The following is a 127,889-nucleotide window of genomic DNA, read 5'->3' as shown; positions in this document are numbered from 1 at the left end:
TGGACTGCCAATTGCGCTGAGTTCCTGTTGTGTTGAGCCTATCCATGTCTTCATTTAGTCCAAGGTTGAGGTCACCGCCAAGAATGAGTGTGCAATCAAGGTGTTCAGAGAGTGCACTAAAAAAACCGTGGAAGAATGAGGGTTCATCAACATTTGGACCGTATATACTTACAATACATAGTTTTTTGTTCAATATTGATAGTTCAATAATTAGAAATCTACCCTCTGGATCTATAACTGTATCGAGTACTGTAAAATTAACATTTTTATGTATTAAAATTGCTACTCCCCGTTGTCTAGAATTATAACAGGCTGCAAACACGTTAGGAAACTCAGGTGTTTTAAGTTCGTTTAAACCTGTGACAGGTTTGTGAGTTTCTTGTAATAAAACAACATCTGCCTGTAGTTTTTTAAGCTGGTTAAATATCTTTAACCTCTTTCCTCTGGTGCCAGCTCCATTTACATTCCATGTGACAAACCTCAGCATGCCCATAATTGTGTGTGTATGTCTAATGATGTACGCTGGGTGTTTCGTTTAGACAGGTGGAGAGAATGTGGAAACATCCCTTGTTTGTAAATAGAAAGAGAAAAAGAAGTGTGGTGAGAGGCTCCATAAGTCTGACTATGTGTGTGAATATTCACTAATATGAACAAGCGTGGCTTGTGTTATGTGTCCTGCAAGTCTGTGCGTGCTGTGAGGCTGTTGTGAATGTGCTGCCGTTGAGCTGATGTGTTTGCGTGATCGTGGTGTGAAAATATGGAGAAATAGAGGGTGTTGTTTGTAGGTGAGTGGGGAAGTAGGTGACCACAGCAGTGAAAGACAAGAGAAAGAAAGAAACCACATGAACTGTGAGCAACAACAACAAAAAAGAAACGAAACGGAAACATTCCAATTAAAGCAATGACGGAGGGTGACGGTGTTATATCTGCTATGACATCATATTGATATTACTAGGTTAAACCCATGTTAAAGGAGAAAGTGTGAATGAATAAGAAAAGAGTGTAGCGGGTTCTTATCTGGAGTGCAGTCAATATAACCACGGTGTGGTGCCGGGGTCGCGGTAGAGCTGTCCGTCCACGTAGAGCCGGTCCACGGCGATGACAGCACGGGAGCCTTTCTGGATGAAGCTACGTTGAGCTGGGAACAGGACCTTGCGTCGTTCCAGGATCTCTTTGGGGAACTGGTCGTTCACGCTGAAGTCCGTTCCTTTCAGCTCTCTGCCACGACTCTTCACCTGTTCCTTCTGTTTGAATTGACCGAATTTGGCCACAATAGGCCGTGGTCTCCCGGTCCGCGACCGCACGCCCCCCAAGCGATGTACTCTATCGAAGTCGATGTTCTTTACGGTGTCCTCCGGCAGCTTCAGGTGGATTTTAATGAAGTTTTTCACCGTTGCCTCTGCGTCCTCTCCGGCAGTTTCTGGAATACCAGAAAACACAAGATGCTCATGCTACGGGCTTGTAGATCGATAACGGACTCTTTTATCTTTTTATTTTCAATGTTTAGCTGGGTCACGTTATTGGTGAGAGATTTGACCGACTCCCGTAGCGTGGCATTTTCAGCGGCAAGCGTTTCCACCTGCTGCTGGCTGAATTCCAGGGATTCTCTCAGAGATTTAAATTCCCGGTGTAAAATCTCCACCAGGGACAGCCTCGCATCGAAACTGGACAATCGCTTGTCGATTGACTCCAGGATGTCTGCGATGTCTTTGCCGGCAGGCGATGTTGTACCGGGGGAGTCTGCCGGGCGACATCTCTTCGATGACGGCGTCTCAATTTTGGCCGGGGAAGATGCACTCTGGGCCTTATTCATTACTAAATCTTGAAAACAGCGGTCGATGTAATCTTGGAGACCGTCTAAACTCTCCCCGTTGTCCTCCAGGGTGTTAGAGATGATAAAACAGATGTTGTTAGTTATATGACAATTGATTAGTATATTTGGTAATACTGAAGCTTGAAAAACCTTTGTTAAACTCTATGCTACCATTTGCTTTTTCTCCGCCAAAATCTCCGGCGTCTGACGTCACCTACAACATGGGTCGCTTACCTTGTCCGTCACTTCCGTCACTTACTCAGCGTTTTCACGTCGCAGTGTGGACTGCGAAAACTGTGATATATCCAATGGTTTCAATAGGAAAAACAAACCTGGTTGTAGAATAAAATATCTTTAGACTGTGACACTTGACTTGGTTAGAATTTGCAACTGAGCTTAAATGTGTTTTTCAGTACTGGTAAGTTCACACGGACAGCTCCTGCACTTAAGTGATGGAGGATCAAAAACTCTAGAAAAAATGTAAAAACTTCATCTGGTATTTTTACAGCATTATCAATAAAAACTTAGCTGATTCTGAAGGAAAGTTATGTTTCACACGATATAAACTACACAGGTAGATATACAATTTGCACTTCAGATGAAGTTTTTTTCCCACGTCTTCACTCACAGTTTGTTTTCCTTTTCATTCATGCTGTTGTTTGAGGTGTTTATTGAGATCATAATAATGTAGCTGATGGTGTGCTCATCACATCAGAGTTCAGCCTCACAGAGCTGTCAGCATTACTGTAGATGATGTTTTAAAAGCAGCTCTTTCTAAACACCACGTGATAGTAACTCCCAGCATGTGTAAGTTTGTATGAAACACATATAAAGAAATCAACAGCGTTAGTTCAAAGATGCTTTTATTTTGAAACTAAAGAATTTAAAGAAATGAACCCGAGTAAGTTTACAGTCAGTTATCTGTGTCTGCGTTTGGATGAAAAATAAGGAAACATTCCTCCACAGCACTGACACACATTTTTATATCAAACTAAATCAGCTGTTTACATTTTTATCATGATAGTCAGATTAGGTTTAACATCTGTTAAGAGTTTAAGAAAAACACCTGCATGATTATCAAAGAAGAGAAAAAGAGGAACTGTTGGATTTTGCTCAACTTAACAGGAAAGACTCCAGTTAAAAGCAAACATGTGGGCCAGCAGTCACCAAAATAACAGACTGACCAACACAGGACAGTGGAGCCTATAAAAAACGATGCCGTTTACCAACTTATAGAAAATAGTCAGGACCTAATGGAGGAGCAGCACTTTGTGAAGAGCCGACTCAAAGAAAGGACAAAGAGAAGAGAATCACTGAGCATTTAACTGGATGTATTTGAATCAAAGATAACAAGAAGAAGTAAATTATCTGAGTCAGTAGAAACAAATAAACACAAAACTAGAACCCAACCAGAAAGAGAGAGAGAGCAAGAAACTGATTATGGCAAATGATTTACTTCCTGTTTATCTAATGGCTAAGCTCCGCCCACACAGGACAGGCCAAACAGGAAGTGTTGGAGCTGTCACACCTCTCACATGGTGAAGATCAGATGACCACTGAAGGTGTTATGATGGTTTTCATTGTCATATATCTTTGCATTAGGCCAAAGACGTACAAACACCTGATCTCCAACCTCTAGAAGCAGTGAGGCTCCATGAGAGCCACTGACACTACCAGATCCTTGATTTCCGTATGCAAGAAAAATGTGTTCTCCATTCCTGACCAACACAGCACCTGCAACGCCATCAACATTCGCAAGTATGGTCCAGACAAAGTGGTAGACTCCTCTCACTGGTGCAGTGAAAATACCTGTGGGACATTTGTTTTTGTTCTGTTAAATCAGCTGTTAGAACATCTGGAACATCAGCCTGACGTCAACATAGCTGAGAAGTGACATTCAGTGTTATGACCTGTGTGTTTGTTGTAAGCATTTCCAGTGTTTGTGACAACATGTTTGAAGACCAGAGTGGTCTCTGTGTTATAGGGTCCAGTATATCCACTTCCTGTCTCCAGCTGAGAGGCTGAGAAAGCCACCCGTGTGACTGAGAGAGAGAGAAATGTCATTATTTTGAACTTTCTGTTTTAGAGTTACTCTTACTGAAAAAATGACCATGACCACAACTTTCATCTCAACAAAAGAAACAGCCAAAAGCATTTCATTGTCACAGAAGAAATCAGACTCTGTGATTGGAAACTGAAATTTGATTGGATCTATTTTTTAAGGATGCCAGACAGGAAGTTATTTTGTAGCTTCTGCGAAAACAACAAACTGTGTTACTCAGTGTTTTAGTTGCATCTTGGTTTGTGCTTCAGACAAATATGAACTCAGTTTAATGTCATTCAGTAAATTTGATCCAGTAATGAACTTAATGTGTGCTCTGAAACTTGAATTTTAAAATGTGATGTTGAGCTGACCAGAGCAGTTTTTAGTTTCAGTGTCTAACATTAATCCATTCAGACATAGATTTTTGAATTCAGGTCAATCATCCGTCCATTTCCTTCCACTTATCCTTGACAGGATTGCAGGGGGCTGGAGCCGATCCCAGAGTTAGGGGTACACCCTGGACAAGTCACCAGTCGGTCGCAGGGCTAAGACATAGAGACTGACAGACAGACATTTGCATTCACACTCCTACCCACATTCACACCTATGGGCAATTTATGATTACCAGTTAACCTAACCCCATTTCCGCGTGTCTTTGGACCAGAGTACCCGGAGAGAACCAAACGAACACGAGGAGAACATACAAACTCAGCACAGAAAGACAGTGCTAATCACTGCGCCATGTTGCAACCCTAATTACATAAATGTGTGTTTTTCTATTTATATTTTCAGATTCCCACACAGTACCTTCTAGCTGCTGCTTCAGCTGATCAGTCTCAGCCTTCTGACTCTCCAGCTTCACTGCTTGTTCTGAGAAAATGCAAAATGAAAGAAATCTCACTGACAGCACACAGTGATTCACATGGTTTTCTCTGTAAGTAAGAAAGTAACTGTGACTCTTATTCTGTTCATGCTACACTCAGCAGTAGTCTCTATGGGCAGAACTTTGTGCCATCACAAACTGGATTTGAATAAGTTAAATTCGAATTTGAATTGCTCAGATTGAATCTGAATTGTAACTTGAATAAATCAGACTCAGAGAGACTTTATTTATCCCAAAAGGGGCAAGAAAGATACAACAGAGCAGCATGATGTTGAAGATAAGGACAGGGCATAAACAGGCAATAAGAATGAGATACTAAATACACAGAATATACATTATATACACAGTTTTAAAATTTCACTGTTTTGAATGCTTTTTAATTTATAAAAATTAAAAACATATATATGTATATATACATATATATAACATATATACAACATATAAACACCCAGCACGCCCCTGCGGGCGGTTTATCCTTCAAGCTCGGGTCCTCTACCAGAGGCCTGGGAGCTTGAGGGTCCTGCGCAGTATCTTAGCTGTTCCCAGGACTGCGCTCTTCTGGACAGAGATCTCCGATGTTGTTCCCGGGATCTGCTGGAGCCACTCGCCTAGCTTGGGAGTCACCGCACCTAGTGCTCCGATTACCACGGGGACCACCGTTACCTTCACCCTCCACATCCTCTCGAGCTCTTCTCTGAGCCCTTGGTATTTCTCCAGCTTCTCGTGTTTCTTCTTCCTGATATTGCTGTCATTCGGAACCGCTACATCGATCACTACGGCCGTCTTCTTCTGTTTGTCTACCACCACTATGTCCGGTTGGTTAGCCACCACCATTTTGTCCGTCTGTATCTGGAAGTCCCACAGGATCTTAGCTCGGTCATTCTCCACCACCCTTGGGGGTATCTCCCATTTTGACCTCGGGACTTCCAGGTTATACTCGACACAGATGTTCCTGTACACTATGCCGGCCACTTGGTTATGGCGTTCCATGTATGCCTTGCCTGCTAGCATCTTGCACCCTGCTGTTATGTGCTGGATTGTCTCTGGGGCATCTTTACACAGCCTGCACCTGGGGTCTTGCCTGGTGTGATAGACCCCAGCCTCTATGGATCTTGTACTCAGAGCTTGTTCTTGTGCTGCCATGATTAGTGCCTCTGTTTCAGTCCAGCTTTGTCCAGCCACTGGTAGGATTTCTGGATATCAGCCACCTCCTCTATCTGCCGGTGGTACATACCGTGCAGGGGCCTGTCCTTCCATGATGGTTCCTCGTCTCCCTCCTCTTTCTTGGGTTTCTGTATATATATATATATATATATATATATATATATATATATATATATATATATATATATATATATATATATATATATATATATAGCCATCTTCATTCTGTCAACAGAAACCTGCTGTATAACTGTCATCTGTTAATCTGAGAGTTTTATAACGAGGGGAAAAGAGGCGTGAATGAGGAGGTTTCTGCCCCACATGTCCCCTCATCCTCCACCTCACACACTGCAGGACCACGCCTCCTACAGGTGCTGTTGGTGAATGATTGAAGAAGCAGACTGCATGAATAAACAAACAGGGTCATGTAAACAGAGCAGGAATGAAGAGACTCTTTGCAGTAGACTATGTACACAGAGTTCATGCATATATATGTATATATAATTCCTAAGGTCCTAAGTTAATTTGTAAATTTTGTAGTAAACTGTAAATTGTAAATATTGTAAAACTTTTCTTCTGTCATTTAATGGTCGGGCATTGTACAGCTACAAGCATTTCACCCCCATGTCATACTGTGTATGGTTGTGTGTGTGTGACAAATAAAATTTGAATTTGAATTTGAATTTGATATGCATATATTTATATATGTATACTCTGAATATAAATAATGGATATAACCACCATACCATAGCTGTTGTATTCACCTTTGGTTTGACATTCTCAAGATTTGCTGTCATGTTTTTTTTTTCAAGTCTCAATTTGATTTCATTTTATTTATACGGTGCAAAATCCCAACAACTGCTGCCTGAAAGCACTTTATATTGTAAGGTAGACCCTCCAATAACAATCTGGACATCACAGCAGTGCTTGGACTTAACAGCTAACACTAGCACTGCATAGCTAGATTTGTTAGCATCCATAATCCACTATGTTTGTATGTTTAACAGCATACTGAAATGCATGTAATAAAATGTGCTACATACAAAGAACTGCCAATTACAACCACAACGTGAACAGATATTCATTTCAAAACAGCCATAATAAAGATTAAATTGAACGTTTTTTAATAGTTTTAGCTTTGGCTTCACAGAGCAAGAGAGAGCAAACATTTGTTTGTCAAGTGTGTTAAAAGAACCAAAGTACAATTCAACAAAACGAAGAACTGTAACTCATTGACCTCAGCTTCTCCATGATTACTTGAAATCAGCTGATGTTTAATTTGGCTGCATGTCTTCCTGAGACAAAAACAGACACAGGATTTGTGCCTCACTGTATCCAGGTATTTCAGACCAACATACAGACCTCAAAAATGCATTTATTGCATTAATTAGGTTTTCTTTAACTGTAGTAACCACAGAGTCATGTCACAGCTATCCAGCACTGGAAAGATCACTGCCTGCGTTCTTTTCAAGTGATTCCTCCGTCTGTCCGGAGAAATCTTCCATGAATCGTCGTGGTTTCAACTCCACCCGTGACACAAACCGCAGCCAGACTGCTGCAATATGAAAACAAAAAGAATCAGATCCTTGGGGTGGACCAGTTTTTGGCGCAGCATGTTTTAGGGCAGCGGTCCCCAACCCCCGGGCCTCAATCGTTTGGTACCGGGCCGCGAGAGTTGAGGCTCAGGTGTGAAATGTCTGGTTTTCAGGGTTTTTATCGGTTTTCAGCGTTATTTTGTAAGTTAGACCCTATAATAATACATACAGAGGAAAAAAACAACAACAATCATATGACCCCCTATGAGCAAGCCCTTTGGTGACAGTGGGAAGGAAAAACTTCCTTTTAACAGGAAGAAACCTCCGACATAACCAGGCTCAGGGAGGGGCGGGGCTATCTGCTGTGATTGGTTGGGGTGAGAGAAGGAAGACAGGATAAAGACATGCTGTGGAAGAGAGACAGAGGTTAATAACAGATATGATTCAGTGCAGAGAGGTCTGTTAACACATAGTGAGTGAGAAAGGTGACTGGAAAGGAAAAACTCAATGCATCATGGGAATCCCCGGCAGCCTACGTCTATTGCAGCATAACTAAGGGAGGATTCAGGGTCACCTGGTCCAGCCCTAACTATATGCTTTAGCAAAAAGGAAAGTTTGAAGCCTAATCTTGAAAGTAGAGATAGTGTCTGTCTCCTGAATCCAAACTGGAAGCTGGTTCCACAGAAGAGGGGCCTGAAAACTGAAGGCTCTGCCTCCCATTCTACTTTTAAATACTCTAGGAACAACAAGTAGGCCTGCAGTGTGAGAGCGAAGTGCTCTAATAGGGTGATATGGTACTACAAGGTCATTAAGATAAGATGGGGCCTGATTATTTAAGACCTTGTATGTGAGGAGCAGGATTTTGAATTCTGGATTTAACAGGAAGCCAAAACAGGAGAAATCTGCTCTCTCTTTCTAGTCCCTGTCAGGACTCTTGCTGCAGCATTTTGGATCAGCTGAAGGCTTTTCAGGGAGTTTTTAGGACTTCCTGATAATAATGAATCACAGTCGTCCAGCCTGGAAGTAATAAATGCATGAACTAGTTTTTCAGCATCACTCTGAGACAGGATATTTCTAACTTTAGAGATGTTGGGCAAACACAGATGAACAACACAAACACCACTGTGCACTGTAACAGGAACATGAAGTAATACTGTTAGGATGCCTGTGTTGTTGACCCAGAGGTTTGAGTTTATTATATTATTTATCATTTCTAGTCTTTGGTTTCTTTGTCTGTGTTCTGTCTTATGGTTCACGTCTCGGTTCCCTCTGTTGCAGTGCCTGCGTGTGAGTCTGTGTCTTTAGTTCAGTCTGTGTTGTTTCCTGTTTTATTTTGAAGGTCCATGTCTCATGTTAATGTATCTGGTTTTGCTTCCCCTGTTTCGTTAGGCCTGATTTGCCCCAGCTATGTTTCCTTCCTGTTACTCATTCCCTGATTGCTCCCTCTGTGTATTTAAGCCCTGTGTTTCTCTATGTTTGTGTAGTGATCTACCCTTGTGCCATGCTGTGTGTTCTGTAAGTCTTCCTGTGTAGGTTTATTTTGATATGTCCAGTTATGTTACATCTGAGTTTAGCATTAAAGTTGTTTTGAGTTCAAGTTTTGCCTCTGAGTGTCTGCACCTTGGGTCCTTCTCCTGCCTGCACACAGCTGTTTCATAACCAATACAATACCACAGAGGATGAGAACTAAGGAGTCCAGCCTAAGTGAAAACCCGAATTTCCTTTTAATGTGTATTGATGGCTGTTCTGAGTTGTCGGTTTGTGTTTGTTTTCATAAATATAATTTAAAAAAAATAATTCACCCACTTGAACACTGTAGTGCAGGGCCTGGCTGCTTGTAACGCTACTCGTTCATCCAAATCTAGTCAATTTTTAAAATAAAAAAAACCCCAAACAACAACAACAACAACTCGGTAGTGAGTAAACTAACCCTGATCTTTCAAAAAGCAAAATCTAAAACCAGAGAGTGACATTACGGTGACCAGTTTATCTTTTTATACAACTGTTTTAATGGTTTATGTTCCTCCATCTTTGTTAAATATCCACCTTTTTGGTCAGCTCATCAGCAGAGTTTTCAAAGTGTGGCTCACATGCTAAAGCTGACCTTTGGTAATCTTAGGACAGCAGGAAGTAACTGTAGATCATTCATCCATTCATTGTCTGTGAAGGATCTCAGTCATCCAGGTCATCGTAGTCTAAGGAGCTTGGAAAGAAAAGCGTTCTTTCCAAGCTCACTCCTCAGTCTCAACCTACACAACTCAGAGAAGAACACACACCTGAGGACAGTCAAGAAAAATGGGTGAAGAACTTTTCGGACCGGAATCTCACTAACCTGAAAAGAGGGTTTTAGCCAAAGGACTCAATTTTGCCATTTCTCTGCAACAGTTGCCCATGGTGGACCTCATCACAGCCACAGAATCTGCCATACGGATTAATAAATTACCACAGACAGAAGCAGAGCAAATCAGCATAAAAGTCTCAGCCACGCTCTCCAGTGCCAAAGTCCCTCCGTCCAACCTCCCAATACAAGAAAAGAAGGCCGTCTCTTCCCTGAGCAAAGACCACAACATCACTGTTTTACCAGCTGATAAGGGAAGGTGCACCGTGGTCCTAAACACTACAGATTACCATACAAAGATCACTACTCTCCTCAGTGACAACAATACCTACGAAGCCTTAAAGCGAGACCCCACAAGCAGCTACAAAAAGAAAGTTATAGCTTGCCTTCAAGACTTTGAAAAGGACAAAATTATTGACCGCCTTACATATCACCACCTTTACCCAGGGGATGCCATACCCTGCATTTACGGACTTCCTAAGATCCACAAAGAAGCTGTCCCACTCAGACCCATAGTCAGTAGCATAAACTCAGCCACTTATAACATTGCTAAACACCTTGCTACCGTCCTGGCACCTCTTGTGGGGAACACCCCACACCACATGAAGAACGCCACCGACTTCACCGACAAGGTCCAGAAACTTCCCCTGGATCCAGATGAAACCATGGTGTCCTTTGATGTAAATGGCCTGTATTTATATAGCGCTTTACTAGTCCCTAAGGACCCCAAAGCGCATTACACAACCAGTCATCCACCCATTCACACACACATTCACACACTGGTGATGGCAGCTACAGTGTAGCCACAGCCACCCTGGGGCGCACTGACAGAGGCGAGGCTGCCGGACACTGGCGCCACCGGGCCCTCTGACCACCACCAGTAGGCAACGGGTGAAGTGTTTTGCCCAAGGACACAACAACCGAGACTGTCGGAGCCGGGGCTCGAACCGGCAACCTTCCGATTACAAGGCGAACTCCCAACTCTTGAGCCACGATCGCCCGAGAGACTTCTTGTAGTCTCTCTCTTCACTTGCATACCCACCACAGAGGCCGTGGAGACTGTCAGAAAACGACTACAAGAAGACAGCTCCTTGGAGGACAGGACCAACTTCACACCCGATCAGATCTGCACACTGTTAGACCTCTGCCTCACCACTACATAATTCAAATACAACGACGGTTTCTACAGACAAAAACATGGCGGTGCCATGGGCTCCCCCGTGTCACCTATTGTAGCCAACCTTTACATGGAGGAAGTGGAAAGGAAGGCTCTTGGCTCTTTTAAAGGGAGAGTACCCAGGCATTGACAATCCATTCATTGGATTCGCTGTTTGTTTAATTTTGTGCATCGTTGTAAGTTGACATATTTGCAGAACAATTTGTGTCGTGCACTTTAATAATAAAGCAATGTGCTGGTTTTGCACCGTCTTCTCTCACTGTTTCCATTTTAAAGGGAAAGCAGAAGAAAGCTGACATGTATTTTTATAACTACAGGATCAAACATTTCCCAGAGGTTTGTTCAGTCTGATGATGCTGCATCAAAACCTGCAGCATCTATCATACAATGTTTAGATCTTAGGAATCAGTTAAATGAGTCAGACTTCAGACCTTTAGGACAGTGTGGGATGTTTTTATACATGAAAATTATCCACAAGTTCTAAAGAAACATATATTTAAAATCACCTGCTGTCCTTGGGTTTAGCTTGTGCAGTTTTGTGCTTTATTTGCTCCTCCCATCTCAAGACTGACATGACCTTTCTGAGTGCGGGTTATCTATGTAGAGCAATCGTCCAAAGATGCAGCTGCACTGCCCTCTTCTGCAGAGAAGCCAAACTGCAACATCAAGAAATAAAAGTAAACCTGACACGTCCTTCTACTCACCTCTTCTCAAACCAATCTCATGTTTCTTCTGGTTAAAACAATAATAAGTGTTTGTTAGACTCCTTAAAATATACTCTAAAGTAAAAGCTCTTTTGCCTTTTCCATTTCAGGGTCCAGAGGGGGCCGTAGTCTATCCCCCTCCCAGCAACCATACAGCAAGAGGTGGGTTACACCCTGGAAACCTCGCCAACCAGGGCCAAAGAGAGACAGACAACCATTCACTCACCTTCACACCTAAGTGTGATCTAGAATCAGAAAGTACCCCCCCACACACACACGGAGAGCAAACCCCACAGACCCACAATACCACACACACATCATGTCAGAAAAGTCCCAACAAACCTCTGTGAACAAAACAGTTTTAATAAGAACTTTCACGGCATTAACAGAGTGTCCCGTGTGAACAGCTCACAAACCAAAAACACGGGCAGATAAATTTAACAGTTGTTGTGCTGACACTGGATGTTTCAAACACAGCAAAGAAATAAGCAGAGTAACATTTTTCTTGGTTTCATGCATATAAAATTACAGTGATTTTTTATCTTTAGTCTTAAATATTTAGTCTCATAAATTTGCCTTTTTATTCCTTTCATAATAAAGCAAAAGCCTGTCTCTGGCCTTCAGAGGACAAACTAGTTCACAGAGACGTTAATGCTCTATGAGTCTGTAAAACAGCTTCTTTTTTAAAAACAAACAAAAGTTGATGCATTTTTACTCCATCCTGGTAACATAAACAAACCCTGAAGCTGCATTTATAGAGACCAAACCAAAAAAACAGAAAATTCTGTTTTCTTCAAGTGAACCTTCGATAAACTCTGTGCCTCTGTGAGGTTAGGATCATCACACACTCAGGATTATAACACTCAGTGTTTCATTGTGCAGACGTGCTGAATCACATGCATTGGATTACAAAAAGACACCAAACCAGAACAAAAAAACAACCTGGCGAACATTGTAAGGGAAACACACATGAGACAGTTTACTGCAGACTGTATGTGAGCCAAGGTTACACCTGCAAAACAGAAAGATGAAGCCAGAGCTGCAGTTCCTCTGATATCCACTCTATCCCTGCAGCTGTTTTGCATCCTCATGATAACTGTGCTGGATGTGACTTATCTTTGGTGTCTTTGACTGACAGCTATTTCACCACAGCTGATTGGAGTCCCTGAAATGGACCTCTGGACCGTGTTTGTGCTGTTGGAGTATTTATTTAACCACTAATATGACTGCTGTGCAGTTAAATGTACAAACAGATCATCTAACACAGCAGTCCCCAACCCCCGGGCCTCAGACCGGTACCGGTCCGTGAGTCGTTTGGTACCGGTCTGTGAGAGTTGAGGCTCAGGTGTGAAATGTCTGGTTTTCAGGGTTTTTATCGGTTTTCAGCGTTATTTTGTTATCGTTTTTATCGTTAACTCGGTTTTCCTGGGTCTGTTCACGTGTGTTATGAATAAATCTTCTTTTTTTCGGTACCAGTACTAGTTTTATTTTGTTGTATTTATCCGCGACACCTTAAAGGTCGGTCCGTGAAAATATTGTCGGGCATAAACCGGCCCGTGGCGCAGAAAAGGTTGGAGACCGCTGATCTAACATACCCGAGCTCCAGTTTGGTGAGTGGAATTTTAGGGCTTTACTCATCAGTTATTAACTAATTAGCCGGATCTGTGTCTACAAAGCTGCACCAATAGAGTCTGTGGATACAGTCGGCTAACTATCCAGACAGCCAAAGAAAACTGCAGATGTGAGGCACATTTGGGACAAGCAGTCATTCCCGTCTGAGCTAGCGTTCTAGCATCATGAACCCGTCCTCTCTGATGTCTCTGTTTGTTTGCTCTCAAATGTTTTGCTCAGTTGTTGTAAACTTTTGTGCGATTCCACAAACCCACGTGATTAAAAAAACGATCATATGAGACTTTACTCTTATTATTTAACATGCTGTAGTAAAAGACAAAATGCTGAACAAAGAATCTGTGTGATGTGATGAAACCGATTATTTTGCAAACAGCGTCAATAAAAAAAACATCCAGACGTGTAAAGTAAGACTTTCAAACTCTGATATGAGGCTTTGTGCAGAGCTGTTTAGCTTTTGATCACTGCAAATATTTGGAAGTGATTTTCTGTGTCACTGGTTTTGACTTTAAAAGCAGTAAAAGTGTGAGGTGTGTTTGGATTTAAAATAAAAGTAAACTACATATAATTGCAGGGTTTTTTTCTCCTGGAACTACAGTTTATTTGAGCTTTCTTAGAAACTTAAATGACCACAACTTGTGAGTGAATTTTAGTTTGTTTAAGATTGAGCCTGAAAATGTTTTATCAACCATTTAAAGTTTGTTTTTGTTTTTTTCTTCAGTAGCAAAATGTACCAGAAAGCATTTTTGGAGGGAAAAACCAGATTTGACTCTTATGAGATTTCCCTTTTTTCCTTTTTGTTTCCAGATTATGATTATTTGCAAGAAAACAGTTTGTAGTTCAGATCGTAATCACAGAAGCAGCATTACCATGTTTAGAGTATAAAAAGTCTGTATTTGCCAGACAGAATTGATTCAGATTAAAGTGTGTTAAATATGAATAATGTGGGACAAGAAAGGACAAATTGAACCTATTATTACTTCATCAAGGCTACAAAGTCGAGATCAGATGCATCAAAGCACCGATACCAACTTACCCTCAGGAACAAAGGTGGTGGGGATGCTGTTCTGAGAGTCAGATAGCTCAATGAAAAGTATTAAGGCATGATGAATGGGTTCATAAATGCCTGAATGCTGAAATCTAGAGTGACCAATTCAGTGCTGGAATGAAAACAGTCGCAAGCCTAAAACCTCTGTGATCTGAAGATATGAGCACGATACAACTTAAATTAAGAAAAACAGCAGATCACTTATTTCTAATCTTGTCAGCGTTAATCTCATTAAAATGACGTTAACGTCATAACCGCATTGACGCGGCAAATTTCCGTTAGCAAATTATCACGGATCACCCCGAGCGTGGGGCTGGACCGCGTCAACACATTAGCGCGGTTAGCTCGTTAATGCGTTAGCGCTATCCAGCCCCACGCACGGGGCGATCCGTGATAATTTGCTAACCATACTTGCCACGTTAATGTGGTCATGGTGTTAATGTAATTTTAACGCTGAGATTAACGCTTAGAGCTCTACTCATTTCATTTCATTCATCCTTCTCAACTAACGGCTCTGCAGACACCCATCTACACATCTAACTGGTAAATTTCAGTTGCTGCATCATGCAAACCACTTTGCAACCCACCCTTGATTCTCCCTTCATGCTGTGTCCAACAGAGAGGTGTTTAGCTTCTCCAGCATTTGTTAGGATCTTTGTAAATAATTAGAAACTATTTTTTTCCCAATCATTTTACTTTCATCAGCCTTCAGAGTCTCTTTCAAATCCAAAGATAAGCATTTTAAATTCTGGTGGAAATGATTTTGAGGAAAGCTACCAGGTACCAGCTTACAAAACAGTAAACTGACCCTTAAAACCATCATTCAGTTATTTTTTAGCTGTTTACGTGTGTCAGAAAAAAAGGAAGAAAAAATGATTTAATCGTTAAACAAACAATTTTATCATCTCGTGAATTCTTAGGCTGAGCTCCATCAGACGGACTTTCCCAGGATGAGGATGCTCATGAAGAAGGCCATGATGAAGAAGAGCCACATGAAGAAGCGATCCATGACCTTGGCGACCTTCCTCCACTCGCCGATGCGCAGCTGTGCTGCTCGCTGGTCCTGGTAGGAGTTGGCAATGTACTCAACATTCTTGCCCAGTTCCTGGTGTTGGCATAAACACTTCACCAAGATCTCCCTCCTGTTCCCCCCATCTCGACCTCCTCCCTCAACACCTACGCCTTTCTTTTCCTCTTCGTGCTCACCGCAGTTTGATTCCTCCCCTCGCACTACAGCAGCTCCTTTCTCCTGTGAGTGGTCAATGGTCACAAACAGATCCTCTTTCCAGTCTGTCTGGTTGGTTACTTCCTGCCCCATCTTCAGAGGCTCCACCTCCACCTTTCCTCCCCACGCCTTCCCATTGACATCCCAATTTGCTCCTTTGGTGCTGCCGCCATTGGCTGATGGGCTGTCAGACCCCTCCTGTGATAAAGGTTCTTTCCTGGCGCCACCGAGGCAGTTCTCACCCACCTCGTACACGAAGCAGATGCGGGCGAGGTACTTGAGGATGAAGCGCTCGGCCCATTCAGGCACGGGACGAGCCTCCCCGCCACAGTGGTGGATGTTCATGATGAAGATGGTGAGTGCTGTTGATGCAGTGACCATGGTCATGGTGGCAATGTAGTACTTTCCTATAGAAATAAGACACCGAAAAGTCAGGTAGAGGTTGGTGACCCTTATTTGCTGTCCCTATAACTCCAAATCAAGCTTTAGTCTTAGTTGCAGTAAAAGCATACAGCTGGTGAATATAGGACACTCTGATTAACCCTGTGAAGTCTAAAGTGGGTGTGACTACAGACAGCGGCAGACGAGCAAACATTCCTCTTATACTTCTTTATTTACTGCAGAGGCACTTGGGTAGTTGCTGCATTGCTGCATTGAAGTCTCTGAAAATTGAAAGCTGAAAATCACAGTTAGAGTAAGATCCAAGCTGCTTTGCAACCCACCTCCATCCAAGCTCCACCTATCATTTTGATTGGGTCTGTATCTGAATCCTCTTTGTCAGTGGTCCTCTTGTCATTGATGCCAAGGCTCAGTGACTCAATGAGAGCTGCAAGCTGGAGGTTTTGAAAGGTCCTCAAATCCATCGACAACAACTGTGCCCCAGCAATCACTGAGATGTGCTACTTTTATCCAAATTACATACTTTAAAGGCATCTACAAAAGACTTCTGAAGTCAGTGAAGGTCATGTCTGACTGTAAACAATCAATGAACACAATAGTGTAAATTAGACTTTATAAACTGGTCAGCATCAGGTGTTGTTGGGCAATCACCAGTATTTTCTGCTAATAGATTTAATACAAAAGATTACATCTTTCACGTAATCTAAAAACAGCTCCACCTTCTCCAGCTTCGATTTTAGACAGAGATCAGCGCGACGGTAAGCAAGAACATCCCTCAGAGAGATGTCCAGTAACCATTCGGAGACCTCAGAGTGATTTTCCGTTTCCTGTTGATTGACTCTTTGGTGACTCCTAAATCCCATTTAGTCTTCCCTTTAACCTGAACCTCATTGTAGGAGCCATTTTCATGTTTTGTGTATTATCTTATGTGTGGGACTAGTTTTCACTTTTTGTGTTTGTAAATGATTGGATTTAAGGTAGGAACATTTAATTAGGGTCAGGTTTAATTGGTTGAAGGGACCAAACAGTTTGTGACTGCTGGGATTTATTTTGGATATTAAGATGAACTGTGGAACAGCAAGTTCAAGCAATGATGAGCAATAAATGCTTAATCTAAACAACGCTGGAGCTATTGGAGTTTCTCCATACCACAAGTTTTCAGTCATATTAGTGACATCATGTCAACCCCGCCCATCAAACACCTCAGTGGCTTCAAACATAGGCTTAGCCTCTGCACTCTTTCTGCAGGGAAGCTCTGCTTGCCTAACACATTGGCATAACAGGAAAATCTCTTTGGATTACTCCGAGGATACACTCTAGGGACATCCCTAAGGCTGAAATGTGTCTGTCTGAGGTATCCTAAGGCACCCTCAAATATTAGTAACTTGTCAGATACAGTGTAGCCATGTAACATTTGCAGGAGGGATGATGAATATAAACATTACAATAATTCTGATTCATCATGAATGTTTTTTTTAAATACATAGATGTAAATAAAAGTCAGAGGCTGTTCTCACCTATCAGCGGGACGCTCTCAGAGGGTGGCATGCTCTCAGCTACGAGCAGCTGAAACACGGTGAGGGCCAGCAGCACTGTGACACCCAGAGAAACCTTTTCACCTGAATCCGCTGGCAGGTAAAAGCCCAGCGGAGCCAGAAAGGAGATCATCATGCAGGGAATGAGGAGGTTGAAGATGTAGAAGGAGGCCCGCCTCTTCAGGTGGAGGGAAAAGGTAATGTCTGGGTATGGCTCTGAGCAGCAGCCATACAAGATGACATTTTTCTTGGCTGGCATTCCCAGAACCTGGTTAGAGAAAATTTTGGGTTCGTCAAAACATTCATTAAGGATGTGCTAAACACATGACACCATTACTGACCTCCCACTCCACATTGGGGACAAAGTCTTTCAAGTCGGCGCTGTCCAGGGCATTGAACAAATCCATCTGGTTTCCGTTGTGAGTCCAGGAGCCAAAGGTTAGGTTACACTGCTGCAAATCGAAGGGGAAGAAGGCCACATCAACAGAGCAGGAGCTTTTGGTGATGGCTGGCTGGTCCCACATGACTTGGCCATCGTTACGAAGAACAACATTGGTCTCCATGGAGCTGGAAAACTCATCATCTGCACTATGATAGAAACAAGGAAGGAGTTTGAAAACATCAATAAATATCCTGAAGATCAGCCAGCAGGATGATACACCTACCTGTTATACAGAACAATATCGGGTCTCCAAACGTAGCTGCTGGGTATGCGGATGGTGTCAAGGCCATCATAGTCCTCCTTCTTCCATGTGAGAAAGGCATCCATCCATACCTGGCGGACCCACAGGTAGGTAGTCAGGATCTGGTTCCGCTCATCCTGGTGAAAATCCATGAAAACGGCAAGGTCACACCAGTACCTGCCTGACTAGATACAGCATAAAGAGCTGGATAGGCATTCAGGGTTTGATTACCATGTCAATGATCTGGGAGAGAGTGACCTGTAATGTGACATTGATGATGTAGTCGGTGTCCTCCACCGGCCGCAGAGCATTGGTGTAGTTGGTAAATAAGTCTTTCATCAGTTTCTGAGCGAAGCGCCCATGAGCAGCCCGGCAAACTGAGGATCAGAAAACAGATGACAAGCATAGTGCCGGGTCAGGCAGACCTCAAAGTCATTACCTGCAATCGCAACAGATCAACTGATGCACAACTGTTGTGCATTTACAGGCTGCTTTGCAACCCACCTCTACCTGCTGTGGCAGTCGCTCAGTGAAACTGGTCACAAAGAGGGTGCTGCACCAAAACCTTCCTTGCAATAGCATTGGTTCTAGCAGGTCAATGCAATTATCCATAGTTTGCATGGAAGATGCTGAGATGTGCCTAATTATTAGCTAGGTGCTAGCAAAAGCTATAGTGTGACATCAGATATAAACACAGAACATTTGCCCTCAGAGTAAAAGTTGTGCCTCACCTTTGCAGCCAACATGTTTCAGAACATGAGACACACTTTTACTCTGAAGACAGATGTTCTCTCTTTCACTTTTCACAGCTGCTGAATGTTTGCAGGCAAGTTCCTCCATAAAAACTACTGGTACCTGGTACTGGTTAAATGTGATCACTTTCAAGGACCAAATACTTCAGGCTAATGGAGTGTGAAGCGTATGTACACTTTTTTTTTTTTTTTTTTGGCCTGTCCCGTTTGGCTCTTTTGCATCAGAATTATTGTCTAAAGTCAAAGAAAGATGCCCAACGGATTTACTTTACCAAATTGACCATCCCAGCCTTGCCGTAATGGTCCATTTGATTCACCTTTTATTGTTTATTTTATTTTCACTTACTGAATACGGGACAGACTTGACTGGGGGAAAGAAGGGGAGAAAGAAAGAGGGAAAGAGAAAGAGCTGAGGAGAGGGACGGGGGAGAAGGGCAAAAGACAAAAACCAACAGAACGGGCAGAGAAAAAAAAATGCATATATCAATCACCTGGATCACCTGCTGAGAAAGAAAAAAGAAAACAAGCAGAAGAGAACAAGAGTAATAGAATAAACAACATCACAATGATATATGGGAATATGACAGTAAATACTAAATGTTACACATTATTGTGCAGCACATAAGATCAACAGAACACAGTGTGCTTTGAGGTAGGAGCCAAAAAGGGTGTAGTTTGTGGGTGTGATCACCCGTGTGCACACCTGTGAGCATGGACGCGCTTGTTTTTAAAAGGTTCCTTCATGTAATGATCTGCTAGAGGGTGTGGGGGGGCCACAGCCCCGTCCTCCAGGGCATGAAGCAGGTATGGAGGAGATCAAGACTCCAGACATCCAGAGGCCCCCAGAACACAAGTATATACGCTTTTTAAATGATGGCGATAAATGTATTTGATATTTTTGTTTAAAGGAGAAGAAACTGCTTTCCTGGATTTATTAAAAAGACGGCGCATCATGTCAATTTGTTAGTTAAAGGTCTGCCTGTCCATGCTTTAGGAACGATGTGACCACATTCTAATCAGCTGAAGTGAATCCTGTGCTGATGTAAACAGAAAAGAAAAACGGAAGTGATTTTATTTGGCCCAAATGTCTGTGAAGGTTCTCAGTCATCCAGGTCATCGTAGTCAAAGGAGCTTGCAAAGAAAAGCGTCTGGACTTCTTTAAGTTGCTTGAAGACGTTTCACCTCTCATCCGAGAAGCTTCTTCAGTTCTAAGGTCAAATGGTGGAGAGTCCAATTTGGCCCAAATCCATTTCCTGACCCTCCAGATGTTGATTTCACTGTTTGATCTCTCATTTGAAGAATTCAATCACAAATCTTGGAGTAAAAATTGATTCTTGATGGCCACGTGAATGGGGCGGTAAAATCAGCATTCTACCACCTCAGATGTCTATCGAAGATCAAGCACTTTCTCTCCAAACGTAACTTAGAAGCTGTAATTCATGCTTTTATTACTTCACTCCTGGATTACTGCAATTCCCTTTTAATAGGGGCTGGGCACTTTGTCACGCTTACAATTAGTGCAAAAATGAAATTCGACCGCATCACTCCGGTTTTGGCCTTTCAACATTGGCTTTGAATCAAATTTAGGATCCATTTTAAAGTTCTTTTATTGGTTTTTAAATCTTTAAATGCTTTGGCACCTGTTTATTTGTCCGATTTGTTGAAGCCTTACGTTCCAACTCGTTCCCTCCAGTCAGCTGAGCAACTGCTGCTTTCAGTCCCTAAGTCACGGCTGAGACTCAGATTAGACCGGGCGTTCTCTGCTGTGGCCCCGTTGCTTTGCAACAATCTTCCTCTTCATATTAGACAGACTACATCAGTGCCGGTTTTTAAGTCGAGATTAAAAACCTATTTTTATTCTCTGGCTTTTAACTCTTTATTGATTTAATTGCTTTGTTCAGTTCTTATATTATTACTATTTATAGATGTATTGTTCAACACTTGGTCTACCAGGTGTGTTTTTTAAAGTGCTATATAAATAAACGATGATGACGTAAAAAGGATCAAGAAGTCAAGGTGTATAATCGTTCACTCTTCACGCTGTGGTGCACATCTTTAGAATATTTTGCACATGAAACTTTAAGTGTTGTCAAGTCTTATGTAATTTCTCTGTTGCTTTTCTCTGCATTGATCTGCTGCTGGATCCTTTCTACAGAAATGCTCAACGCTACATACCATAACACACACATGCAAACCACATTTCCCAGTTCAATTAACCCAGTAATCACCTCAGCGTTTAATCAGCGAGGGTCTCCAGAGCAGCAGCAGGTTGATAACTGCTCTAATATCCTGTTTACAGTTAATGATGGTGACAGCAGTGCTGAAGGCAAACGATGACTCTGTTTATGAGTCTGTCCAATAGATTTTTCACATAATAAAAACTGGAACAAACAACAAAGGATGAAATTATTGAGTCGTACTTACAAACAACAACAAACAAGCTTTATTTGTCACATACACAATTCTATATAGTACAACATGAGTGATGTGCTTGTGTCCGAGCTGCAGACGTGGCCGTCATTCCAGGGCTTGGTTTGGGGTTTTTTTTTAGCATGGGCGGTCTGGTCAGGACCCTTACTGGATACTCTGAATCAAACTTGCAACTCCCACTCCAAAGGTGTGTGGTCTTACCATTAGTTTTTACAGTGTAAAAAGCAACTCAAGTTTCAAATGTATTTTTTCACGAGCATAAAATACATTCACAAACTGTGCATATTCACCTTTCACACACCATATTTCTTTCCTGAATGTGTTTTTACTCTGCAACAAGATCACACTGTAAATATCTGATGAGAATGATAATCCATCTACTCTCCTATCCCAGCCTGGGTCACAGGGGCAGTAGTCTCAGCTTGTGCCTGACCCTCTGTCACCTCAGCCACCCTCTCATGCTCTTCTATGGAAGTCCTGATGTGTTCTCGGGATAAGGGAGGAATCCTGGTTGGATGCCTGAACTCGCTCAGCTGCTTCCTCTTAATGTCGAGGGCAGCAGCTTTACTTGGAGCCCTTCACCCTCTCTAATAATAACAATAATAGTGGCCCATGAATCATTTCTGTAGGAATAATAAAATGGTGTCTGAGGGGGAGAATAAATATTTCATGTTCTCCAAAGTTGTTATCAGGTCAGACATCGTGGCTGGCAGTGCTGATGATTCATGTGAACTCTCAGCCAGACAGCAGCAGATAAACAGCACAGACCTCACTGTTGGCTGCAGAGTGACGCTCACTGAGAAAATCACCTCGCAACCACAACATGCTGTCGCTTTCTGCCTGACACCTCGCAGATTATTGGCTTTATGTAATAAAAAGATTACACTTTATTACAGACCTACAGTCTGTATAAGAGGGAAAATAGAAATGACTTCTTTTGTTTCACAGACTGTAGAGAAACTGTTCGATTCAAATTCAGTAAATTAAAATCTACATAACAACAAAATCCAGACCTAATAGTCTGCTTTTTACATGATGTTCATTTAAAGATGGCGCAATAAAGAAACCTTTACGGATAAAATAAAGTAAAATAAAAACTCAGATGCTAAACCTTCACCCACTCTGAACACTCGATAACAAGGACAACACACATGCTTTGCACAAAAAAGGAGACACACGAGACTCCGTTTTTGGTTTAACGACCTTCACTTAACAGGAAATAATACATTACTGCAATATGACTGTAGAGACACAGCGAGGGGGGTCAGAGTGTTCACATCGTCTGTACTAAAATGGAAATGTGGACGTGAAGCTCTGGATCTGTGCAACAGAAGAAAACGGGATTGGGTGTCGTTTCGAGGAACACATGGAGATGGTCCAGTTCTGCTTCAGCTCTGTTTCTGTGTTTAAGGCTGATTCACAGCTGATGTTTTTGTCTGCAAACAAACCCACTGATGGAGAAAAGGTTAAGGTTCTGTTCTTGACCAAATGTGCTACAAAGACAAGGTTAGAAGGAAATACCTGCAGGTAAAGCCCCAAATTAGTGACAATCTTCAGTTTAAATGGAGCAAATTTATAGAAATAGCTTATCTTTACTTAAAAAAGATCCATAAATTAACTGAGTGGTTTGTAAAGTTTTTGATAGTTTGGCATAAAAAACAAACAACATTTTACCTTTTGATTTAAATTAACTCATCTTTTCAGCAGTGCTTATAAGTAGATATACGTACTTTTTACTAAGTTACTGTGTTTTTAGTAAAAATCGGAATTCACACTAATAAAAATATTTAAGCTTGGTATTCCAGATTGTGCATTTTAATGGTATTTTTACCCAAACAGCAATAAATGTTCGGCCCAGATGTGACCCATGACTGGAGTTTCCTTTGAGCCACATTAACATGACTTTCACTCAGGACGAGTTCCAGTGTCCTTAACTTACCACTGGTCTGCTGTACACGCACCAAATGTCAGCATGGACCACATCTGAACCACACAACATTTACAGCACCTGACCTGAACATGCCAGAAGTGAGTGTGAAATTTTTGTCATGTGTTTCATTTCAAAGTATTTTCATTTTTCCCTGATTGCCAACATTTGGGAGCACAACTTAATAAAAACCAGACTTCTTGCCCACTACTTTTGCACGACTTCCAATTACTTACAACCTGCTGGTTGGCTTTTTCTCTGTATGTATTATCGTAGGGTCTACCTTACAATGTAAAGCACCTTGAGGTGTCTGTTGTTGTGATTTGGAGCTGTATAAATAAAACTGAAAATTGAAATTGAATTGTTCTTGTGTTATCTGCTTTCACTTTGTTTGTATCTTACTATATACATTTTATATCTGCACAGTTAGTGTGGAGCAGCCACAACTTTATTGTACATGTACAATGGCAATAAAGGTCTATTCTATTCTATTCTATTCTATCCTACTGTGAGAGTTAGAGTTGGGGATTATGCAGGGACAAGGACAGGACACAAACTTAATGCTTCAGCAAGCTGAGGAAATGTATCTGCAATAAAAACACCCTTCATGTCTCTAGTTTCAACACCTTACGCCAGGCGAAATATCCAAACAACTATGGGCCAGAAATCCATTAGATCTGACAGCGTATAAACCAACTGATGACAAATGAAAGTGAAACGCAGCATAAAGGTGCTGAGGACGGGGTAGAGTCTGTAAGAATATACACGTGGATCACAACAGCATGAGAATATCCTTATTTGGTGCTTTGATGATAATGGAGGATAGTCCAGTTGAACATGTTGCTTAACATTTTTCCATAAGGTGTTAAACATACGTATCACAGACTGTACCTCTTTAATAAGTACTTGAACCTCCTCATTAATGACTAACAGAAAAACACTTGAAGACCCTGATGGGCCCAAAATCTCCTGGATCTGGATGCAGATCCAGTCTTTACCGATAAACTTTGTGATCTGTTGTGATCAGTATGGAATGGACAGTGTTGGGGAGTAACAGAATACACGTACCGGCGTTACGTATTTAAAATGCAAAATATGAGTAACTGTATTCTGTTACAGTTACTTTGCTGAAATAAATGGATTACACGGCCGTATTTTCCTGTTTCATATGTTCGGCTATGCCATCTCTATTTTTGGTGATTCCACGCCGGGGGAAACCCAAACACGCATCAAGAGGCTCTAATGTCTGTGTCTCAATCTCGCGGCTCATGTCACCTCTACTTACGGCTGCATAATGACGTGAAGAAATATTTTTTAAAAGTGTTATTCAAAAAATGATTTAATATGAAGGCAACAGGCAGAGTGTTACAGGCATAGCATGTATGAAGCATGTAAATATAATAATAACCACTGACGAGCCCAGCTGTAAGTAAGCTGTTAAGACTCGACTGTACGCTGTGTTCGTGTTTTCCTCTGAAACAATAAGCTCCGTTGGAGCAGCCTTACCTAATGTCCACCCTACTGTTACTCATTTATATTAAGATTTAAAAATCTAGTTGGTGTTGGTAACCTTCAGTAATAGTAATAAATCACAGCAATATTTCTACGAACATTATTGCTAAGGATTGTCTTATTGCATTGGAGTCACACTGGGTTAAATATGTACACTTGGGTTTTAAGGGGTATTTATTATTTTCTTCTTTTTTTTGGGTTGTATGGAAGCCCCAAACACAATTTCATTGTTCTTGACAATGACAATAAATAAATAAATACTAAATACTAAATAGTACATTCAGTTGTAAAAAGCATGATAATATATTAAGTAATCCAAAGTATTCAGAATACGTTACTCTCATTGAGTAACGTAACAGAATACGATACAAAATACATTTTGGGGCATGTAATCTGTAATCTGTAGTGGAATACAGGAACGGACCAAATTTCATTCATTCTTTACACATCAGTCTTCATTGACCGATCCTAGCAATGCCTGTTTATTGTTTACTAGCAACTAGCACTTACTATCTAACTTCATAAGAAACAAAAAGAAGCAGTAAATGTGGGAAGTTCACCATCTGGAGACAGTTCACTGCATGGGCCAGTGACTCTTCATCAGTTTGTTTCCTGTCCCTACAAACCAACAGATGTTTGACCAACTGTGATTTCAGTGTGTGCATCAACATTACGATTGTTTTTTCCTGTCAGATAATTGTCTGGATGATCTTCAGCAGATTGAATCAAAACGGCCTAACATACAAACAGGACGTCAGCAGCTGTTGGCTGGATTTTTGTGAAATGTTGTGCAACTGTTTGCCGCAGAGGGCGGCTGATTTTGATGATGCCTTGACTTTTTTCATCTTCAGTTCAAAGTATGTCCATTGTGTCTAGTGCTGGTAAACAAATATCTGCATATTAGCATGCTCATATAAACATTGTTTTACCATGATGTCATATGATGTGAGCATGTCCTGTCCAGCACTTTGGTCCATCATCAACTTTTAACCTCACTGTTCACTGAATTGAGGACCTGAAGGAAAACTTCTCAGTTCTGCTCTCCTGATTCATGATCCCACTGATGTATGCAACCATGCTAACCAAACAAACTGCCATGGAGCAAAGGGGGTTTTCAACAGTTTGTCATTTATCTCGATAAGGATGGCAGTATGCCTTTAATAACCTCATTAGGTGGGTTTATTGATAGTTTGCTTCACACATTCATTAATTTTCTCCTGTATATGTTTTGCAGTTCCTGAGTGTTCCCAGACCAAATAGGATTATCTCTTCAGTGTGGTCTGAGGAAAATACTAATCTCCAAATGCTTCTCCAGTCACCAAAAGCAAACAAATACTCAGACATAAGTACATATGTGCAACAACATTGTTAGCCACTCTAACAGCTGTGCACACGAACAAAAATGAGAAATACTGGCGGCGGTCAGTGCCGCCCTCTGCCTCCTCGTAGATGCACCTGTGCTATCGTCTTAAACATCCTAGATTACATTTCTTGTGTTCACAAGATTTTCAGAAAAGTTCAAACTCATCTGAAATTTTTTGTACATGTATCTGTGGTGTGAATTTCAAGAAACTGCGTCACCTCTTTCTCAAGTTATCACAGTCACAAACCCGGGTGTCCACGCCGCCCGCCAGCGCAGCACGCTGACACAAATCCCCCATCAGTGATCCGATTCTGATCAACACTACCAAAGCTAAACGAAATCATCACACTAACATCTGTGTTAGCTAGGCAGTGCTTCATTTTTGGAAAATGTAAAATCAGTAGGTTGAAGTGATTTTTGAAGTTTTTTAAAGACAATAATTTAAGACAAATAAAAAAAAAACAAGGCGCAAAACACTGCAACAAAGTCTCCTTAAAAACAGCCTGATTTAACAAACAAATCCTTCAGCCAGTGGAAGTTCTGCAGATGGATCAGAACACCAAACTGCCCCACCTGAAATCAAAGACTGGTCTTAGTGAGTGACTGATAAAAACTAAAATATCTAAATCTATCTAATCATCATTCATGGTCTCCAGAGGAAACCTCCCTGACTGCCGTCATCAGGGCAATTTTTATTTTTTTAGGGTTTTTTGTTGTTACTTCTTTAATGACTTCGACAATTGGTTCAATACAGACGTTTCAGTGCAAATGTTTACCTTTGCTGACATTTGATTCTGTCAATACACTCTGAGTCACAAAAACAAGTTTTTGGCAAAAAAACGAGTTTTTGTTTTTGGGGGGATTTTTTTGCTCTTATCTGGACATTCTCCAGCTTGGTTTTCATGTTACAACGGAGACCTACCACAAACTTCCACAAGCAATTATTGCTGTGAAGGAAGCATATTGCGATCATGAGACCCGTTACAGCATGCAGACAAATTAACACCTCTCATGATGAAAAAGAAATGATGAAGAAGCTCAGATTTGTTATGTGACGGCTGTGTGCAGGCAGGAACAGGACCCAAAGGCTGGAGAAACTGATCAGGAGGGCTAGCTCTGTGGTCGGCATGAAGCTGGACACTCTGGTGACAGTGGCAGAGAAAAGGACATTAAAGAAACTGATGGACATTATGGACAATGCTGGGCATCCTCTGCACACGGCCATTAACAACCAGAAGAGTCTGTTCAGTGACAGGTTGCTTCTCCCCAAGACAAGAACTAACAGACTTAAAAACTCCTTTGTCCCACACGCCATCAGACTGTTTAACTCCTCTCTGGAGGGGAGAGGGAGGGGAGACAGGAGGACAAAGGAGGGGGGAACAACTAAGCTGTAGTGCCTCTGCACCTCACTGTGCAATACCTTTTGTGCAATACTTTTGTAAATAGTCAACGGTGCAATAGACTCAATACTTGAAATGTGCAATTCACTTGTATTTTTATTTTTATTCCTATTTATTCTATTTATCCCCTTCGTATATTTTATTTATATTGTCTCTGTATTTATATATATGTGTGTGTGTATAACTCTGTAACTTCTGTCGGTGCTGTGCTTTTTTGGAAATCGAATTTCCCAGAGGAACCCACCCGAGGGATTAATAAAGTTCTATCTTATCTTATCTTATCAAAGTGCAGACAGACAGACGTGAACTTAAAAAAAAACAAAAACAGCTTTAATGCTGAACTCAAAGTAAACAAACTTCCAAAATACAAAGAATAAACCCAGGCAGGCAGAACACAGCACGAATGAGGGTAGATAAGGGCGATCGCGACACAGACCAAAGAGAACACACAGGGGGAGCAATCAGGGAACGAGAGACAGGAGGGAAACACAGCTGGGACAAATCAGGGCTGACGACACAAAGGAAGCAAAACCAGACCCATTAACATGAGACACGGACTTTCAAAGTAAAACAGGAAACATAACACAGACACGCGGATTTGACAAAGGGATACAGCTGACAGGGGAGACAGAGCAACCAGAGAACACAGAGACACAAACCACAAGACAGAACTCTAACAAAGAAACCAAAGACTAGAAATAATAAATAATATCAAAATCAATTTCAATATCAAGTTCAATAATATAATAAACTCAAAGCTCTTAGGCACCCTAACAAGATTCAGATGAACAGATAGAGACACAGAGTGTTTACCAGTTCATGCTTTCAACATTGCAAGCACTTCCTTTCATTATTAAATCTTCTCTGCGATCTTAAAATTGCTTCCTTCTTGAAATAAATCCAACCCTTGTGGACAGGTACAGTTTAAATACCTTATTATTTGTTAGGATTAAATCTAGACTTTTGCAATACGAATTATTTTGTTAAACCCCTTGAATTAAAAAAAAGTCGAAAAACTGTCAAAAGCCCGTGCTGTAGCATAAGTTTTACATGACTGCACAAGAACATTTTCCAGCTATTCAAAGTTAATGTTTTATATTATTATTGGCAATTTAAGCAAATATATCCTGTACATTATGTCTTAATCCACTATTTATTTATTTTTTAGATTTATTTTAAATTTAATCGCTTTACACAAATCATGGTCTCAATACAAAATGAAAACATTGCGATTATACATAAAAAAAAGAAAGAAAGAAACCCCCCTCCCTCCCCACCCGAGGCTCATGTAAAGAGAAACAGAACAAAACAAACAAAAAATGTACGTCACACATCTGGAAAATACGTTTTTATATAGTCAATAAATGGGTTCCAAGTCGCAGAGAATTTTTGTTGTGATGAGAGAACTCCAGTGGCAAAAAGAAAAGCTCCTCCTTTAACCACTGTATGTATGAAGGAGCCTTATCAGACTTCCAGTGGAATAGAATGAGTCTACAGGCAAGCAACGTAGCAAACGCTATGGCATTTTCCTGAGATTTACTAATTTCATATTGAGGTGGCATAACTCCAAAAATGCCAATGAGGAAATGAAGCACTAAATTTTGCGCACTGAGATAATACTTTGAATATATTTCCCCAGTAATTATCCAGGTTCGGACAAGACCACATCATGTGACCCTCATTTGCTGGATTATGTCCACACCTGGGACAGGCAGGATCGGCTTCTGGGAAAAACTTTGAAAGCCTCCCTCTTGTATATTGAAGACGATGAAGAATTTTAAACTGAATGAAACCACGGCGAATGCAAAGGGAGGAAGTATGTATACGATTCAAGCAAGATCTCCACTCATCATCAGATCAATCCACCCCAACGTCTTTTTCTCAATTATTTTTAGTTTTTTCCCAAGTAACAGGCCTTAAGCTCTGCATCAGTTTGTATATGACGGAGAATCGCCTTTTGCCAAAAGGATCCATTTCCAAAATGGTATCCACTTGATTTTTAGGAGGTAGGTAGGGGAATGAAGGAAACGATGTTTTTGCTAAACTTCGTATTTGCAGATATCTAAACATATGTGAGGTTGGTATATTGTAATATCTCATCAGAACATCAAAGGTGTTAAAAGTTTCTCCTGAAAGTAAATTGTAAAAAAAACTTCAAACCATTATTGTGCCAAATTTGGAATGCTTTATCTGAAACGGATGGCAATAAAAGGGTTAAAAGCAACAATGAAAAAATTACTAACCTGTTGCAAACAGAAGCACCTTCTGAATTGAAGCCATATTCTAACAGATGTTCCTACAACTGGATTTGTTATTTTCTGTTTTTGATTTCGAGCTACGGATGAGGTTAGGAGGGGAAGTGGATTAGACATCAGTTCCATTTTTACCCAAGCCTCACCCTCGCTGTTCTTATAAACATATTTCCAGTGCAATAATTTGGTGATATTAGCCGCCCAGTAGTGGCAACCCTAGCCCACCAGCCTCTTTTGGTACTTTTGGTAAGTGTCAAAATTATGAATCCGCACCTCCATCATTGTGCGGGTTATATTTATTCCCGAATATTTAAACGTTTCTTTTTCTAATTTAAAGGGGAAGGCAGAGAGATCTTGCTCTATGTTATTAATAGGGAACAGTGGGCTTTTCGATTAGTTACATTTGTATCCAGATATGCGTCCAAAGTGATCTAATACCTTGAGCAGTTTAGCGACTGATGCAGTTGGATTAGATTTATACAGCAATAAGTCATCTGCACACAATTATACTTTGTGCATTGTCCCACCCCTAGAGATTCTGGCAACCTGATTGTCCTCCCTAAGAGCCATAGCTAAAGGTTCGATTACTAAGTTGAAAAGATAGGAAGATAAACTACAGCCTTGCCTGCAGCCTCTACTAAGCTGAAAATTAGCAATTTTTATACTTGTATTACAGAAATATAATTAGATTTTACACACTCTGGCCTTGATCCAACCCATGCAAATTACATTAGTGCAACAAAAATGCTTAATCGGAATAGAAAGCCATTTATTAATGTGGAAATCCTTCCCATGATTATTTTAAGTTCATTTAAAGAGGGTTTTTTTTAGTGTTCAAAAAAGTCTAGAGTCTGGTTACCATAAAATGTTAATGGTTTTAAATTAACTTCCACTCCATCCTATCTTTACCAGGGTTGCAGGGACCTATCCCAGATGTGATAGGGTGAGAGTCAGAGTACTGCACAGTAGTGATGGGATTTCCGGCTCTCTTTAGAGAACCGGCTCTTCAGGTTGTTTTGTTGCTTTATTGATTTATTATTAACAATAATATACAATTATGCACAAAAAGAATTACTAATGTAAAAACAAGTGGTTTTATTTATATATATGTTTATATATAAATATATGCGGTGGTCCCTAGAGACAAGACACGTACAAACTCCAAAACACATTTCTAGCATGAACTGAACTTCCAAAGCAGAGCTACTAGATCACTTAAATTACACAATTGAAAGCATATGTGTATTGTTTGTGTATTTATACACAGGCACTCATATATATTCAAAAATTAAAAAAAAAAATGTTCATTTACCTGTTACTACCACACACCAAATCTGGTCGTTGGTACTTGCTGGCTTATGTAGCCACGAGGTAACAAAAGCTCAACACTGCCCCCTAGCATCGTGGAGCACCTCCGTTGTGTTTTGTTTTGGAGTTTTTACATGATTTGAAGTTTGTACGTGCTTTGTCTGTAGGGGCCACCGTAAATATACTTTTATTTATTCACTCCATATAAAATGTAATAAATAAATCATATAATACAAAAATAAACTATTCACATTTCAACTTTTAACTATTTTAATTTTCAGCTTTTTCCTTTTAAACTAATTTAAAGTGAAACAACACAAAACACTGCAAACCACAACACAATTAAATATAAATTATAATATGAAAACAAAAAGAAGATGCATATTCTCTGTCATATGGACCTGCATGAATAAACTTTCTCAATCCTTTATCATCTGCAACCGAAAATAGTTGTGGATGATTACTATACCTTTCTAATGTTGTTGTCCCTGCCTCTCTTTCTCTCTCTCCCTCCCTAACTACTGCCCCTCCCCCCTCTGCCCAGCGCAAAGCACAAGACTCACGTGCAGAGTGAAGCGGGAAAAAGTGCGAGAGAGAGAGAGAAAAAAAATCCACAGCTCGCGTCGTTCACGTCAAAGATTCGGCTCTAAGAGCCGTTTCGTTCGCGACCGACACATCACTAGTGCACAGGTCACCAGACAGCTTTAATCCTCCATCCACTGATGCTTATCACTGAACATCCTGCCTGCCAGTACTGCACAGCGTCGGGATTTTCTTCAGAAGACGTTCCAACGTCTCTGTTTGAATGTATATATAGAGAAAGGGCCCAGAGTGATGGCTCTAAACACAAACCTGTACTATTGAAATGGTTGATGATGCATTTTGTGACCTTAAAGTCATCATTTGGTTTCTTTAATGTGAGGTTTTACATGAGTTACTATATTAGTGTAGTATTATTACTGCACAAATCACATGAGCACAGATGCAGGATATTGACACTGTGAACACATAATTTGCTCAAAGATAATAAAGTATTCGGATTCTTTGCTCATGGTCTAATCTAATAATAAAAAATAAAAAAATCCATCATATGACTTTTTCAAAGTCAGCAGACTTCACCGACAGCATAGTTAACTTTGCTTTGCAGCATCAGTACTTCTACATCTTAATGCGCAATTTTTATAATTAATTATCCCATTAAATTGCAACTGTTTTACTTTTTCCTCCATTTCTTTCATTTACATGATGATATAATATAAATTTCTTATAATAAACATTACCAAAGTCTTAAATAATGAGGTCATGTCCAATAATCCCTGTGAGCTAGAAGCTCTCAACACTCAGTTTCAGGCACGTTTTCGACTCTTGGCTCTGTGTGATGTCACTGTGAGTGAACATCCTTAATCTGAAAAATTCTAAATCTGTCATTTTTGCATATTTAATGCAGCAAAGGCCCACATTTTAATTCAAACTACTTCCTTTTCTCAACCTAACCGATTAGTTTTAGTCCCTAAATAAGTGATTAAGAATCAACTAGCTAGCCGGTCGTCACGGCAAAGCTACAAGAGCGTCTCTCAGCATGGGCCCGAAAAAAGTTCTGTCAGCCGAGGAAGGAGACGATATTAAGAAGTCGCTGGAGTTTATGACAGAGCAGATTTCTACTGTCAAACTGCAGCAGAAAGCCATCCTGGACCTGGTCGAGGAAGTTAAGGCTCTCCGCATCCAGAACGCCGAGAAGGATCGGCGGCTGGCGTACCTGGAGAACAGAGTGGCGGATTTGGAGCAGTACACCCGGATGAACGATGTTATCATCACGGGGCTTCGCATCAAACCCCGGTCATACGCCCGGGCGGTCGCCACTGACAATGTAGGAGGGCCAGGAGAGGAAGATGTCAACTCCACGGAGCATCAAGTGGTTACCTTTCTACGGTCCAAAGGTGTGGAAGTGGATTATAACAACATTGAGGCTTGCCACCCTCTACCCCGAAAAAATGACAGTAACAAACCAGCCATCATTGTGAGATTTGCAAACAGAAAACAGAAAACAGCACTGTTAAAACAAGGAAGGAAACTGAAAGGATCCGATGTCTTCATGAACGAACATCTGATAAAAAGAAATGCGGACATTGCCAGGAAAGCACATTACTTGAAGAAACAGGGAAAAATTCAGAGTACATGGACCACCAACTGCAAAGTATTCATTAAACTCAATGGAACACCGGAACAAGCCAAAGTGTTGGTCATCAGAAATATGGAAGAGCTGGACAAATACTGAGGTCAACTTACTCTGGAGGTATGAATACACATGTGACGTGACACACAACACAACACATGGCACAGTCCAAAAGAACTTCATCTGCATCCGGCAACAATATCAACATGACTCATTGGAATTCTCTTTATGATAATCTGGAACTGAGAACATTTCGATACACAGACCATAATGTTCTAGACTTAGAAAAGGATATAGACCCGGAAAATAATTTCTTCTACAACATCAGCAGTAACTGCTGCTACTTCACTGATGAACAGTTTAAGCACACCATCAACACGGAAAATAAATTATCAATAATCCATTTTAATAGCAGAAGTCTGTATGCCAACTTCAACAATATAAAGGAATATCTAAATGAGTTGACAAATCCATTTGGAATTATTGCCATTTCTGAAACATGGATCAATGCGGAGAAAGGAATGGACTTTGGACTGGAGGGATATGAAGTGAATTTTGTAAATAGAAGGAACAAGAGTGGAGGGGGAGTAGCTGTGTATGTGGATAAAAACCTAAACTACAAGGTGGTAGAAAGTATGACAACTGTAATTGATAATTTACTAGAATGTATAACAATTGAAATTTATAAGGAAAAAGAAAAAAATGTAATAATTAGCTGTATATATAGAACACCTGGCTCTAGTATTCAAGTATTTAATGACTTCATAGAGGAAATATTCTCTAAAACAAATCAAAAAGTTATGTTTATCTGTGGTGATTTTAATATTGACCTGTTGAATCCAAAAAAGCATAAAATGAGCGACGAATTCCTAAACACTATGTACAGTTTGAGTTTACATCCTAAAATAACCAGGCCTAGCAGAATTACACCACATTGTGCCACCTTACTTGACAATATTTTCACTAACAATATGGAAAACAACATTGTGAGCGGAATATTAATTAATGACATCAGTGATCACCTACCAGTTTTTGCAGTTTATGACACTAATTATAAGAAAAATCAGCATGAAGAACAACTGAGATACAGACGTGTAAGGACGGAAGAAACGATGACTGCATTTAAGAACGATCTATTAAATCAGGACTGGGACAAGGTGTACAAAGAAGCTGATATTGATATTGCATATGGCATATTTTTAAGAATATTCATGGAGTTGTACGATAAAAACTGTCCAACAATAAAATACAACAGAAAGCACAAATATTCAGATAGACCATGGCTCACTAAGGGTTTACAAAATGCATGTAAAAAGAAAAATACACTCTATAGGGAATACCTAAAACAAAGAACAAAAGATGCTGAAAATAAATATAAAAAATACAAAAATAAGTTGACCAATATTATACGTGTATGTAGAAAGGAGTATTATAGTAAAATATTGAACAACAATAAACATAATATGAAAGGAATATGGGATGTTTTAAACGGTATCATTAAAAATAATTCTGGACAACAAAGTTATCCACAATACTTTATCGATAATGGCAATATTATGGAAAACACTGCTGATAAGGTCAACAGCTTTAATCATTATTTTGTAAATATTGGACCAAAACTGGCAGAACAAATTCCTGAGTCACTGCCATCAGTAGAATGTAGTGAAAACCTGATTGATAGGAACCCTAACTCAATGTTCCTCACATCAGTGGAGGAAAAAGAAATAATTGACATTGTACACATGTGTAAATATAAAACATCTACTGATTGTAATGATATTGACATGAAAATCGTCAAGAAGGTCATTGAAGGAATTGTAGGACCTCTAACATATATTTGCAACTTATCATTTCAGACGGGAAAAGTGCCAAACAAAATGAAAATAGCTAAAGTTGTGCCGCTGTATAAAACCGGGGATAGACGCCACTTCACAAATTACAGGCCTGTTTCTTTACTACCACAATTCTCCAAAATCCTAGAAAACCTGTTTAATAAACGATTAGACAAATTCTTAGATAAATATAAATTACTCTCTGACAGTCAATATGGATTCAGATCAAAAAGATCAACATCTCTGGCATTAATCGAATCAATTGAGGAGATTACGAATGCTATAGATCAGAAACAGTATGCAGCTGGAGTATTTCTGGATCTCAAGAAAGCATTCGACACAATCAATCATGACATATTAATTAATAAACTGGAACGGTATGGGATCAGGGGGGTTGTACTGCACTGGTGAAAAATTATTTAAGTGACAGGAAACAATTTGTGAAGCTGGGTGTCCATTCCTCATCATGCTTGGACATTGCTTGTGGTGTTCCACAAGGCTCTGTACTGGGTCCAAAATTATTTATTATTTATATAAATGATATTTGTAAGGCATCTGATATATTAAAATTAGTATTATTTGCAGATGACACAAATATTTTTTGTTCTGGGGGGAAAATAAGGAGCTGCTGGATACAATGACTTCAGAAATGTGCAAAATTAAAAAATGGTTTAACAGGAACAAACTATCGCTAAATCTAAGTAAAACTAAAATTATCTTATTTGGGAATTCCCTTAGAAATGCACAAGTGCAGATTCATGTAGATGGTGTGGAAATTGAAAGAGTACTTGAACATAAGTTTCTTGGTGTGATTATAGATGATAAATTAAACTGGAAGTCTCATATAAATCATATACATAACAAAATTTCAAGAAGTGTCTCAATCTTGAGTAAAGTAAAACACATTCTGGACCACAAATCACTCCACATTATCTATTGTTCCCTGATTGCACCGTATTTGAATTACTGTGCAGAGGTTTGGGGCAATACTTACAAATGTTCGCTATCATCAATCTTTATATTACAAAAAAGGGCCATAAGGATAATTCATAAAACTGGTTACAGAGATCATACAAATCCACTATTCTTAAAATCAAAAATTCTAAAATTCACAGATCTGGTTCATTTTCTCACAGCACAAATTATATATAAAGCAATAAATAACCTGCTTCCTGACAATATTCTAAAAATGTTTTCTAAAAGGGAACGGGGATACAATTTGAGGGGGGAATTAAATTTAAAACATCCTCGTATCCGTACAACATTAAAAAGTTTTTGCATCTCTGTGTGTGGAGTGAAGCTGTGGAACAGACTAAGTAAAGATATGAAGCAATGTCCAAGCATGGCGCAGTTTAAAAAGCGGTTTAAGGATATGGTTTTTACAGGGTACAGGGAAAAGGTAGAGATTTGATAGGGTGTTCTTGTCTAATATTTTCATGTGTGTGCGCATGCACGGGTTTGTTGGTATGGGTATATATATATATATATATATATATATATATATAATTGTAGGTTGTGTATCCTTGAGGTGTTAATGGGGTTATTGAAAATGTGTATATGTGCGTATGTGTGTATATACGTATGTATGGATAGATAGAAACATATATGTGTATATATTTAAAAAATAATAATAAATTACACATAACATATAATGTAATTGCAAGGAGGTATTTCTGTAGTCTATTGATACTAGATAGTGGAAAAGGGGTGGGATTAAATAAGCTTATGCTTCTTCCTGCTCCTTTTTGAACATGAACGTTATTTGGAGTTGTGGTTGCTCGTTTTCCTTTTGTTTGCTTTGTTCATTTGTCTCTTTTAATTCTACTTTTTTAATACTTTTTCAACATGTTCAAAATAAAGATTCAATCAATCAAAGATACAAAAGTACCAGTGGTGTCCTGAAAAACCTGCAGTCTCCCACAGCTCCAGCTCCATAATTTATTCTCGTGGTAGCTTTACATGATTCAAAGTTTAAAACAATCCATGATAATCTTATATGGGCCTGAGAGCAAGGCCCCCAGGTTTGTCTGAAATAAGCTGTTTTAGTTTCTCCCCATTTAAGGCAATCCTTGCTTTAAGCCAGCTTTCTTTTGATTGGCTGCCCCTCATAAAAGAATCTTAAATAACAGGTGGGCGGGGCTTCTATTATCACTACCAGAGCTGTGTGCCTGATCTGATCATATAAGGATATTCTGCCCTTATGACATGACAGAGCACAGTGAGGAGAAAGCAGTGTGAAGCTGAGTGTTCAGAGCAGCGTGAGGGTCACAGGGGTTACCGCCCATACGCTGATGTCATTATTAGTAAGGCTGAGCAGAATATACAGCATACAACACAAAGCAGAACATGCACAAGACGCACGGTGTGAACGAGTCTGTCTGGTCTGTTAGTTCCAGAAAACTTCTTCATATTTTGTTTGTAAAACATTTTTTACATTTTAAGGTCCAATTTTCAATCCAAACAATGTTTTGGTCTCAGAGCTTCTCTTCTGCTCTCACACTGATGTCTCAGAGAATGAAACGAATCATAGAAGCAAATGTTCACTGTTTAATGAACAAAGACACAGATGGTTATTAATAAAGCCTGGGAGGTCATGCTTACAGGGTGTAGGGCTTTAAATATCAGTCATTTTAAAGGAATATTCCAAAACTTAAAGCTTTTGTTTATCATATTATTTTTATATTTTAGGGCACTTTCAGTGTGCCTCTTTGAATCCAATATGATGGGCATATATAAAGTATTTTTGGACACTTTGGGAATGAAACAGTGAACTAATCATAGATAGAAATCTTCAGATTCACCGCTAATAAAATATCACTTGGAGCGATTTGTAATGGAGGAGAATGGAGCGTGTTCAGAGGTTCAGCAGCAGCACAGAGATCAATATCATTAATCCTCAGCTATATCACCGTTCACATACAACACTGAACACTGTTTAAAAAAGCTCACACTTTCCCCACTTTAAGAAAACATACAGTAAAACCCTGAAATATCAACATCAGTAACAATAATGAGAAAAACACTCACTGTGTTCATGGTTCTGCACTTTAAAAATACCTGAAGTGAAGCTGAAAAGGGGTTTTACCTGGCAGGATGAGGAGAAGCACGAGAGGCGCAATTGATCCACTGCAGAGGAACTTCATCTCGTTCTGATAACTGTTATTGACCCGGCAAAAACAGTCTATTAGTAACAGTGCAAACACACATCAGAGTCCGACCACAGAGCAGGGAGGAGGAACCTCACTGAGACAGAGAGAGAGAGGGAGAGAGGGCTGATGATGCAGGTCAGTGTGTTTGCTGTAGTGCGGTGGTCCCTGTATGGGGGCTCAACAGTGTCACAACAACTTCTGATTCCTGCTAACCATGTTGGCTAAAAATCCTCCTTAAGGTGCTATGATGACATTTTTGTTAACATGTTACAAAACCTTCAAACATCAGATTAACAATTTGTAGCTCTTAAATATAATTTTGCACTTTTACTGATGTTACAGTTACACTTTGTATTGTTGGGTTAACCAACAACATTCTCAGAATGTCTCGTGCAGTTTACTGATTCATTTATTTATCTTTCTCTGCTGTTTTTTCCCTTTAACATCATTTTTTAAACTGTTTTCATTTTAAGGTGGCAGAGGTTTGGTTTTATTCAAACTATAAAACAGACATCCAGGTGAAAGAAAACTAAATGGTGTCAACCAAAATGACAAATTCCATCCTTCCAAACAATAATCCACAAGCCAGCGATCAGTGTCACACGAAGCGACGTCCAGGATGAGCAGGATGGAGGAGCTCAGTGCATCGATCACATCTCCAGCTTGTCTGACAGTTTGTCCTAAATGTGCGGTTACATTTAAAAACTCATCACAACTTTAATATTTCAAGAACCTCAAAATCTGCTGTGTGGCGTGTGAAACCCACTTTGTTGGCCCACATGTGTATTTGGTGTGACTCGTGTGGAGAGCCGACTGAAAAAATAAAGTCTGAGAAGTGATGTGATGACATCAGGAGGAGATTAGCGGATTAGCAGGAATTAAATTGGCAGACAGAGACGTGGTGATGAAGTCAGAGGTTAAAGTCTGTTCTTTGGAACAGAAGTAAGGAAAAAAGCAGCATATTGTCCAGTTTGGTTTGTGGTTTTCTCTTTGTTTACCAGTGACTCAGTGGAAGTTTAAAACAATGATGTCAGTTTCTACAGAAACATCTACAATCTTCCAGTTTGTGCTCCACTGAAATGATCACAGACGATCGTTCATGTGAGCCCCAGAAAGGTTAGTGCTCTGATCTTTGGTAGTTTGTATTTCATTTCATGAAATGTAAGAGGGTTCATTATAAAACAGCTGAATACAGCAGCTGATCTAAAACCTGAAACATTTCACATTTAGTTTTACTAAAGAAGCTGCAGATCAGGAGTGTGTCTGACATGTTCAGTTTTCATACTCCAGCAGTAGGTTTTAAAAAGCACTGCAGAGATCTCCCAGCTGGCTTTGCTCAGCGTTTTTGTCTTCTCAAGCTGCTTTTGTTGAGTGAACTCAAAAGCATCTGAAGGTTAATTGAGCTGGGACGCTGCTGACAGCTAATTCTTATAACTCCTCCTGGAAAATAAAAGTAAAAGCCTTTCAGGTGGGCCGAGGGCCAAAGCCGGCCTGAACCGGCCAACAGAAACCAGTTATGGAGCCAAACTTTAACAATGCGCACTGATACTGGGAGCAGGTGTTACCAGACCAGTGTGATGGAAGGCTCAGGTATCCCTCCACACAGTCTGATGTGCCAAAGTCCAACTCACACCTGAGCTCACAGAAATGATCTTTTTTTCTTTTTATCAGTTACAGTTTTCATTTAAATCAGTGAAAACAGGGTCAACAAATCAATTTAAAACCTTAATACCTCAAAGCTCATAAATGTGAATAAAGATGTGAATTTATACATTTTCCTCCTGTGCTTTACAGCTGGTATAAATCCTCATGTTATGGATTAATGGGCAGCACGGTGGTTAGCACTGTTGCTGCACAGCAAGAAGGTCCTGACCATCAGGCCGGGGTCTTTCTCTGTGGAGTTTGCATGTTCTCCACGTGTTTGCGTGGGTTCTCAACATTGAAAATAATGATTTGGACATAAAGGTGAATTTATTTATTTATGTAGTTTATTTTTCCCATATTCAGCATATACTGACTGAAGTGCACCATCTTGTGGTGCAGCTTGGTATTACATGTCAGTAGAGTTCAGATAAGATAAGATAAGACAGTGGTGCCCAAACTTTTTATGCTACCCCCCCCCCCCCCCTTTATTTTAACAAGAAAAATGTTCGCCCCCACCCCCACGCGCGCACGCACGCACAAACACATCCTCCAACCACACGCGCCCATATTTTGCTCCATTGCGGTTTATTTCACACCTCAAACATTTAGTGAACAGTTAAGCAAATACAAGTAACCTGCTATAAATTACAGGTAGTAAGAAAATAAACTCTTTTACGCTGCGTCCGCACACACGGGTATTTTTGAACACGCAGCTGTTTCGTCCACGTAAACGGCGTTTCGAAACGGAGATTATTTAAAACTCCTTTTTTGCGTTTATGTGTGGACGAGGAATACAGAGTTCGTCACGCAACGTCAAAGGTATGTTTTTTCACGTCACGCTGTGGCCACGTTATTGTTTACATGAGAGGAATAACAGAATGGCAGATAGAGACAAAATACTGTTAATCTGACTGTCTGCAGGTTTTACACGCAGTTACTGTCCCTCTGTTTACAAAGGCAGAGGCGTCACGCTGTGATTATTTTACTGTTGTTTGTTTGTTTGTTTCCTTGCACTGCTGTAACTGGAGCCTCGTCGTCTCGTCTCTATGTGCTGGACTGTCTGTAGCGGAGATGACAATAAAGTTTACTTTGACTTCGGCAGCGAGCACGCGCACCGAGGGCTCTCGCGCTCACTCGTGTACAGAATTTCGAAAAAACATCGGTGCAAATTATGAGTCTGTATCATGATGTCTGCTGTTTTCGTGTTTGTTGTTTTGTTTTTATTTTGTTTTATTTTGCGGGTTGGTTATAAGACGCTGCTCCAGCCGGTCAGAGACTCCCCGCCGCCCCGCCCTCTCCTCCCTGCGCCGCAAACAGCAGGCGCACCCCGCAAACGGAGGGCGCCCTTACTCCCAGCAAATGGGCGATAGAAAACCGATCGGTGCCTGTACCATTCCCAGTATGCGCTGGCTGATGTCGGGGCAGCATGAGTACGAGCATTTTTTATTTTTTTGTGCCGATGCCCGTGATGCCGCCCCGGGCAACCGCCCGTGTCGCCCGTATCTAAAACCGCTACTGCTTTACTGTATAAAGAGCAAACATCTCCAACATGTCAGGAGCAGTTAGTCATTACAACAAGTGTTTGTGAACTAAAGATCAAGAATGTGGGATCCTGTTTGTCCGTGATCTAAACAGCCCAGCGCTGCTCCCGAAGACGGGGAAACTGATCCTGCAGGGAGACCTCCCTCTGCACCTGTGCAGGTGAAACCAAAGGGCAGATTTGCTTCATCATATTTTCTAGTCTTTGTCTTAGAATGAAGTTGGTTTGGAAACATGTTCAGCGATGCTTCATCTCCTGCTTTGCGTTTGTGTGGGAGCCCCGTGCTGGCAGTGTCCAAGCGTTGTTTTTATTTTATTTTTTTCCCTTTTCATACCGCGACCCCCCGCAATGGCTCTGCGCCCCCCCTAGGGGGCGGGCCCCACACTTTGGGAAGGTCAGAGATAAGATAAATCAAATTTTATTTGTCTCACACACACAACCATACACAGTATGACATGGGGGTGAAATGCTTGTAGCTGTACAATGCCCGACCATTAAATGACAGAAGAAAAGTTCTACAATATTTACAATTTACAGGTTACTACAGAATTTACAAATTAACTTATGAATTTACAGTAAAGAATGTGCAAATAGCAGAAGAGATTATAAAGTATTATAAAGATTATAAATTATAGGATTATAGGAAATGTGTGGTGATGTGTGGGAGAGTCCAGTCTTACACCTGGTTCAGGGCCCGAATAGCCTGGGGGAAGAAGCTCCTCCTCATTCTCTCTGTTTTGGCCTTAAGGGAGCGAGACCTAGATGACCTTTATTAGTCCCACAGGTGGGACATTTGTTTCCTTACAGCAAAAGTGCAAAGTTATGTAGCAGAAATTAGAAAACACTGGAATGCAATAAAATAAAATACTATATAGAATAAAATGGAATACAAATGCTATAACTGAGTAAGAACATACTAAAGTACAACTTTGTCAGAAAAAGAATTTCACATATCCGGTTGTTCAGTCTGACGTCACTAGCCGTGTCTGGGTCTAAACTCCGCTGCAGGTCCATATATCAAACGATCACTATGGCATTACTGAGAGTTGAAAAACTGTCTAAAGTCTTTCATCTTTAATAAAATGATCAGCGTTCTGCTCTACCAGGTGTAACAATTGAGTTTAACATCCAGGCATCCATGAAAACGGAATTTATGACATTTAACGGAGTTAGAAGTTAGCAGGGAGTTAGCTCGCTAGCTTCTATCTAAATACAATATAGCATGTCCTGACTGCGGGGCTTTGGAAACAAATTAAAACGTACAGCTCTGTTATCACTTCCAGCATAAATGAAGACAGAAAACTAAACAGCAGTGACGTTTGTAGGGCTACTGAAGTTGGGCTAGCTGGTATATAATGATGTGCTACGTGACCGCTAGCGACACAGCTATGTTAGCATAATATAAACAAGCTAACTTTTTTTCCACTGGATAAAAGTTAATGTGAGTGTTCTCGGTGGTCAGGAACAAATGTAATCGCATGGCAGGATGCTGTAAACGGACCAAACTTCAGCCAGGAGAACAACTGAGATAATCCATCCACAATACGAGGTTAGTCATTCATATACTGCTGCATGGGCTGGGCTGTAGTTACATCCTAAGGTTTTAAAAACTGAGCTTAAATAAATGATTAGCGGTAATAAAAGCCGAGGGAGGTCAACAGTGATCACTGACTGTTTTAGGAGCTTTTTGAGATCAAATAGAAGAAAATACATAACATTAAACATGTTAACAACACAAAAGCCATATTAAACGCAGACTACTTTAGACCCGGAAGTAGGATTCGTCGCGTCATCACTGAACAACCGGATAGCAGTCTTATTGCACATGTGTGGGTTGATTTTCATGATTTTATAGATTTTTATGATTTTATTTCAACACAATGTAAAAATGTTCTGGATATAAAATGAAAACTGTAGTTTCCTTATTTGGAGTTGTGGCTGCTCGTTTTCCTTTTGTTTTGCTTTGTTCATTTGTCTCTTTGAATTCTATGTTTTTCAACATGTTCAAAATAAAGATTCAATCAATAAAAAACTAGTTTCCTCAGATTCTTTTGGCAGCTTTGCTTTGGAAAGTTTAAAACTATTTTTAAATGTGGAAGTTTTGCGGGGGTGAGATGGAGACGGATGATCTGCTGTGTCAGTCCCCAAAGGGAGCAGTCGAAAGACAAAGAATAATATTGATTTCTATTATCGATAGCTTCACATTTATATTCCCGTCTTTCTCTATCAACAAAATAAAAACTACTGCTGCACAGCAGCTGTAAATATTCTCTGATTTTTATACTTTTCTCACCATCTTGTTTGCTAAGATTTCAACTGTTGTTCTAAAGTCGCTCATTTGGGGAAATAAATATGAAACGTTTTTCTTTCTTTCGTCCTTTATACAGTTTCAGGGTTTTTTTGTTTGTTTGTTTGTTTGTTTGTTTGTTTGTTTGTTTGTTTTACCTTCGGTGGAGTCACTGCTTATTGAAGTGAGAATAAATTCAGATTTGGTTTCTATAAATTCAAACACATCCACACATCTGGTTTGTCTTTGTTGCTCCACTCCACAAACAACATGCTGACACTGAAACGTGTGCAGCAGCTTTAATGAAACAAGTCCCGAGCCTAATGTGACCTGCACGGTCTGCTGTGACATGAACACAGAGGAAGGAACATCTGAAGCTCATCTGAGAGCTTTTGTGTCTCCGTTTATTAACATCCGCTGGATTTGAAGATAATGAGGCCAAAGAAGGCGGTCGTGTCAGTCTAACATCCAGCAGAGGGCATCAGCGAGTTTCAGGTGATTTGAGCAGGGAGCGTAAACTTCTAAATTAAACCCTTTTTGGTGTAATTGAGTCATTCATTTACAAAAAGAAGCATAAATATTGGGTGGTGGGTTTTCAGGGATGAAGGAAACTGCTCGTGCTTGAGTTCTGTTAATTCTTAATTTATTACAACTGTTTCCGTAGTTGTTTAACTTTGTAGAAGATTATGAAACTCACAAAAGTTTGCAGCAAACAGGAGACTGTCACTTTGGCCACCAAGCAGGAGCAGCCCAGCGCGGCTACAACAGGTCAGCTCTGCTAGGACCGACACAAAAGCCGTTTCCGACCACGCTGAGGTGCTTAAATTATCATGATTCATCATTTTAGGGGGAAAAAATCCCACAAAAAAGTGTTTTGCTCAGTTACAAAAAGAATAAAACAACAACAAAAAGCAAAGAAGAGAAAAACATTAAATTCTCACTTCATTCATTTTTTTAATATCTATAATTAAATAAGTTTCCAATATTCTCTCCTGTTCTATTGTATATATTTGTTCTTTTATGCGACGCTGTTTGTTTTTCTTTTGCTTTCAAGCCGAACACGATTCCACTCTCTGATTGGCCGAGCGGCTTGTCAATCTTTGACGTAGCGGCCAATGGCAGGAGCCGACAGGCGATACAAACTAGCAGCCGCCATGTTGTGTCTCCGGGGGCCTCGAGGGACGTCCGGTAGTAAACAGTAGATGACGGTACCGCCTGTTCGGCAGCTCTCAGGAACGGGACCGCAGCTGGAAGCTATGAGTCGTCCATCTTCAGCCGGAGGTGGGGGACTCGGGGCCGGGAAAGCAGGCGGAGGGAAGCACGGGGGAGCGGCAGGCGCCTCTGTTGCCGCAGCGGCCGCCGGCGTGAGCTCCGTGGCCGGGTCGGGGTCTGCTCCCCCTTCCTCCACCGTGTCCATGCCGGCTACCGGCCTCGTCGGACAATCCTCGGAGCTCACGGCGCTATTCGAGTGCCCGGTATGCTTCGACTACGTCCTGCCGCCTATCCTGCAGTGCCAGGCGGGTCACCTGGTCTGTAACCAGTGTCGTCAGAAGCTGAGCTGCTGCCCGACCTGCCGAGGCCCGCTCACCCCGAGCATCCGGAACCTGGCCATGGAGAAGGTGGCCTCCACACTGCCGTTCCCCTGCAAGGTAGACCCACAGACACAAACCGGCCCAGCTGATACTCACACACTACATCACAACTCTCTTCACTTCAGTTTGTGCACAACTTCCTCCACGCACACCTGTCACGTGACGTCATCAGAGCCAAACTAGAATTTCGATTGATTTTCCAAGAAAACGTCTGACACACAGTCAACGGAGTTAAAGGTCAAAGGTTACTCCAGAAAATTGTGATTTATTTATTTATTTTTTCCGTGCTGAGTTCACTGCCTGTAGTAATAATCGGACGTTGAAGCATCACTGCTTAGTTCACTGCGTGCAATCAGTGAAGGAAAGTCATGTCACAGAGTTCATTATGTAATATAGAAAGAGTATTAGGACGACATTAAGAAAAAATATGATTGATCAATTTGAGAATAAAACCAAAATCTCAAGAAAAAAGTCAAATTAGTTATTTTGTAGAGGATTTGTTTGCTTTGAAACATCTTCCTATCATATCTTGTGATAACGTCCATCCTCTTTGTTGCAGGTGTAATCATCGATATCCTGGCATTTGTTCATTGCCATTTCATTTTGTACAAATTTGGCCAACGCTTCCACGATTGTGTGTTTGTTCTTTTGTTTGATTGGTCTTTCCTTTCTTTTCAGTGTCCTTATGCCTCCCACTGCACTGTGTTCATGTCCTAAAGGAACTAAAACACATTTTAAAGTACACATTCGCAATATCATTTGGTTTTATTCTCAAAAATATCAATGATTTTTATTTTCTTTATGTGGCCCTAATACTCTGTCAGAGTAATACAACCAGGAAAGTCCAGAGTCTGTGTTTAGTTCAGTAACTGTAATAAACATAGTTCAGCCAGCAGTGATGAGTCCACTGATTAATCAGGACTCGTCACTCTGCTGATTGTTTCCTCTGTTTGTCTAAAACCTGCAGATAAAAATGGATGACTGGTGTTTTAATCTCCTGCATACCAAAGTGACTGTAGAGTGAGAATCGTGACCAGGTTTTAAATAACATGTCCAACAAGTGTGCAGCTGTCCACATACCTTTGGCCTCGCAGCGTGTTGACTGATTGGAGCGGCGGCTCTGGTTCCATTACACGCACATTAAAGTTGAATTGTGTGTCGGCGGCTGAAAACTGAGTCCTGACTCTGACCCTGAGGAGGAAGAGGAGGTCTGATATGGACACAGTTTCCAACCTGCATAGTACAGAAAGACTTGATACAAACTGAAAGTAGATGTTTCACAGCTCGCTCAGCTCAGCAGGCTGGTTACAGGACAGACTGCCCTCTGGTGGTGTTTTCATGCAGTGCATGTGACCTCAACAGAATATGTCCCCAAGAGTTTAGGGGAGAAAACATTAAATTCAGCTTAATTTGAGTTTATTGAAGCTGTAAGTGAAGATCATGCATAAAATTTGGCTGGTCGACGAACGTTTCGTCATCATTTAGATTTCAACCCACGAGAATCTCCTCACCACTCGTACACGTCCTGCTGCCCTGTAATCATGTTGTGTCGTTATACCTCCTGCAGACAGCAGGCTCATGCTCATTTGTTTCACTGTTGCTGTTAAAATATGTTTTTTGTTTCTGTTGTGATGATCTTCCTCGTCTAATGCTTCTTGGTAAGTGTCTGCAGGCTGGTGTAGATGTCAGCCATACAAATCATTTGGTCACAGATGTTTTGGGTTTTTTCAGGGGAGGTTTGTGTTTTGAAAAGCCCGAAAATTCTACGTAGGACCCAATATTTACTGAGCTGTTCTCTACAGTAGGAGGAAGAACTGCAGCCTTGATGAGGTAGAGAGGACATGAAACTCTACATATAATGGCTAATTTACACCACTAAGTCCTGCTCTCACACCTGACATATATTACACTGTCTGTGAAGCCGGATTTAAGAAATAAGTGCTTAAAGTTTTAAAAAGATGTTTGGTGCCATCTTCTGTCCGTACAGAATGTGACGTCATGTGGTTGGTTGGCTGGTTGTGGCTAACAGACTAACATTAGTTTATGTTAGCTAAGTCGTGACAGTGATGCTATTGGCTTTCTGAATAGCAGCATGAGGTGTAAACATCCTGTAGTCTGGGTACAGAGCTGCCAATAATGCGCTCTGCAGTCAGACTGTGGCAGTTTCCATACCAGACTGTGATGCCGCTGGTTAGGATGCTCTCCATGGTGCCTCTGTGGAAGGTGTTAAGGATGGGTTTGGGGAGGCAAAACCTTCCTTAGTCGTCTCAGGAAGTGCAGTCGCTGCTGAGCTCTTTTTGTCACCGATTTGGTGTTGCTGGTCCTCTGTGATGCAAACACTGAAGAATCTGGTGCTCTTCACTCTCTACTGCGACACCAGCAATGCTGAGCTGGAGATGGACAGCCTTGGTCTTCCTAAAGTCAACATTGAGACATAGATTATTGTCCTTGCACCAAAGTGCCGTTGCACATCCTCTCTGTATGCAGCATCATCATCGTCCCTGATGAGTCCCACCACTGGGGTGTCATCTGGAGACTTGATCATTTGGATTGTGTTGGAGCTGGAGGTGCAGTCGTGGGTCAGCAGCGTGATTAGTGGGCTCAGCACACATCCCTGGGGGGTGGAGGGCGTCTATGCTCAGTGTGATGGTGTTGGATCTTATATTTCCAACCTGTACTGTCTATCAGTGAGAATGTCCAGGATCCATTTGCAGGTGGAGGTGTTGAGTCCGAGCAGGTCCAGCTTGCTGATCAGCTGTTGGGGGATGATGGTGTTGAATGCTGAGCTGAAATCAGTGAACGGCATTCTTATGTGGGCGTTGCGTTGATCCAGGTGTGATAGAGCTAGGCAGAGTGCCAATGAGATCGCATCACCCATTGATCGTGATATGCAAACTGTAGTGGGTCCAGTTTGGGGGGGAGCTGCTTCTTGATGTAACTCAGGACTAGTTGCTCGAAGCACTTTGTGATGATTGGAGTAAGTGCTTCTGGGCAGTAGTATTTGAGCTCCGAGGCTGTAGCTGTCTTTGGCACAGGTCTGATTGGGGGGGGTTAAAGCACTGTGGCACAACAGCTTGGCTCAGGGACATGTTGATGACGTCTGCTAGGACAGCGGTCCCCAACCCCCGGGCCTTCGACCGGTACCGGTCCGTGGGTCGTTTGGTACCGGGCCACGAGAGTTGAGGCTCAGGTGTGAAATGTCTGGTTTTCAGGGTTTTATCGGTTTCAGCGTTATTTTGTTATCGTTTTTATCGTTTACTCGGTTTTCCTGGGTCTTTTCACGTGTGTTATGAATAAATCTTCTTTTTTTCAGTACCGGTACTAGTTTCATTTTGTTGTATTTATCCGCAACACCTTAAAGGCCGGTCCGTGAAAATAATGTCGGGCATAAACCGGTCCGTGGCGCAAAAAAGGTTGGAGACCGCTGTCCTAGGACATCGGTCAGCTGGTCAGCACAGGCTCTGAGCACACGTTCGGGTATATTATCTGGTCCAGCAGCTTTGTGTGGGTTGACTTTAGCGAGAGTCCTTTCACTCGGGCCGTGGACAGGGACAGCACTTGGTTGTCTGGCGAGGGGCTGGTTTTCCATGCTGGCTCATTGTTTTGAGTCCCAAACCTGGCATCGAATGTGTTAACTGCGTCTGGTTGAGAGGTGTTTGGATGTCCCGCCACATTCGCTGAGAATCTCCTGACCAGGCAAAGAGATCACTGACTTTCTTTGAGCTTGATGTCCTTGGTTTGCTTGGTTGAAGTCCCCAGCGATAATGAAAAAGCCCTCGGGGTGGAGAGATTGCAGGTCCCTGACGGCCTCGTACAGCTCCCATAGCGCCTCCTTAGCATTAGCGTCAGGAGGAATGTACACTGCCACAATAACGATGATTCTGAACTCCTGCAGCAAATGATAAGGCCTGCACCTCACTGCCATAAATTCAACACACGAGCAGCCCCGCATGCTTTTTCAGATGTGGGATCACTTTAGTGCTGCAGCAACGAGTTAATGTTAAACTGAGGATGTACTGCCCACTTTGCCGTCTGTCTCTCTTTAGCAGTAAGTTGTCTTTACAAATCGGATGTGGCATGCGCTGCGTCAACGCTAACTAGAGCGAAGAACCCAAAATTTGCGCCGCGCTTGTGAGTACACAAGCAGATCGATCAGTCCCAGTATTAACACTGTACACTAACACAGTAGCTTTATTACAAAATACTAAAACACTGGTTTGATGAGTAGGAACTTTATTGTATTTAAGCAACTGCAGAGAGCAGCAAGGATCAACTGTCAAGCTAGTCATGCACATTTCTGCTGATATACTGTGTGCCATGGTTTTCAAATAGGGCTGCCACGATTACGTCGACTATCAAAATCGTCGACGACTGATTTAATAGTCGACGCGTCGTTTGAAGCTTTGTAAGATCACAAAAGACGCAGGAATAAGCAGCAGGAATTAAGAGTGTAATAACGGACTGGAACAGAAGATGGCAGCACTGCATGTACAAGGATGCCAGCTGCCATTAAATATATATTTCCCTCATTTTTACTGGTGACTGGTAGGAGGTAAGCTGCTGATTTCTCCAGGAGGTGGTTGTGTGTGAAGAACGTATTTGGCAACATTCAGTCGTTGGACAAACAGGAGGAAGTTCTGTGTAACTCCTTGAAAACGGTGAGCTGAGGTTCCCCGTAAGCGCTCACAGCTAACGCTAGAACAGGCTTTTCCCCGCAGCACGCCGTGTAATAAATACTCACAAAGAAAACAGCGGCCGTTACAACTGATGTCTAAAACTTTATCGTTTCATGCATCGGTTAAAACACTCGACTCCAGCTACATGACGCGCAGCTGGAAACACTTCACGCAAGTCGAGCTGCCCAAGATTCACAGAATGTACAGAAAATAAGTTTTTGTGATTTATATCGTTATCGGACGATAGAATTCTTATATCGGGATATGAGATTTTGGTCCTATCGCACAGCCTTAAGTGTGAAACCATCACAGATCTGGAGGTGAAGGTAACTTGAAACGTGACGATGTTTCAGAGTCGCCTGTGCAGAGCTTTGGCTGCTGACTGTCTGGCTCTCTGAGACACAGTGTACTGGAAGGTAGAGCTGCAACTATCGATTACTTTACTAATCCATTACTCAATGGAAAACTCAATAGATTAATCGATAAAAATGCTTTTGTCTTATTAATGAGTAATAATATTCAAAAGAGAAAAAAATACAGGTCTTTTAAAATAAACTGCTCGCTGACTTCTGTTTTAGGAATTAAAATGTTTTTGTTTCATTCGTCAGAAAACAAAACCTCTATTTACTTGTGATATTACTTTTTTGCTTTTTAAAGAAACATTTTCTTAAAAGTAAAAATACAGAGTCAAAGTCAAATACAACAAGATAAATACACAATCTAAACTGAGGCATAAACATCAATCTTTACTGTGTGTCTTTGAGGCTTTACGTTTAGTGTGAGCCAGTATATCAGCACTCTGACGTTTGCTCTGCGCTTTGATGCAGAGCTTTTGTGCTGCTGAAAACAAGATGGTGTGATGATGTAGACGTTATTTAATCTTGGCAATAATTTTACCGTCCTACCTGAAACCTGTCAGGTCAGTTTTACTGGCACATGGACATTTTTATAGACTTTTGGAAAAAAGCTTTAATTTTCATGTTTTTAAAGCTTCTACAGTTGATCTGACAGTGGTGCAAGATGAACAAATCTGAGAAGGCTTTGTATTCAGAATGATTACAGATGTCAGGAGTGAATCAGCGCTTTGTAGTGGTTTTCTTTGTGGATGTGAATCCAGCAAACAGCATTTTGCATTGAATTTGTTTTAAAGAGCTGTCAGTGAGGAGGCAGACACCAGGAACAGACTTCAGGCACATCAAATAATAAAATCAGTCAGGTTTTGCCTGAAGTGTCGTGGATTTTTGCTAGGACCAATTCTGTTTACATTATACATGCTTCCCTTAGGCAGCATCATTAGAAAACATAGCATACATTTACACTGCTATGCAGATGACACCCAGCTCTATCTGTCCATGAAGCCAGATAACACACACCAATGAGTTAAACTGCAGGAATGTCTTAAAGACATAAAGACCTGGATGGCCGCTAACTTTCTGCTTCTTAATTCAGATCAAACTGAGGTTATTGTACTCGGCCCTGAAAAGCTTAGAAATATGGTATCTAACCAGATTCTTACTCTGGATGGCATTACCTTGGCCTCCAGTAACACTGTGAGGAACCTTGGAGTCATTTTTGACCAGGACATGTCCTTCAACGCACATATTAAACAAATATGTAAGACTGCTTTCTTCCATTTGCGCAACATCTCTAAAGTTAGAAATATCCTGTCTCAGAGTGACGCTGAAAAACTAGTTCATGCATTTATTACTTCCAGGCTGGACGACTGTAATTCATGGGGATTCAGTTTTCAGGCCCTTCTTCTGTGGAACCAGCTTCCAGTTTGGATTCAGGAGACAGACACTATCTCTACTTTCTTTGTATTACTGTAAGGTCTTTACCTCACAGTATAAAGCACCTTGAGGAAATTGTTGTTGTATTGGTCACACACTGTGTCACCAGTGTGTGAATGGGTGGATGACTGCATGTGTAAAGCGCTATACAAATACAGGCCATTTACCCTTTTTACCAATATGTTGCAAAAGAAATAAAATTGAATAGAAATTATTTTATTTCTATATTCACAACAAAACAAAAGAGTGAAGACAGAGGTCCTGTGTTTGGTCTCACACACACACACACACACACACACACACACACACTGTGCATGCAGAGCAGTGCTGACAGATGCTTGGAGGAGGAGGATGGCACTCGGTTAAGCGATACTCCCCTCTTATTCTCTCTCTCTCTCTCTCTCATGTTTCCCCGCCCCCACTGTGTGTGTGTGCGTGTGTTGTGTGCGCGCACACGCTGCAGTGTCTCAGTGTCGGTTGGAGGACGCACGTTTTTCTGCTGCTCAGACAGTGAGAGGGAGAGCTCCGAGAGACATTCACTAAAAACCAGAAACAGTGATCGAGTGTGTGTCGGTGTTATTCACCGCCGGTCAGTCAGACGGACGCCACACAGCTCACTCAGTGTGTGTGCGTGTGTGTGTGCGTGTGTTTAGGCCCTGCGCGTTTTGTTTTTTCGTCACCACAGAAGAAGAAAACAGCTGCCCGTGTTTTCTTTTCTGCTGCTGCAGCAGGAGAGAGAGAGCGGGCGAGCGAGGTTCAGCTGCATTACGGCTGCGTCTGTTTGATCCGACAGGTTCTGGTACGTTTACCGATCGATTATCGATTGATTTGAGTCATCAGGTTGGTTTGAACCGATGTTGATGTTTTACCGCCTGAACTGGAGACGAATGCTGTTGATCAGAACAACGTATGAAAATGTTTTTGTTTGTCAAAGTAATCGATTACCTGATTCATGTTGGTGGTGCAGCTGTGGGTCTGATTAATCTGCCAGTTAATTTCCTCATTAATTAAAATGATAATAAATGTGTACAGTGAAGCAGCAACAATGAGTATTTGATTGTCGATTGTGTTACTGCTTGTTGCTCTTCAAGCCAAAAAAAGCCAATGAAAAATATTTCTATTTCTACTTCCTCCCATGTTAGAGACGTTTCACTGTTTTATGTTGTTTGTACAGCATTTGTGGTTTGACTCGGAGGCTCGGTGTTTCCACGGATTTAAAAAAAACAAATTTACAGCAAAAACAGTTGAATTAAGCGTTACACTGAGGTGGCTGTTAGTGTGAATCGGCATATAATAATAAATAAAACATAAATAAAACTAAACTGAATCAATTTCATCTACATTAGATGGAAAACAGCGAGCACGTAAGTCTCTTTTGGCTGCTCCGGTGTTTCTTAAATGGCCCCCACATGTTTTGGTTTGGATCTTCTTCCACTTGATCCGGACTTGGGACCAGCACTCGGAGTACTCTCGTGACCCGGATCTTGTATTTGTGTCCGGGTCTCAAACTGGCGTGCACAGTGAATGTGTTAATCACTGCAGCAAAGAAAACGCTTCATTCAAAAATGCTGTAAAATCACTGAGTGTCTTTGGGCAGTTTAAACCCAGACGATGAAACGTGAAAATAATTGGCAGATTAATTAACAATTAGAATAAACATTCACACTGAACCACAGGGTGGCGCTGCTTAAACAGATTTGGGGGTAGCTGACGTGTGACGTTGGACAGCAAACATTTTTATTTTAAAATATTTACAAGTTCTTTTATTTAATAATTAAAAATAATATAAAACATTTTATTCTTTCTGCCAACAAAGCTCATGTTCATACCCTCTCAAACTAAACACTAAACCTGTGTTTTGAGTCACAGTGTGCTACGATTTCACCACAAAAACATTAAAAAAGTTATAAATTTAAAAGTGTATGAAGAGTTTTCAGTAAATGAAAACGGTGCCTAACTGACTCTAATATAAAAAAGAAAGAGTGTTGGTTTGTTGGTCTCGGTGTTGGTGTTTTGGTTGCTGCCATGTTGGACTGTATTTGGACAACAGGGTGTTACGTTAGCAACTAACGTTAGCTAGCCTGGCTGTAATGGTGCCTCACAGACACAGGATACCTGCTAATTAATGCTCAGATACTGTAGAATTTAAGATAAGAAGAACTTTATTTATCCCGAGGGAAATTCTTTTGTCATACACATGCTCAATGCAGCAGAGGAATAAGATATACAATATGTACAATAGAATACAAGTATACAGTAGGATAGTGCAAAATATAATATCAAATAACTGTAGCAAGTAACAATATAACTATTGTTACTTGCTACCATATCTAGTAGAATTAGCCTCACACGGGCCTGTTATTGGATCATTGCATTAAAAATGCTCAAATAGACTCACACAGCACAGAGATCCAGTCCAAGGATTCTGCAGTTAGCTGAGGTGAAGCCTAGCAGCAGCTAGCACCTGTCTCATCGTCCACCTGTCAGGAAACTTAATGCAGTTAGCAATAAAGACCTAAAGTGTTTCTGCAGCAGGCTCTTTGTATGTGTTTATTTCTATAGTCTATCGAGATCAGCAGCATCGCTATAGCCGGCCTGTCGCTGTGATTTTTGCTAATTTACTGCTGGCAGTGGCTGATGTGTATCTGGCCTTATATTCACAGACCATGTCATTTCTTTTTGTTCTTTGATAAATCACAACAAAAACAGCCATCATCACTGAAAATCACTCAGATTTTTATTTTAAATAGCAATATGGCTCTATAAACTCACATGGTGCATGCGGTGAAGGCTAACGCTGCTCAGGCGCCGGTTTCCACACAGATTCCTCACAGTGAGAACAAAACCATGGAAGCAGCCTCCCAAACCAAAGGATGCTGAAGCACACTTTACAGTCACAGGTGAGGGTTTGAGTCTGAACATGAGATTTGTGGACAATTAGAAAAATATTTGTATAAAAAAAATGTCCCCATTATTTAATCCAACTAACATGAGGTTGTTTCATTTATCAACGTTGTTGATAATTAATGTGTGTTCTTTGTTTCATACTTTGAAATCTTTTACTGAGAAGAATAAGCAAGATGTTTGAACCCATCAGCTTGGTTTTATTTCATGGTCCTTTGAAGTTGATCATGAAAACAGAAGAGGTCTTTTTTTTTTTTTTTTCTAAACGCACCATTCTGTTAGAAAATGTACTGATTAATAGCTTTACTATGGTTTTGGATACTTGGTGTGACTATAAAGGTGCTCCTGTACTGTAAGCATGTATTCAAACCAAACTCATTGTGTTTGTTTTCAAGACTCTGCAGTAAATCTGAGAGCTCACACTAAAGCAGACTGAGGCCAATCGTCTGACTTGGTGAGTTAAACAGAAACCAAACATGGTCAGACGCTCGTCCGGTCTCTGTCCTCCTGTGAACTTCTGATCACTCTGCTATATGATCTCCACGTGGCTCTGCAGTCTGTCTGAACAGCTGCTGCTTGTTTTGTCCTCCTGTCTGGTTCAGTATGGTGAGCCCAAAGGGACAAAAGACTTGAGAAATCAAAGTTAAATTTAGAGTTGGAGCCTCTGAGTTTCCAGGACAAATTTCAAAGAAAGGAATTGCACACATGGAGCATGTGCAGAAAAACTTTAACTAAAGTTTTGATTCTGACTTGTAGTGTTTAAAAGAGTGAGAGACTTTTATGCTGGTGAGCTGTCGGCTTCAGCAGGAGTCAGCTTTCGTCATTGTCCATAGTGATGAGTTCAAATGTCTTGTTTTGTCCACCCAACAGAACCAGAAAATACTCACTTGTCTTTCACAGAAGACCAAAGAAACCTGGAAATATGAGCTGAAAAGATCAAAAACAGTTACTAGAGTCGACTAATCAGTAAAATTGTTGCAGCTCTAGCCTGTGCCGATGCTGTGCCCAGCCTCCTGCCTACCTCTGCTCAGAGAGTTGGCTCACTGGCGCTGCCTTCTGGGCTGGCATCACCGCCATGGGGTTGGTTCAGCTAGTGCTGCAGGGCTGACCGCTAACACCGTACAGCAGCAGCAGCATGGGTCAGAGGTCACGGACAGAGCCCGTCGACCTGTCGGACGAACCAAACCCCTGCCGGGCAGTCAGGTGAGTCCTGAATGATGCTGGCGAGCTTTAACGTACGGCTGCGTCAAGACAGATTTTCAGTTTATTTTAATTTTAAAACACATCATCACATTTTGTTTATGGATGCCCAGACATAATTCAATTCAATTTTATTTATACAGCGCCAAATCACAACAGCGGTCGCCTCAAGGCGCTTTATATTGTACAGTAGATCGCACAATAATAGATACAGAGAAAAACTCAACAATCATATGACCCCCTATGAGCAGCACTTTGGCGACAGTGGGAAGGAAAAACTCCCTTTAAACAGGAAGAAACCTCCAGGCTCAGGGAGGGGCGGGGCCATCTGCTGTGATTGGTTGGGGTGAGAGAAGGAAGACAGGATAAAGACATGCTGTGGAAGAGAGACAGAGATTAATAACAGATATGATTCAATGCAGAGAGGTCTGTTAACACATAGTGAGTGAGAAAGGTGACTGGAAAGGAAAAACTCAATGCATCATGGGAATCCCCGGCAGCCTACGTCTATCGCAGCATAACTAAGGGAGGATCCAGGATCACCTGGTCCAGCCCTAACTATATGCTTTAGCAAAAAGGAAAGTTTGAAGCCTAATCTTGAAAGTAGAGATAGTGTCTGTCTCCCGAATCCAAACTGGAAGCTGGTTCCACAGAAGAGGGGCCTGAAAACTGAAGGCTCTGCCTCCCATTCTACTTTTAAATACTCCAGGAACAACAAGTAGGCCTGCAGAGCGAGAGCGAAGTGCTCTAATAGGGTGATATGGTACTACAAGGTCATTAAGATAAGATGGGGCCTGATTATTTAAGACCTTGTATGTGAGGAGCAGGATTTTGAATTCTGGATTTAACAGGAAGCCAAAACAGGAGAAATATGCTCTCTCTTTCTAGTCCCTGTCAGGACTCTTGCTGCAGCATTTTGGATTAGCTGAAGGCTTTTCAGGGAGTTTTTAGGACTTCCTGATAATAATGAATTACAGTCGTCCAGCCTGGAAGCAATAAATGCATGAACTAGTTTTTCAGCGTCACTCTGAGACAGGATATTTCTAACTTTAGAGATGTTGCACAAATGGAAGAACGCAGTCTTACATATTTGTTTAATATGTGCGTTGAAGGACATGTCCTGGTCAAAAATGACTCCAAGGTTCCTCACAGTGTTACTGGAGGCCAAGGTAATGCCATCCAGAGTAAGACAAAATCTGAACAATGTCCTCTGAGCGAGCGTTTGTTACACTAAACAAAGTAGGGAATGAACCTACACTGAGCTTATGGACTGTCGTGTACACCAGAGCTTTTTAAAAACTTACTGTAAAGTTGTGCTGCACGTGAAGCCGGATTGCAACAGTTCTCGCCGGTATCGCTGAGCTGCGTCTGCACGAATTTCCTCGCTCGGTGGTTGGATCCTGTAGCGTTGGTCGTCCTTTTTGTTGCAGTCTTGCGTCTTTCCGCTTTGAACTGTGAGGTCCAGTTCATGTGTTGCTTCACTGATCATGGTCGCAGAGTATAAGCGGGAAATACCAGCTGCAATGCAAAGGGTGAAGCTGGTGTTCATCCAAAGGACTGGGGCCTCGCTGCAACATCAGTTGAATATGTCTTTGGCAATTAACGCATCTGCAGAGGTGCACCTTTTCATGTCAGAGCTAATACCATACCAGTCGCATCGTTTTTTCCTCACAAGGTCTTGAAAAGACCACGAGCATCATCTGATTCTGCAGCGTACTGGCGGTTACATCGGCCTACAGACCAACTGCTTCATTCGACTAAATCTAAACCGCAAGTGAACTAAAGAAACACTTCTTTCAACCAGAGGCAGGAAGACTGTCTGAAAGTATCTGATAAGGCAATGGAGGTTAGTTGATGTGCTTTAGCTTACTGCAAAGTTGCGGCTGTGAGAAGTGTCGGTAGAGCAAAGGTGCTATGGCGTATGTCTTAGTCTAATAATAAGGTGAAAGGGTCTCTTCTTGACTGCAGGTGTGCTGTGGGTTTACAGTGTTTGAGCATGACTGCTTTAGGAGGCTTTATCAATGTCTTAGGATGTGGCTGCATCTCTCATAGAGATAATCACTGAGGTATACACATTTTCATAACTTCTAAGATATGTGCAGAGTTTGATAAGCTTGTCAGGCTCCTTGAAGAGATGACTAAAAATAAAAAAGAATAAAGGGGTCTAAAAATAGGCTTTGTTGAAATGGAGAGACAAAAGCCACCTTTGTGAGGCGAATGACAAATCCAGAGTTGGTTAAGCGAACCAGAGTCCCAGCTCGTATTCAGATGCCGTTCACTGTGCACATATGTGTCTGTAATCACAAGCAGCATCCTCAGGCAGGTGGTGAACAGCCGGCAGGAATACCAAAACCATTATCCTGAACCACAGCGCCCTTCATCGTCTCACCAATCCCAACAGAACAGATTCATCAGATCTGCGCCGGCTGAAGCAGCAGCACAGCCAGGAAAGCACTCAGCTGAGCCCAGCACGATCAATACCAATCAGGCTGAAAGGATCAGAGAGGCTGAGCGAGACGTGCTGCTAAACGAGTTGGGGGTAAAGAAACCTCCCTCCTCTGCAGTCGGGTTTTTATTAGGAACAAATGGGTCCAGTAAGTTTGACTGAGATCGATGATGAAATGAGGTTAATGGATGTGAAGATTTAGCTACCCTAAAAACCAGCCTTGATGGTCGAGGGTGGAGTTTGATACCTCGGCTGCACAGAGCTGGTTTTCTCTTTTATGGCTGACTCATAATCAAAACATGACTCAGCAAATAAAAAAAAAATACTTTAAGACCTCAAAGATGAAATTCATCGAACATAATGAGACACTTATATTTACAGTGCAGCTTTTCACTGCAGCTACCTGAGCACATGTTGGCTTTAAAGGAAATGTGCTGGTTTGAATCACATCTATTTATCTGCTTCACACACAAGTTGTCCGTGGTGTTCCACGGGGTTTGTGCTTCGACCAACAGGTTTTTCATCATCCATGCTTCCTCTGTGAGAAAACCCTGCATACATTTGGTTTGCCCGTAACTCTCAGTACTGTCATGCTTTTAAATTCAACAGTTTACTCTACAGTTTTGGTTTTCCTGTACATGACAGATGTTGATTCATCAGATTCACAGCAGACTAATGCAGAGATGTTCAGCCTGTGTTGGTCAGGACTGCGAGGTGTTTCCTGACAGCAGGTTGTGCCGTCGGAGTCCTGATGAGACGCTGCACAGGTTTTGTTCTAAATCCTCTGCTAAAGCAATCTGGATAAGAGGATTCCTGCCTGCTGTGTGTTTGGCACAAAGTGACAAAATGTTCTGACCTGTTCTAAATCGAGTCCTGAAAATTGATCATGGAAATCAGGTCGTTCTTTTTAGTTCTGCTTAGGGCTGCTCAATTAATCGAATTTTAATCACGATTACGATCTGGGCTTTCAACGATCATTAAAAATGACTGAGCCGATTATTAGCCCCTCCCTTGTGCTTTACTCTCGCGCTGCTCCGTGTGGCAAATCAAGCGCACCTCTCTGCATTTCGAACACGTGTCACAACAATTAAGAGCAGCGGTCCCCAACCTTTTTTGTGCCACGGGCCGGTTTATGCCCAGCAATATTTTCACAGACCGGCCTTTAAGGTGTCGCGGATAAATACAACAAAATAAAACTAGTACCGGTACCAAAAAAAAAGAAGATTTATTCATAACATACGTGAAAAGACCCAGGAAAACCGAGTAAACGATAAAAACAATAACAAAATAACGCTGAAAACCGATAAACACCCTGAAAACTATACATTTCACACTTGAGCCTCAACTCTCTCATACCAAACGACTCTCGGACCGGTACCGATCCGAGGCCCGGGGTTTGGGGACCGCTGATTAAGAGGACCCGAGGGAGTTCGGAAAGCTAAGCAGAAGTTATTTGGAGAGGAGAGTGACTGCTGTTGGTTGAAAAGAGAGGTAAAAAAAACTTCAGTGGTGTGGAAACATTATGGGCTCGCACAGTCAGAACTCATTTTTCATTTATTTTTTATATTGCAAACATTTGCACTGTTATCAGTATTTGCACACTATTTTATATTATTTTTTGACAATCTTTAAAGTCATTATCCAACACATTGTTATTGTTAAATAAATATCGTCAAATGATCGAGATCTCAATTTCAGTGAAAATAAACGTGATTATCATTTTTGCCATAATCGAGCAGCCCTAGTTCTGCTGATATCTGCGTTTTGGCTTCAGAAGGTGGTGGACATGTTTTCTGGGTTTTGGACAACAGATGAATATTCATATTACAATTTTTATTTTATTTTTTATAGGTTGTAGTTAATAAATCACAATTTCAACTAAGTAATCATTCCAAATAAATAATCTAAACCCAGGACAAATGAAGAACAACTCATGTAAGTTTATAAATTAGCTTACAAGTTAATAATTCAGAGAGCTGCGCTTGTTACATCTGAACCAGCAGTTTGCTTTAATGAATAGAAGTCGGTTAATGTGGCCTTTGTGTCTGCTGCCCTTTCCAGGAAGCCGCTGCTGTGTTTTGACCCGCAGATCGTAAATATTTAATCACTGAGTAAAGCTCCTGCTGAGCAGCGATCGAGGACTTCGCCTGCAGTGGCTTCATGCCTGCTACATTATTCTGATCATTAATGCTGTCGAGGCTATTTTGTGTCCCTTGGTTATCGATTGTCTCTAGAGTTGAACTGTCTCTTTGGTGGGGTTGCATTGAGATGACATCCATACACCCAAACTCTCAAGTTACTAAAAGCTCTATGAACAAATGGGATGCTGTAATAGTGTTACCCACAGGAAGTGGCTAGTCGGCATATTCTTCGCCAACTGGTCAACCCATCATAGCATATTTAAGTTTATCACTGGTTAATTTATCATCTGCTCTCAGTTTAGATCCAGGTAACCTGGATACCCCAGAAACATCCATAGGAGGCTTCAGTATAACCTTCAGTTGGGGGGAAAATTCAAACTACGTTACGCAGATTGTCTCTCAGAAATGGGAGTCTGAAGGAAGCTAACGAGCCAGATCTGGTTGAATTTGTCTGAAAAGTCTCATTTCATTGAGAGCTTTTGTTTAAAGCCTGGACTTAGTTGAGAAACTGAGTGAAACTGTCAGTTTGCTGGTTAGTCATCGGTTACTGGAAAGAGGAGCTCTAGTCCTCACAGGCTTGAACTGGACTCCTGGTCATGAGTCTGATGCTGTCTCCTAACCTCGCAGCAGGTTGTGCTGCCTGTTGTAGTAGACAAGTGTTTCACCAGATCTGTGTTAACACAAACAGGAAGTGGTTCGTGTTATACATTAGTGAATAAATGGATGATCATCCTGTTTTCTCCTCCTGCAGATGTGTAGGTGTGCTCCTTATCCATCCTGACAGCCAGACCCTCTCCAGCAGTCGCCTTCCAGACGTTAATCTACTTATCGTGCTGCCGACTGAGATAACGCTCAGTCTTTGACAGCAGTTCTTCAGGCTTAGCCAAAACCGGTTATATCCTATTTTATTAACAGAGCGTGTTTGAGGTTTGTTTATTGTGTTTAGGCAGCAGAGTGATGCTTTACAGCTTAAATGATTACTACACTGGCCAGAATGCCTCAATAATGAGCTTCAACAAAGGCAGATCTGCTGTCAGACATTTTATCCTCACTGTATTATAAGCACACATTAGCAGAAATCACAGCGTCTTGTTTGGCGTGAGAATGTTTCGTTGGGTGGAGACTGTAGCGGCTGAAGCTCAGGAGGCTAAATATGTTCCACTTTATCACCAAAGAGTTCTCTGAGCGTCCTGAGGGTAACGACCTGCTCCCCATCCTTCAAGAACAGCAAAGCTTCAGAAGCTTTTTTTTCTTTTGCATTTACACCAGTTGCATTGAATCAGTGGGAATGCTGGTGTTTGGCGTGTCACTGACACTGAGGACAACATGATCAGAGCTGTGAGTTTGGTCCGTTTCATTTTCTCAGCTCTCTCAGCCACAGCAGACCTGCTCCACTCGAGGACCAGAGATCCAAAACAAGCTTGAAACTCCCCACGCCAAACTCAACCCACCTCATTCCCAATGTAGCAAAGCGTGAACGTGAAGCTGTTAATTCACCGGTTGCTCTGCATTCCTCCTTGACCTCCAGCTCTGAGCTGTGCGTGACTCATAACTTAACAAGAGTTTTAACGACTGTTAGAAAAATTAGCTAATTTCTAAATCGACTGTCAGGCAGAGCCAGGACTCGCTGGAGGAGGCTTCCCTGCTTGGACCGCTGCCCCGGTGACCTGGCCCCAGATAAGCGGGAAAAAAAGGATGGATGGAACTCCGACACTAAATATCAGTTACTCCTAAACTTGAATTGTACTTCTGCGTCGGGTTTATGGCTTACACCATAACCAGAACCCCAGTTTAACCCTAACCTAAAACCTTTTACATAACCTGATGTGCATCTGACTACACATTAGGCCGACACATACCACAGCAACTTGGATGGCGTGAAACGTTGCTGTGTGGGAGTTAAAAGGGTTTTGTGGTTAATGCGTGAGTTGGATTTAGATTTGCTGCAGGAGTCTAAATGAAGTCTAGAGACTGAGGAAGGAACTAAAAACTAGAGATGGCACGATACCACTTTTTTATGTCCGATACCGATACCGATATCATAAATTTGGATATCTACCGATATGAATCCGATATAGTGTTTTTTTAATCAACAAAACTGTTTTTTAAAATATCTTGCTGCATTTTGCAAGTCTGCAAGTTCATACTCAAGTTTAAAACAACAACTACACTAAAGCTATTCTGTTATACCTGTATACAAAAAAAATATTTCATAGTTCAGCAATACTGATCAATCTAATAAACTTAAACCTACACCATCCTCCCTATTCTGGTATTTTAAAGAGTACTTAGCATAAATATTAAGCAACCTAACTAATAGGGTTCCAACTCCCAGCAACAACAAAAATAAATAAATAAAAAATAGGGAACCACCCCTCACGCTCCACCTCATGATGCTTAATCGACGTAATCAACCTTAATTTGATGCAGTGTGAAAAAAAATGCACAGAAATCAATTATTTTTCAAGAAATATTAAATAGATTCAACATCTTTCTTCAACAAAATTGCAGACTGCACAGATAGTACCTTCCCAAAGGAAAATGTACTATAGCTTACTAGGGTATATATATTAGACTTAATAGTTACTATATACAGTAATTGACTTCTATTCATTTTACATCAAATTAAAACTTTGGGTGTCAGATAATTATTTATTAAAAGCTCGACATTTTAAATGAGAATAAGAAAGAAAAGTATGTCTTTGTCCCCCTTTTCCCTGTTCATGCCGTATCGGCCCCCCTGGCTAAACTTTGCTAGATCCGCCCCTGCACAGTTACGTCAGCTACGTAGGAAAAGATCCTCGAGTAGAAAGTAATATTAAATAAATTCTAACAACAGCTGATCAAGCTTAAACGTGCTGCTGTTGTTCAGCCGCTGGTTTCCTCTTTCTGGTGCAAAGTGGGCCAAAAGCAAAGAAGAGACATGGACTCCCGACAGAAAAGCCGATCAGCTGATCGTTAAGCAGTTTCACGATTGAAGTAGCAGCCAGAAGAGGCAGTCGCTCCATATATCGCTCGTTAAGCTTAACGTGGGAATGCTTTACAAACATTCAGAGATGGACTTACACACTTGCTTTACTTCTTTCGGGATGACTTTGTCGGAGATGAAATGCCAGGTTGCTAGCGAAGCTCCACATGCTATCCAGACCACCGACAGGTCCTGCATGCCACAGCCGCTCTATCACGTGATGCATACTGCTCCGACGTTCTGAGGCGAGTTACGGCGTGTTGCAAGTTTTGTGAGGTGCTTTCGTGATATTTAATGGATCGGATTACATTTTTTATTTTTCTCCGATATCCGATCCAGTAATTTAGGTCAGTATCGGACCGATACCGATACGTAATATCGGATCGGTCCATCTCTACTAAAAACTAGAGACGGACCGATCCGATATCACATATCGGTCCGATACTGACCTAAATTACTGGATCGGATATCGGAGAAAAATAAAAAATGTAATCCGATCCATTAAATATCACGAAAGCACCTCACAAAACTTGTGACATGGCGTAACTCGGCTCATAACCGTAGCACGTCGGAGCAGTGTGGTCACGTGATAGAGCGGCTGTGGCGTGCGAGACCTGGTTGAGCATTCGGAGCGTCGCTACCAAACCAGCATTTCATCTCCGAGGAAGTGATCCCAGAGAAGTAAAGCAAGTGTGTAAGTTCATCTCTGAGTGTTTGTAAAGCATTCCAGCGTTAAGCTTAACAAGCGATATATGGAGCTACTGCCTCTCGCTCTCTCTGCTGCTGCTACTTCAATCATGAAACTGCTTAACGATCAGCTGATCGGCTTTTCTGTCGCGAGTCCGTCTCTCTTCTTTGCTTTTGGCCCACTTTGCACCAGAAAGAGGAAACCAGCGGCTGAACAACAGCAGCACGTTTAAGCTTGATCAGCTGTTGTTAGAATGTATTTAATATTACTTTCTACTCGAGGATCTTTTTCTACTGCTGATGTAACTGTGCAGGGGCGGATCTAGCAAAGTTTAGCCAGGGGGGCCGATAGGGCATTAACAGGGAAAGGGGGCACAAAGACATACTTTTCTTTCTTATTCTGTCATGTCGAGCTTTTAATAAATAATTATCTGAATCTTACACCCAAAGTTTTCATCTGATGTAAGATGTATAGAAGTGCATTACTGTAACTATTAAGTGCAATACTAAGCTGTAGTACTTTTTGCTTTTGGAAGGCACCACCTGTGCAGTCTGCAGTTCTGTTGAAGTAAGATGTTGAATTGATGGAAAAATAATTGATTTATGTGCATTTTTTTTTTAGACATCCATTAAATTAAAGTAGATTATGTTGATTAAGCATCACGAGGCGGAGGGTGGGGGGTGGTTCCCTATGTTTTGTTTTTTTTGGGGTTTTTTTTCTTGTTGCGAGTGGGCGACCCTATTAGTTAGCACTAATAGTACTCTTTAAAATACCAGAATAGGGAGGATGGTGCAGGTTTAAGTTTATTAAACTGATGAGTGTTGCTGAATTATGAAATATTTTGGGTGCAGTGTATTTTTTTTTTTTTTTTTTAACATACAGGTATAACAGAATAGCTTTAATGTTTTGTTTTTTAAAACTTGAGTATGAACTTATACAAAATGCAGCAAGATATTAAAAACACACTATATCAGATTCATATCGGTATCGGACATGAAAAAGTGGTATCGTGCCATCTCTGCTAAAAACCAAAGTCCCTGAAAAACAGACCAGTTCTTGCTTGTGTGAACATATTCATTCATGATGGACACAGAAAAATTGCCCAGCTGATGAGAAGAGGAGGAGCAGAACATAAAGTTCAAGAAAAACTTTGTGTTTGGTGTGAACGTACTGATGGTTCTTAAGTCCTAGAGAAACACTCAGTCATACTTTACTTTGTACTTTTGTGTTGAGTCTACGGAGTATCCTGGTGGCGATCGTGGCTCAAGAGTTGGGAGTTCGCCTTGTAATCGGAAGGTTGCCGGTTCGAGCCCCGGCTTGGACAGTCTCGGTCGTTGTGTCCTTGGGCAAGACACTTCACCCGTTGCCTACTGGTGGTGGTCAGAGGGCCCGGTGGCGCCAGTGTCCGGCAGCCTCGCCTCTGTCAGTGCGCCCCAGGGTGGCTGTGGCTACAATGTAGCTGCCATCACCTGTGTGTGACTGTGTGTGTGAATGGGTGGATGACTGGATGTGTAAAGCGCTATATAAATACAGGCCATTTACCATATCCTGAAACCCTTACGCAGAGCTTACTCCATAACCTGACTTGCACTCTCAGTACAGCTAATGTCATGTTGGCACAGCCCACAATTACTGTGATTATTTCCTCACATTTCCAGCTGCTTCTGTCACCATTTTTCACCTTGATCGGCAGAATGGATCAGTTTGAACTGACTAATGTATAGTATGAATGTAATGTAAGTGCTACAGTTGAACCTTGTGTAGGCTACACCGATGTAGAAGTTGAGCTTAAGAAGAGTGGACTATCTCCAAGACTTTGAGACCTTTTTCCATAGTTCTTCTAAGTTTGAAGAATCTTAAAATGAGATCATGCTTTAGCTGAACAAAGTGGCCAATGAGACCTGAGACGTGCTTCCTGAAGTTTAAAAATCTTCGGGGCACATGTCTGCCCCATTCCAGCACCGCGTTAGTAAGACTGGGAAAGATATGACATTGAACATCAGAGACATGGCACAGATGTCCGTTCTGCATCTGGGATCCTGTTTTCTGTTCAAAGCTACTCTCCTGCATATATTTGATGTATAAATAATGGATCCATATCTCGATGATGTGCTGTGACAGCTGGGTGCAGAGCGTGTACTGTGTGGTGTTCTGGTGTCAAACCACCCAATCAGCAGTCATCTTCTGAACACGCCGTTCTTGTCTGGATGTGTCTCCCCTCATGTTTATGGATGCTCTCCCAGCACGCCGAAACCAGGGGGCGATGTTCAAACAGCATCGCTAATGACATCGTCCGCTTCCCCCGAGAGCCTTCCCGTCTCCCTGAGCTCCTCACCGCCTCGCTGTTTTCATACCTCATTTACTGCCTTCCTCATCACTCCCCCCCCCTTCATGCCCCGCTATAAGCTCCGTCTGTCTGTAGTCAGTCTGTTGTTGGAGATGAAACGGGATGAGGGAGGGAGAGTCTCACCGCTGTGACCTTCAGCGTTTCAGAAAATGAAGGAGACTGCTGCAGCCATTACAGTAACGCACTCCTGTCTGCATAAAGGCAGCAGCCATCGGCTGTCTTTATATCCCAGCTTCTTAATTCATCCAGAAAATTTAAATTACTCCTCATTTAATGTCCTCTGAGCCGAGGCAACAGTTCAGACATTTATCAGGAGGAAAAATGTGGAAATGGCAAAACATCAGTACAGAAGCATCAATGAACCATTGAAATGAAAAGTGGTTTGTGTTGGACCTGGACTAACATAACAATGTTTCAGTTTAGTTTTTAAAACGAACCAAACTAACAATGACTAAAAATATTACAACTTTTCTGTGTTTATTCTGTTTTAAGCACACAGCGTAGTTTTAACTGTAGAAAGTATAAATGTTGTTACTTCCTCAAGATGAGTGTTTACGCTGAACCTGGATGGCGAGGGCCGGATCTCAACAAGAAACCGTACGATGGCAGAAAAACTGTACGTTAGCCAGTGAGCATAACCAGTCTTTGACTCTTAATGGACTTTTATTAAGTATGATCTGAGTGAGTCCATGAACTCATCAAAGCGGTAACACCGGTCATGGCCAAGGGTCATTTTCCCCGTCATGTTACAACATTGAAAAGAATGCAAGTTTAAGGCACTTCCACATTAGTTCAAGTAGATTGTCGGTGAGAGAAAAGGGTCAATTTCCTTGATGTAATATTCATGTGAGATGCGACTTTCCTTCAGCAGCTGATGTTTCAGGTCGAGCGTGCCTCTAACTGTGTTGTGTGTCCTCCCTGCAGTATTCGTCAGCCGGCTGCCCACTGTCTCTTCACCACAGCGAGAAGCCCGATCACGAGGAGGTGTGCGAGTTCAGGCCGTACACCTGCCCGTGCCCAGGAGCCACCTGCAAGTGGCATGGCTCACTGGAGGCCGTCATGCCTCACCTCATGCACGCTCACAAGTCCATCACCACGCTGCAGGTCAAGATCCAAACTTTGATTCTACAGACACACAGTATGGGGTAGAAACATGGGCAAAGTGGGAACCATCTTTGTTTGCAGCCTGTCCTTCTGACTGTTTCTGCACTTTGGGGCTTTAACACAATGCATCCACAATGAATGTCGAGCTGTCATGTCAGCGTTCCAACCGTTAACCAGTGTAAGGCCCTGCATTCAGTATCAGTGGAACCTCTGAATCAAACAAAAGCGCCGTTTGAAGTAACCAGCAGATTTAACTACTCACCAACTGAACATGCAGGATGTAGTTGGAACGCAGCTAGGAGAGATTTCAGGACATCCTACACATCAGGTCTACAAGCTGCTGAGACAAACAATGTAAATTATTAAGGAATCCTCAGCAGCGAAACAGAGAAACACGGCACTGTGTAGAAACGGGATCACAAGTGTTCTTAACTGTGTGACCTTCGTGTAAGTGAACGTTTCACCTTTTCTGCTCACGTCTCTGACACCACAGTACTTCTTGGTTCTTCAGCTTGTTTTCCTCATGATTTCAGGTGTGAAGTGTGAAAACGTTGAGTTCTTCCTAATCGGTACTTGTTTCCGTGCTGCAGGGGGAGGACATCGTTTTCCTGGCGACGGACATCAATCTGCCGGGCGCCGTCGACTGGGTGATGATGCAGTCATGTTTCAGCCACCACTTCATGCTGGTGCTGGAGAAGCAGGAGAAGTATGAAGGTCACCAGCAGTTCTTTGCTGTCGTGCTGCTCATCGGCACCCGTAAGCAGGCCGAAAACTTCGCTTATCGCCTGGAGCTAAACGGCAACCGGCGCCGGCTCACCTGGGAGGCCACGCCGCGCTCCATCCACGATGGCGTGGCCGCCGCCATCATGAACAGTGACTGCCTGGTCTTCGACACCTCCATCGCCCATCTGTTCGCTGACAATGGTAACCTGGGGATCAACGTCACCATCTCCATGTGCTGACGGAGCCGAGGGGAGCCTCCTGCCGAGGGAGGAGTTAAGGAGGTGCAGAGTGCACCTGCTGACAGCCTCAGTTGGAGTCGTTCGAGGAGTCGGCTCAAACAGTCAGCAGCAGCCCTTTGACCTCTGTGGTCAGCTAACGATGGACGTGGGGCAGAATGTCCTTTGGTTACCTGTCTGGAAACGAGGGCGTCACCTCGAGCCTCCAACACTCTCCTCGATGGAGGAACGGTCGGATCTGCTGGTTCGACCGCAGCCAGGACGTCTGGCCTGGTTAGAGATTAAACTCCCGAGGACTCGGTCCTCATTGGTGGAAACAAACACTTCTCTCTGCCGAAGCGGCTCCCTCTTCCTGCGTCGGGTTAATCGGCTTCCTGTCAGGCCGGCGTGTTCACAATATTCTGCTCTGCAGTTCTGGTGCTATCAGACTGAGTTTACGTTCTTCACCAGCAGAGGCCAAATACACCACGACTGTTACGACATTCACAGTTAATGGTTCAGGAAACGCTCTGATAACGTTCACGTCTGATTAGTTGTTTACAGAGAGATTCTGAACATGCAGAGTTCAGCCGTGGCTTCTTTATTGGTTAATGTGCAGATTATTTATTGTTTTGGCTTTTTTGTTGAAAGGAAGTGGAGAATGTAAAGATATTTGCTTTAGTATCACATATAACAAAGAAATCATCCAGTGATTATAGGACAGAGCGGAAAATGAGTCTAACCTTGTTGCCAACAGACCAAAAATATTCAGGAAATATTATTCAAGGTGAATTTGACTTATTTCAATAATCTCTGTGTACTGAAGGAGTTGGTGAAAACTATCTACATGTCCATAGAGGTGAGGCATGTGAACATGTTTATTTCTGCTGTAACGTTTTAGTATGAAAGAGGATAAATGTCATTTTAAGACTGGAATTTAAAGCAAAATGAGGAATTAGACACTTTTAATCCGAGGAAAATGTTTGTCTGAGTCGTTAGTTTTCTTTGTCACGTGTCAGTAAATTAAAAACTGTCATTCTCATTCTCATTGGCTGTTTCCTCACACTTTTTTAAACCTTTTTGATAAACTCAGTAAAGAAAGGGCCGTGGGTCGGGCTGTCAGCTGTGTTTTTAATATGCACGTATAGAAAATGATCTGCAGGTTAATCCGTCTGTGTTCATAAAAAACAAATACTGTGAAAAAGCTCCACAGACCTGGAGTCAGCTGGTGGAAGAAGGCTGCCAGCAGTTCAGGTAAAGCAGAGTAATGTGAACACCAACATTCTGACTGAGAGGTTGCCGGTTCAGATCCCTGCAGCTGCAGATGGTGACTGATGGCGGGTCTCTGACTGGAGGTCGGCCTTTGACCTGAGCTGTGCTCAGTTAATCCTCAGACTTTCTTTAATCTCTGATAAAAGCAGTAAAATGGAGGAATAATCCTCCCGTCCCTCCTCCTGCAGTCCGTTTAGCCGCCAGCGCCTTACTTTTCTACCGCTAACCACCTCCTCCCATTCACCCGCTTTCTAAAGGGGCCTTGGTGCTGATGTGCTGCTTCTGGGAAACAGAAAAACGCAACGATGTGTTCAGAAGAACGGAGAGCTGCTCGTCTGCTCAACGCCACAGAGACACGACCGACACAAACTCGTGTATTTATGTGGAAATGTGGGTTTTAAAAACTAAATTCCTTCTCGTGAAACCGTCATAGCAACTGACCAGAAAGATACCTCTGACCACAGACATGTCTGTAACTGAACCGCAAAGCCCTCCGAGCTCAGCGGCGTTTCCTCTGTGTTCATGAAGATGAAGAAAAGTCCAAAATAAGCCGATTTCTTCCCATCATTCATCCAAGTGTCTCATCCAGCTCTGGATTTTCTTTAGAGAGTAGCTTTGTATGATTCAGAGTTACGTCTTATTCTGATTGGCTGACTTCTGCTTTTGAGCTGTAGTCATTAGATTTCTGTGCTTGTAGAAAAACACACCCGGCTCCTTCGTACCTGCTCGATGATTATCGTGTTTCTGTGGTGTGTTATGCTTGACTGGTGGGTCGTGAACAGAAAACTGCAAATTTGAGCTTATTTGTCATAAAACTTGTCACATCCCACATTTCCAGAGTGGGCAGGAAAAAGGCTTATTCTAATATGACTGCTGTATGTGCACACAGTAGAAACACAGAGCAAACACTGCTGTCTCTTTGTCTCCAGGTGTGGTTACCTCGACACGAGTGTCCCGGTTTCAGGGTCCCGTTTTTCCGTTTGCGGATCATTTTGTGATTTTTCAAAGTTCAAAGTGCTCGCTGCAGTTTGATGTGAATCTTTGATCACAAACAATGAGAGCAGGAAACATCCTCCCAGTGTTGGAGTGACGAAGAAACCTTTTTACTCTTCGGATGAAAGCACGTTTACTTCCACATAGCAAAGAAGTTTTATGGCACCATAAGAAAAATGCTGACACACACACACACACACACACACACACACACACACACACACACACACACAGTGCAAAAGTCTTGAGCCTCCATCATGTGTTCATATTTGAATGAGGGTTTTCCAGCCTCTGAATGCCAACAAAGAATCAGACTCAGTTTTAACAGCCTTGGAAATGAAGCATGAGGACGCACAGGGAGGTCCACAACCCGGGACGCTCGTGTCCACAGACACACTCAACAATAATCACTTTCACGCCGACTTTCCATGAAATATTTTGAGATATTGTAAATGAAGCTAAAGGGACAGTCTATTTTCTAAAGATTTATTCCTCCCACTCTTTGTTTTCACACGTATTTGTGCTGCTGTTTGAGATTTCCAGAGTACGTTTTCTACGCTCACGGTGATGTTTCTGTTGTAAAGCTCAGTTTGTGATGTTTCTGTAATAAACAGGTTTGTTTACGCTGACCTTCATGTTGCTATTCCTCCTTCCATTAATAAACTGAACTTCTCCTCATCGTTTGGAGTACACCAAAATATTTTAACATTTCAGTTCGAAACCATCAGTAAAAAAATGAGCATCAAATTTTTTACCATATTTGGAAAAGAGGGTGGTGTACGTATTAAACTGGCTTCACTTTGAACTTAGGCTGATGCTGTGTACTTTCAGCTAGAGACACGATTTAGTCTTTAAGAAAATACCAGGACACCAAATATTAAAGTTGTTTTCATCTTTTTCACATTTTTTGCTGCTTTTGCTCAAAGTTTAGGCTTTTTTTTTGTTTTATTTTTTTTAATTTTTTTTTAGGTACCTGCTAAGTGCCAGAAAGACACTGTAGTTTGAGGACGTTCCCTCAGGAGCAGGTTCAAGTTCTCTCTGAATCCATCCTGTGACCATATTTATGACACAGTAACAGAAAAAGAAACTTTTGTGCAAAAACTCGCAGTTCAAAAACTATTTTGATAAAAGATACGATCTTGAATTTGGAAGGACTGGGTCACAATCCAAATTTCACAAATTTATTTGCTCCAGAGTGACAGGAGGTGGAGATGTTGTCATGGCAACAATTCTGAGGACTGAAGCTCAACTGACAGCTGAGCTTATTAGAATCTGACGGAGTCTTCAACAGGCACCTTTACTCAGTTTAGCTTACAGCAGCAGTTTCTTCAAGGTGCTTTGTATTGTAAGGTGAGGAGTCTACAATAATAAGGAGAAAACCCCCAAAATCAGACGACCCTGATATTAGCAAACACTTGGCAACAGTGGGAAAGAAAAACTCCCTTTTAACAGGAATCTCCAGCAGAACCAGGCTCAGGGAGGGGCGGGGCCATCTGCTGGGGGTGAGGGGAGGACGACAGGACAAACAGCCAGAGATTAATAAAAAGTTTAAGTCATGTTATCATCCATCCTTCCAAGTACGGATGGATGATTCAATGCAGAGAGATCTATTAACACATAGTGAGCGAGAAAGGTGACTGGAAAGGAAAAACTCAATGCATCATGGGAATCCCCGGCAGCCTACGTCTATTGCAGCATAACTAAGGGAGGATTCAGGGTCACCTGGTCCAGCCCTAACTATATGCTTTAGCAAAAAGGAAAGTTTGAAGCCTAATCTTGAAAGTAGAGATAGTGTCTGTCTCCTGAATCCAAACTGGAAGCTGGTTCCACAGAAGAGGGGCCTGAAAACTGAATCCCCATGAATTACAGTCGTCCAGCCTGGAAGTAATAAATGCATGAACTAGTTTTTCAGCGTCACTCTGAGACAGGATATTTCTAACTTTAGAGATGTTGCACAAATGGAAGAATGCAGTCTTACATATTTGTTTAATATGTGCATTGAAGGACATGTCCTGGTCAAAAATGACTCCAAGGTTCCTCACAGCGTTACTGGAGGCCAAGGTAATGCCATCCAGAGTAAGAATCTGGTTAGATACCATATTTCTAAGCTTTTCAGGGCCGAGTACAATAACCTCAGTTTGATCTGAATTAAGAAGCAGAAAGTTAGCGGCCATCCAGGTCTTTATGTCTTTAAGACATTCCTGCAGTTTAACTCATTGGTGTGTGTTATCTGGCTTCATGGACAGATAGAGCTGGGTGTCATCTGCATAGCAGTGTAAATGTATGCTATGTCTTCTAATGATGCTGCCTAAGGGAAGCATGTATAATGTAAACAGAATTGGTCCTAGCACTGAACCCTGTGGAACTCCATAATTAACCTCAGTGTGTGAAGAGGACTCTCCATTTACATGCACAAACTGGAGTCTATTAGATAGATATGATACAAACCACTGCAGCACAGTACCTGTAATACAGCATGTTCTAACGCTCTAATAGGATATTATGGTCGACAGTATCGAACGCTGCACTGAGGTCTAGCAGGACAAGCACAGAGATGAGTCCACTGTCAGAGGCCATAAGAAGATCATTTGTAACCTTCACTAAAGCTGTTTCTGTGCTGTGCTGAGCTCTGAAACCTGACTGAAACTCTTCAAATAAACCTCTGCAGATGATCTGTTAGCTGTTTGACAACTACTCTTTCAAGGATGTTTGATATAAAGGAAGGTTGGAGATTGGCCTATAATTAGCTAAGACTGCTGGGTCTAGAGATGCTTTTTGAGTAAAGGTTTAACTACAGCCAGCTTGAAGGCCTGTGGTACATAGCCGATCATTAGAGATAGGTTGATCATATTTAAGATCGAAGAATTAATTCATGGCAGGACTTCTTTGAGCAGTTTTGTAGGAATGGGGTCTAAAAGACACGTTGATGGTTTGGAGGAAGTAATTATTGAAGTTAACTCAGAAAGATCAACTGTTATGAAAGTATTGTAATATCAGTGGCATTGGATTTGGTATTTTCTCTAATGGTTAAAATGTTATTTTACTAGTTTATGTTAAAGGAATAGTTGGCTCAACAGCATTTTTGTCAGCCTGGAGACGAACCTGATGTTCTTTTCATCAATCACTGATGAAAAGAACATCAAGATATTTGAGCTTTACAGAGGCCCGTTTTGTTGAAGAGCAAGTTCTACCAGGGACTCACGTACTTGTGATCTGAGGCATTTGTTTTCAGAGGACCCAGTATCCAGAGTCCTTGCACAGAAGGTGTAAAATTATTAACATGATCAATCTCTTTGCGAGTTCAGGTAGCTGCTCTGAGCTGTGGTGGTACACAGCTACAAGAAATCCTTTAACTTAGTGACAGCACTTTCAGAAAGTCATCTGCTGTGATGACGTATGTTACCCACTGCTGTGGAATCCATTATTGTAGATTTTAATGTTATTAAGAAATAAATGAGGGCTTCAGGGATTATTATTAAATGATGTTCAGTTTCTATGGCACAAATGCCAGAACAGGCTCCAGAGTAGACCTCATTACTGTAGTATCTCTACATTAAAATATGTGCTTTGAGGTGACTGTTGGTGCTGCATCAATAAACTAATCGATCTAATAGATTAAATGTACTGTTGATGTTATTTTCCGCATTTACACGAATGTTTAAATCTGCCATTGAAATTATTTTTCTGAGCAAAGCACAAAATCACAGAAGTCTTTTTCATTTATGCGACTCTTTCCAAATGTAAACAAACTGAGGCATCATCGTGATGTCACCAGGACGGGCTTAAAATGAGTTCATGCCAAAACTAGAAATATTGATTTATTGTAAAACAAACATCAACGTTTTGTCAGACAGACGTGTGGACTTCAAGCTTTTCATGTAAAGTTTAAACAGAAGCTGAACTTCAGACTCGCTGTGGTGCGATGAGCCAGCAGTGACACCAGTGCTGGGCTGAATGTTTCAGAGCTCACACAGGAGCCAGAAGCATTTTCATTTAGGAATAATGCATAAAAGGCTGACATGAACGAAATATCAAATGAATATCTAAGAATGGACTAAAACATATTCATCTGTGTTGATTTCAGCTTGGATTTAAACATGTCTGTCTCCCATGTTCTTCTTCTACCTCCTCCTGTCATCGTCTCTGTCTCTCTCCCTTCGCCTGTCATCTCTGTCCCGATCTGCGTCTCTTCTTCTTTCTCTTTCCGTCTCTCGTCTTCTATCATTATCTCTGCTTCTGTCATTCTCCCTCTCGTGACCCCTCTTCTTTTCTTCCTCTCTCTGCCGATCTGCGTCTCTCCTCCTCCTCTCCTCCTCTTCCTCCCCTCTCAGTCTCTCGTTGTGTCTCGCTGTCTGTCCATTCGGTTGTCCTCCTGGCTTTGGCGGCGGCCCTCTCTGGTTGTATTTGTCGTACCCGGCGTCCTCTTTCTCCTCTTTGACTCTGACTGAAACAGGAGGTGGTGATGAAGAAGAGGCTCTGCTCTTCCTGTCCTTCTTCTTCTCCTTCTTCTTTTTCTTCTTCTCTTTCTTGTCTGAAACAGAGAGCGCAGAATGAAGATAAATAAAAATCCACCTCATCTTGTGTCAGGCGGGTTTCACACGACAGGATGTGACATCACCTTTCTTGGGCTTCTTCACAGGTACGGCGTACTGCTCGTCATCCTCAGAGGAGGGGGAAGACTCGCCGACTTTGGGAGCGCAGCCCTCCTCCCTCAGATGCTTGGTCACGTCGTCGATGTCCTCGCCGTCTTTGGGGGGTCGGTAGTCTTTGACGTGGTCAACGCGAATCGTGCGACCTTTGATCTGACAGCACAAACCAACAGTCAGAGATCAACTCTCACTGGAACCTTTAAAGTCCTGAAGTCAATCGAACAACCAGCCACCGCGTCACAAACAGCTGATAGTTTACGTACATTAACTTCAGCTTCACACGTTGAATATTTGCAGACTCACACTTGACAACAACATTAACAGGAATTAAAATTCATCGTTCAGTCTCTGAGCCAGGGCTGAGACTGGCCTTTACTAACTGCCTTCATATGAGTATTTAAATAAGTCTGTCATCTGCTGCCTCACATCCATGTAGGAAAATGAGGTTCATGATTGTTTCTCTAGTCTGACATCATGATCTGGCTTCTTTTAATAGAAAAATCAAAGTAAAAACACTCCCAGGAAAAAGGTTTTCTGTCAACACAGGAGCTCGAACCCTCTGGATGTTTCCGTTTTCTGATAATTTGCTGGAAAAAAATGAAAAAAAGAACTGCATTCTGGGTCATGTGACCATGTGGGATAGATGTCGGCTCACAACAAGCTCGAGGACATGAACGTTTAAATCTACATGAGTCAGGTGGCTTATCATGTAGCCACGACTCCTTCAGGGCCATTAAAACAACATTAGTGTTCACCTGCTCCTCATCATAGTTCGGACAGACCACGCTGATGACACAACTTTACATCCGAAATTTTACAATTTCTTAAGAAACCTGGATCATCATCTCTGCAGCTGTTCCCTGTAAAACTCTAGTAAAGTGAGTAAAAGGGATGAAGCACAAAAAGGCCCCGCGTGCCCGATACCCTCGAAAAACCTTCAGGATCTAAAGTCGTTCTGTCAGTGTGAGAGCGAAGTGCTCTAACAGGGTGATTATGGTGCTACAAGGTCAGGCTTTGCAGCGGGTTTCTAGGACTTCCTGATAATAATGAATTACAGTCGTCCAGCCTGGAAGTAATAAATGCATGAACTAGTTTTTCAGCGTCACTCTGAGACAGGATGTTTCTAACTTTAGAGATGTTGCACAAATGGAAGAAAGCAGTCTTACATATTTGTTTAATATGTGCGTTGAAGGACATGTCCTGGTCAACAATGACTCCAGCATTTCTTAAATCATTAAACTGTAGTTTAACTTTATTTGTGTCATCTGGTGGCTGGATAAATACAGCTGGGTATCATCTGCATATCAGTGAAAGCAGATGTAGTGTTTTCCTGTGTAACACAAACAGTATCATTAGACACACAGGACTCTGTGGACCTCCATGACTGACCTCTGTGTCAACAGGAACAAACTGCAAGCTACGAGTCAGACGAGATTCAGAGCAGCGCAGCAGAGTGTGTCCTTTCACCTTAATGCTGTTGAAGTTGTCGACGGCCAACACGGTGCTCCTCTGGTCCTCATAGCAGATAAAACAGAAACCTTTGGACTTTCCGGTCTTCTTGTCACGCACGAGGTTGATGTTGACGATCTCTCCATACCTGACAGGACAAAGTGAATCTTGGTGCTCCCCATCTGTGAGTAGTGTAGTTAAGAAATGATGAGGTACTTACTGAGAGAAGACACAGATCAGGTCTCCTTCAGTCAGCTCGTATGGAAACCCTCCTGCAGAAAACACAACATCCAAAACGCTGCTTATTCATTCTCCAAAAACCTTTCATTACTTCATCACTAATGTCAGCAACATAAACACTGCAACAACACAAAACATCCAGCAGATGCACACAAAACAACACTGCTGTTTCCAGTATAAACACCTTTATTAAAGCTGAAGATACCATGGTTGGTAATGGTTCAGAGTGTTTCATGTAAAAGGAATATTTCCAAAAAGCCAAGTCTTCATCAAACCCCTTCTCCAGAGGTGTGACTATGAAACAGCATTTGTGGTTTTTAAACTAGCTTCACTTTGGTGTTACAAAAGTGGTTCATTATTACCACCTCAGTAACTTATGCTTATGACGCACAGCTAACCTGCTCCAGAGCACGTGATGTTCAAGATTATAGGTCAGCTGGTAGGAACTCACCATCACCTGACCAATCAGATCTCTGAACAGCAGCTTCACCATCGCTGGAATCACTCAGAGTACAGATTTTAAGGCGGTCTGAGGGTTTTTGTATTCGATTTTAAGTGGGAATTTTCCACACAGACTACACGATCTGAGATGTCTCATGGATCTTCCAGATTGAGTGAAGTCATTTTCCAGAGATCTGATTGGTCCATAGGGACCATTTTTTGATACCCGTCGATCATTTATCTGGAACATATGAAATATCGGTCTATGAAAAACCTCTTAAGCTCACTAATACATGACACGTGGAGCTTAAGCCGATCAGGAAGAGTCAAAAAGTTTGTGCTGCAGAGACAGAAACTTTGAAGCAGAAATGACAACCAATGGGAGCACAGGACATCCCTGACTGACCAATGACCTTGGCAGACTGGTGACCACCTGTCAGCCAAGAGGCAAAGGATGGTGAATGATTCAGTCATGTGAGGATGTGGCTTCTAAAGAAAAGCCTTTACTTCCTCCCAGTTTACATTTTCCCCTCAACTTTAAACTAATGATTATTTTCATTATCTGCTCATCTGTGGATTATTCAGTTTGTCACGCAGTCTCACCAACAAAGACCCAGGCGCTGTCTTTGTACTCGCTGTGCCAGGAAACGGACTCGTTGACCCCGAGGCTGGCTTCACGCTCGTTCAGCTCGTTTATCAGCTTTACCTTCGTTAGAGGACTGAAAACAGAGAGAAAACAAAGTGTTTCCTTTTCAGAATCCTGGTTCATAATCTGTAATTAATATGTGACAGTCATCTGCTTTCATCTCGTACAACCCAGCGTTTAAGTTTTATTTCTGCAAGGCTAAATTTGAGGATTTGGAGAAGAAACATGAGCTTAATCATATGAGTTTATAATAAAAAGGCAAAAATATAAAAAGACATAAGCCATAAACAGTAAAATATAAAAGAAATGTAATTTAAACCTAAACATAAGGCACAAACAGAACTGATTTTAAGACCACTGATTCCAGATATGTGGAGCGCAATGACGTCTGTTTCTACAGACCAAACTCCATTCAGATTATGACTGATTTAAAGCCCCGTGAACACACTGACAGGAACGCAACACGGGTGTTTGTGCTCTGTGAAGCTCTGATTCGTTTTTATTTTAGTGAGCTAACACACATCCCGCAACGGTAAAGAAAATCGCCTATCGCCAAAACAGGAGGCGATGATCACCTCTTCAAACTCTGGTCCAAGCTTCATTTTATGCTATTTTACTGAATGCCGAATTGAAATAAGGCTCCTGTAATTGTATAATAACCGCAGAAAGTGTGTCTGATTATTTTATGGGGAAAAGTTGGTGGAAAATAAACATAAAATCTCAGGTTTTCTGAATGGATTCTGGGAGACGAGATTGTACATGAAGAAGTACTCAAACAATCTTCATGCTGGCGCTTTTGGTAGCGAATAGTCATTTTCGAATGGCTATAATCATTACCGAATAGTTGTCATTGATCAGTAAACGATAAAAAAAAACTTAAATTAAACGCTTAATAAGAAAATAATTACTTACTTCATGATCGACTATACGGTTTGTACATCAACGCTGTGCTGAAAATGGCTAATCTCAGGCAGAAACAACTTCCGTTTGAATTTCCGCCTCTGCTAGTGCTGCCCCCTGCTGTTAGGATGTCTTTAAAACGAGCTACATTTACACGGCTAAATGTCTAAACTGTCATTAGTGTGAGTGACACTAATTGATATTGATAGAAAGACGATGTAGCTATAAAGGCTATTTATGGGGTTACATTTCTAAATATTTTAACTTAAATTATCCTCCCGCACTGCTGGCGGCGCTGTGCGCTAATTGCGAGGTGATGACGCGGTTTGTAAACACTAACCTGTCAACTGAGATGCTCTTGTGGTGTGTGTGTGTCAACTACCCGGATAGCCGGGATCTAGCTTACAAACGAACTTTTTTAAATTTTAATTTCACCTTTTAACATCTTATTTTTGCCGTTTTGAGTTAATAAATGCTGGGTTAGCTCACTCGAATTCCCAGTTACGATCAGTAAATTAGCTTTCCTTACCAGTCATGGCTTCCTAGGGATAAAAAAAAAAAAAGGGTTAAAAGAAACCTTTTTACTTTTTTATTTATTTATTTATTTTTACATCTGTTTCCCCGGAGGCCATCTGTGGGTGAGTAAATCAGTAACTGCTATTAACCTCAGCTTTACAAAATGAGCGTGAAAAGCTAATTTCCGCATGCTAATGGCTTTAGACTGAGGTCGCTTACAGTTTCCGTCATTTTAAAATATTCTTTCACTTCTTCTAGCACATGCACGCATTAAAATCACATTTAAGGGTTTCTCGGATTATTTTGGTTCTAAAATCAAATTCGGCATAAGAATCATTAGAGCTGATTAAGGACGAAATATTTTATTGTCACCTGGGTGTTTGCATGAGGAGCTCTGAGGCTTCGATCTGCCTGAGGAAATCAAATCGTGGCCTCAGGTACTTAAAGTCTCCTCTTTAAAAAACAAACAACTTTTTCCTGATTGTACTTGATTTTATCTCCTTTTCAGTGTTTTTATTTAGTTACCGAGTTCTGTCACTTTTTGTTTGCAACATAATTAATTCATATAAGTAAATAAAGACGATTATTATTTTCTCATTTCTCCTGTGTGTCTCTCAGCAGGATGATCTCTCAGGTCTTCATCTTGTCCTCGAAGGGGGACCATCTCATTTATAAAGACTGTATCCTTCTGTTCCCACAGCTGGAAACAGCTCAGGACAAATGAAAGCTGTATGAATAACTGTATTAGTCCCCCATTAAGTAAACTTGAATTGTAAATATATTTCGGCAGTGCCGGACCTCCATACTGTCGGCTGTATGGGGACAATTCTGAATCTGAAAATGTGCTTTATTTATTTTGTGTGTAAACATCAACCTTGACCTGACCCACCAGTCCGTGGAGGAGCTGGTAACGACATTGTCAGTATTTTCTACGAGAAGGTCACGGCGCTGACCGGAGACCAGCCTCCGGTCGTCATGGTAAATAAATTATGGCTTCTTTTTATTGAGACACGCATACCTGCTGATTAATGCTCAGGACCATCCAAACACACAAAGTGGAGCTCAGACTTTTTGAAGGGTTTGTTAGAACAGTTAACCTGACAGCAGTTAGATTATTGGTCCGTGTGAGTGACTCGGACTCCACATGATGTTCTGGTGTCTGTTTTGGTTCATTTTATGTGTTTCCATGACGTGGTCAGCGTTCCAGCTGCAAAAGCTGTTGCAATGCAGCAACATCTGCTCTCTGTCCGGACTTTGTCCAGTCAGCTCATAATTAAAAACATTTAAACCAACAATGAGCAGCTTGTTCTCAGATTTCAGAAGAAGGAGTCATTATGTTTGATTATAATGCCAGTTATTTTCTCCTCATGTCTGGTTAAACATCTTTTGTTTTCCTGCAGAATCATAAGGATATTTACTTCGTCCACATCAGGCAGGGAGGACTGTACTGGGTCGCCACGACCACGGCGGGCTCCTCGCCGTTCACCATTACCGAGTTTCTCAACAGGTATGAGGTCATCCGTAAGCTGACTGCTTGTGTTTGAGGATGGCTGTGACCTCAGACAGTTTGAGGCTCTGCACCTGATGGTGTTACAGCTCCTGAGCTGACTGAGCATGCTCTTTGTTGCAGGTTAGCAGCTCTGGTTAAAGATTACTGCGGCAGCCTATCAGAGAAGTCGGTGCAGATGAACTTCGCCCTCATCTACGAGCTGCTGGACGAGATCGTGGTGAGTCTCCGTGCTGCCACCCTTTTGGCTACAGGTGGTGCTGTAAAGTTTTAATATATGTAAAGAAGGACGTAGCCTCAAACCTGCACTCTTACAGATATCCACCTGGGGAAGACTCTGGTCTGATTGTGAAGAAGTCTTTGTGAAAATGAACGTATCGCACTTTTTCTGTGACCTCTGTTAATGCTTCACTGATGAGTTCATGATCTCATTAATTTCCCATGAATTTTCTTCCAATTATCCAAAGTCGTTTTTCACATCGGACAAACTTATATGAAAGTTTTCCCGTTGGTGTGGAAGCAGTGTGGAGCTCGTTATCGCTCAGGTTTACAGCGAAGAGGTAAAAACATGAGCTGTGGGTGGAGCAGCATGTTTTCCTCTTCTGTAGTGCAGATTTAGCACCTCCTGCTCCATCTCTCTTAGAGGGAAACAAGCATTTAGGCTACGCTCACTCTGCTCAATTCAGATTTTTTTGTCTGCTCGTTCACACTACAAATAAAATGCGACAGCCAACGTGCTCTAGTGTGAACGCTCAAAGCGCCGCATGCGCAAAAGAAAACCTCACACACAACGCGCTCTGTTTAGACCCAGAGCAACAGCATGTGTGACTGATGGCCTTAATATAAAGACTTCGGACTTCACGTTTCCCAGTTTTTGCTTTAAGTTATTTTGTTATTTACATAATAATGTGAATAACCTAATAATGATCCTTATTGCTGTTTTAGAGGAGCGCTGCTTCAAAGGATAGCTGCAGATTATACAGTACAAATAAAATGTTCACGTTGTCTTCCCAACAGTTTCACTAACATCTACACTGGATGGTCAGGAAGCGTTTGCGATGTCTTCTCCGGCGCTGATAATCGGCGTCTGTCTTGTGTCAGTGACGTAAAAGACGGATTTAATGCGACGTGACCGTCAAACAGCAGTCGCTTTCTGAAACAGATATGTATCGATTCAGCACCACATACGAAAGTGACCCAGATCGGATTTGAAAATATCGGATTTGTGTCGTTCACACTGTCACACCATGATGGGATAGATGGTCGCAGAGGGTCAAAAAATCGGCTTTGATGCGCTTTCGCCTGCAGTGTGAACGCAGCTTTAGTCACATTTTCGTTTGATGAACCTCTGCTCGTGTAAACACCGTCCTCTCCTTCTGTCTGTCAGGACTACGGTTACATCCAGACGACTTCCTCTGACGTCCTGAAGAACTTCATCCAGACCGAAGCCGTCACCTCCAGGCCGTTCAGCCTGTTTGACCTCAGCAATGTCGGCCTGGTACGGTAGCACTGCCTCGCTTGCTTGCTTTGTTTTCTTGACATTAGCTTCGAGGGGAACCGCAGCCATCTGTCCTCAGGAGGCATCAAAGTCACATTTTTGTTTTCAGATCATTCAAGGTGATTTGGCCCAGAGGAATAAGAACTGTCATAGCAACAGGATTAAAAACAGGAGTTTCGGCTGAATCAGGTGTTCAGGACGTTTGCTTCACAGTCAGAGGCTTTGGGCTTTTTTTCTAAGGCAGCAGAAAACAAATATGTGAGCCGAGGTCCGTTCGTGCTTTGTAAATCTGTCCTTAGACACACGGATGGATGTAATTTCCTCCAGCTGTCTGGTCTTAATGAGGCTCTGGCTGAACTGCAGACGATGTTAGAGTCGTCTAACCTGCCGAAGAAAATAATCTGAGCCATGTTTTTAAGGTCGGTCTTCTTGGTTCCATAATGTCTCGACACAACTGCCTGTTTTGTTTTCTTCCTCCAAATTTTGAGGCTTTAAGGACGGATTACTCTGTCAGCGCTGGGCTCCTCCTCAAATCTGTGACCTTAAGTCCGTGCACCCAGGGCTGGACGTTACGGGAAGACAGGTTTGACCTCCTCAGTGCACGACTCTTATTAGCTCTGCTGCTGAATACAAGTTTTTCTTGTTGTTTTATGTTTCTGAGCACTCCTGGTTTCCCATCAGCCCCTGTGTCTGGTTTTTGTTAAACATCCAGGGAACGCGTCTGTGCCGATAGTAAAGAGTCCCAGGAGAAATGTTTGGCTGGTCAAACTGGGCTGTAAAAGTTAATTATGTCTTGTCTTCAGTCTGTTTGACTGTTAGCAGCTCTGTGAGTTAGTAAGGTTGTGCTCGTCTGCCTCAAGAAGGCAAGTTTGATTTATCGTCTTCACCTTTATTTTAGAAAAGAGAGTTTATTTGAGAGCAGGAGCATCACATCACCAAGATTTACTGAGCAGTGGCAGCAGCGATGATCAGACACCAGGAGAAACTGAGGGTATTTGGGGTGGAGGCGGGTTGCAAAGCAGCTGGCAGACAGGCCCGCTGTAAAGTTTACTGTTTTAGGGGAAACACTTGTCTGTTTTTGCCTTTGAGAGCTAACTGTGCTGGAACAAAGACCTCAGAGCCTTCGTGGAGCTTTAATGGATTTTTATTTTTAGTGTTCATTCTGCAGTCAGCTGACAGTCTGCATTCACCGCGTTGTTTACCTTGTTTTTCTTTGTTTGCTGTCGTTGCAGTTTGGAGCAGAGACGCAGCAAAGCAAAGTGGCTCCAAGCTCTGCAGCCACCAGACCAATCCAGTCCAGCAGAGAGCAGGTAAAACCCGCACACCTGTGGGAGGGGAACACCTGAGCGAGAGGACGCCGACAGCCTGACAGACGAGTGAAGAACAAGCTGCTCTCGTTTCAAGTCTGTGGATGATCTGTGGGCTCGTTGCCCTGGAGTGGGCTTTTATCTTTTAGATAAACAAGCCTCAAAAAATGAAGGCGATCTATATTCATATACATGTTTTTGTTTCTGGTGTAAAAATGTTGATATTCTTTCATTTTTCCAAGAAGATGAGCTGATTAGTTTAAGACGAAGGTTAAATCAACATTCAGAACGCCTAAAGCCGAGGGTGAGGCAGTCGTCGTTCACCGAGATATGAGTTAGTAAAAGTTCAGTTAGGTCCGTTTTTATGGGAACGGATTTGCTCCGTTTTACAAGCAGGTTTGGAGGTTTGAAACTGACTGTCAGATTTCAGTAAATAGTCTGGTCCCAGCTGGACTGAAAACTTCCTGGAAAAAAACAGAACTTTTCATGTCCTGGCTTCTGATCATCTGGTCTGTGTGTGTTTTCCAGGGAGGGAAGAGCGAGATATTTGTGGACGTGATTGAGAGGATGACGGTCGTCATCGGCTCCAACGTGAGTAACATCAGCGTGAGAAGAACAGTCACACCCGAAAAGCTTAAAAATGGCCAAAAGTGTTTGTGGTGCAGTTTCAGACTCGCAACAAATAAGACTGAATACTCTGAGGAATGTGTTAGTGTCAAAAACATTTAATTACAAAAGATTTCTGAGGTGAATCAACCAAAACAGAGAACTTTGTGCAGAGCTGTTGGGTTTGTGCTGCAGGGACTTCTGATGAAGGCAGATGTGGAGGGCGAGATCAGAGTGAAGTGCTACATGCCGAGCTGCTCAGGTGAGACAGCTCAAAAAGAGGTTCAGCGAGCCACCAGGTGGTGTCTATGGAGGGTTCAGTCAGCTGGTCCCGTCCACTCAGACACATCCGTTGTTAGATGTGTCTGAGTGGATGCACTGAAACTGGATTTCCAAGGATCAGCAGTGGTAAAGAAAAGATGAAGCATCGTATGTCCTCCAGTGAGTTGGAGGATTTAAAGTCAGTTGATGCTCGCCGTCGACTCAGTTCCTGGCGACCGATTTTACTCGTTTAAACGAGAGGAAACAATCAGTCTTCAGTTTTGCTGAGATGTGAAGTCGTACCAGCAACTTCCCATCAAACAGAGAAACGCACAGCCAATCAAACACAGCTGTCATTAAGGTTGATGATGTCATAGGTGGCGCACGCAGCAGCCAGTCCAATGAGAAAAGGCTGCGTCTCGTTTATTCTGACTGGTGTTGATGCACTTTTTGTTGTTGTGTTTATTATTATTATAATGTGAACAAACGCGTCATAATGAGCCAATAAAGGTAAACGTTGAACTTTGAGCACAGGTCAGGTTTCCTCAGTCGCAGCTAATCGTCACACTCAGCAGCAGTAAAGACATCACAGCATGACAGCAACGACAACACTGCTAACTTAACCTGAACGTGAACAGTCCAGGTTCATGTTCTCGTCCAGCAGAACCGCGACCCAGTCAGGAACCATCTGCTTCATGAATGCTGCTGTTCGCTCCCTACACAGAAGTTCGACTCCCCCCCAGTATCCTCTAAAGAGAAGTTTTTGTTTATTTCCTTGTTTAGCTCTCCTCATATCTGAATTAAACTAATCCAGCAGCACCGAGTGAACCAGTACAACAAAAATGTGCATTACAATATCAAAATAAACGTCTTATACGTTAATACTTGTGATTTGTTTCTTTGTCTCTAAAACCTGAAGCGATGTCATCTTCTCGTCTCAGTTTGGTGTGTCTGTGCCGTCTCTTTAACAGAGATGCGAATCGGACTGAACGAAGAGTTCAGCATCAGCAAGTCTCAGCTCAGAGGTAAAAACGCACAATCACATCGCAGCCTTTCATTAGTTTATTGTATTTATGTTATGTTGTCATCACAGAGTAAATAGAATAGAATTCAACTTTATTGTCATTGCACATGCACAGGTACAGGGCAACGAAATGCAGTTTGCATCCATCCAGAAGTGCTTTAGTGATATAGATATATTACAATATATATTAGCAATAATATAGATATGTGAGTATATTACAGAAATGGGTCTATTATGGTATGTTATAATGTACACGGTATGAAGTATGTTGTGAATATTCTATAACTATAAGTATGTACAGGCTGTAGTGAGTACAAGCTATGTACAGGCTATGAACAGGATATAAATATGAAAAACTATACAGAATATGAAATAAATAACTTTACAGAATCTGAGATATACAGCTATACAGAAATGGGAACTATGCAAGTTGTAAACAGTTGTAGGATTAAAGATTATCGAATGTACAGAATGATTATTGACACAGAGCTATACAGTAGTGCAGTTAAGATAAGTGAGGGTGTAGATAGTTTCTACAGAGGCTATATAAAGTGCTAGTGGTTGTGAGTGGTGGTTCAGTCCATGTTATTATTGTGTTTGAGGGTACAGTTGTCCATTGTGGGTGTGTGTATGTTCAGTCCATGTGTTAACGTGGGTCAGATGTCAGGAGGCAGAGTTCAGGAGTCTGACAGCTGTGGGGAAGAAGCTGTTCCGGTACCTGGTGGTCTTAGTCCGGAGGCTCCTGTAGCGCCTCCCAGAGGGCAGGAGGGTGAAGAGTCCATGTGATGGGTGACTGGGGTCTTTGATGATTTTCCCAGCCCTTTTCAGACACCGCTTCCTGTAGATGTCCTTTATGGCAGGAAGTGGTGCTCCGGCGATGCGCTGGGCAGTTTTCATGACCCTCTGCAACGCAGAGCAGTTCCCGTACCAGACTGTTGTACAGTTGGTCAGGATGCAGCACATATGAAGTCCACGATCTGTGTTCAGTAGTGAACAGGCAGAAGAAAGGCTGCTATAAGCCCGGCCTACAGATTTGACATTAAAACTATTCTAACCTGCGAAGAAGAAAGAACCAGACAAAGATGGACTGCAGGGATGTGAGTTTGTACCAGTGAAGGGGATAAACAACAGACAACTGTGTCGTCTGCATAGAAACAGGATTTAACTGATATTACTTAGATATGAAGAAGAGCAGCCATCCGCTTCTCAGGGTCGCTCACATTCACTCCCACATTCATTCAGACTACACAGAAAGACCCCAGCATGATGGTGGAATTGAACTCAGGACCTTCGTGCTGTGCGCCAACAGTGCTGCCCATGAAGAAGAGCAGTGCTGCCACACTTCTAAGTGACAAGTAATTTGCTTTCAAAGTTTTTCACTATTGTTTGCAGTTCTGTAAGAACTGAGTCAGCAGCAACTATAACCTCCTTAAGCAGCATTACGTTGCAGTGACGGTTTTCTGTGTGACTGTATCAGGCTCTCACATCACTGTGGGGCGGTTTTGGTCCACTCTGTATTCTAGTTGTTCGTTCATGCAAAGCTCTCTCAGGTCTGGACTTTGACTGGACCATTGCAGCTTGATTGGTTTATTTTTCAGCTGTTCTGTTGGAGATTTGCTGCTGTACTTGGGATCATTGTCCTGTTGACGACCCAGTTTGGTCCAAGCTTTATCTGTGGGACTGATGGCCTCACATGTGACTCGAACACTCTGGTATGCAGAGTTCATCTAATCTATGGCGCTGTGTTCTTTTTACAGAGAAGAGGCTTTCTCCTACAGCCCTTACAATCTGTCGTGATCGTTGACTGTTAGCATGCTAACTGAGGCCTGAGCAGTTTCTCTGAGCATTACACGCTCTGAGCTCGGGGTGAAGTCCTGACAGGACGGTCTAATGCTGCAGACCAGCAAACTGACCTTACAGAGGTGATCACACTCAGTGGTGTGATCAGTGATTATCAGCACCCGGGTCAGACTTCCATAGTTATTTGTGTTTCTGACCTGATTCACACGAACTGTAATACACCTTTCATGCTGAAATGTTGCAGCCGTGTTTTTGTTCAGCGATCAAATCAAAGTGAAGTGTGAGTAGAAAGACAAAGTGAGCCGTGCACGATGTCCGTCCTCATAAACACAGAGCAGCGTTAAACGTGCTTCATCCTGTCGGTGTTATTAAAAACAGCACGGCTTCATTTCCTGCTGCTGTTTGTGTCGTTGCTTTTCACAGATGCATGTGTCTTTATTTTGGTATTTATTTGCTTATTAGCTTCACGGTGGATTTAAAGGTTTGAAAGTCGGCACGTACTGAGCGGGGCTGGTTAAAGAGTCCGGACTGCGGCTGGCGTCAGTTTATGGTTATGACTGAAAATGTTGGAGCGGATCTGAGCAGGAAGTCGGGAGACTCTGGGAGTCCCCGAATCCTGAAAAGTCTGGATTCAGATTAGTCGGTGATGTTTTTCAGACAACATCGTGACCCAGTTTTTTTGTGGGTCATGATGTTGGATCCACATCTGGATGGACTCCCATCACTAAGGCGAGAGGATGTGCAGGTTAAAATGAAGGGTGTGTGTGACCTGCCGTGTTTGTTCCTGTTCAGGTTACGGAGCCGCCGTTCGGGTCGACGAGTGCAGCTTTCACCAGGCGGTGCGGCTGGACGAGTTTGACAGCCATCGGATCCTCCGACTGTGTCCCAGCCAGGGAGAGGTGATCCTAATCCTACAGTATTACATACAGAGAAACCCAACAATCATATGAACCCCTATGAACAAGCACTTTGGCGACAGTGGGAAGGAAAAACTCCCTTTTAACAGGAAGCGACAGCTTTGCCTGCAGGAAGAGAGCTTGCTCCTCAGCACCATCAGAGTCAGCATGAAGGCGCTGCCTGAGCACTCACCTGTTGTAGTTTCAGGGTTACGTCAGCAGCGCGCTCTGGTTTCTGTAACACACTGAAACGTTTCACTCACATCATCAAATCAGACTGAACTCTGAGCGTGTGCAGTTTGTTTCTCGACTGCTCCTCATGCTCTTCATCTCCTCCTCTTGCAGCAAACTGTGATGCAGTACCAGCTCAGCGACGACCTGCCGTCTGCGCTTCCTTTCCGACTCTTCCCCACCATCGAGAGAGACAACGGAGGAAGGTAGGACCTTCAGACACATCGACACAAACTACATGAGGTTCAGAAACCTGCAGTTCCTCTAACGTCCAGCAGAGGCTCCAGCGGTGCACTGTCTCCTCAGACTCCCCAGTTAAAATGTGGCGTGGCCTCCTTAAACGATTCTCATAAAACCTGTAAGTTAAACGAATACTATGCCAACATGAAACAGGTGAATGCTGAGTGACGGACACATCGCTCACTCAGCAGCTGGTTGCAGGGTGAGGGTTGTGGTTGCACAGTTGTGCCAGCAGAGGGCAGACAGTCTGAGCAGGTGTTTCACCTCCTGCAGGCAGGTGAGGTTTGATCTGTGAAAGGGTGAGCTCCGGCGCCCCCTTTCAGGTATATTCGCCTGATTCTTCACCCGTTTGTTCACTCCAGGCTTCCCTGAGCTCAAACTGACATTTATCAGCCATAAAGGGAAAAACGTGCTGGAAAACAGGAAGCAGGCTGCTCCAGCAGTTTTCAGCCTACACCCTGTTAACAGGCTTTCTTCCATCGTTTCCTGCTGCTTTAGTGCAGCTCGCCTTCTATTCCTGTGGCTGCGGCCGCCAGCTTCATCCTTTATAGCAGGTCGGCAACCTTTCTGATGATGAGTGCCATCTAAAGTTTCCTCAGAGGTCAGTGTGCCATATGACTGCATTATCAATAAATTTAATAACGCTCTATATTAACAGTTACACACTATATAGAACCACTTTACAGAATTATATTTGTTCAGATGTTGGCAGCTGTCAGCGAATAGTTATCAGCTACTTTGAAACAAAAAAATACTTTTTATCCATAACAGCAAATGAACTGAACAACAGAAAATACAAATGCTGTTTATGGCCTCCTCACAACAGTGATAAGAAAAATAAACTGGGCCAATATGTTTGTTGATACAGAGACACACATGTTACTGTGATCTCTGGTCTCAGAGTGTCCAGCATTCAGAGGCTGCCTGAGGACTCATGTGAGAGAAAACCTGCTCACACAGACATGTAGAGCCAAACACTGTCAGTAAGGCCTCTGCAATGTTCTGAAGACAGGTAAACCTGTCAGGTAGTGACGTCCAGCAGGTGAAAGCTTTGAATGAAAGCCAACGCTGTGGTGACAGTGATGCACAGTCTTGTTGGTATATGTATGATTTCTATACATTTTAAGTCAGATAAAAACTTTGGTTGTAAGATTTAGATAATTATTTGTTAAAAGCGAGACATTTTAAATGAGAATAAGAAAGTATGTCTTTGTGCCCCCCTCTCCCTGTTAATGCCCTGCCTGCCCCCCTGGCAACACTTTGCTAGACCCGCCCCTGCACAGACAAGGATCCTGGTGTTATTTGTCTCTCAGAAACAGTTCATAACTTCAACTCATCCATGTCACCTAAAAGGTAAACCTGTTTCTCCATCACCTGTTCAGCTCTGATGATCCAGTAAGGACATCTCCTGGTTTCATCTTCATGTTTCCCTCTCACCACATATACAAACCGACATCATGACCAGCAGCTTTACAGCTGTGGCTCCAGCAAACATCAGCTGATACTAGAAATTAATATTAAATAAATTCTAAGAGCAGCTGATCAAACGTGCTGCTGTTGTTTAGCGCGACATCAGCTGGTTTCCTGTTTGTGGCGCAGAGAGAAAAGCCGATCAGCTGATCATTGATCAGTTTCATGATTGAAGTAGAAACAGAAGAGAGAGTGAGAGGAGAGGCAGCTGTGCAGCAAAGACAGAGTAACTCCAGCTTTGTGTCTTTTTCCATTCGAGCTGAAGTCCGGCACAAACGGTTCCTTTCCACCTCAACACGAAACGTGTAATATTTTCTCTGAATACGAGACGATTCTGTCTTTTTACGGGACGGTTGGAAACTCTACTAACTGACCTTAGGAATAAAATAAAGTTCACTATCAGTAACATCATAGCACCACCCACCTGTATAGAAACTCCGTCATGCTAGCTAGTAGCAGTACGAGTTATTGCAACTGACTGTAAAAAGTCAGCATAACGAAAATAAACTCCATGTAAACTTAGTTTATATCTGACCCAGAGACTGCAGGTCATAACTTCTTACCTGAAGTTCAGTTCACCTGACACTCGGACCAGCGGCCGCTTCAGGTCTCTGCTCCTGCCTCCCCTTCCTCTCATCCACCTGCTGGCCTCTGTGGAAGCTCCGTGATGCCACCACCAAACAACGGACTTATTTTTACATGTTGACCAGATCCTGACCAATCCACCACCTCTCATTGTTTATACTGTTACCAAAAAAAAAAAAAAAATCACCATCGGGCCAGTCCAGCTATGGTTGTGCCATCAGTTAACCCAGGGTTGCCGGCCCCTGCTTTATAGTAACAACTGCAGCCTCAGTGTGAGAGCTGTGAGCACAAAACTCAGTCCATCATCAGGCTGACAGCAGATTTACCCAACAGGGCTGTGCAGTGCTGACTGTCACACCGTAACCATGTGACTGTATTTGGATAAGAGGGGGAATACTGAGCCATCATTGAATCCCAGAGAGTGGATTCTGTTCATCATCATCATCCTGGTGACTCTTCAGTCTCAGGTGACTGCAGCTTTCCAACCATATAAACTCCACATTTGCATGATGAGTGAAATAACTCCACTGATGAACAATGATGCCGTGAGCTCAGTTTCATGATCAATAATATGCAAATGATTGTTGATCATATCAGCTAAAGCTGCCTAACTTCAGTTTGCAGCATCCCATCTGCAAACTGATGCTAAAAAACGTCCAATTAACATCCCAGAATTTCACCAGACCTGGAGCTCAGACTTCCTGAAAGGTCCGTTGGTCCAACAACCCGACAGCAGGATTATTATAGAAATGCTCCAAAAGCACCGACGCGCCCCTGATGGAAACTTTAACCCTTAATGCAGTTTAAACACATGAGTTATAAAATACAGGTGTGAAATGATGAGCAGAGAATGAAGAGTTTGTGTTTCAGGCTGTAAACATGTTTGTTTCTGGTGTGGGGACCCACTCACCGCTGTAGCCTCTAGTGGACATTAGAGGAACTGCAGTATAGGACTCTAGCTCCGTAGCTCAGGAACGTGTATTTAAATTGTAACTGAACTTAAAACTGAAGCATAGAATAAACTGATTATTAAAGCTCGTTAACCTAAAGTTAACCTGCTGACCTGCCAGCCTGTCTCTGTGTCTCTTTCATTTTATCAGCGTACAAGAAAACCTTCTGCAGTAAAGTCACATCACAGTTTACTGGCAGGCTTTGTGTTTCAGTTTTCGGTGACTAAAACTTCTCTGTTTATTTTATTTCTTTAGTTTTGACCTTGGGGAGATCAGCTTGTTCACTAACATCACACAGGAGCTCACAGCTTTACTCGGCACCATCATGGTTTTGTTGTAGCTGGTTTTATTAACTCTGGGACGTTCTGTGTGAACGAGTTTCTCCTCTCTGCAGGCTGCTGATGTACATGAAGCTTCGCTGCGATCTACCACCAAAGAGGTCTGTTTGCATCCCACATATTTGCACAGAAAGCGCTTCAGGTGGAAGCAGCAGACATGTTTGCTTGAGGCCGTCTGCAGGTGCAGCAGGTGTGTTTGAATGATTCACGGCGTCCGTGTTGGAAACTACACCAGCTGCTGTCGGCCAGACGCCGCTTTAAAGGGCCAGCGCACCAAATTAAAAAGGAGAGTTCAATCTGGGGAAGCAGTCATCAGGGGCTCACACAATCCAGAGGCATGATGGGAAGTGTAGGATCCAGTCTTTTTAGAGTTTGAGGATATGGGAGTCTCCTTCCTTTCTTCTCAGCTGTTTAAGATAAAGAAGGATTATTGTGATCTGAGGAGGGAACCGAGCAGAATAATGCTACTTTGACTGAATCACTGCTTTGGAGAAAAAGCTCTAACAGCTTTTTTACGATCACTGTAAGCAAAGCGAGGACCGAGCTGAGGCGTCAGTGCAGCACTCGGGTGATAATGACAGATGATGATGACGTCATTGTTTTGTTTTGCAGCGCCGCCATCAACGTGTGTGCCACCATCCCCGTCCCCAAAGGCTCCGTGAGGTGAGGCGCTGCCATTCAAACCAGCTGCTGCTTCTCATGGAAATCAGTCTGTATGTAAACGCAGCGCCGGCGCGTCGATTTCAATGTGACTCAGTTGTTGTTGTTCTGCCCGAACAGGAAGCTTAAGGCCAGACGAGAGTTCCTCGAGCCTGTGAAGAAACCGCGGCTCTTCTTAGAAGTGTTTTAAATAGAAAACAACATTAGCAAAGTAGGAGGGGCGGTTCTTATTTGTTAAGGAAAGTCATGGAAATCAAAGTCAGCGATGTGTGGAGGGCCTCGAGACACAGTCCTGCTGCGCAGTCACAGGTGACGTACAGGCAGCAGGGATGGTGTTGGTTTAGGTTCTCACGTCATGTGAAGTCCAAACCAGTAAAATCATAAAGACATCAATTTACTTAAAAGCCTGTCAAACTCAGCACAGATCACATGATCAGATCCCTGTAATCCACTGATCAGAAGGATTACAGGGCCGCTTTTTAATCACTGTGCCGTCATGTCAATGAAACATCAGGGATACTGATCGTAAGTCAGGTTCAGAGGGCCAACAACGAGACAAACCCTAAACAGGAACGCTGTGACAGGACACTTTGCATTTGGCTAGTCTCAGTGTCACTGCTGCTAGCAGGAGGTGATACCTGGACCCTGTGGAGGGTGCACAGGTAGTCCAGCTCTTTGCTGTGTCTCCCAGCACAGGCTCAGGTCCTTAACCATCAGCAGGGCCGGCATCTGCTGCTTTGTGTCAGAGCGGCACACATCCCAGCAGGTCGCTGATGCTCAGAGATCAAGGTTCTTTATTTGTCACATGCATAGTTATACAAGTATAACTATGCATGTGACAAATAAAGAACCTTGATCTCTGAGCAAACAATCAGAAGAGGGTGGCCCGAGGGCTCGACGTCCTCTGGTGCTCAGTGCCCAGCACCGTGGAGCCCGACTTGCACTGAACCATAGAATAACCACAAGCTCCACACAGAAGAGTCTGGCAGCATTCAGGCCGCGGGGCAGAGGGGTCGTGGTTTCTCGCTCCATCCAGCCGTAAATCTTCCAGCAGCAGGCGTGAGCTGAGGTGGTTTCTGTACAGCTTGTGTTGATGTGGCAAACTCGCAGCGATGAAGTTTTCATCACAAAGTTTTAAGAAAAATGTTTCAAAAGTTTAAAGCTTTAACCTCCTAAGACACGAACTCTTTCACGGCATTTTTAATCTCTCTTTGCTCTTTGGCCTGATTGGGACCCGATGAATGTAAAAACAAAGAATTACCTGACTTTTGTTTTTGATGAAAATGAGATCCACGTATGAGGACATTCGTTTTAAATTTTGATAGAAGAGTGGCAGCATAACGTCCTCGTCAGTGGATATCAGGCCCTTGCAGAGCAAAATTAGTATTTTGGTCTCCAGACGGCTTTGAGCTGCTTGAATCAGAATGAAGTCTCATCTGAGGCCTTGCTTTACAAACTGCTGCCGACAGCTGCGAGTGATTGATGAACGTTGCGTCCTTCCTGTTGGACGTTACGCTCGCCGTGACTGGAGAGCTGAGGTCAGTTTAACGACCACAGAGTTCAGTTATGGACGGAGCAGCATTGTGGAAAATGACGGTTACATCAGCTGAAAGCTGCCGTCAGGATTACCAATCAAATCATGTCTGAAAGCTTCTCCACCTCGCCGCCGCACACTGAGATTATGTCTGTAACAGCAGCCAGGTGACCTCTGACCTCTGGCGGGGGTGGTTTGCAGCAGGTTGTCAGGTGTGAATGAAGCCGCTCACGTTTGTTTGTTTGCTCAGTTTGTCGCAGGAGCTGAGCAGCCCGGATCAGAGCGCCGAGCTGAAGCCGCAGAGCCGAGCCGTCGTCTGGCAGATCGCTCGCTTCGCTGGAGGGACACAGCTCTCAGCGCTGTTCAAGGTAAATGGCCTGTATTTGTGTAGCGCGTCACACACACTGCTGATGGCAGCTACATTGTAGCCAGAGCTGCCCTGGGGCGCCCGGACAGAGGCGAGGCTGCCGGACACTGGCGCCACCGGGCCCTCTGACCACCACCAGTAGGGTGGAGTGGTGTCTTGCCCAAGGACACAACGACCGAGACTGTCGGAGCCGGGGCTCGAACCGGCAACCTTCCGATTGCAAGGCGAACTCAACTCTTGAACCACGATCGCCCCGTGTGTGGTGACCACATGTCTGGAAATTTGTTCATACTAACAATCAAATACACAAACTCTTGTGATGCAGGTCAAAATGAAACTTTCAAACACATAAATGTAGTTACAGACGGGCGACACTCAACCGCTTCCTGCAGCTTCACAAAAACGAAGCGCAAACATGGCCGCCATCACAGCAGTGACAAAAACGATCGGGAGTTCCAGTTACACGTTATTCTTCGTGCTTCACGCCCTCTGTTACAGCGTGCTGATCGGTCAGAGATTTAGGAAAGGACCTCCTCCCTCAGTGGCACCTGCCTCCAAACAACAGGCAAAGTGGTCATGTGATCACTGAAATCAAGATGGAGGATGGTGCAGTGATGTGTCTAATCCTAAGAGACGGTTCAGGTTTTAGATTTGTGCTTTGATTGAAGGAAACACAGTCCAATTGGAAAAAGCCTGAACAAGTATGGCGTGTTTTCACATGACTGCACAGTCCCGTGAAAACACGCTAATCTGATTCATTACCATCAATGTGATTAAAAAGTTCCAAGAAAACAGAAATATTAATAGAGGAAACGTTTAGCTTTACTTCCGTCACGCTGGCTAAACGCCTGCTCACACGGGCCTAAAGGCTGGTAGTGACCGCCCGGCAACCACCGGTCGCTAGGGACAAAAATGAATTTACCGAGAGGTTTGCGAATGTTTGTGCGAATCTCCAGACAGGTGTGAGGTGATACTGAAAGCCTCGGCTGCCTATAGTTTGTGTGAAAGATAACAAGTTATCACATGAACATATAAATTATTAACTAACGAGCACCCCCACCCCTCACCTCTGCCCCCCCTGTTTTCAGCTGGAGGTCCCCAGCCTCAGCTCGGCCTCTATGTTGGAGGTCGGTCCGGTGGGTCTGAGCTTCGAGCTGCCGAAGATCACTGCCACGGGGCTGCAGATCCGCTTCCTGCGCCTGTCGCCCATCCAGCCTGGCCCCTCGCAGCGTTGGGTCCGATACGTCACCCACTCGGACTCCTACACGATCCGGATCTGAACATTTGGATTACCTCAGCGATGATCTTACTGACTGATCACAGGACTGGAGACGAGACACGTGACATCAATAACGCAAATGTGATTCTCGCTGTTTCATCCTTTTGTGACTCTGTGTTTGGTGGTTTGTGCAGAATCGGAGCTATGTGCTGATTCAGTTGAATCATTTCTGCTCGGTGACCAGTTCCACTTCTCTTCGTCCTCCTTGCATTTAACCTTCTAGGCATGACATAAAGTTGAAATTAAAATTGAGCTTTAGGACACTGTGTAGCTCTTTGTTTCCTCAGGGTGGATGGATGGTGGCGCTGATGATGAGGATGTAGGCATCCTGGAAGTGAAGAGCCAGCTGTTACATTTCCATTCAGGCCTTTATAAACAATCCCTGTTATTAGTTCTTGTGTTCTTTTTGCTCAAGTTCAAACTAAAGTTTAAACTAGTGAATTCCTTCACCTGCTGTTCATGCGGATGTTCAGGAGCTAACTGGTTTAATCTGACATTGTTTGTCTTTGCTAGTCCTAAAGTTTGGGAAAAAGAAGGCAGCGTGACTTCTTTATGTTTGTAAAGACATGCCACGTCTCATCCAAGGAGCTCCTTCAGTTCTAAAACAGGAGAGTCCTAGGTATTTAACCTGTTTGGAGTTGATCCTGACAGTCGCTGGTATGGGTCATTACCATCAGTGGGGGTTGAGGGCGAAACCAGCTTGGCACATGTGACGAAGCCTCTGCGTAGGTCACCGGTCTTACTCTGCAGAAGTCAATGACTTCGTAAAGAAAGCTGTTAAAGCTTTTTCTCCAAAGCAGCGATTCCCAAAGTCAGGAGTGCTGCAAAACCAGAAAATCCCGATCTCAAACCTCCACTCTGATCAAAGTGTGAGAGAGTGAAGCATTTACATGACAATTTTATTCAAAATCAGTCTGTTGGCTATAAACTGCTAATGTTACCCATTAGCAGTTTATATGCAAAGTGTTAAGGCTAACGTGACCCATCTGTCACTAGGACACAAACTTCTCCTGCATTTCAAGTTCACATAAATTAATATAAATATGTAATTGTAGTTTGTAAGTAAATTAAAACTGAATTTCTATGACACCTGCAGTACCGTCACGGCCCACTAGGTTAGATAACGGTCCACAGGACGAGAAGTCGTTGGCCCCCTGGTGGCCATTAAAAATGGTAAATGGTAAATGGCCTGCATTTGTATAGCGCTTATCTAGTCCATAGGACCCCAAAGCGCTTTACACTACATTCAGTCATTCACACACACATTCACACACTGGTGATGGCAGCTACATTGTAGCCACAGCTGCCCTGGGGCGCACTGACAGAGGCGAGGCTGCCGGACACAGGCGCCACCGGGCCCTCTGACCACCACCAGTAGGCAAACATGGGGTTAGCCCAAGGATATTTGGCATGCAGCCAGGAGGCAGCCTGGGATCGAACCACCGACCTTCTGATTAGTGGCTGACCTGCTCTGCCACCTGAGCTACAGCCACCCCATGAAAAGAATACAGTTTAAGGCACTTCTGGTTTCACTGTTAGAAAACCAACTTTTGGGGCTTATTCAGGATAAAATATTTCTGTTCACAAAGAACCAACTGTTAGCTCTAGATGAATTGAGTAAAGTGTCTGTCTAGCTTCAAATAAACGTGTTAGTCCTTAAAGTCCAATGAAGAACGTTCTGATCCAAACCTCATGTTGTGCAGAAACTGGAAGGAGAGACCGTTGAAAGCAGATGTTGTTAGCACATGTAGGCAGCACAAGAGCTACCTTTGAGCTACCATCTCGTGTTCACGTGGAGGGTCCGCCACATGTAGTGCCATTCCAACCCAATTAGTGTTAAGTGGATTATGAAGCCCTCGAAAACCGAGTGAGTGTTTGGCGATGCTTGATGCGTGACCTGTGACTCCACTCCTCTCGAGCGCGCCGCCTGTTCAGTGTCAAATGTAACAAACCTCCAGATATGAGTGGCGTGCTTTTATTCCCTTGGTAATTAATAAGAACTTTCAATAAAATGGAAATTTTGTTGGTGTATCTAAGGACAGAATTTCTGAAGTAATGCAATTAGTTCAAATAACTATAATTTTATTATGCTTTCCCAGAAGAAGGGAGTGGGGTTTTCCCATTGCTCTTGCTGTGACATCGCCTTTAGTCTGAGAGCAGCCTTAAGCATCAAACTTTAACTGATATCAGTGTGTTAATAAGATTAATAGAAATATGGTATAAACACCATGTTTCCTACGGAGCTATCTGCTCTTTACAACAAGCTAACAGTGGGTATGTGTTTGATATGTCAAGAAATTAAACAGGATCAACAGCAAAATCTATTTTTCATTCATCCAGGTGACTTACCTGGATGACCTCATCGAGACCATTTTTTAATTTATTTTGGGATTAAATGTTCTAAAAGTGACACATGAACAAATTCCTGCGTCGTAAGAAATAAGTTGTTGCTTTATTGTACGCCTGCATTCGTGGTTAGAAACTTAAATGATGAAACATCCCAGTTGATGCTCGGTGTTCTGCAGCTGATAATATCAGAAATTAGTTACAAAATAGTTTGAAGTTGTGAAATGCGTGTTAAGTCTGGAACGAGGTGACAACATCTAATCTTTAACTGCACAAGCTGCAGGCTTAACTTGCAAATGTCCTGCAATGATGTCACAGGGCAAACGCCTGCATGTCCTTTTACAGCGCAAACACTGTTCCTACAGCGGCTCAGAAGAACATTAACATCTATGGAGGAAATATGGAAGCTCGTCTTTAACACTACATTTAAATTTCAATCTAATAACTCAAAACTAGGGTTAGCCTGACACTCGGTAACTCAAGAAATGTTGTTTTAATAAGTCCAAATTTGAAGACAATAGCCCAAAATTGTGATTTACAGATTAAAGCCTGAAACCGTGTAGTTTATTGGTCAGGCACTCGGATAAGCTGAGGTGAAGCCCAGCAGAACAGGTTGGAAAAATGAAGCACGTGTCTTAAACCCGTGTTCTACCTGAAGACCAATAGATGGCGATGACTGTGGTTGCATAAAAAGACCTCCAGTCTCCTAGAGGCTTGTCACATGATGTCAGTCTGCATTCCTCCAGAGTGGTCTGCAATATTGGAGGTGATACACATTAGGGCAAAGTATGTATTCCCTCAGTAGTTGGTGACGGTTCCTGGAGGTTGTTAGGGTATGCCTGGTGAAATCGGTTGCAAGGAGCACGCTGCGACAAAAACGTCTTTGTGGTTGCTTCGGTTGCCTGTAGTTTGCATGGAAGATGCCAATTGTGGGCAAACGCTTTGCTAATTACTGATGTGGTGACGGTGAAACCTGAAATAGTGCGATGCAAATCAGAGAAGGGTCGCCTTCAAAGTACAAGTGATGGCTCAGAACCACGCCGATATGTGTCAGAAGGCACAAATTCCACTTTGAAGGTGAATCTTCGACATTTCTATTTGTGTTGCTTTTTTCACAGCTTTGCAGACACACAGATGATTGCAGCAACTTGCTAGCAACCAAAGCAATCGCTGATGAGTTGGGGAATACACTTTTCGCTCACGACCGACCAGCGGTTGCCAAACGGTTGCAGACCAGTCTGTAAGGACATCACGTCTCAAATGACGGACAAGTTAAAACCATGTGGTTGGTGATCATGTAGACATCTATGGGAAAAAGTCATTCGGAGTTTTTGGGCTCCGCTACTTGTTTTGTATCTTTTTAAATAAAAAAATTACGTCTGTTTGGTACTTTTGTCATACTGTGTTTCCTGGTGTGTTATTGGGAAAAAACATCAGCTACAGTAAAGATCAGCAACTCCCTGATTTCTGTATCGCTTCATAATGTGGAGGACTCCTGGGGGCTCCTGAGGATCCGGGAAACCTGAAGCCTTGTGGGTAATACGGCCCTGGATTGCGGTGAACCTTAAACATGTCAGGCTGTTTAATGTGAATCATCTCCTGCTCTGTTTACCATTGACTGGCCGGTGGTAGCAGCATGTCTGCGCTGCACCGCAGTTTAGGAATCATTTATGCCAAACTATGAATGGACCTTGAAGTAGCAGTAAACCCTCGGTCAGCCTGTAAAGCAGCTGGATTAGCCCGCTGCTGTTTCATTTCGCAGCGGGTCCTCACAGAGACAGCAGAGCGCGCACAAACACGCAGAGGGGAGGGGGAGCTGCTGCCTTTGCGGAAGCCAGTGGAGAGCCGAGGCGGCGCTAAATCAAATTACCATACTAACTAGTTCTCTGTGCGCCGATGTGAGGGGAACAGCCTGAAGAAAAGCCTCCGTTTTAAAGTCAAGACACCTACGAGTCCGGCCTCATTTTGTTGGGATCTTCCTGCCGTCCGCCTGCAGAGGAGATGGGGGACAAGGCGGGCACCAGGTAGGACGGCTAGGCTATAAACGGCTAGCTGCGGGTTAGCGTCGGTTCTCACGCACTTCGCTAGCAGTCGTGCTAGTGGCCCAGGCGGAGGAGTTTCTCCTCTCAGCTCGAGCATCAGAGATTTACCCGCTTAATTAGCTAGACCCGGGCCGAGACCAGCGAGCGAGCCCTCTGGTTCTGGTCCGGAGCTCTCAGAGCGATGACCTCGTTTGCAGGAGGCGAAGTTAGCACAGCAGGGTGGGGTTAGCTATCCGCGGCTGTGGTGGAAGGGACGGCGTTCCAGCCTCCGCTCAGAAATCTGTCAATTTTCAACATCCCGCTAACGTTTCCGTTTGACTGAAAAGCACACCAAAAATGATCAACTGTTAATGCCCACCGCTTAATCTAGCACAAAGAAAAAAAATCGGCACCATATTCGTGTAATTCTACACCACATTTGGGTGTTTTAGAGAGGAATTCCCACGGTGTTTGTCCAGTAAAAGACCGCTGAAACCTTAGTGGGCGGTATCGACATGTAACCTGCAAAACAGCATTTTAACTCGAGATTTGTTTAAATTATGGAGCTTGTTCTTGTTCGATTCAGTTCCAATGTTTACAGTCAGCTTTTATGAAACGTGAAATATTAGAGTGTTGTTTATTCTCGTTAACCAGGGGCGAAATGTTAAAATGAAGTGTTTTTGAATGGAATTTGGTACGGAGGAGCGTATTGGTGGGCTATTTAGGTTCGCTTACCTCCATCACGGGCTTATTTCGGGTTTCTGGTACCGCAGGTTCATGCCAGTTAGCTGTAAATGTGTTTTAAAGAGGGTGGAGGTTTTCGTTTTCGGACATTTGTGAGTTCTGGTTCCTGTTTCGGGTCGATCTACTCGGTGTGTAGGCACAGCACAACCACACAAAGTGATTGTGGTTTCTATAAAGCTCAGGATGCCCCCCTTCCCTTGTGTGTTTACACCCCCAGTTAATTGGGTTAGCACTGCTGTGGATCAGCGTTCCTTCCCGTGTTTTCGCCTTTATTTCTTCTTCTGCAGATTCCGATTAACAGAAGAGACCCAGAGGGCTTAACTGCATTAATCCAACACACACAAATAAGACTAATGATGAGGAATAACTGTTATGTTTTTGTGCAGCTCATCAGACCCCGTCCTGTTGTAATGTGGCAGGAATACAGGGCCTTTAAAGTCAGGTTCAGCTCTTTCCTTTACTCCAGCACATGTAAGCTGCTGAAAATGACATTAAAGTGCTGACTGCTTCAGGCTGTTTACATCCACATCCTGCCTGTTTCTCCTCTGTGAGGTCAAGGTTTGTTGGATGTACAGCTTTCATGCACACGATCCGTTTCCTCATGTGTAGCAGCTTTTTGCTATAAAATGCTGATCATCGCCGCTGTTTTTGATGGATTTTCCTCTAACTGGGGGGGGGCGAGTCAGCCCAGCCCATTCCACTTGCAACTTAACTTTCTTTCCTGCCAGTTACTTCCTGTTAGGAAGCAGGTGGAAAACTGGGAGGAGAGGAAACGGGCAGGAGGAAAGACCAACGTCATAGCTGTTGAAGAAATGGCTCTCACTGACATTCACGCTCGAGCTGCTGTTAACAGATTATACATCGAAGCTGCATGTCGAGTGGCTCTGTGGCACTTCGCCTGTTTGCAAAACACCAGCCAGCAGTGGAAAGTTTTTCTCTTTGACCTTTCACCTTTTGTACTGACAGCTGTGAAGCTTCTCTCCTCGAGTCTTGTACGACTAGATTAGTAAGTGTGGCTGCGAGGTGTAGCGACGAGCCCAGCTAGAACCAATCACATCCTGATATTTTGTCTGTGTGTTACATTAAAGACAAAAAGGCCTCTCCTTCAGAGGCCACGGCTCAGGAAAACTGTTATTTCACGCTTTGCTTCCAGTTGTTTACCGTGTCAGGTGTTGCACAGCTAAAAGAATCCGTTTTAATTGGCTGTTGTATTGAGATCATCTTCAACACCTGTGTCAAGGACGTGAAGCCGTCACGCTTTACCAGACTCATTCACAAAAACAGCAATTTTATGTCACAAAACACGTGAGCTGCTTGTTTACAGCTCGCTCAGCTGCTTAGTTCTTGCTGCTGCATGACTTTGGTGTTCCTAATGTATTTAGTCATATCGGAAATGGTGCGTTGCATAAACTCGACCCTGTTTTCATGTAAGAGTCGCTGGTTTTGTAAGAGGAGTCTGGTGCTGACTTTGTCCCTTGTTGCCACATTTTTCGTGTAAACAGGTTGGCGTGCTCTCAAAGCTGCAGCTGTTTTTGTGCTCAACGTGAAGTTTAGATGTCTGGAATTATTGTCACAGCTCAAACGTCTAATTATTATTATTCATGTCTGGTTGTTGTTTTTATTACTATCAAAAATGGCTGACCCAGGCCTGACCCTCTTCATGCTGCAGACACAGATGAAAGTAGCAGTGTGTATTTGCTCTGCATGCAAATGCAAGCAAATCATTTCTTTTTGAAAAAAAACAAAACTGGTTGTGTTATTTTTAGCTGGAAACAAACAGTGATGCACTTCCTGTTCTTCATCCTGCTTTTAATTTGTACAAACGTACGAAACACCGACCAGGTGTGAAATGTCGTACATCGGCTGGAGATGTTCACACGCCCAGAAATCGAATTCAAAACCAACTAATATATACACGACCGCAGGTTTCTTACTCAGGGCGTCAGACTGTGCTCAAAGGCAGAGGAAGAGTCCGACTCGATGGCCTGTATGAAGCTTTAACATGTGACCTCAAAGTTGGTTCGTTCAGAGCGCCGCTAAATACACGAATGTTTCTAACGTCGGGTTTTTTCAGGGTAAATGTTAAAAAGGACCAAAAAGCCGCAAAAAGTCCATTTTTGACCTGCCAATGATAAAAGCTGATCAGAAATATCAGGAAATGAAGAATAGCTTTAATGCTTACATCCCATGTGGCTTTTTAAAGCTCCGCTTCGTTCTCCAGGCGTAAATATTTAATGGGAGACATAATTGCAATATTTATTTATTCATTTTGAGGGACTTCCTGCGGCCTGAAGCTCCAACATTGGAGCGACGCTGATCGATTTCAGATTAATCAGAATAGAAGTTTTGTGGTTTTTTTTAGAAGCAATGAAGAAAAATAAGCTGTGACTGTTTCAGGCCTTAGTGGCTCCATAAAGTGTCCAAATTATACATTTTTAATTCATTTTATAAACAATAAAATGATTCTTATGTCACATAAACGTGAATTTGGTGATAAAAATAACTGTTAGCTGCAGAGCTGATTGAGCGCTGAGGGGATGGAAACAGCAGATACTGCAGTACTTTTTCCTGCTGGTGTAACAGGAGCAACTGATGCTGGATCAGGACATTTAAAGGAAAATAATCCTCAACACAAAGCTCAGATATTCACTTTATTGTTGAATATTTTTTGACAAAAACGTCAAATCTGACTCTCAGAAAATGACACAGACGGTTTGTTGTGTTGGCGTTTGTGTCTGAAGCTCAGTTACAGGTCTGTAGTTTAATACCAGCTGCAGAAATCCCTCCCTTTCATCACTTTTCTCCCCTCATTCTGCACTAATTTTAGTTTTTCTAGGAGCAGTTGTTCGACTAATTGGCTGATTACTAATGAAAACAGTTGCAAAACCGCCCACAGTTTAGTCATTTAATCTGAATCAGCAGTTTGAAAGAGGAAGAAAACAGCCTGGAGATGAACGTCTAGTTTGAGTCTTGCAGAATAACTTCCTGGTTCCTCGCTCAGCTGCAGAGTTTAAAATTTAACTTTCACCCTGTTTCGTTGCTCCGGTGGTCAGACCAGTCTGAGTCCTGCTTATCTGCAGCTTCATCGTTACAGACTCAGCTGAAGGCATCGGCCTGACAGGAAGGGCGGGCTGAACTGCCACAATAAGAGCCTGCTCGTGCGCTTTGTTCCTGGGATTATTTCTGCTGCCACTAAACTGTGTTTGTTGGGTGTAAATCCAGAGGAAGGTGTAACTGAGGCTGGCATGCATGTGAAGGCAGGCGGCCCTGAAACGCGAGTGTCTGTGGGCGGCAGGCGCTGCAGAGGAAGTGCAGCGACGGTGGCGTCCGGCAAACATGAGGAAGTTTTGTCAGAGTGTGAAACGCAGCGAGCATCACGCTCCTGCCGCTCTGAGTGTTTGGCTAATAAACAGCACGAGACGCCGCCGCTCACTGAACTGTGACCGAGAGGAAACCTGGTTTCCTCGTGTTGCGGTCCGACCTGCTTCCTGTCCTCCACCTGCTTGTACAGGTACTGCAGCGGCTGTGGTCACGCTCGTGATTTAAAAAACAGTCATTCACGGAGCATGAATTTGAATTTGTGTCGTTTGGAGCTTTTTAAAGCTGCTCAATTTTGGTTTGCAGTCCTTTCCCCTCCCAGGAGCTCTCTGGTGATGCTGAGCCTTCTCCAGCATGATGCTGCACCATGCTGCAGATCATCAGATGAAGATGTAGGGTTTATGGCTGCAGACTCCCAGCTCTCAGATTGGTGCATGGAGCCGTTCTAAGCCCATCGCTCTCCCGTTTCAGCAGCTGAAGCTCCGAGTGTTCTCTGGTTACAAACAATTAAGAAGAGAAAATCTGCACTCAGACTCTTCAAATCATCTGAAATGTTTTTAACACCAGCAGCTGGGTAACACGATCCCGTTGTCACATGGCAACAGTTCATGTTCAGACATGAAGCTTCACGTCAGCTGTTTGTCTGAGCGAGCGCCGTCCCTGCAGACCTCCCCCCTGCAGGTGGAAGCGCTCGCTGCGACGCTCTCCTGTTTACGGGATCTCTTTCCCTCGACGCCAGCTTCAGCCTCACGTGGTCGTATCATCCGCTGCTGCTTCTCTCTGTTTCTGACACAAATACAAATGAGAATATTTGAGTTTTGGGGCCACACTAAGTCTCACTGATGGGTTTGAAGCTTTGCTGAAACATCTGCGTGTATTCATTTTAACCTACTCATTAGTGCGTCATCCTCCTGGTTTATTAATCACACCAAAAGTGAGCTGTTTTTAAATTTCCTGTTCATATTAAACATGAGCTCGGTGTCTGCAGCACGCTAAACACCGCTTGTTTTTTTTTCTACTCTGGGATCTGTATGAAGTCACAGAGAAGCACAGAAGCCCCACCCACTGTCCAAAGCATCTGTTTATGCTTGGAGCCAGGATGAAGGGGGTTGTTTGCCCCTCAGCTGACTTCCAGAAGTTAACCAGTCAGATGAAAGCTTGTTGGAGGGTGAACTAAAGGGACTGCAGCAGGCTCAGAGTAAAGAGGAAGGATTATTTCTGAACTGTGACTCATGTAAAACTGCTCTGGTGCAGTCCCAGAATAAAAACGTGGAAACGAGCCACAGAGGTTCCCTTTACCTCGTTCAGCCACAATAAGAACCAGCAGTTTAACATGAAACCAACATGTCCTCCAGAATGTAACCATTTCTACCCACTGACTGCAAAAATAATAAAAATAATATGAAGGTGCCTAAATTATAAAGACCACAGAATAAAAATGCAGCGATCGCTGAATGAATCGCAGGAGCTGCAGCGACGCTCAGCTGAAGCACTACAGCTGGACTCCATGATGGACGAGTGTTTCTGCTCAGCCTGGACACAAACACTGTCGCTGTAACTTCGTCAGTCCAGGAAGCATTTCAGGACGAGGCGTGTTTATATCTGCGCAGCAGGGCCCTTCATCACCTCAGATTTAACGTTGGAGTCGAGAACAAAGCAGGCCTGCTGTTCGTTAAGGTTAGCAGCTCACAGGGACGTTTACGACTTCATCCTGCGAGGACTCGAGCGAGTTTCTCCTCCTAGTTTCTCTGCCTGCAGAGCTCAGAGTTAAAATACTGGTCCATAACACACTCAAACCACAAGCCCACCATCTGCTCCTCAGCAGGCTTCCAGAAGCTGACCAATTAGAAGAAAGAATGATGCAGGGTCTTACAAGTTATCCAATTCTTACAGCAGCCCGCAGTAACCAGCTGATGGGCGAGCAATGAGCGGCCATGACGCTAAAAGGAGCCGTGGTCCCAGAGGTCCACTGTGTGGTTCAGCTGACACACAAACTCAGAGTTTAAGGTGGAATTAAAGGTAAAGGCAGCGAGCTGAAATTAGCAGCAGCTAAAATAAGTCGATGAGCTCCAGCCGTGCTGCTGTGATTTGTAATGGTTTGAGAGGCGCTGGCAGGCTGCTGCCATCATTGTGGTGTGATCTGGCAGCCCTGTGGGCCTCTCTGCAAGGTGCTGATAACTGGTATTGGCACAAAGTTTGGAAAACGTGCTCTCAGATAATTGGGATGGAGGGTGACCCACTTAGCTCCAGCTTGTTCCTCCTGCTTTTAGTTTGTTTTCTGACGGTGAAGTCACAAAAATGCTCCTGAAAGGAAACAAAATGTATTCATTTATTTCATATCTGAAGCCTCACTGAACCAAATAACTTTATTAGTAAGAAGCAGCAGACGAATATGGGCAGAAGTGACAATTTAGAGTCGTCAGCAGTCCAAACACCATCCGTGTCTTTAAACAGTCGTGTGTGCAGCAGCAACAAACACACACTTGAGTCTTTTTTTGTTGTGCTTTCCTGGGACCACTTCTACACACTGACCTCATTATTGGGGACTGTGGCCACCAACATTCACCAACGGGAGCAGGAAACACGTGAGCGGACGCAGGCCCATTATAGTCCTCACACCCTGCCATGTCTGCCCCCTTCCTCCTTTGCAGCGTTTGCGTCTTGTCGAGTCATCGTTCCTGAAAATTAAATGAGATTTCTTTGGGCTGGATGTGCAGAGGTGCCGACACAGGTGGACGTGTGAACCGCTGCACCGCGGCGCCTGCCTTGGTTCCACCTGTTTCCTGTTTGAAGTGTAGAATAATTAGTTGATTCTGGCCTAAAAAGTCACTTGGAGCGTTTTGTTCTGAGCAGTCGAGCTTTGTTTTCAGCAGGTTTGTGTAAATACCAGGAGAAAGAAATGCACCAGGTTTAGGCTACGATTAGTAAACAGTCTCAATTAGTGAATCTCGCTCTTGTAAAATGTCAGTAAGTGAAAATAAAAGCAGAAACAGCTGATGTCTCTGACCTGGGGTAACTTTCTGTGCATGAATGAGCAAAATGACCACAGTGACTCTAATTTATTCATATATGGTAACATTTTAAACGCTTTCTTCAACTCTGTTAAATAAAACAGTTTCTGGATTATTAGTCTGACATCAGTCGCCTCTGGCTTCGAGAAGCTGTGACCATCCTCTGCTGTGGTGTTTGAGGGTAATCGATAAAGAAAACGATTGCTGTTATCGGCCCTAATTGGGAAGCAGATCTGGAACGGCGTGGCCTGAAGAGGCGTGGAGCTGAGCTGTGCGTGCGGTTCATATCTGCAGCTCATTACGACGTGTTTTTGTTCTTTCTGGATTCAAAGCTGCAGATTAAAAAACACCACAGTCGTAAATAAGCCTTGAGCGCCAAAAATCGGAGCCGCAGAAACCTGTAAATCAGTTTTAATTCATGCTTTGAAGTGATCTAAATTTAACCCGAGTGTGGAAAGCATCAGCGGCTGTGACAGGAAGCAGGAGCTGCTGTGAAGCAGGACAGCAGCGCCTCGTCCTGGCAGAGGATGATGTCTGAGGCGGCGAGGGCCTGGAGGAAGTGACCGCTTCATACAGATGCTGAGAGCCTCGGTGCTTCCTCACACAGCTGCTGAACTGTGGGCATGTTTGGTTTTCAGGCCTTAAAATGAGTTCAGCTTTTCAAGGTGTGTTGGCACCTGTGGTGGTTTTTCATCACATCACTTGACTGAAAAGACTCCAAACGGCCATCTGCTGTCAGCCACAGAGGCCACGCCCCTAATTTCCAAACTGGATGCAGTTCAAATTGATGAGTTCTAAAAACATTTAGCTGCAGTTGTTATGATGAAGAAAATGAAAAGTTAGAGATTTTAAGACCTTGCGGGGTCTGACTGAGTTCTGAAGCCTCAAGTGGACATTAAAGGAACTGCAGCGGCGTCCTTTTCCAGCTGACTGATAAAATTCAGCAGCGTGAAAAGCAGCGTAACACACGGGATGTGGCATTTCTGGTTTGCACTGTGGGAGGACACCAGAGTGGGTGGAGCTTCATCACTGTGAGCAGGATGCTTTTGGCACTTCCGTCATTGTCCGAGGTTAAACTTTGGTCCTGCTGCGGTTTGTGTTTGCAGAGCAGAACGAAGACCGCGGTCACAAACTGAAGGTTTAGTCCATCTGTGCTCTCTCTGCAGGTTATTGTCAGAAAAGCCGCGGTTCGCCACACCTTTCAGGGTTTTCCATTAGGTCATAGTACCAGCTACTTTTTTAGCGATCTGAGCAGGTGGTAAAATGTGATGTCATCAGACTGCATGCCTGGCAAGTAGCATCACTCAGTGAGCATCAGGTTCACCAAAATCAAAACCGCCATCTTTGAAACCCGGCAAAGCTGTGACGACAACCAGACACACCCAGTAGTGCTGGACTGCAAGTGATCCGGGGCGGCGCTGATCGAAGAGGGGCCGAAGTTTACTTTGGTTTATTGACATCAAGATCGTGGGTCCAAGCTGCGCCTGGGACCGGTTTTGGGAGATTAGTTTTTCTTCGATGCTTCTCTTCTCTCTTCCACCACTTTTTAATATCAGTTAGGAAATGGGCAGTCCGCTGCCACCTTGTGTTTTGGCAGTGAAACTGCAGCCACGCTAAAGCCTCACTCTTTCAGCTGCGGCTCAGGTCTAGACTCAGTCCTGGTGTCGGTGTGTTCAGCTGTTCTTGTAATGATTGTTGAGATCCTGCGGCGTGTTTCTGGTGGTTCAAAGGTTTGTAAAAGTTTCAGTGGCATCGCGCAGACTTGGACTCGAGTAGTTTAAGTGATCGTGTTGGTTAACATCCACCTGTTTCCCTCTTAAAGCAGTGCGGTGACATCCCATAATAACCCTAGGTCATGTACACTGTTTTTCATCAAAACCACTTCCCCCCCACCCCCAACCATCGGTTTCAAACAAGGCCACTGTTTATTTCGACACAGCAGGAAGCTGCCACACTTCCTCGGGTTATTTTTCACAGAATTGTCTCACCCACACGCTCTCGATGAGCTGCAGCGGGTCTGAAAACCTGTTTGAATCGACCGCAGCGCTCTTCGTTTAGCGACAGGGTTCAGCCAGAAAAAACGAGCTAACCTTCTCTTTCTTTCCTCCTCTCTGTCTCCTCTTCCCAAACCTCTCAGAGTTTTCAAGAAGTCGAGCCCCAACTGTAAGGTGAGTCCACGAGTTTGTTCTGCAACATCTGACACTGTGAGGAAGCAGTAGAAAGCACTCTTCTCCCTCTGCCACCTAAAACATGAAGCTTTGTTCATACTGACCCTTCAGATCGCAGCATTTCACTCAAACACCAGAGTAAAAACCACAATCATAGAATCAGGGCGATTAAAAGCAGATATACAGACGTAAGGGCAGAAAAACGAGCTGCCAAAGGGAGCGACGCAAAGCACTCATTATGTGACAAAGATGAAGCAGGCAGAGCAGCTCCACACTGAAGTCAGGTAGTAAACTGGGACGTCACCAGTGTGACCAGTTCATCCAGTTTTAGTTTAAACATTTGTTAAGAAGAGAGTCGAGATAAAGATTAATATTCAGTGTTATGCAGTCGTTCCTTTACTGTTGCCTCTAAATTCACTCCCTGTCAGAAGGTTGTGGTTCAGTGTGGTTAAACACTCGGGCAGATCCTGCTTTACTCCTTTGATATAGTTACATTTTTCTTTTTTAAACTTCCTGTCGATGGGGAAGTTTAACATGAGCTCACACACTGCATGCTGTTAGCAGATTCTGTTCTTTTAGGACTTCGATTAGAGAGCGTCCCTTCTCCCGGACTTCTGGCTTAGGGGTCGCTAACTTCCAGGTTGGTCGAGAAATAACCTGGAAGTTAACCTGACACTGGTCTCCACCTGTGTGAGGTGTTTTTACAACGTCCTGCAGCAGCTCTCTGGAAGGTTGGATGCTGTAGCCAGTGACCGCCTTTGTACTCCAAACCAAAAACCTTCCATTGTTGTACTTGGAAACAATACAGAGAGCAGCAGTTTATAAATAAGTTATTAACAGCACATCGTCTGCAAACGTGTGCACAGAGCTGGTGATCTTTGTGTGGGGACCAGGAAGAGGTCAAAGTTATTCCAGTAGGATTTATCCAGTTTTCACTGAGCTGTTGTGATCACACATCTGGATTAAATAAACTAATCCTGTGATTGGTCTGTGCAGTTGACGGTTTACTTGGGAAAGCGAGACTTTGTGGACCACCTGGACCACGTGGACCCAGTCGGTGAGTCTGGACTCGTTTGTGTTTGTTTTGGAGTTTTTAGGGAGCACGGCTGCTGTGGTGCAGTCCTGTATTTACAGGAGTCAGAGATCCTGATCAGGTAAACCGGTGACCTTCGTGACTGTTTGTCTTCCTTCCTGCCAACAGATGGCGTGATCCTGGTCGACCCAGAGTACCTGAAGGACAGGAAAGGTAGGCGAGAACACCTGCACACATGTACAGGAACACACTGAGACTTCACTGCAAGATCTAAACGTTAAGTCTATAAAGCAAATGTCTCATCAGCCAATCATGTGGCAGAGTGTGCTGAAGCCAACTGTGCAGCGACTTTGACTTGTTGCCGTGTGTAAATAAACGAGAGTAAAAGCCTTGCGCTCGTGTTGTTTCATCAACTTCCTGCTGACCTTTCTGTGCAGAGCTGAAGCCTTTGATTAACGACTTCCTGTTTATTTCTCAGCACGTTCATTTATTAAGGACACAAACGTCTCATTTTTGTCTGTTTACTGTTAAACAACTGTTTCAGAAACGTTGAATACAAAACAGGCAGAATGACCTTTGTTTACATAATAAGCAGTTTCTGGACCTCTGACTGTGTGTCAATAGTTGGAAAAACAGGTAAATTACTGTTTGCCTGAACGTTGTTTTTAATGTTGCTACACAAACATCACCCAACAAAACCCAGAACGCAGCTCAGCTCTTATCCTGCGTCTGCTTTCCTGTCGTATCTGCTTTTCCACTGCTGGCAGTTTGTGCTGTGCAGATAATCGCTGTGAGCTCTAAACAACCAGTTTATCACAGTCTCTTACACTCGTGGACCTGCGTGATGTCACAGTGAGATGTCAGAAGTCCTGTTGTTCAGTTGCAAAGGGCAGCCAATCAAAAGCATGATGCCTCAAAGGGGGAGGAGCTTCATCTCTGTCATGTTCGGCATGAGCTGTAAGGTTATTTTGAAGTGTGGCTCATGCAGAGCAGCAAAGGTCCACTTCACCTCTTCTGTAACGACGCTGTTTTGCTGTGTCGATGATTTTTAACAGTTTTAATGTTTTATTGTTGAATTAAACCTGATTTTAATGAATGACTCATTTAAACTGCAAACAGCCTCTTCTTCCTCCCCACAGTCTTCGTCACGCTGACCTGTGCGTTTCGATATGGACGCGAGGACCTGGACGTGCTCGGTCTATCCTTCCGGAAGGATCTGTACATCTCCACCTTCCAGGTGAGCTTCATCAGCCTGCGCCTGAGCAGACAGTTGAGTACTTTTAAAGGTCGGACGTTCTCACTGTCGTCTCTCTCTCGGCGTCAGGCCTTCCCTCCGGTGCCCGAGGAGCGGAAACCCAACAGCCGGCTGCAGGAGAGGCTGCTGAAGAAGCTCGGCCAGCACGCACACCCCTTCTACTTCACCGTGAGTCACTGCTCCTCCTCAGGGCTCCGTGTGTGGAGCTCGTGGTGAAGACGCCACGTCTTTATATGGTGTTTGAAGTGAAATGCGCTCCATGTGAGTCTGTGGGCACTGACTCACTGCTGGAGCCCCTGCTGGTGATTAGAGGAACTGCAGCTGCACGGCGAACTATCGAACCTTTCTGCACCGCACGTGTGCAAGATGTATAAAATATGTAAGAAGAAGAACAGAGCTGTTTAACCAGGTGGGAGCTCAGGGCCTCGATGTAAACATTTAAAGATGAGCATATTGATCTTTGCCATCAGTTCATTAGCCTGTGTTTACCCAGCATCCATTAGTGTCTGAACGCCGTCTGCTGTGGCCTGAAAAAGCAGATCATTTATAGCCCGCTGACCTCGTCTGTCGGCTCTTTCCTCGGGCTGCTTCAGCCCGGCGTCAATATCAGGACGAGCGTCAGACGTGTCTCGTGATGTTTGCTGATCGCCAGCTTCCTGAAATAAACAAGGAGATGCAAATGAGGAAGACTTTGACTTCCTGTTAGACTAGAAGTGACACACTGAAGGGCGTTTCCATCGGAGCGCAGTTCCCTGTAAGATCAAGAACCCTTTGAGGAACTCAGGAAGTCGCTCATTACACTCATTTGTTCTGGCTTCCTCCTCCTTCACATACGGTGGAAATTTAATTGCACTTTTTTACCTTCCTGGAACTTTTTGGTTGAAAGGGGTCATCACACCTCCTCAGCAGGGCATTTATGAGGGAGGACGTCCTGCAGCTCTCAAACTGTGGCGTTTACTCTTAATGTGCACAGATTATTTTACTCGATAAAGCACGTCTGAGAAAATATCTGAGCTTTATGGGAGCCTCGGATTCTTTACGAGAGTCGAGCTGAGCCAGGGCTGCTGGGAGTTTAAAGGTCGGCGCTCTGTGGGAAGCTTCATAAAAACGGGCTCTGAGTTTGTGGTGTGGAAACAACGAATGAACAAACTGTGATTCTGACGTTCTCGTTCTTCTTCTTGTTTTCCAGATTCCTCAGAATCTCCCCTGTTCAGTCACTCTACAGCCCGGACCCGAGGACACCGGCAAGGTAACCGAACCCCCCCAGCTGTGAAACGGCAGAGCACGGATGTCGTAAATTAGCTGTTCCCAAACGTCACGCCTCAGTTTGAAATATAAATCTCTGTCTGGGTCCACCCAAACCCGCCTGCCCGAGGGGATTTACAGGCCGGCCTCAGGGGGTCACATAGTAAATGTGAGGGTTACGTCAGGAAGGGCATCCGGTGGAAAATCTGTGCCATTCATCTGCTGTGGCGACCGCTGCGAGTTCAGGGAGCAGCTGAAAGCACCGCCTCCTGCTTCTGATCGTTAACTCGATGCTTTAACGATGAGTTCAGTCTGAAACTGAAGGACGAGAAGTTTTCAGGTCCAGTAAATGATCTCAGAGCTGGAGCACCATCTCTGATCTGATTGTTCTCTGTGGAAGTCTGACGGAGGGTCTCCGCCCTGTTCACGTTGCATTCAGCGCCCCACCCTGCAGCTGTTTCAGCAGGACAATGCTCACGCCCACAGGGTCGGAGCAGAGCGGGCTCTCTGGGTCGGACGGCGAGCCACGCATGTCCCAGTACGCTACATCGGCACAACCAGTAACTGCTGCACCCATCTGGTTCCTCCACAGCAGGTCAGCAGACGGGTGGATGTCCAACGTCACGTTCAGAGGAGGTTTAAATAGATTTTAAAGACGTTTAACAGCAGTCAGATTTAAACCCCACAGTCTGGTTTATTAGATCAGGTTCCTTTAAAGACTTGATGGAATTTAAACTGAATTATAAAACCTGGCAACTCAATTCTTATTTGCGAAACGAGGAAAAAACAATCAGACTAACCAACTAGTCTGAAACTAAAACACTCAGATTTTAAGTCACAGCTGAGGGAGAACAGTGCATTGAGTGGGTCCACGCTGTTCGGCATTTATCAAAATCATAAATCGTCCCGACATTTTTTTTCTTCTTCTGCTTCTTCTACTTCTTTTGAAGTGGGAAAGCCCAGACCTTCCTCCCTCCACTTCCTCCAGCTTATCCGAGGAAACGTCGAGGTGTTCCAGGCCAGCGTGCCCAGGTCTACGCCGAGCCTCCTCCCAGTAGGACATGCCCAGTGGGAACATGTGACCCAGGCGACAGCCTTAGCTGGCTGCTGTTGATGTGCAAGAGTAGCAGCTCCACTCACAGCCCGTCCACCTTCTGGAGAAAGCTCATTTCTGCTGCTGGGATTTGTCCTCTCATTCTAATAGAGTTCACAAAAGCTAACATGAAAGGATTCATGAAGCGCCATCTGGTGGCAGATGACTGCATAACATTTAGGACACAATAATTTACCAGCACCAGGGATCAATGAAACTTTTAACAGTTAGATTAAACAACTAGTGACAACAGCGGTGATTGGTCCACCAGTTGCACACATCCATAATAATAATAATGATAATGATGATAATGTGTCTTATTATTATAACAGCAGCATAACCTTTGCAGCTGACAGGTGGAGCCACCTGCAGCACGAGATGATGATGCAGCCTTTTACTGTCGTGAGATTAAGAACCTGAATGTGAGACAGGTGTGAGGCTGAGCTCTCCTCCGCTCAGGTTACTTCAGCTTGTACAAAGATGAATATTCAAACCCTCCTCTGTCCTGCAGCTGCGTGTTCGACTCTGAAGCGTCGCCGAGTTTGCGTGCGTCTGCAGACTTCCTGGCTTTTAGTTGTTGATTTTCTGCGTCGGCTGATGTTTCCCCGATCAGGCCCTGAAACAGTGGAGCAGTGGATCTGAGCGCTCGGTCAACTAAACAACTTGTTTCCTGTCAGTGAGGGAACAGTTCCCATCACTGCCTTTTTTCTTTCTGCAAATGCAGCATTCTGATGTGCAGCGTGTCCTTCAGGCCTGAAGACGTGCAGACCTTTTCTTTCTCACACATTTTGGCTCCTGAAACCTATTTTATTCCTGATTAACAGCCTGACGTTCAGGAGCTTCTTCCAGCGTTGACATGTTTGGTTTTAAACGGGGAGTCAGATGGAGTCGGTTATCTGTGAGGAGCGTCGCTGACAGGCTACGATTTACCGTAACGACCGCCTCAGACAGGCCGATAAACACGCCGTTGATTTTTAGCTGAAGCTGTTCCAGCGTCGCTCATAGCGGAGAGAGAGAGACGGTGTGTTTATAAAACGGGAAAAAGCAGGGCTGCGCTCGCAGCGCGTCAGCACAGTTGAGGCGTTTTTATAAACACGGTGGCGCTGAGCTGTCCTCTCTCCTCTTTCTGCAGGCCTGTGGTGTTGACTTTGAGATCAGAGCTTTCTGTGCCAAGTCAATGGAAGAGAAGATTCACAAGAGGTGAGTTCAGACCTGCGGGAAGCTTCACTCAGGAGCTGCGTGGAGTTCAAACCCAGAGTAGAAATAACTGAGTGGGGATTAACTTTGGTCGTGTAAACATGAACACCCACCAGTGGAACAGGAAATAAAAGGTCCACTTTAAAGCTTTTGCTGTGTTTCATTGCAGTCCAAAGCCAGCCTGTACCCCAGCAGGCTCTGTGCGGGGCTTTTATTTTGTAGACTCACAGTACAGTAATCTACCAGAGGCAGTAAAATGTCAGACTCAGTGTTTACTTTAGGACAAGAGAGGCTCTTCTGTGTGTCATACTGTGAGCCAGCCTCCAGTGAACGCTAGAGGAATCACCGTGCTGAAGCCTGTGCTGTGTGCAGGAACTCGGTGCGTCTGGTGATCAGGAAGGTTCAGTACGCTCCGGAGAAGCCTGGTCCTCAGCCGATGGTGGAGACCACCCGCAGCTTCCTGATGTCCGACAGGTCCCTGCACCTGGAGGCATCTCTGGACAAAGAGGTGCGCAAACAGCCCCGATACCCACAAACCAGTCCTTTGTTTTTATGCTAATAATGGTGTTCTGTGTGTAGCTGTATTATCACGGCGAGCCCATCAGCGTCAACGTCCACGTCACCAACAACTCCACCAAGACCGTCAAGAGGGTGAAGATCTCCGGTACGCATCTCTCAACTCTTTTTCTGCGCTTCTCTGCACGCCGTCCTGTTATCACAGTCACACCTCCTCTGTTTGTCTTCCGCAGTGCGTCAGTACGCAGACATCTGCCTGTTCAGCACTGCCCAGTATAAATGTCCCGTGGCTCAGCTGGAGGCAGAGTAAGTGTCCCTGTCCCTGCATGCTGGTGTAACTGGTTTAAACCAATGTTAATGAATGAAAATGTGATAGAGTTAACCAGGCTAACCAATCTGAGCTGGTTTAAAACCAGTGACAAAAGGTCATTGATGTTCACACCTGTTTAATGAGATTGGTGGAGGGGCGGGGTTTACCTGAACGGTTTGCCTGACAGCAGCGTCTGGTCTCCACAGCGACCAGGTGTCGTCCAGCTCCACCTTCTGCAAGGTGTACACTCTGACCCCGACACTGGACAAGAACAGAGAGAAGAGAGGACTCGCTCTGGACGGGAAGCTCAAACATGAAGACACCAACCTGGCCTCATCCACCATGTAAAACACAAACACACACAGGTGTAACACACAGGTGTGTGTTTGCATGGTCATGTGACCACAGTGCTCCGTGTGTGTTTCAGTGTGAAGGACGTCACCAACAAGGAGGTCCTGGGGATCCTGGTGTCCTACAGAGTCAAAGTCAAGCTGGTGGTGTCCCGTGGAGGGTACAGCAACACACACACACACTCTGCTGACATCACTTCCTGTCCTCTCCAGCTCACTGTTTCCTGTAGCTGTCATCAGTGAAGTTTGGAGGTGTTTTTATCTTCCAGACGTCACTCAGTGAAACGCCTGAGGCCGAGCTGCACCTGAACGTTTCCTACGCAACGGTCTGGCGTTTGTCCACGTTTACATGGAAACGCCACACGTGTGAAGCGAGTCTCGGGATCATATTTGACTTAAAGACGTACAAAAACCACGTGAATCAGTTTGAAGCTTAAACACGGCCAGAGCTTGAGCTCAGACTCCAGTCAGCTGAGGGAGGCTTTACAAAGTCATCCTTTCACAATAAAAGCCTGTGAGAGTTTAATGAGTCCTCAGCATCTGTCTAGGACCGTAGTCCTTTATCTACCGTCTGTCTCGCCATTGGACTTTAAAGTCACATGACTTGTGATATTTACTGAGGGCGGCTGGAGGTGGTGCTAAATTGAGCAGCTCTTCATTTTTTTTCACGGTTGGTTTAAAGACGATTTTCTCATTTTTCCGGTGTTTTATTCAGAAAGAGCTGCAGGTGCAGCTCGGCCTCCACTTCCTGCTTCCTGCTCCACCCTGTTGGCTCGTTGCTGTCGTTGCTCCTCACTGTGTTTGCTTCCACTGTAGGTTTTTGTGAACCTGTCGCCTCCTGCTTTTCATTTCACCTCCCTTCTCTGTGTTTTTTGGCGTTTTGTGTGGCTCCGCCCCGTCCCCCTCTCCCCCCTCCTCTTCTGTGTGCCCTCCCCCCTCCCTGCAGGCTGCTGCGAGGCTTATTGGAGAGGTAAATGGGACTGAAAGCCTCAGTGTTCATGTGGGGGAACCACAGCCTGGTGTTTAATGTTAACATGGGTTTCTAGGTGGTTGTTGTCACTCAGTAGTCAGTTTGCTCTGAAGTGAGTTAATTATCAGCTGTGGGGCTTTAACGGGCAGATTTATCAGGACATTTTTAACCTGTTGGAAAAAGGAAGGAGGCGGGGTTTGCTGCAATGACGCCGTGCTTCCTATTTTCCAGGGACGTGTCGGTGGAGCTGCCCTTCATCTTAATGCATCCTAAACCTCCGGAGCCGCCGGCGTCCCGCCCGCAGTCAGGTGAGTCTCTGCAGCCTCGTATGGTGAATCCTCGTATGCGGATTCACCATGGCACTGAGCATCAGTTTCCATGGAAACGGCAGCGTGACATGCTTGTGTGTGTGTTTCAGCTGTGCCAGAAACTGACCCGCCCATCGACACCAATTTGATAGAGTTTGAAACAAAGTGAGTTTCCAGACTTCTGCTGAGTTTTATTTTACATACAAACAGAAACCATGGCAACCAGCACTAACATAACGTCACTGATTAAACTGAGCATGTGTGAACTACAGCACGCCATAACGTGGAACTGACTGACCCTTACAAGGAGCAGCTGTCGCTGTTCAATACCCGAAAGTTTAAAAATCCTAAGGAAACAAAAAACGTCTGTAAAATGAATCCATGGACGTGAACGGTTTCTCCTGTGAGAGCTGCGAGACGTGACGAGTGGATCTTGAATCTGTGAGCGCATCATTAATGCTGAAGGGTTAGGAGCTACCGTCTGTTTCAGGAAATGACAGCAGAAACATCTGCAGCCGTTTGCAGCAGCGGCAGATTCACAAACCCGGCGTGAGGTGGAAAACTTCACAGATGCTCAGTTCACACATGTGACGTGCTGTTGGTGCTGGATTCAAACAGGGCTGTATGGAACCTTTCACAATAAAACTCGTCCTTTTCATCCTTCAAGCAGCATCTCGCAGGACGACGACTTCGTCTTCGAGGACTTCGCCCGCCTCCGGCTCAAAGGTGTTGTGGACGACAAGGACGAGGACTGCTAGGAGCTCGCCAACCCCTTCATATGCTCGCTTCAAAACCACAACACACACACACACTCACACACTGTTCACATTCCCCAGGGATGGATGAGGGTATATTTGGACGGAGGCCTCGGAGGGGCTTGGTGGTGTTCTTCCTCTCTTGCTTCAGCCATTCGTCATGCCACCTCCGCCATTTTTCCGCCGTCTTCTCCATCTGTTGTCTCTTGTTTCTCTTTTTTGCTAGAAATTCTAAATGTTAAGCAGCTGCAGGACAGATGTTGGCACTGTGGATGGGAACCTCTGCTGCTTGTCGTGGGCGGGGCTTTGAGATAGAAAGCAGGAAGCTAAAGAATCAGCAGCGTTCGTCCGCTTTGTTTTTGAATGTTTCCCGACGATCACCGTCCTGTACAAGCAGAATATATATTTGGAAAAAAAATTGTTCGGTGGTGATCGCCGCTTTCCTTCGAGTAAATCCTGTAGATAGTTTTTCTCGCGGTGGCTGCAGCGAGAGGAAATACATGTGCACACAAACACACACTCAGAGAAGTCTTACAAGCGACTGAAGTTCGATTTCACCAGCATCCGCTCTCCTCCTGCTCCAACTGTCGTCCATGTTCAGAAACGTTCGCCATGTTCTGTCGGCTTTTTTTAATTATTAAAAAAAAACATTCCAGTGCGGACACTTCATTCAGATCCCAGAGATCATTTTGCAATCCTGCTTTTTAAGAAATTACATGAAAAGACGACAACCAAAACTTTATCCACCCTCTCCGTAAGTGGAGCTAATTTAACTCTTTATTTTGGTTTAATCCTGTTAAAGCTCAACAGTAAGCTGGTACTTGTCTGAATACTGTTGTTGGTTAAGAGAATGAAGACGTGTAATTGCAACAATGTGACAGCGAACAAATTGAAGCTAAAAACAAAGCATATAAATTTGAGATGGTACAGGAGGCCTGATCACTGAGAGTCACGATTCTTAACTAAAACAACCCAGGATATAAATTTTCTCTGATGGAACTAAAGAACACTCGAGTTTAGTCACACTGGAATCTTTTTTTTTTTTTTCCTTGAACTTTGGACTGGATTTGGAGGTCGAGTCACTGGATAGGTTTTTTACCTTTCTTTGATCTGTTTCTGTTTATTTCACTTCCAGATTTACAGTTAAAGTCAACAAAACTGATGCTAAAGTCTGTTTCTCTTGTTGCTTGTTAAAATAGAAACGGTCTGAGACTCGGTGCGGCCGGTTTAACTCGCCATTGTCAGCTCATTGAAGGGAAACTCTGGTGCTCGTTGTTTGGTTTGTTGTCTTCACTCACTGGTCCAAACTCACTTTGAACAAGCATTCAGATGAAGTTAGTATGAAGCTTCACCTCAGAGTTAAGTCATCACAGGAAGCTGTGCTGTGCCTTTAATGTTTCACTGTTGCCAACACGATGATCTTTGAACCTTGGTGACTGACAAGAACTCCGCTTTTTTAAAAAGAAAAATTGTTGGTTTAAAACGTTTGGGCAAACCTGGGATGTGTCAGTTTAGAAACACTGCGTGGTGTTATTTTTCTCTAATTAAGTTCAGGTCTTACATTTTAGTTTCAGGGGATAAACCATTAAATATTTTGCTTAGTAAATATAACTTTAAAATTAAAATTAATATTAACTTTTTAATAAAATAAAACAACCACATATTCTTATAATTTCTAATCCTTGAGAGCTTCTCTTTATTTTATTGTGTAGATTGCAAAGATACATTTTAAATTAATGTTGTCACCATTTTCTTTTCTGGAATTATTTCCAATCTGGTAACAAATATTTCTGTGGCCTTTACTGTTGTTTAGTTTGTACTGTGATGATACAATATTTGGGGGTTTGTCCGGGATTTGGCAGTTTCACAGTTATTTCTAGACCATCAAACACAGATTACTTAAATCCCACTATTGTTTTGTTTGACACATTGAAAGATGCTGATGACAGTGAACAGACTTACTCACTTTAATGTTGACCTGTTCAAATTTGACTTATTTCCTGTGAATGTTCGTATTAAACATGGTTGAAGTTTCTGATAGCCAATTGGTCAATGACCCGTAATCCTGCAGCCAAATGCTCAGTTTTTTTGTTTTTCCTACTCACAGTCTGTATGATGTCACACAGAGCAGATGTCCCTATTATGATCATCTCAGGACACAGAAACCATCTCATGTTCTGACCAGAGGCAGCCAATCAGAAGAAAGTTGTCTTAAAGTGGAAGTGAGAGCTCAGTACAAGATAAGGATTATTTAGAGCTTTGAATCACGCAAAGCTGCTTTGCTAGATTCTCGTAGAGACCAAGGATAAAAATGCAGAGCTGGTAATGAGCAGTATTGATTCACTTTGAAATGTTTTTCACACCTTTATTCTCGGTATGTGACCTTTTTTTTTTCTCTTAGAAACAAAACATAATGATCTAAAAATGAAACCATAAAACTATTTTTTAAAGGTTGATGCCAAAGGAAATGTTTAAACTTGAGAAGCTGAAGTTGTTTAAAATAGTCCAAAATGAACCAAAGCATCAAAACAAACATGCATGAAAAGACCACTAGGCAGTCGTGTTGAAGACAAATGAACTGAAACTAAAGGCTGTGCTGTGTAGTACCACGATAGTGCTGTGAGTCTTTGCTGGACCTCGATTTCAAATCTGGTCCAGAGTTTGGATTTAGGTGTTTTGGCGAGTACCCGGTCTGTGTGATGCTTGCCATAATGTCTACAAAACAGGAAGTGATTTCTGCTGGTGGGACGGACAGGGAGCAGCTTAAAAGTAGCTGCACATTGACTCTCTGCTTCATCTTGTGGTCAAAAGTGCAGCCATGCTGCTCTTCTTCACGTTCTTTTGAAACTTAGCTCATTTTGGAAGCTTTTAAACAGTTTTTAAAGCACATTTACTTACAGGAAGTAACTTTAGGGTGCCATGAGAAACATGACAGCCAAAATGAACCAATCAGCACCAGTGTTTCCGTTCTAAATCCACCTCACCAACATCCCGCCTTACCCTCTCAAGACCATCAAACCATTTAAGTGATCTCTTTTCTTTCCTCCATCCAAACTCGGACACGATGTGAAGGACTTCAGGTTTTAGACGCCAGCTTTCCAAATCTGTTGCTTTTATTCTAGGCTTTATTATCGTTATTATTAATGTTATTTTGTTAATGATTTTTGGCCCCAAATCCCCGTACAGATCAACATTTCAGATGAACACGAGCACTGCACTTTCATTGGACGAAAACCCCGCAGAACTGCAGACGTTTTATTTCAGAAAACGAAGAAGAATGTTAACATTTATTTTTCCCTAAAATTGTTTGTCGGGGTTTCACAACTTGAACTTTGTTTTGTTCAATTTTAAAACTGCCAAATTTCCCTCCTTCCCACCCTCCCTCCTTCCTTAGCTCAGTCAAACGTTACAGCTGCGACCCTAAAACAAGACGTAGATGAAGAAGCCGACTCGGAGCATGATTTGAATTCCTTTGTTTGAAATTTTGTTTCCAAGCAGTGCTGTGAATCGTACGAGCTGTGATTCTGTCCTTATTTTGTCGTGCATATGTGGGGTAACTTTGCTAAGTGTGAAAATATTTTGACAAGTGCCACGCCCCGGCCCTGTGCGACGCTTACCATAATGTCTATAAAACAGGAAGTGATTTCTGCTGGTGGGACGGACACCAGAACAGATAGATCTATGATTATTATGCTTCTGATTATTATTATTATTATTATTATTATTATGGTGACTTCTTATTATTCTACTGTATCATCATTGCGACCATGATTATTCTCATAATCATTTAAGAGTCTATTGTTTCGCCATGTATTTTTTATGTTGAGATTTTTATTTTAGTTTTCTTTTTATTAAAGGTAAAAAGAACTAACAGACACCCAGGCTCTGCTTCGCTTTTTTAATCTCCGACGATGAAGCTGTGAACTATTTGTTGGCAAACAATCACATTTATATCTCTGAATAGACACCCGGTAGTCACATTTCTGATTTCGACGAAATAAAGTGGAGCAAGACAACAAAACAGGCTGCAGTTACATTCTCGGAAGTGTGTTTGGAACAATTTATGACATTCTTGGGTTAAAATGTGAATTTATTTATTTTTTCTGTAGAGATGACAGGAACTACAAAAAACACTTGGTCAGCATCAGGCTTTACTGTGAAGAAAAAAACATGATGGGTTTATGAAGACCGAACACTGGTTTTATCTCGAGGGCCATTTAAGCGAACATTCAGACCGGGGAAACTAATCCAGCCAACAGTCGCCTCAAGGCGCATGCTCAGCAGTGTTGGGCAAGTTACTTTGAAAAAGTAATTAATTATAGTTACTTTTTTGAAGTAGTAACTAGTAACTGTTAGTGAATGATTTACAAGATTCTAAAAGTAATTAATTACTTGAAAACTAACTATTGCGTTACTTAAAAAAAATGTTTGACCCTCTGGGGTCCAGGATATAATCTGATGTTTCCTCCACATTTTCCCTTAAAAACTATTTATTTGCCTTGTTTGGTCTCGTTCTTTTCAGCACAGCCTCACGTGTCTGAATTTACAGTTGTTTTCATTTTGACAGACTGTATTAACACAATTGATCTAAAATCAGACAAAAAACATAAAATCTGGGTAGAAAGTGATATTTTTTACTGTAACAACCACAAACATGTTTATTGATCATATTTCATAACTTTAAATGCAAATATAAATTGTCAGTTTATATTTGTGTCTCCATGTGTAAAATCATACGCACAAGTTTTGCAAACAAAAGTTATTTGCAGCCATTTACCTTTGACCCTTTTTTTAAAAAAATAATCTTTTCAAACTATTTACACAATTTATATTTTTATATTTATTTCTATTTACAGAACAATCAGCTGTTCTTCAATAAGATGCCACAAATTATTTGTGCCACTCCAAATATTTCTGTCCACTATAAAGGAAACATCACAGCCTGATACCTGCAGGTCTGACAGCAGCAGGTGTATCACTCCTGTTTCTTCCTGGAGACAGCAGTCACCTCATTGTTCTGACACACAACACAAAACTATCCACAACACATTAACTACACACTGCAAACACGCTAAACATCACAAATCTCTCACATCTCAAAACTCGCTCTCTCTCTTTCTGCTGTCTCGCTCTCTCTCTTCCTAAACAACCAAATGTCATGTTGCCAAATCATTTTTTGATTGGTCGACATGGTGCATTTTTCCACCAACACAAACTGGCTGTTTTATGTTTTGTTTTTTTATTTCTTGCTCATAAGCAGAGCGTGCTCGCTGCGCTGTCCTTAGACAGTAAACATGAAACTATTGAGGAAAAACACGCGTATATATTGTTTATCATGACTCCCTGAGCTCCAGGTGTTGTGCCAGAAAGTGATCGTGATTGCCGCCCGCGGGAGCGCGCACACCTGCTTGAAGTTGTAGCGCCCTACTTACATAGGCTGTATAAAGTCCAAATAAATGATGTTTAAATAAAACATTCCCAACTTGTGCTAACTAAATACAATACAATAAGGATAATGGGAGGTTTAAGTTTGTTCTTATGCTCTAATACACAGGTCTCGAACTCCAGGCCTCGAAGGCCAATGTCGTGCAGGTTTTGGATGTGTCCTTGATCCAACACAGCTGATTGAAATGGCTAAATGGCCTCCTCAACATGTCTTGAAGGCTGTATCCCTATTCAGGGTCTGCAGCCTTAAAGGCCGCATTTTAAGGCCGATTACGTCACACCGGCGCGCCGAAGGCTGTCCCAATTCAAAGGCTGCTCGAAATGCGGCCCTCACATGCGTCCTTCATTTCCCTGAATTTTAAGGACGTGGCGGTGTAGACTTAGTGGCCCAACATATCCCAGAATGCATAGCGCGGCGGTGCGTGTGGATAATTTTGCCGAAAAAAACGGCGGATGAGGGGCAGCCGAAGAGTGAACTTTAAGTACTGAATATTATGTCACTTATTGATGTGCAAATGTTTAATAACGAAGAACATTAAACATTACTGTTGGCCACATGTCGGCAAAGTCATGTGACATTAGTGACGTTTGTACTAACTTGGTTTTAAAGCCTTTACTTTAAAATACACGCCGTTCAATAGCTGAGCTTAATCAGAGAATGATCAAAGCTCATGTAGAAACAAACAAATGAACAAAAGATTTTCTCCTTGATCTCTGTCAAACACAGCTGTATGACACGTTTCCAGCTGTTAGTATCATGGTTGCTAGACCGCCCCATTTCACAAGCCTCGCACTTCCGGCCTTAGCGGTCTTTAAGTACGCGGCCCTTGTGGACCGTTAAGGCTGCAGACCCTGAATTGGGATACAGCCATGGACAGCTACTTCCGTGCAACTGATATAAGATGCGGTAAGCTGAAGACAGCTTCAACCGTCTGTTTGTTGAAAAATAGTAACATGACCGCATTTTCTTAGTTAGTAACGGTAACGCCGTTGTAACGATAGAAATAGTAATTAGTTAGTTACTCGTTACTGAAAAAAGTAACGCCGTTATTCCCATCCCTGGTGCTCAGTAACATCCAAACTAGTCTGATACCACATCAGCAATATTACTGGTCAGATAAATGCATTTAAAATACCCCGACATGAAAAACAAAATCCAGCCGAGCGCTAAAGTTTCCATGTGAAAATCTGCACTTTACGTTCATGCTCTTAAAGAAAAAAAAATAAACCAGCATATAAGGTCTGACAGGAGAGAAGTCTCAATTATTTTAATGTTCAGTGTCTCTTCCAAGGCTAAATTATGCTAAAGGTGACTTGAACTGGGTGAAGATCATTTTTTTCCCTGATAAAACATACTTTTCATCAGAATACATTAAAGCAGAATAGTCCATGGCAAACAATTACTGCATTTCCCCCGTATACATCTTAAAACATATCATCCAGGACCCAATAAAAACTAAAGCAACACAACGAAAGTCACAACTACAATGTTTGAACAAAAAGTAGAGGGCCCATGATAGAGCCCTGTGGAACTCCACACCAGTAAGAAAACACAAACCCCCCCAATGTGGTCTCTTTATTACATTTTTATAAATCAAGGGGGGAGTAAAATAGTTCAGGTCGAGCCTTTAAAGGCTTTTTAAACATGTGTACTCATGTTTTCTGACTAAAGTAACCATTTTCAGAACTATATAATTGTATGCAGTCTATTTTAACATGCAGTTTCTCATTAAACCACAAAACTGTGTCTGTGTCACAGTGAAGGATCCCTCCATCCTTCTTAATCTGATACTGTCAAACATCCAGATGCCGTTACCAAAAAGTACTTACACCACAATATAAAGAAATGTATTATATTTAAAAAAAAAAGAAAAAAAAAAAAAAAGAGTATCACCACTTTGATGTACAGTTGTTCAGGATCAAATTATCAAACAGTTTGTGTATACGTCTGTAAACATAATTATTTCTGCTGTAAAGTTTTAACATGTGAATCTATGAGGAGTGACTCACTGTTGGATATTAGTGGAATTATTGGTTTTCATCAATTTCATAAAAATAAAAAAAAAACCCACAAATGTTTGACTTAAATGTTTTAGGGATTTTTTTTTTTCAGAAGTGAACATTTTTCACTACAGGACTCAAAAGTGAAACCTTCAGATATATAAGTTAAAAACTCTTCTTGTTCTAAATGTAAATTTTGGGTTCCAACAAACAGACGTGATCACATCTTTTATTCATTTTATTGAGAATCACTTCACTTTTCCTTCGCCCTGCAGCTTTGAACCCACCGTCCAGCTTCAGTCCCGCTGTGAGCAGGCGTCGTGTTCCTCTCAAACAAACTGTCAGGAGCCTCCTACAGTCTCTACTGAGATTATTTTTTATAGGTCAGTACAAAAGTGGCAATGGCGGCATCGCATTCAGCGTCATAAAGCGTCGTAGTCGTCGTCGTCTTCATGCTTCCTCTTCAGCGACTCTCCGCCGGAGTTCTGTGACACCATGTTGGTCGTAATGAGGATGTTCTTGGAGCCAATCAGAGATGGGTTGATGAGGACGTTGGAGACAGCGGGTGTGGATGGCGTTGCTATGGGGACAGAGCGAGCATCAAGGTTTTTATATAAGTAAACTGTTCATTTAAACATGATTCTGTTTGGCCATTAAAATGTTTCTCTGGACAGATTTTTGTCCGTGTGTTCAGGAGTTGGTGGAGAACTTTTTAACAGTTTCTTCCACATTAAAGTGTTTTTCACAGGTATTCATACGTCTGACTCTTGTTCCATCAAAGCATGAAGCAAAAAATAAAACGGCTCTGTTCTTACTGGGTTTGGTGGTGGTCGTCTGAGAGGGCGGCGGGATCTGCACAGTGAACCTCTGACCCGTCAAAGACACTGGAGTCCCGACTTTAGTGGTGACCGACTGCACAGACGGCGTCCCTGAGGAGGAAATGGCGCTACGCTTTCAGCATCCAGAATCGTACTTTAATACTTGGATTTATAAATCACATAATGATAAAGCTGAAACTCACCGAGCGTGGGCGTGGTCGGCCTGCTGGTGACGGCGCCGACACTGAGGCGAGGCACCGATATCCTGTTGGCAGACGACGACACCTGGAAAATAAACTGTTGGTAACCACAAACAAAGACAACGTGAAAGCTGAGGATGACCACGAGAGGTTGTGTCTCACCTTCTTCTGTATGGACTTCAGTCTGTAGTTGGGGGCGGTCAGACAGTAGCGGTCTGGGGGCAGCCGGGGGCCGGTGTAGGGCTTGATGAGAGGGAGGGGGGTCTGGTTCTTCTGCCTGGCAACCTCCAACAGGAACTGGAAACACAGAGAGGGTGAAGCAGCTATCAGATCAGCCCTGTCGCTACAGTCAGCTGGTTCCTGTAGAGTGACGGTCTTAATGATCAGAATAGAATCTGCAGTCTCCATTTTCCTCACTGACATTCTAGACCCCTGACGAACGAATCAAGAAGCGAACGTTACGCCCATCTGTGAAGACTTACATCTCGTGGCGGAGGTGAGGTGAACGACTGATCCATGCGGCACTGGATGGCCAGTCTGATGTCGTCGGCGTCCACGTTGGACTTGTTGGCGTGTGAGGCGTAGG

The 127,889-nt window shown here is 43.0% G+C and overlaps 6 protein-coding genes across 14 annotated transcripts in view; 3 read left to right on the top strand and 3 right to left on the bottom strand.

Annotated features, from left to right (window-relative positions):
* Positions 1-15,266: 15,266 nt before the first annotated feature.
* Positions 15,267-38,269, bottom strand: LOC308387685 (neuronal acetylcholine receptor subunit alpha-10-like; the record flags this gene model as incomplete). The annotated part of the gene is made up of 6 exons (XM_080867913.1): positions 15,267-15,967; positions 17,477-17,762; positions 17,836-18,082; positions 18,160-18,314; positions 18,409-18,554; positions 38,212-38,269. 6 exons carry the CDS (start codon positions 38,267-38,269, stop codon positions 15,267-15,269), a joined length of 1,593 nt encoding a protein of 530 aa, XP_080724039.1.
* A 6,468-nt stretch (positions 38,270-44,737) lies between these two features.
* siah2l (seven in absentia homolog 2-like) lies at positions 44,738-69,588 on the top strand. Its single transcript, XM_080867964.1, has 3 exons — positions 44,738-45,395; positions 67,423-67,602; positions 68,193-69,588. The coding sequence occupies exons 1-3, from the start codon at positions 44,949-44,951 to the stop codon at positions 68,562-68,564; spliced, it is 999 nt and encodes a 332-aa protein (XP_080724090.1). The 5' UTR covers positions 44,738-44,948; the 3' UTR covers positions 68,565-69,588.
* Positions 69,589-74,610: 5,022 nt separating this feature from the next.
* On the bottom strand, positions 74,611-79,228 carry rbmx2 (RNA binding motif protein X-linked 2). The gene is made up of 6 exons (XM_080867980.1): positions 79,143-79,228; positions 78,188-78,303; positions 77,124-77,175; positions 76,922-77,051; positions 75,424-75,607; positions 74,611-75,336 (listed from the first exon to the last, which is right to left on the bottom strand). Exons 1-6 carry the CDS (start codon positions 79,145-79,147, stop codon positions 74,927-74,929), a joined length of 897 nt encoding a protein of 298 aa, XP_080724106.1. The 5' UTR covers positions 79,148-79,228; the 3' UTR covers positions 74,611-74,926.
* A 174-nt stretch (positions 79,229-79,402) lies between these two features.
* ap4m1 (adaptor related protein complex 4 subunit mu 1) lies at positions 79,403-98,353 on the top strand. 2 transcript variants are annotated; one of them, XM_080867940.1, is made up of 16 exons: positions 79,403-79,768; positions 80,268-80,326; positions 80,539-80,624; positions 81,047-81,153; positions 81,277-81,373; positions 82,541-82,651; positions 83,884-83,961; positions 84,487-84,549; positions 84,760-84,826; positions 85,797-85,850; positions 88,442-88,548; positions 88,891-88,982; positions 92,416-92,460; positions 92,972-93,022; positions 94,804-94,921; positions 96,009-98,353. In XM_080867940.1, the coding sequence occupies exons 2-16, from the start codon at positions 80,269-80,271 to the stop codon at positions 96,198-96,200; spliced, it is 1,326 nt and encodes a 441-aa protein (XP_080724066.1). In that variant the 5' UTR covers positions 79,403-79,768; position 80,268; the 3' UTR covers positions 96,201-98,353. The 2 variants fall into 2 exon arrangements, with proteins under 2 accessions (XP_080724066.1, XP_080724065.1); XM_080867939.1 differs by having other exon boundaries at positions 79,404-79,768; positions 80,265-80,326.
* A 1,847-nt stretch (positions 98,354-100,200) lies between these two features.
* On the top strand, positions 100,201-122,170 carry LOC308387695 (arrestin red cell). 8 transcript variants are annotated; one of them, XM_080867935.1, is made up of 17 exons: positions 100,230-100,569; positions 109,777-109,807; positions 110,804-110,864; positions 111,009-111,053; positions 111,980-112,077; positions 112,165-112,263; positions 113,285-113,344; positions 115,566-115,633; positions 116,003-116,138; positions 116,210-116,294; positions 116,380-116,452; positions 116,663-116,800; positions 116,884-116,967; positions 117,753-117,776; positions 118,008-118,084; positions 118,195-118,249; positions 118,752-122,170. In XM_080867935.1, the coding sequence occupies exons 1-17, from the start codon at positions 100,547-100,549 to the stop codon at positions 118,840-118,842; spliced, it is 1,248 nt and encodes a 415-aa protein (XP_080724061.1). In that variant the 5' UTR covers positions 100,230-100,546; the 3' UTR covers positions 118,843-122,170. The 8 variants fall into 8 exon arrangements, with proteins under 8 accessions (XP_080724057.1, XP_080724058.1, XP_080724059.1 ...); XM_080867936.1 differs by having other exon boundaries at positions 100,287-100,569; positions 118,755-122,170; XM_080867931.1 differs by having other exon boundaries at positions 100,201-100,569; positions 111,980-112,263.
* Positions 122,171-125,538: 3,368 nt separating this feature from the next.
* taf9 (TAF9 RNA polymerase II, TATA box binding protein (TBP)-associated factor) overlaps positions 125,539-127,889 on the bottom strand; it is a 3,355-nt gene continuing 1,004 nt past the window's right edge. The window contains exons 3-7 of the mRNA XM_080867999.1: positions 127,786-127,889; positions 127,466-127,600; positions 127,307-127,388; positions 127,101-127,214; positions 125,539-126,865 (exon numbers count right to left, since the gene is read on the bottom strand). The exon at positions 127,786-127,889 is cut by the window's right edge and continues 33 nt beyond it. Of these exons, the coding sequence (XP_080724125.1) occupies positions 126,708-126,865; positions 127,101-127,214; positions 127,307-127,388; positions 127,466-127,600; positions 127,786-127,889 (593 nt within the window). The 3' untranslated portion in view covers positions 125,539-126,707. The remainder of the gene's footprint in view (positions 126,866-127,100; positions 127,215-127,306; positions 127,389-127,465; positions 127,601-127,785) is intronic.

The sequence above is a fragment of the Rhamphochromis sp. 'chilingali' genome (assembly GCF_963969265.1).
Source record: "Rhamphochromis sp. 'chilingali' genome assembly, chromosome: 19".
Lineage (NCBI taxonomy): Eukaryota > Metazoa > Chordata > Actinopteri > Cichliformes > Cichlidae > Rhamphochromis > Rhamphochromis sp. 'chilingali'.
Note: the sequence above shows the minus strand (reverse complement) of the source record. Positions and strands in the feature narration are given on the sequence as shown.

What these genes read in the sequence shown, in the direction of transcription:
- rbmx2 (XM_080867980.1), bottom strand. An exon ending in ACAACTTCAACAGCATTAAG is followed by an intron (nt 75,608 to 76,921) that starts GTGAAAGGACAC and finishes TTGTGCTGTCAG; the next exon opens with ATCAAAGGTCGCACGATTCG. An exon ending in TGTGAAGAAGCCCAAGAAAG is followed by an intron (nt 75,337 to 75,423) that starts GTGATGTCACAT and finishes TCTCTGTTTCAG; the next exon opens with ACAAGAAAGAGAAGAAGAAA.
- ap4m1 (XM_080867940.1), top strand. Translation starts at nt 80,269, where the DNA reads ATGATCTCTCAGGTCTTCATCTTGTCCTCGAAGGGGGACCATCTCATT. An exon ending in GAGAGAGACAACGGAGGAAG is followed by an intron (nt 88,983 to 92,415) that starts GTAGGACCTTCA and finishes TCCTCTCTGCAG; the next exon opens with GCTGCTGATGTACATGAAGC. An exon ending in AGCTCTCAGCGCTGTTCAAG is followed by an intron (nt 94,922 to 96,008) that starts GTAAATGGCCTG and finishes CCCTGTTTTCAG; the next exon opens with CTGGAGGTCCCCAGCCTCAG.
- LOC308387695 (XM_080867931.1), top strand. Translation starts at nt 100,547, where the DNA reads ATGGGGGACAAGGCGGGCACCAG. An exon ending in GAAGAGAAGATTCACAAGAG is followed by an intron (nt 115,634 to 116,002) that starts GTGAGTTCAGAC and finishes TGCTGTGTGCAG; the next exon opens with GAACTCGGTGCGTCTGGTGA. An exon ending in CTGCGAGGCTTATTGGAGAG is followed by an intron (nt 117,777 to 118,007) that starts GTAAATGGGACT and finishes CCTATTTTCCAG; the next exon opens with GGACGTGTCGGTGGAGCTGC.
- siah2l (XM_080867964.1), top strand. Translation starts at nt 44,949, where the DNA reads ATGACGGTACCGCCTGTTCGGCAGCTCTCAGGAACGGGACCGCAGCTG. An exon ending in CACTGCCGTTCCCCTGCAAG is followed by an intron (nt 45,396 to 67,422) that starts GTAGACCCACAG and finishes TCCTCCCTGCAG; the next exon opens with TATTCGTCAGCCGGCTGCCC. An exon ending in AGTCCATCACCACGCTGCAG is followed by an intron (nt 67,603 to 68,192) that starts GTCAAGATCCAA and finishes TCCGTGCTGCAG; the next exon opens with GGGGAGGACATCGTTTTCCT.